This window comes from Aquarana catesbeiana, linkage group LG04, assembly GCF_042186555.1.
Source record: "Aquarana catesbeiana isolate 2022-GZ linkage group LG04, ASM4218655v1, whole genome shotgun sequence".
NCBI lineage: Eukaryota > Metazoa > Chordata > Amphibia > Anura > Ranidae > Aquarana > Aquarana catesbeiana.
Genome location: NC_133327.1, coordinates 161397795 through 161541973, shown reverse-complemented (window position 1 = coordinate 161541973; position 144179 = coordinate 161397795). Strand labels below are relative to the sequence as shown.

The window sequence follows — 144179 nt, the reverse complement described above, 5'->3', positions numbered from 1 at the left end:
GCGAATGGTTGTCGATATTTCAGGGGTGGTGATAGGTGCGTTTAAGGTTTCTAATTGTGTTGGGGATAGTTTGGGTAAGGTTATTTTATCTAGAAAAGCGTGCGCAGTAGGTTTGTCTATGGGGTCTGGGGCATAAAGAGTGGAGTAGAATTTTTGCATGACTTTGTTAATCGAAAGTGGAGTGGCGTGTAGGGCGCCTGATTTGTCACGTAGGGACGTGATGTGAGTGGGGCGATATGGACCTTTGCATAATCTAGATAGGAGTTTTCCTGCTTTGTTTCCAAATTTATGGAATGTGGCATCTAAATGGGCCTTCTTGGTGTTTTCTAAGGTGTTTACCCAAGTGTCAAATTCCCTCTTCGCTGTCTGCCATTCAGAGCGTGTTGTTGGGGAGTCATTAATGTACATTTCTCGTTGTGCTTGGTGTAAGCGTGAGCTGGCCTCTTTGTATTTAGTTAGGGTGTTACGTTTAAAAGAGGTTGCATACGATATGATACGGCCCCTTAAGAAAGCTTTACCAGCGTCCCAGAATAGGTTGGGGTTGTGTATGTGTGGGGCGTTATTGGAGGAATATTCAGCCCATGCGTCAGAGATGTAGTTTTGGAAGTCAGTGTTGTTGTGTAGATAAGATGGGAACCGCCATAAATTTGGGTGTGGGGGTAGGTCTAGATTGTCCAGTGTCACCTCAATAGGGGCATGGTCTGAGATAGTTATGTCGTGGATGGTGGAGTTCTGGAGGTAGGGGAGAATGTTGTCAGAGCCAAAGAGGTAGTCTATCCTGGTGAATGTTTTGTGAGGGTTGGAGTAGAAAGTGAACTCCCTGTCTGTTGGGTGGGAAAGGCGCCAGAGATCTTGGAAATGTGTGGATTCCATGGTGCTGGCCAGGAGGGAAGGGGGTGGTGGGTTAGTGCCCTGTTTTGGACGTTTTTGTGAAGATCTGTCGTCTATCTGATGGATGATGTCATTGAAGTCTCCTCCGATTAGATGAGGGAGATGTGGGTTATTTAGTATCCAACTGGATAATTCAGTGTAGAATTGTCTGCCTGGGTTATTGGGGGCATATACATTAGTTATGAGTAGTTCTTTGGAGCCTATTTTGATGTGGACCGTGATCAGACGCCCCTGAGCGTCGTTTTTCACAGACAGGACTGTGCACGGGAGGTTCTTGTGTATGAGCAGGAGAACGCCAGCTTTGCGTCCTGCTGCCTCTGAGCCTAGCACAGTGCCTACCCATAGTTTCTGCATGCGATGAAAATCTGAAGCTGGTAGGTGGGATTCTTGTATTAGTGCTATATCAGTTTTAAGACGTTTGAGATGCCTTAGGATTTTCATTCTCTTTTGGGGGGATCTTAGACCCTTTACATTCCATGAAGTTATTTTCATATCAGGGGGGTCGAAAGGGGGTATGTGCTGTTAAGTATGGTTTACTATTGTGAGGTAGGTATGATAGAGTGCCAGTTGTGTCCAGGGGCTTGATGTTGTTGTATGGGAGGGATAGAAAAAAGGAGGTGGATTTGAGTTGGCTAGGGCCGTGTGGGAGAGAGGGGAGATGGGGAGAGGGGTTAATCTGTAGGAGAGTCAACATAGGGGAGAGTATCACCAATAAAACAAATGAACATGGAAACTTCGCTTTTTTCCGCATGGAGTCACTGTGAGGGTCAACTCCCATTTCGGGACGGTAATGATAAAGCCCCAGAGAGCCCTTGGCCGTGAGACAGCTGTTTATGTGGACACCAAGGGGTCGCATACATGGGGGAGGGGGAGAGGGGAGTGGTTGTCCGCACACAGTGAAGCCAGGAGGATGTAGAGAAAAACACTTAAAAATTGTAACTTGCTAGGATGAATCCTAAAAGGAGAAAAACATTTAAAATGGAAGAACAAACATATGTATAAGAGACATTATACATTACGTGTTGGCGAGGAACAGAGGATATGTGGAACCTGAGGGGGGACAGAAAATTTACTGTCCAAAAAAAGAAGATGGTGGAAAACCAGGTGAAGGTAGGTTTCTGGTTTCTGTTCAGCGGTGGGTGTAGCGATGCTGGTCCGGAACCGAGGGTCTGAATCGCTTGGGGGAGTCTTTGCGCGGGCTGCGTTGATCCAGGGAGCGGTTAATTGAAGTGCCTTTCGACGGGGTGTGTTGTTGGGCGTTGGGGAGCAAAGACCGCATGTAGGCTTCTGCTTCTGAGGGTTCCTGGAAAGATAGCTGGTCCCCGTTGGGTGTCTTGAGGCGTAGGATAGCCGGGAATGCCAGAGTAAATTTGATCTGTTGTTTAAAGAGTTCAGAGCATATCTGTTGGAAGGCCTTGCGCTTTTTTGAGACTTCGATGGAGTAGTCAGCAAAAATCAGGACCCTCACCCCGTCGATTTGAAGCGAGCGGGATTGTCGGAATTTTTGAAGAATTAGAGCCTTGTCAGAGTAGTTCAGATATTTGGCTATGATGGGCCGGGGGTTCTTGCGTTCTTCACTATATGACCCCATCCTGTGAGCGCGTTCCACCGTGCAAGGGCCTGTTAGGCCTAGCGCCTCAGGTATGCGTTGGGAGCAAAAGTCCATTAGGGCAGATGCTTGGAGAGATTCGGGAATCCCCACGAATCGCAGGTTGCTCCTTCTGGACCTATTCTCCAAATCGTCGAGTTTTTGGATAATGTATTGGTTGGTTTTGTCTTGTGCTTGTTCCGTGGCTTGAGCTTGATACAACTCTTCCTCTATGCTTGATTGGCGATGTTCTAGCTCGTTTAGCCTAGTGTTGTGTTCTCCTAGCTGGGCCTTTATCTGTTTCATCCCCGCATTAACAGCCTTTTCTACCGAGGCAGATATCATGGGGGACAGAAGTGCTGCCACTGCCTGTGCAATGCGTTCAGTTTTGTGATCCCCGGCGAGCTGTGGGGATGTAGCTGGCATGGAGAAGGCTTGTGGAGAGGGTACTTGAGGAGAGGAGGCCTGAGAATGTGGCTGGGCAGGGGATGCCTGTAGGGATGTGTGTGGAGCTGTGCTTCCACTTACTTCCATCTCCGCCGTGTGCTGATGCTGCTGCTGCGTGCCTGTGTAGACTTCCGTGCAGGCCGAAGCCGGGGCCTCGATTTGCGGCAGGGCCGGCGGCGCCGTCAGGGCCGTGTTGGAGCGGGAGCCGCGGACCTCCACGAATCGGTCCATAGAGCGGGTACAGGTGCCCGAGGTGGTTGAGGGGGGTTTCTGGCTTCTGGGCCGGTTTTGTAGGCTGGTTTGGGCGTCCTCAGAGCGGGAGCTGATAAAGGGTGCAGCTACTCCATGCGGCGCCGGAACCGGAAGTAAGTCAGGATTTTGATCGATGGGTGTCAGAGGCCCGGGCGAAGACGCTATGTTATGTTTTTTACATGTCATCTGAAAGTGGAGAAGGGTAGAGTGTATAAATGGGTGGTTAGTGCATTCTTTGGGGTATCATTTTCTGTGAAATCCATGGTAGATGTGAGATCGGGATCCCTGCAAACGTTTCTTCAAGTTTAACCCAAGCCTTAGTGTCCGCGTGGATTTGCCAGTCAACTACTCTGGTCAAGTGGCATGCACAATAATATTTCCTGTCGCATCATGGCAGCATACACCTATGGGTTGTGGCTCCGCCCCCGCAACCTGATAGGACCGCGTAGCTATTAAAGTCTGAGAGAGCCCCTGCCCCAGCATTCTCCTTTTTTTCCTCACCTGTCAAGGACCGAGAACATGCATCCCTTACCTAAAACATTCGCCCCAGCCAGGTTCTAGCCTCTCCTGGGTGGAAGTCCTATCCTGTACAGCCTCTAAATGAGCTCAATGGAAGGAACCCCACTCTGATGGTCTCAGGGGTATGTTACAATACATTACAAACCTTAAACAGGTTTATGGATCGCAGCGGTCTCCAGCTCCTTTCTGTGCACCTGTGGGTAACTTCCCCTCCTGTCTGTCTCCATAGCTCCAGCTTGTCAGGACATCCCACTTTCCAGCTTCCAAAATGGCGTCGGAGGCCTCAGAGCGCATCTGAGCATGCTCGAGCGTGACGTCATCACCCCGGGACGGCGGCAAGTTTAAAAATGCTGTAATGTCAGCATTTTCTTGTCTCTTCTCTCCTGAGCCTGTAAGGGGGAATTTTGACCGGATTTCTTTTGCTAATCTACCCTGTCTCTCTCTTGCTATCTCCACGCCCAGGTAAGATCTATGATGGCTTTTTTCTTTGCTTGTTTACTATCTGCTATCCCATGCATGCTAAGCCACCTATATAATTATAGGTTGATTCATCACCTTTCATGGAGACCGTTGCCCAGGTAGACCATCGCCAGCCTACTAGGTAAGAGGGGATGATGGGTAAGTATGAAGAGAAGGAAAAAGAGAGCCCTCACTAATGCTGTTTAAATTGAACAGCCCCACCAGGTCTTCCAGATCGTCACATTCAAGACGAGGGGAGCCTTCAAGAAGGAGCCGCTCAAGCCACAGGCAGAGTCGCTCAGAGCGCGGCAGAAGTCGCTCAAATCGCAGAAGCCGCTCAAGTCGCAGGAGGAGCAGATCAAGTCGCAGGAGAAGCCGATCAAGATCAAGGCATAGTCGCTCCCACCACAAAAAATCCCCTGCGCGCAGGAAATCTCCTGTCACCCAGCCTTCCCGTCCACCCGGAAACTCCTGCTGGATTTGCGGTGCTACAGCACTTCCAGACAAACTGGCCTGTCGCACATGCTTCATTGAGGCAACTAAAGACAGAGAAACAGAGGCAAGAGAACCAATTGATCCATCACCACAGGTCGCAGAGCCAGAAGCCAGCAGACCTATACAAAGTACCTCATCCACTGCCCCATCATCATCAAAGACGTCAGACCCTCTCTCTGACACTGATGATCTAGAGGCATCCACCGGCTTCGACTTCTCATTGATCGACCCATTCGTGAAGTCAGTAAAAGAGGCGATCGACTGGGTGGAAGGAAAAGAAACTCCTCAAAAAGTGAGGAAATACTTTCCAAATCTTAAAAAAAGACCCAGAGAACTTCCCGTTCATTGAGGAACTTGAGGATCTAATTAAGGATGAGTGGCAAAAGCCAGAGAAAAAAACTGGCCTCAGCAACAGATTATCAAAACTCTATCCACTTAAAGAGCCTAACGTCAACCCACTAATATCTTCTCCAGTGGTCGACTCCTCCCTAATGCGCCTCGCCAGGCACGTAACACTTCCAATAGAGGATGCAGTCACATTCAAAGACGTCCTGGATAGAAAGATCGATCTGGATCTTAAGAGAACCTACCTCTCGGCAGGTGGCGCTTGCAGGCCAGCAATAGCATTGGCTGCCGTCGGTAAGGCTATCTCAAGCTGGTCCACGATGGCCGAGAAGCTGGTATCGGAAGGAATAGAGCAGGAGAAAGTTATCTCAGCACTCCAAGAACTTAGTCTTGCAGGCGACTTTGTCGCAGAAGCCTCTGTGGATATAATTAAAACCACTTCAAGAGCAATTTAAGCTCAGTAATGGCCAGAAGGGCGCTCTGGTTAAAACCCTGGTCGGCAGATCCCTCCTCAAAATCCAATTGGTGCAAAATACCCTTTGATGGCGTAAACCTTTTTGGAGAAAAACTGGACGTGGCTATTTCTAAAGTCACGGGGGGAAAATCGGGACTCATCCCTTCAGATAGGAGGCCCAGGCAGCAGAGACCACCGGTTTCTAGAAGAAATCTGCCAGATAAATACAGAGAGGCAAGTCCCTACAGGCCCGGAAAAGAGTATAGGAGGAACTGGAAGAATCCCCAGTCATCATTCCTCAAGCTTAAAAGTCTAAGACCCCTGCGTCAGGGGAACAAAAGTCTTTTTGAAGGTGCGTCCCCCCAACCAGCTTTAGTGGGGGCCAGACTCATGAGTTTCAAGCAGGTCTGGGCGGATACAATAAAGGACCCATGGACGATAGACACTGTCCAGTTCGGCCACAAATGGAAATTCAAGACACGGGCTCCAAGAGACCAATTCTCTGTAACCAGATTTCCTGCATCTCGGGAAAAAAGGATGCTACTGACAAAGTACGTCCAAGACCTGTTACAAAAGGAAGCCATAGTGGAAGTTCCAATATCCCAAAGGTCAACGGGATTCTACTCCCCGTTGTTTCTGGTGAAGAAGAAATCGGGGGATCTACGCCCTGTCTTAGATCTAAAGAATCTCAATCGCTCAATCTTAGTCGAGACATTCAAAATGGAGAGCCTCCAGTCAATTCTTTGGGCCATGAATATCGGGGATTGGATGCTTTCCGTCGATTTACAAGACGCCTATCTGCACGTCCCCATTCACATCTCATTCCAAAAATTTCTCCGCTTTGCGGTAGGTCTACATCATTTTCAATTCCGAAGCCTCCCGTTCGGGATCTCCACCGCTCCAAGGACATTCACAAAAATCTTACTGCCAGTAATAGCCTTACTAAGAGAACAAGGATTGAGGGTCCATCATTACCTGGACGACATCCTTTTGCTAGCAGACAATCAGGATTCCCTTCTACTGCATCGATCCATTCTGATTACCACCCTACAAAACTTCGGCTGGATCATAAACTGGGGGAAAAGCAATCTGCAGCCCACTCAGAGAATGATATTCCTGGGGGCGGAACTAGACACCCGTCTCAATACGGTGGAACTTCCGCAGGAAAAAATTCCCAGCCTCATTCAGAAGGCAAGAAAGTTATTAGCCTCTACCACACTACCAGCCCGGGAGTACCTCAGCATACTGGGGTCATTCTCAGCAACCATCCCAATGGTACAATGGGCCCAATGGAACACCAGACCTCTGCAAGCATCATTGTTAAAACAATGGAACGGGGTATCATTGTCTCAGCCGATCGTAGTCCAGAAAGAAATAAAACAATCACTCTGGTGGTGGACCAGATTGAACAATCTGAAGAGATGCAGGCATATAGTCCCTCTTCCTCAGGAAATAATCACTTCAGACGCCAGCCTGAAGGGCTGGGGGGCACACTACCGCCATCACGCAGTCCAGGGCCTTTGGACATTCAGAACACAGAACGTGGTTTCAAATATATTGGAGATGAAAGCAGCTTTCCAAGCTCTGTTAGCCTTCAGCCCCCTCCGCAGGGGGAAAGAGGTCCTGCTAAAATTGGACAACAGAGTGGCAGTTGCCTATATCAACAGGCAGGGGGGCACCAGGAGTCGCTCCATGATGCGGGAAGTCCGTCCAGTCTTCGAGTGGGCACAGCTGAACCTGTCGGGATTAACGGCAGCGTATGTCCCAGGAGTCCAAAATCAACTAGCCGACTCCCTAAGTCGGACCTTTGTATCAAACAACGAGTGGGCCTTAAGTCACCAAGCCTTTACCCTCATAACCCAGACCTGGGGGATACCGGATATAGACCTGGCGGCAACACCGGTCAACACGAAATGCCAGAGATATCTAGCCAGAATTCCTTTCCCATCGGCAGAAGGCACGGATTGCCTACAACACGACTGGAACTTCCGTTTGGGGTACATATTTCCGCCAACACCACTCATTCCGAGATTCTTACTCAGACTCAAGAGGTCGAAAGCCACAGTGCTAGCAGTCCTCCCATTTTGGCCGAGACGACCATTGTTTACGACGCTCCTCCAATTGAGCACAGCAGAACCACTGACACTCCCAATGACAGCGGATATACTGTCGCAGGGGCAACTCCTTCACCCATTTCTGGAGAGGCTGCATCTAACAGCATGGAGATTGAAAGGACTAGGTTCTTAGTCCAAGGTTGCTCCCAGAAAGTGATAGACACTCTCCTCCAGGCCAGAAAATCCACGACCAATAAAACCTATAAAAGGGTCTGGGAGAGTTTTCTCTTAGTTGCACAACAGCAATCCTGGAACCCGGCATCTCCATCAGTTCCTCAGATCCTCAAGTTTCTCCAGTTAGGTCTAGATAAAGGTCTTAGGTCTAGTACCCTGAAGGTACATGTATCAGCCCTATCCGCTATGACAGGAGTGAAATGGGCTCAAGAACCTCTCATCATCCAATTTCAGAAGGCTTGCCTAAAGCTGAGACCACCTAGGAAACCTTCCTTCCCGACATGGGATCTTTCAGTAGTGTTGGAAGCCTTATCCCATGAGCCATTTTTTCCGTTAGAGAATGTTTCCCTGTGGGACCTAACTCTCAAAGTCACTTTCCTAATAGCAATTACATCAGCTAAAAGGGTATCGGAAATTCAGGCCTTACAGGCTAAGGAACCATACTTGATGTTCTATCCAGACAAAGTAGTCTTAAAACCATCGGATCGCTTCATCCCGAAAGTGTCATCATCTTTCCACTTTAACCAAGAACTATGTCTCCCCACCCTATCCACAGAACAGGGTGATCCACATCCGCTTGACATAAAGTCGAATATCCAGGCCTACCTCCTGGCAACCAGCAATTTAAGGAAGACAGAGGACCTACTGGTCATTCCTCATGGGTTTAGAAGAGGACAAGCAGCAACCTCTCGCACCATCGCAGCATGGTTGGTGAAGATCATTAAGAGAGCTTACGCATCTAACAATGCACGAGTACCTGAGGGCTTAAGGGCACACTCCACAAGGGCAATGGCGACCTCCTGGGCGGCCTACTGCAGGGTATCAGCCGAAACCATCTGCAAAGCAGCCACTTGGTCTTCGAAAACCACTTTTATCTCTCATTATAAAGTGGACTCCGCTAGATTGTCCACGGTAGAATTTGGGAGAGCAATTATTCAGGCTAACTCCTCAATACCTTCTAAATAAAAAAACTTATCTTTTGCTCATACCCACCCAGTTTGCGAGTTATTCCCCATAGGTGTATGCTGCCATGATGCGACAGGAAAACGGAAAATTGTATACTCACCTTTCCGTAATTTTCCTTTCCTGTCGCATCTCATGGCAGCATACAAATGCCCACCCATCTGAGGTGAGGTATATATACACGGAGAATGCTGGGGCAGGGGCTCTCTCAGACTTTAATAGCTACGCGGTCCTATCAGGTTGCGGGGGCGGAGCCACAACCCATAGGTGTATGCTGCCATGAGATGCGACAGGAAAGGAAAATTACGGAAAGGTGAGTATACAATTTTCCGTTTTGTAGATGTCCGGGAGTCCAATACCCCCTTTTGATTTAGGAATGGTTAATCTACCCCAGCTCAATCTGGGTGTTTTTGTTGACCAAATGAAGTTTCTGCAGAGTCGTTTGCAGGTTGCAAAGAATGTTAAGGGAAGACGGCTAGGCAGGGTTTGAAAGAGGTATAGGAGTCTGGGTAGGATATTCATTTTTATGATGGATGCTCTTCCGAACCATGAAAATATGCCCACATGCCATTTCTTGAGATCTTGTTGAATAGATTGGAGAATAGGCAAGAAGCTTCTGGAGTATAAATTGGATAGGTTTATGGGGATCTGAATACCTAGATAAGTGATAGCGTGAGGCTCCCACTCGAAGGGAAAGTTTGCTTGGCACTGAGATACCGTGCTGGTAGGTAGGGAAATGTTTAAGGCCTTAGATTTCGAGAAATTCATTTGGAGGTTGGAGAGTGATTTAAACATAGTGAGATCTTTTAGTAAATTGGGTATAGAGGTGATTGGGTCTGTAAGGAAAAGCAAGACATCGTCGGCGTAGGCTGCTATTTTATAATGTTTGTGGTTGATGTTGACACCCTTGATATCAGGGTTGGCTTGTAGTTTGTGAAGAAGTGGCTCCATAGTAAGAATAAAGATGAGGGGTGATAAAGGGCATCCCTGGCGTGTGCCATTCGAAACGGAGAAGGCGTCCGACAGGCGGCCATTGACTCGAATGCTAGCTGATGGCTGGGAGTATAGTGCGAAAATTAGTTGAAGCAGGTGTTCTGGGAAACCCATAGCCTTAAGTGTCGCCATCATGTAGTCCCATGCCACTCTGTCAAACTCCTTCTCCGCATCGAGGGACAACAGAAATCCCGGCTTCGAAGAATGCGTTAACCAGTGATGTATGTTGAGGGCCTTTAAGGTGTTGTCCCTGGCTTCTCGTCCAGGGACAAAACCTACCTGATCCAGTGATACCAGTCTAGGGATTAGCGGAAGAATACGATTTGCAAGAACGTTCGCATAAAGTTTTACGTCCACGTTCAGGAGAGATATGGGTCTACAATTTGATACTAAGGTGGAGTCTTTGCCGGGTTTCGGTATAAGCGTTATATGAGCAGTTAAAATATCTTTGCTGGATTCAGGCGAAGAGGGTAGAGAGTTGAACGCTTTTAGGAATCTAGGGACTAAAATTTCAGTAAATGATTTATAGTAGCTTACGGAGAGGCCATCAGGGCCTGGGCTCTTGCCAGTTTTCAATTGTTTCAATGCTAGCATAGTTTCTTCAGCAGTAATCAGGTGATTTATCTTAGCCGTATCATCTGGTGTAATAGGTGTGGGGCCATATTGAGTTAGAAAACTTTCAATAGCCTGTGTTCTGTCAGGGTTCTGTCCAATCATGTTTATAGAAGGTAAGTTGTAAAGTTTGGTGAAGTAGCTGACGAATTGATCTGCTATGCCGTCAGATGTGACAATTGAGTTCCCAGAGGGGTCCTTGATGGTGTGAATGGTGTATGCCGCTTTTTTAAGTTGAAGGGCTCTGGCTAACATTTTACCGGATTTATTCCCGAATTCGTAGAATAGGCGTTTTGTTAGAGTAAATTTGCGTTTCAGCGTTTTTTCTAGTTCTTCTAATATTTCTTTTCTGGCCTTTTGTAACTCTTCAAGGGCTTTTGTAGCTAGGGTTTACTTGTGGACTTTTTCAAGAGAATGAATGCGCTTAGACAGCTCCTCAATATGCGCTATTCTGGTTCTTCTTCTGTTCGTGGCTAGAGAGATGAGTGCACCTCGGATGACCCATTTATGCACCGCCCAAAGAGTGGTAGGAGAGATGTCTGCAGATTCATTCTCCCTAAAATAATGTGTAAGGTGAGTATTGATCTTCTGTGTAATTGCAGGATCTGTCAGCAGTGAGTTATCAAGGCGCCAGATGGGAGAGTTTGTCTGTGAAGTCGGGAAAGACAAGGTCATGGAAATGGGATTGTGGTCGGAGAGGAGCATGGGGTCAATGTTAGCTGTCTTAAGGAGTGTCAGGTCATTCTGTGAAATGAAGAAGTAGTCCAGTCTGGAGTACTTATTGTGTGGTGAGGAAAAGAAAGTATAGTCCTTTTCCTTGGGATGAAGAGTAGGCCATGTGTCGTGTAGAGTTAATTCGCTTAGTTGAGTCTTGATTGCTCGGAGGGCGCTGTATGTCAGGGAAGAGGAACCTGCTGATGTGTCTTGGGATTATGATAGTGCTACATTAAAGTCACCCCCTACTATCAGGATGCCATTCTGGAAGGAGGTGAGCTGGTGTAGAGTTTTGCGGAAGAAGGTAACTTGATGTATATTGGGTGCGTATAAGTTGGCTAGTGTAATAGGTCTGTTGTGTAATGAACCCTTGAGGAATAAGAATCTGCCCTTTTCATCTCGATCAACATCTTGTATTTGGATGGGACAGTGTTTAGATACTAAAATTGATATGCCTTTGGTTTTCGAATCTTTATTGGAGGCATGGTATACAGTCGGATAGAAGTTGCTATGTAATTTCGGAATATTATCAGATCTAAAATGGGTCTCTTGTAAAAAAATTATGTGGGCTTTAGTTCTTTGAAGGTGGTGCATTAGTTGGGATCTTTTTTCCGGGGTGTTAAGTCCACGGGCGTTCAGTGAATAACATTTAACACTGAGTGTGGGTTGTACTGCCTTGTGCATTGCCATGATAGGGTTAATGATCTATAATTGTGAAGTGGGGAGTAAGGATAAGAGCTTCAAGGAATGGAGAGGATGTTAAAGAATGCAATCGTCAAATAAGGGGGTATGGGGTACTCTTAGTTAAGTCACCAAAGAGAGGGGGTACCAGCCCACCCGTCTCACAATTGGGGAGTATCGGTGAGTTACGGTGCCCAGTCAGTGTGTATTTGCCTAGAGGCTTTCTACACTATATTCTGGGGCCGTGTGGGGGTTGGCGAAGATCTGACGAGGGAGAGATATACGAAGTGAGTGTCTGCCCACTGTTATAGGGTAGTGAAATGTACAAGAGGAGGTAAACATTTGTGAGTTACGTGTATGGAGCAACCGGGTAAAAACCATACAGGTGTGTAACGAAACATGCAAACAAAGAGTATTTAATGGTAACAAGGTGAGACAATACATTATCTGAAGGTCGGTCAGCTGGGGACGTAGCCATTCATATGGGCAATAAACATGTAAAATTTGAGCTAGTTGTCACCCTGCCACCCCGGGTGATGAAGCACTGCATGTTATGTATAAACCTTAGCAGTGTGTAGAGCATATATAGGGTTAAACCTCAGTAGCATGAAAGGGTGTAGTCACTGAGATAAAGGGGTGGAAGGTACGGTCTGATGTGATAGGAAATTTTTAGTTTACAGGCCCCGACGCTATTGATTGGGATGACCCGTAACCTGCAGGTAATGTTAATATGGAATATGGTCAGGATCATGTCAGGTTTACAAATATGCCCGTTGAAGGGCAGATCATAGCAGGGGACGATTCCAATCATATATGTCAATTCTGGCTGGCTATTTGGGTTGTAAAATGTGGCTTAAACCATGCCTTTATGGGCCTGGTGCCAAAATGTATTGTCGGTTACTGTGCCATTAGAGTGCATTAATTGGACCCACAGCGTCGAACAGCGAGTTATTGTGGGTGCAGTTTATAAACTTGGAGCGTGGTCGAGATCTATGTCAGCGTAAGCACTGATAGATCATGTTAGAGCCCCGTTAATAAGAACCTATAGGGCAGATTTTTATCTAGCTCCATTGCGTGTCTAGTATTTAGTAAGAAACTCCCTGGATCCCTTGCCTTTAGTAATTACACACATGGGGTCGATTGATATTATGTCCTACCCTGTTCTGCAGTATTGTAAGTGTCATTAGCATGAAGATTACAATAGGGCTGCAGTAATTCCGAATAGGTCATTCTTGGTAGGGTCTATTTACGTAAGCTTATGCTTAAAAAGGAGGGTATAATAAAGTAATAAACGTATGTACCCTGTGGCTCAACATTTGGTTCTGTATCCCGGGGTTCCTTCCTTCCGTATAACATAGTCACATGTCAACTTAGGTAGATATAGTATTATGAAAATTTAAAAAAAAAAAAGATATGACTCCAAGTATGGCATGGAGGCTGTCATTACGCCTCAAATGGGTAAACAGCACCGCAGGTCAGTGAAGGTTTTGTATTAGAATGAGTGAGTCCAATTATCCCAAACCAGAGGGGTGACATGTCCCCCTGATAGCCTAAGTACAGTAGGCGAATCAGATAGAAAAAAGCTCCATATGTCTCAAAGATTTGTTAACAGAGTAAAACATGTAAACTAAAGTCAGCAACTTAACTTATAAAAGAGAAAAGTTTGGTGTTCCAGCGGAGGATCGATCGATTCAGCGGTCTCTTCTGGCTCTGCGCGTGTGTGGAGGTTAAGTCGGCCTGTGAAGCGAGGCTGGATGCGGTCCCAATTGGTGTAGTCTATCCTCTGATGGGGATCGGCGTCTGCGGTACCTGACCTCCTGTGTCCCCATGGGTTCGGATCTAGGCGCGGGGGAGCGGAATTCCGCATACAACTCTGGGACTTCGGTGAGAGGAATCTCCAGCATTGTACAGAAATGATGAAGGTCCTCCGGGACCCTAAGGAGAGCGCAGCGACCATGTGAAGAAGCCGTGAGACCAAAGGGGAACTTCCAGCGATATGTGATCCCCTTCATGCGAAGAACATCCAGCAGAGGGCGCAATTCCCTTCTATGCTGCAGTGTTATGGATGATAGATCCTGGAATATACGAATCTCTGTTCCATTGTGCTGTAATGGCGCCAAAACACGGGCTCTCCTAAGCAGCTCCTCTTTGAGGTGATAGTCAACAATACAGCATATCACATCCTGCGGCGGATCATCCTCCCTTCCTTTCGGTCGGAAAGCATGGTGTATCCGTTCCATATTGATTGTAGTGTCTCTCGGTCTTTCTAGCATGTTATTAAATATGCTGCTGATTTCTTCCTGCAGATGATCTGTATCGACGGTCTCTGATAAGCCTTTCACACGGAGATTATGGCGTCTGCCACGATTGTCCAAATCCTCCAAGTGGCGGTTCATATCCCTTAGTTGCCTGGTGTGGGTGTCTAAAATTAGGTGATTTCTCCTGATCGCTGTGGTGTGTAGGGCTGTTGATTTCTCCACAGCCTGTACTATATATTTATAGGTTGGACTTGATGGACGTGTGTCTTTTTTCAACCTAACCTACTATGTAACTATGTACTCTGCCAGTGATTGCCTGGATGTCAATCCTCAGTTCTGTGATGGCTGCTGTCAAGGTGTCCTTTATGTAGGTTGCCACAGAATGGAGATCATTTAAACTGGGTTGTTGATGAAGGGAGAGGGTAATTCCCCCGTTAGTGTCCGCATTCTGTGAGGCGACTGTGGTCCCCGTAGTGCCCGTCTCTGTGTTCCTTGTGGAGAATGAGACGGCGCCATGTTGCTCGCCTGGGCTCTAAACATCTCAGGTATATTTTGAGTCGGTCTGCCAGGTAATTCACGAGGTGAGCGAGACCGAGAGGCAGAGGAGTTTCTAGAAGCCATACCCATGTTTTCCGGTAGGTAAGTATTTAGAAATCCTCCGTTGCGAGAAGAAATCAATCCCTGTCAGTGGGAGCTCTGAAGTTAAGCAGCCATCTCCTCAGAGGTCAAGCCACGCGCCCAATGATGATGTCCTTTTATTTATCTCTGACCCCCTAATCTCCCTCCCTAACCTTATGACCTCCCTAGATTCCTTCTATCATCTTACAGGCCTAAGAGTGAATCCTTCCAAATGTACAGCATTACCTATCCACCTCCCCCAACCTTTAATGACTACTCTTAAAGACAAATATAAATTCTCCTGGAACCACAGCTCACTGCAATATTTAGGAATAAAACTAGCCCCCTCACTTAAACAGATGTACTCATTAAACTACCCACAAGCCTTTTCCAATGTTAAACGCCTTCTCAACCAATGGTCCTCATACTATATATCATTTTTAGGGCTCATTCAAGCAGTCAAAATGTCTATCCTCCCAAAACTCTTGCTCCTCTTTAGATCCCTGCCTTTGTATGTCTCTCGCTCCACATTACTAACAATTCAATCAGATCTGCTCAAATTCATATGGCAAAATAAGAAGCCCCTCCCATTGATGTATAGGGCCCGTGTAAGGGGCAACTTGGGATGCCCGGATCTTTGGAAATACTTCCTGGCATCCCGCCATTTCCAACTGGTGCAATGGCATGTCTCCCCTACTTCCATTCCATGGCTGCAATTTGAGCGGATCTCAGTGGCTCCATACTACCTCCCAGGTCTTCTCTGGTGGTGCTCAATATCCCTAAAAGACATCACTCCACTTAATAATATTGTGGGTCAGTCTCTCTACCTCTGGTCTCTCTGCTGGAAGAAATTTAAATTAAAATCCGACACACCACTCCTGTCTTCCTTTATAGGAGAACCCTCATTCCCTCCAGACTTTAACGTAGGTACATCATTGCATAACTGGACTGAACACGGATTATTAAACTTAGAATCTCTGTTACAGGGCACTTCCTTTTGCTCGGTCACACAACAGCAAACTGTCACTCTTGTTAGATTGGATTTTTACCAATACTTACAGATAAGACACTTTTACTCCACTGCCCTGGTTGGTGGAGTGGAATTGACAAAATACCATTTAAATACCTATGTGGAGGGGCCTCCAGAGATAGGGGGACTATCTCAAAGTGGAGGGGCCTCCAGAGATAGGGGGACTATCTCAACTCTGTACCGATACCTCAATGACTACAATACCACTTCAAAATCTGTAGCAATGGTGGGATGGGAGGCGGAGACGGCCCAGGAATTCCCAGAGGATGACTGGCAAGACATGATTAACAACATGCACAAATGCACATGCCCTATATCCATTACAGAAACGGTCCTCAAACTACATACCCGCTGGTACTATACCCAAGATCGCCTACACAGGATATACCCACTGGTTCCTGACACATCCTTTAGAGGATGTCAGGACAGGGGTACGCTCCTACACACATTCTGGAGTTACAAAGCAATAGGTCCCATTTGGCATAAAACTGCCTCACTGATAGTCCAGCTAACTGGAGTGTCTGTTACCCTGACTCATCAAATGTGTTTATTGTTTGCAGAACTCCCAGGAGTCCCCTCCACAACAAAAATTAGCCAGCACTCTCTTTAGTGCCATTCAATGGGCAGTCACACTGAATTGGAAAGGCCCCTCTGTGTCATGGTCGCAAGTGCTTCTACGCATGGAGTCCATTAGATTGATGGAAATGATACACCATACTCTCCTGGACTCCATGCACATCTTTGATCGCAAATTGGGCATATGGACAACCCACCTGTTTAGCACAGGACTTGAGGATCCCTCGGTCTCTGCCTGATGCCCAGATGGACTAAAAGTCGTTGGATATAACTTGCACAGTAGATATTTGTGAGACTTTATGGACACATTACGCTGCTGTAACTTGTATTCTGGTCAAATGGTATTCCAGCCCCTACATTTGTGTTGTTTGAATATCACAGTTTCTAGTTTTCTCTGTTATTTTTTCATTTTTTCTTTTCCTCCCCAATTAATGGGTTTACTGCTTATTTCATTATTACATTCAAAGGCAACACAAGAGATGTATTTGTAAGCTGTCTCATTGTATCTCATGAATGTACTTATCGTCCTCTCAGTGCCTGTACACTCTGTTTTTATGTTATACCTTAATAAAAACGTTTGTAAACAAAAAACTGACAGGAGTTCTAATCCCTCTCCACTCTATCCAAAACGAAAAAAAAAGTTTTATCTTTAGTAATACTTTAACCACTTACAGATCTGAAGATTTGGCTGCTTAATGACCAGGCCCTTTCTTGCAATACGGCGCTGCGTCGCTTTAACTGACAACTGCGCGGTCATGCAACGCTGTACCCAAACAAAATTTACATCCTTTTTTCCACAAATAAAGCTTTCATTTGGTGGTATTTAACCACTTCAGCCCCGGAAGATTTGGCTGCTGAATGACCAGGCCATTTTTTGCTATCCAGCACTGCTTCGCTTTAACTGACAATTGCGCGGTTGGTTGTACGACACTATACCCAAACAAAATTGACATCCTTTTTCTCCCACAAATAAAGCTTTCTTTTGGTGGCATTTGATCACCTCTGCATTTTTTATTCTTTATGCTATAAACAAAAGAAGAGCGACAATTTTGAAAAACAACACAATATCTTTTAATTTTTAAATATCCCAAATTAAAAAAAAAATAAAAAAGTTTTCCTCAGTTTAGGCTGATATGTATTCTTCTACATATGTTTGGTAAAAAAAATCACAATAAGCATATATTTATTGGTTTGGGCAAAAGTTATAGAGTCTACAAAATAGGGAATAGATTTATGGCATTTTTATTATTATTTTTTTTTTTTTTACTAATAATGGCAATGATCTGCAATTTTGGGACTGCGATATTGTGGTGGACAAATCGGACACTTTTGACATATTTTTGGGACCAATGACATTTATAGAGCGATCAGTGATATAAAAATGCACTGATTACTGTATAAATGACACTGGCAGGGAAAGGGTCAACACTAGGGGGCGATTGAGGGGTTAACTGTCTTCCCAAGGTGTGTTCTAACTGTAGGAGGATAGGTCTGACTAGGGGAAGCGAGAGATCAGTGTTTATACTTAGTATGAACACACGATCTGTCTCATCTCCCCTGAGAGAACCGGATTTGTGTGTTTACACAAACACATCCCCGTTCTCGTTCTATAATGAGCAATCGTGGGTGCCCAGCAGTCATCGCGCCCGCCGGGCACTCATTTTGGCTCCAGGGTCACACTTTGGGAGTGCGCGTGGGTGACTTAAAGAGCCAACATACAGCTACTACAGCTCGCGAAGGGGAGCCAACCTGACGCAGTATATCTCTCTGTGGTTTTTATTTTTTGCGCTATAAACAAAAAAAGTGACAATTTTGAAAAAAAAATCATTTTTTTACTTTTTCCCATAATAAATATCCCCAAAATTTTTTTTAAAGAAAATAATGTCTTCCTCAGTTTAAGCTAATATATATTCCTTTACATATTTTTGGTAAAAAAATCACAATAAACGTATATTGATTAGTTTGCACAAAAGTTATAGCGTCTTCTATGGGAAAGATTTATGGCATTTTTATTTATTTATTTATTTTTTCCATAAAGATTTTATTGAGTATAATAACAAAAAAAAGGTACAGACATTTGTACACAGTTGTCACATGGCATCATCAGCTCATAACAAGATATCCATATCACTTAAAACAACATTGCAACTTCCGGTTCCGGCGCCACATGAGGAGGAGGTGAGCAGCTTCAGCTCCCGCACAGCTCCTCACTAAACCGGCATTTAATTCGGCCACAGCTCCGGGGATGGAACCCCTACTGCCTCTGCTCTATCCCAGGCAGACATGGATCGCTTAGCGGAGCGGTCATATGCTCGGGCGCTGTCCTCGTCCCCCTCCACAGCTCCTCCGGCGGGAGACATAGCGGCCGACACAGCCAAGATGGTGGCCGCTCCGGACACAGTGGAGAGGCCTCAGCTGCAGCCACAACCTCCCCCTGCCCCCTGCTATGGCAGAGGGACCCAACATCCCCTGCCAACATTGCCCAGGCTGTAGTGCAACTTCTGGGACCATCCCTAACAGCCACTGTGGACGCAGCGGTGCACAGAGGGCTGGAGCAGCTGCACATAGAGCTCCAGGCTCAGGCACAACGCATCACTCAGGTGGAGGAGAGAATATCCATACTTGAAGATGACTGCACAGCCTCATCTGCAGCACTTGCACGCATCAATGCCTCGCACAGAGACATATGGGACAAGCTGAACGATTTAGAAAATCACTCAAGAAGGAACAACTTGCGCATAATTGGCTTGCCAGAATCGATCCCGGCCTCCCACCTTACAAATATATGTGCAAAAACCATCCCAGAGCAACTTGGCCTCCGCATACCCTGCACTGTTGAACGGGCGCATCGTATGGGTCAACACTCTGACACACGCGCTAAACCTCGGCATGTGATAGTGAAATATTTGAACTATGCTGACAAAAACGCCATAATGCAAAAATTTCGTCGCACGCGCTCACTGGTGGTGGATGGCGCGAGACTGCTGCTTTTTGCAGACTATTCCATAGAGGTAATGAAACAGCGCAGGGCATTCTCCTCGGTGTGCTCCACTCTGCACCGCAGTCGGGTCCAATTCTCCCTAGCTTATCCAGCTGTCCTCCGCGTCCAAACGCCTGAAGGGGAGCAACTCACCTTTAGGAGCAACTCACCTTTAATACACCTGAAGAGGCGGAAACCTACCTAGCCAATAGAAGCTCCGAAATGGAACACAGCGCCGATGCAGAGGGCTCACCATCGCCATCTTCACAGCATGCGTATGCACCCCCTAAACACCCCCGAAGCCCGACCAAACCTCCATACAAACGCAGTCGTTTCACCAACCAGGAAGATCGCTCTGGGAATCGTTGAAGGACTCCACATCACCACCCTTCTCACCTCGCCATCTACTAACGGGTAGTATCAACCCATCTTATATGTTTCTCTTTTCTTAATTTTTAACCTTAAGACAAAGGTACTTTTGATGCCTCTAGAAACTGCCGTACATGCTCTCTACGGAGCACTACCCTTACCAGCCTGTTGCTAAAAGTTATGCATTTACAGTTATATGGTCATGCAATTCAATAACTGAGTTGGCCTCCCACTACCTGGGGGACCTTCCCTTTCTTTTCAGGGACACCTGCAATGTTTTTGTTTTTTTTGTATTTTTTATCTTGTGGTTTGTTTAGCTTAATTTATAGAGAGGGGCCTTCCCCTATGTTTAGCCTACCTCGCCATTTGTTAGTTTAAACCTGCACTGCTTCCTCAGGGGATCCCCCCCAGACTACCCTCCCTGCCTATCCTGTACCCACTCCCCCCCCTTATCCCCCTTTCCTTTCCCCCACCTTCTCTATCCTCACCCCCCGTTGCTAACACCCTGCCCCTAAGTGAGGAGCTGGCAGTTAATGGGAGTTATGCTAGATAGGTGAGACCTCATGTGGAAAAAAGAGAAGTCCACATGGCACGTTCTGTATTTCCTTACCCGATACTCTGCCTTATTAATGTTTATAATTTACTGCTGCTTAGATAAGTTTAAGTTCATGTTTGCCAACCTAGTTCATATGTCTTCAGGGGTTCTACGGCGCTTTGGTGGCTCCCAAAAGGTAGATAGCACATCTACAAAGGGGTTCTTATACAAACCCCTAAACCAAACCACTTTTAATTACCAATCATGTCACAGTCTGCAGATGGGAGTCACCTAAAGTTTGTCTCGTGGAATGTTAAGGGGCTGCGTTCCCCAAACAAACGCATGTCCATCCTCAGACACCTGCGGCGTCTCCGGACTGATGTGGCTCTACTCCAGGAGACACATCTGGCTGCAGACAACCTGCAACGTCTTCGTAGAATGTGGATGGGCTCTGTTTATGGTTCACCGGCAGTAGGCCGTAAAGCGGGTGTCGCTATCCTTCTGCACAAGAATTTACAACACACTGTTAGGGACGTCAAGGTTGACTCGGAAGGAAGGAAAATGACTCTACATCTGACTATAAACGATAAACCTGTAGCACTTACTAACATCTATGCTCTTAACTCTCCTGACACCTCCTTCTTTCAAGATTTAGTGAAATGGGTGCTAACTACCCCAGAGACGTTACACCTAATGGGTGGGGATTTTAATTCAGTCATGTCCTCCCTAGCTGATCGCACAGGCCCTCCTGCACATAGAACACATACTCGTACCCCCCCATCATCTGCATCTACCCTTCTGTCACAATCCGTCGCCTCCATGCAATTTGTGGATGTTTGACGCTTGATGCACCCGACGGATCGGGAATACACTTTTTTTTTCGCCCCCCGCACAATACGTTCTTACGAATAGACTATTTTTTTGCCTCCCCAGCTCTAAGCTCAGTAATAAATGCACGAGACATACAAGACGCAGTGATTTCAGACCACAGCCCAATTGTGGTACACCTAACCCAAATGGCTCGTTCATCTCCCTCCCCTACTTGGCACTTCCCCTCCTATCTAGTTGACAATGAGGACTTCCAACATACACTATACTGCGCCTGGGAGGAATACATCTCCACTAATGGAGCTCACATTACAGACCCTAACCTCTTCTGGGAAGCAGGCAAGGCCTTTCTACGGGGTAAGATAATTTCATACACAGCTCAGTTCAAAAAAAGAGCCAAGCAACAATATAGTCAGTCAAGCGAAGCCTTACGCTTGGCACATGAACAGCTTACATTAAACCGCACCATAGAGAACATACAAAACTGGAGACAGGCTAAAAATACCTTTGACCTCTGGGCAGAACAACATGAAGCGGCCAAGACGTCATACTCTCAGCTACATTTCCTTAGATTTGGCAACAAGGCTGGCAGGCTACTGGCCAAGATGTGCTCAGGACCTAGATGTCCTACCCGTATCTCTGCCCTCAGAGCTACGACAGGCTCTCTGGTCACCTCCCCAGCTGAGATTAGCAACCTACTTGTGGAATACTACACTAATCTATACAAAGCTGACCCGACTGACTTACCTACTACTGACTCTCTGCTTGACAAAATACGTCTGCCCAAACTCCACCACACACAATTGGAGACAATTAATGCCCCCATTACTGTTGATGATATTCGATATACGATCAAAGGCATGGCCTCGGCCAAAGCCCCGGGACCCGACGTATACACCGCCAAATTTTATAAAATGACCGGGGAATTTATTCCAGATACCTTAAAACATGTATACGCAGCCATGTGGGACGGAGGGCCCTATCTTCCTACGGGAACACAGGCCCACATCAAACTAATCTCTAAGAAAGGGAAAGATCCCCTATTACCGGGATCATACCGGCCGAACAAGTGTACTTATTAAGGATACGGTCATTGCCTGGAGAGAAGTAAGAAAGCTGCTTAAACTGCCATCCAGTATCTCCAAGTACCTCAAAATACAAGGAAACCCTATGTTTCTTCCATCTACCATCCATAAAGCTTTTGGTCAATGGAAACTTAAAGGCCTCACTGGTGTCTCGTCTTTCTATCTCAACAAGCCTGGCAAATTCAAACCCTTTCAAACCCTGATGCGGGAGTACTCTCTACCACCAACTCATGTTTTTTTCCATCACCAACTCATCAACTATCTCAAATCATGTTCTGGTCCCAATACCAATCCACTCGAAACATCCTGCATTGATACTCTCCTCAAAAGCAATAATTACTCCATCTCCAATATTTACTCCTGTCTCATACAACATCAAACACGGAAATATGCTGTCAAACCCTTTCAAAAGTGGTCATACTTATTAGAAGACGAGTCTCTGCCAGAAAAAATCCTTGAGGGATACAAAACTGTCCGCAATCTTACCGCTTCCGAAACTTGGAGGGAAACGCAATTCAAGATCATTCACAGGGCTTATTTTCCATTTCGCTTCAACAAGGCGGACCCCACCCAAGCGCAATGTTTCTGGTGTAACCTACCTCGCCCCACCTTGCTACATAGGCTCTGGGACTGTGCCAAGATTGATGCTTATTGGGCTAAGGTGATCACTTACATCAACAAGGTCCACAAAATTCAGTGTACTAAGGACCGCCTATTATGCCTGTTTAGCATACCCCCTTCACCCTCATCGCCAACGAGGGTCTCACAAAATATTCCACATTGGGCTCACCTGTGTCTTCTAGTGGCTCGCAGGACTATTATGTCTCACTGGATATCAGCGACTCCACCTACCCTAACAGTGTTTAAAAAGGCCTTGGCCTCACTTTTCCATCTAGAGAGATTGGACACCATCACCCTTAATTTTCGATCGACTTCCCGTTTTTTTAAAAGATGGAGGAAATACATCGAAGCTACATTCGCTCCACAGGCACTAATGGATATAATGCACCCATTCCGCTACACGAAATGGTACTTGACAAAAGATCTCACCAACTCTCTTGGCCGCCTTAAAATACCCCCCACCCCAGATTCCTTTACTTTTAACCCACCGTAGGATATCCACAAATCCATTTTGCTCCTTAACATCCACCCCTCCACATTTATTACTCTATATTTCTAAGTATAGTGAGATCACTCAGGTTATTTACCATACCCTGACCAATATATACCATGCTCAGCCAGGTATGTACAGACGCTGCCTCCACTCCTGAAGATATCTAGATGTTAAGATTTCATATGTCGAGCAAAGTTATGCTCAATAGTGTTGATAAGATGGCAAACGTGAATTCCCCCGACCTCCCCTCCCCCTACCCTCCCCCCTTTTTTCCTGTTTTCTTTTTCTTTTTTGTTCTAACTGATATGAGAAGTCTTTATTTTAACTACTATGAGAAGTCATTGTTCTTTACAGATTGTAATAATTAATGCTCTGTAACCTTTGATACACTCAGTTTTATACAATTGTATGCTATAAAACCCAATAAATATATTTAAAAAAAAAAAAAAACAACATTGCGAAAGTAAGTCATCAAGGGAGGTATTCTGAGATATGTCAAAGTATGTGGAAACAGCATCTTAGAGCGGGAGATTCTATTGCAGTGTAAACTTCCCCCTCGGATCCTCCTCTGGTAAAGCCAGAGGAGGGGATGGGTTACTAAGCCAATCCTGGCAAAAATACGGTGTGTACTGATTCCCCACAGAGCATAAATGATGAGCATCATGAGACGTAGCAATCATCGAGTATTATCATTCATGTTTGACTGTAATATATGGGACTATAAGGAGACTGATAGTAGAAGAGACAGGATGGGGAGAGCCGGAAGAGAAAAGATCCTAGGAGAGAGGGAGAAGGAGAGAAAGACAAGAAGGATGAGAGTAGAGAAAAGCAAGGAGAGAGAGAAAGGAACGGAAAAGGAAAAAGCCAAGCACAATAGAATAAAATAAAATACAAAAAAAAGAGGGAAAAAGAGAAAAAAAAAGGGGGGAAAAGAAGGGGGGGGTAGAGAGGATAATGAATATACACCAGGAAGGATAGAGGCCAGGGTTAAGTGAGCCCAGGAGTGAGTGAGCCCACTCCCCCCTCTTGATTAAAAATATCCATAAATGCAGCTACGAGGTCTGCAGGGGGACCTAGGAGGAATACTGACGGTATCTGTCAGTGGTTGTAAAGTGGGTCCAAAATGCCCATATAGCAGAAAATTTATGCACTCTGTCCTGAGAGATATGGATAAGTTCTTCCATTTCTTTTGTTTTGGAAACTCTTGCAAACCATTCCCTGCTTGTTGGAACGCAGGTAGAACGCCAATGTTTGGGAATGCATAGCCTGGCTGCATTAACCAAATGCATAGCTAAGGACTTTAAATATTTCTGTTTAGATAGGGATGTGTGGTGTAAAAGGAATTGGGCGGGGTGTAGTCAAGAGTGAATGTAGTAATATGTGCGATTAAATCGTGGACCTCCTTCCAAAAGGGTTGGAGGATCGAGCAATCCCATCACACATGAAGCATTGAACCCACCTCCAATCCACACCTCCAGCAAGTGTTAGGGATAGCAGATGAAAATTTGTGAAGCCGTGAAGGGGTCTTATACCACCTGGTAGCTATCTTGTACCCATTTTCTTGAGTGGCTACATTTAATGAGCCCTTATGTGCATATTCGTATACCATGGTCCACTCATCGTGTGTTAAAGGGGTTAGTAGGTCCCTGTTCCATGAAATTTGTGAGGGTGAAAAGACGGGTTCGGGTGATCAGTGAGAAAGGTATACAAGAGAGAGATAAAGTGTCTTTGTGGGGTTTTACAGTGACACAAAGTTTCAAAGGGCTGAAGCTGTTTTGTCCAGTGTGCTTGACCGGTGTGGGTTTTAAGAAAGTGCCTAATTTGTCTATAAGTCCAGAAAGAGAATGAAGATATTTTGGACATTTCTCTAAGTTTATCTAAGGAAATGATTTTCCCATCAAGATAGAAATGTAGGACTAAGACATCCTCATGTGGCCATTCCTTCTGTAGAAAATTTGTGGAATTACCCGGGGAGAATGCAGGATTCCCTCTTAGTGTGGTTAGGGGACCTGGAACTGAGGCGAGGGCTCCATTGATTAATGCTTTCCTAAAAGCTAAGAGGGATGGGTATATTAGCGTGTGTGGCTAGTCTTTGTGGCCAGTGTTTAGGGGTAGCCATGGAAGGAGGTGTAAGGAAACAGACAAAAAGGCGTCTTCAAGGAATGTCCAAGACTTCTTATGGGCATGGATGTTCCAGTCTGCGATCCTTGTGAGGTGACAGGCAGTGTAACATTTACACAAATCAGGAAGCCGCCTCTGGATTTAGGTAGCACGAGTCTAGAGTATTTAATGCGTGGGGGGGAATCTCTTCATAGAAAGACCGAACAGGCTTTTTGGTAAGCTGAAAAAAAAACTGGATGGTAGGGCTATTGGGATTGCTTGCATTAGGTATAATAGAGGTGGTAAAATAAGCATTTTGATCAGAGCAGCCCGCCCAAACCATGAGGCATTTAATGTTTTCCACTCTTTAAGAAAATTTTGAGCCTTGAGTAGAGCTACATGGAAATTCAATACATACAAGTTTGACAGATGGGTTGGAATCTGAACCCCTAGGTAGGTAATGGTGCTTTTATGCCAAAGAAAAGGGAAGGATTCTTGGCAGTTAGTCATTTCCTGAGGAGGGAGAGAGATATTCAGGGCCTGCGACTTTGCGTGATTAATTTTTAAATTGGATATTTTACCAAAAAGGTCAATCTCTTGAAGAAGGTTTGGGAGAGAGACACGGGGTGCCTGCAAAGAAAGCAAAATGTCGTCTGCAAAAGCCGCGACCTTGAACTCTCTCCCCTTTACAGTAATTCCTTGAATTTGTTTCGTAGCTTGTTAAGGAAGGGTTCTAGAGTAAGGATATAAATCAGTGGTGACAGTGGGCATCCCTGACGTGTGCCGTTACTAATAGGGAAGGCGTTTGACAGGTGGCTATTGACCCTAACCGCAGCTGAAGGCCCGGAGTATAGAGCCATTATAGAGGCTAGCATACGATTTCCTATTCCGATAGCCAAGAGTGCTTCACGCATATAGTCCCATGCCACCCTGTCAAACGCCTTCTCGGCGTCAAGTGAGAGGAAGAATCCTTGGGTTTTGGTGGAGGATAGCCATTGGTGTATGTTTAATGTGCAAATTATGTTATCTCTGGCTTCCCTACCAGGGACAAACCCCACTTAGTCAAGCGAAATAAGGTCTGGCAGCAAGAGGAGTAATCTGTTAGCAAGGATTTTTGCGTATAATTTAATGTCCACATTCAATAGGGATATTGGTCTGTAATTTGCAACTGACAAGGGATCCTTGCCCTCTTTGGGTATAACAGAGATGTGGGCGGCTAACATTCTAGATGGGTTGGTCTGGGCCTCAGATAAGGCATTGAAGGTGGTCAAAAGGTTGGGGGAGAGAATGTCCGCAAACGTTTTATAGTATTGGAGAGAAAAACCGTCGGGTCCTGGGCTTTTGCCTAGTTTCATTTGTTTGATGGCTACCTCTAATTCAGCTGCAGATAAGGGATTTTCAAGGTCAAGTTTAAGTTGGGGGGATATTGGTTTAGGGCTGTGTCTAGAGAGGAAATCTTTAATAAGTTCAGTGCGGGTTTCTGGGTCATTCTGGGAAACTTGTTAAGGTTATACAGCTTTGAGTAAAAAAACTTCAAATTCTTTAGCGATATCCTCATTCCTGGCCAGAAGATCTCCCTTAGGATTGCGTATATGATGAATTCTGGTGGATGTTTTAGAGGACTGAACTGAGCGTGCCAGAAGGCGGCTGCATTTGTTACCATGCTCGTAAAAAATCCTCTGGCCAAGAATGTACCGCCTGCTAGAACGTTTATCTAGTTCTGCCCTAAGGAGAGAGCGAGTGTGGACTAGGTCCTGTAAAGTCGAGAGTGCCTGTGTACGTTTGTAAACCTTTTCCAGAGACTTAATCGATTCAAGAAGGGAGTTAATGGTTTCTTGATTTAATCTCTTGGCTTTTGTTGCTAAAGATATCAGCTCTCTCCGGATCACACACTTGTGGGCTTCCCAGAGGGAGATTGGAGAAATTCCCGGAGTAGAATTTTCGGTAAAGTAATTTTGGATGCGAGTGCGTATGCGATTAAGAGAGAGTGGGTCTTTGAGCAGCGAGGCATTAAAGCACCAGATTTTTGTTCTTGGATGAGTTTCAGGAAAGGATAGTGTAACCGTTATAGGGTGGTGGTCTGGTAAAAACATCGGTTCTGTGGTGGACTGTTGTAGAAATGGGAGATCAGATTGGGAGAGAAAAAAATAGTCAATTCTGGAATACTTTTGGTGTGGGGCCGAGGAGAATGTGTAGTCTTTAACTGCAGGGGACAAAGTGTGCCACGTATCGTGGAGGGTCAAGTTTTGCTGTTGAGTTTTAATCTGGCGTAAAGCTCTATATGGTAAGGCGGATTCAGGGGAACATTAAAGTCCCCCCCAGGAGAACCAGGCCTTCCTGGAAGGAAGCCAAAAGGTCGCAGATACTCCTAAAGAAAATGACCTGGTGCTCATTGGGGCAGTAAATATTCGCCAGCGTTATTGGTTAAGCTGCATATGAGCCTTTGAGGAAAATAAACCTGCCTGCTGGGTCGATCAATGAGTCCGATAGGTGGAAGTTTGCATGTTTGGAGATTAATATAGAGACGCCTTTCGTCTTAGCATCTGGATTGGTGGCATTGAAAGCTGATCGATATATGTGGTTGGAAAGTTTAGGTATGGCGTCAGAGCGGAAGTGGGTCTCTTGTAAAAAGATGAAGTGATCTTTGTGTTTGGAGAGTGATGATAGGACTTGGGATCGTTTTTCAGGTAGGTTAAGACCTTTTACGTTTAGAGATATGCATTTCAACATCAGGGATAAATTGGTTGGTGGATTTGTTCATATGATAGAGCCTGGGTACTGATTAGTAGCTAATGTTCTCGAGAGTGGACTTTGCTAAGGAGGATTTAATAGTACAAAAGAGCAGCTAAGAGGGGTGGGTGTGGGCCCAGTCAGACCTAGAGCACACAGGGAGGGGGTAAGGAGAGGGGAAGATTAGTGGGTCAAGAGGAGGAAAAAGAAATGGAGAAGAAGAGAGGATTTACAGAAGAAGAAAAGGGGAAAGAGAAATGAGAAGGAGGAGGAAGTAAGAAGAGAAAAGGGATAGGCAGTAAAACGAGAAAGAAAAGGAGGAGAAGGCCAAGAGAGGGAACAAACCAGAGGTGAAGCCAGAAATTCTGTTCCACCTAAAGGAGGGGAAACCTGGAGTGTCAGCTAGTAAACTGTAGTTATGTGAGGAGCCTACTAACACATTAACCATGTTACCACCTTAACTGGAACAATAAGCAACATGATATTAATGTTTACAGTTCTAAGAGGTACAAAGAACATAAAACATGACAGGCCAGCCATACATTATTTACGCTTAGATTCATCATTAAAGCAGAATGTGAGCAAGAAAAAGAGGTTAAGCCCTCCGTTCCTTCTCGGCAGGCTAACACCCTCTGCCAATGAGGGACAGGAAGGGTACATCTCAGGAAGGGGGATGAAGGGGGGGCAAAAGGAGGACGGGGAAGGGAGGGAGGAGGGTGGGGGGGGAAGAGGAGGTAGGATGACCCTGAACAATGAGTTTTGTAAATAACAATATATAGCAACGTGGTTTCTACTATATTAGCTGCAAGCTTAATACATCAGTGATGTAGCCCTAGCAGGTTAAATTCACTGCATATGCCCAAATTCCTAGGAAGATTGCTGAAGTACCAGGGATGTCCAATTAAATCAGATCGCACAAATTTCATCTTGCAAATGAGTTGGGTGATTGGTTTTCACTTTCAATATGTCAGGTCAATAACCATTGACAGGAGTTTATAGATCTAGTAAAAGTGTTTGAATGGGACATCCCCGATGATCAAGATAAGAAATATCATACATCATATAAGTGTTTGTATATGAGACCAAGACATCAGTTAGTCATATTACATTATAACTTACGAATACTCCCATACAGACACTGCCTGTAGAGAGTAAGGAGGGAAAGACATATGTAACAGTCTACGGTAATGTTATGCTAATGAAGAGAGGTGCGTATTCCTTAATTAATTTATAGAGTACTGGTAGACGGGAGGTCGCTAGAGTTTAGCCCGATCAGAAGTATATAGGCAAGGTCTTCAATTTTGGAGATCTAGAAGAGGGTGCTTAGTGTCATTTAAGGTAGAGGCAGCCTTAACAAGGCAGATCGTGGACAGAAAACACAAAGTGGTTAAACTCAGCATTGTCCGGGGTGCTGCTATTCAGCTGTAAACGAGCAAGGCTTGAGGGGCAGAAAAGAATCACTGCAATTTGCATAGATATGCTTCTGGAAGCGGGGGATGAAGGGAAGTGTGAGCGAGGGTAAGGGCAGGCAGGTTGTCTGTCCAGGTAGAGATACGTGTAGAAGGGTATGCATCCTATATCAGGGCGATGAGGAAGGAGTCAAAAGCTAAGGCATTTACTCACGGATGATACAGTATAGCTGGAACAAAGCAAATTATGCCTCCATGCGATCGAGTCTCGTAAGTGGCGAAGGTGAGCGATCCGGACTTCGTTGGTAGAGATCGCAGCGTGATGAATGAGCTTTTGGAGATACTGGGCCCACTTTGTGTCTGCGCGATCTCTGGCATGGGGCCTTTGGCGACGGGTGGAAAGAAACCGGGAGCCATGGTTCTGATGGGAAATAGAGCTCATACCACTCTGGAAGTTCAATCCGAGGGAGATCGAGCTGGTCGCAAAAGTTCTTTAAGTCATCCGGTGTGCGAAGTATAGCGGAGCGTCTCCTAGCGGACGCAGAGAGTGCAAAAGGGAATTTCCATCAGTATTGTATGTTTCTGGCACGAAGAGTAGCCAATAAAGGTCGCAGAGCTCTTCTATAGCGTTATCTGTGACAAATCCTGGAACAACTTTATGTCAGCACCATTATATACAATTTGTCCCCTTTCCCTTGCTTTTCGAAGGATTTCCTCCTTGAGGGGAAAGTTAACCAAGCAGCACACAATATCTCTGGGTGGCTCATTCTCCCTGGGTTGGGGGCGTAAAGCACGATGGGCCCTTTCCATACCTATAGGAGAGTCCACCAGGTGATCGATTAGATCCTTAAATATTGTGCACAGGGTTTGCTATAATGAGCTGGGATCAGCACTTTCAGGGACTCCCCGCACTTTAATGTTGTGCCGATGACCACGGTTATCAAGGTCCTCCACATGCCTGTGGAGGTCGAATAGTTGGGAGAGTTGTGAATCGTATGTGGATTGAACCTGACGAATGGCGGCCGCGTGCGTCAGGGAGGTTTATTCCACTGTTTCAATGCGGTGGGCCACCGCCTGAATGTCTGACTTTAGGTCGGTGATCGCTGCTGTCACTGTGCTTTTAATGTCTGAAGCAACTTTCTCAAGGTCAAACAGACTAGGTGGATGAGCTTGTCCGATACTGGGAGTGGAACTTCCCGGGGTCTGCATTTCGGGCAGCGCGGAAGGCGAGACCGGTGTCTGGGCCTGTGCAGCCACATGTGCGGATAGCTTCTGGGTGTGGAAGATGTCCGGGATGTTTCTGCTCAGTTGTGTACCTGAGTCCATGGCAGCGCGAGATGCAGAGGAGCTCAGGGTGGTTCTGCTCATAATAGTAGCGAGGTGTAGGCTCCCCTTTAGGCAGGATTTGGTCCCCGGGTCGCAGGAGCTATCAGCTTATGCTGCCATCTCGGTCTCCATCCAGGCCACGCCCCCTCTTATTATTTTTTTTACTAGTAATGGCGGTGATCTGCAATTTTTAGTGGTACTGCAACATTGCGGCAGACAGATGGGACACTTTTGACACATTTTTGGGACCATTGACACTTATACAGTGATCACTGTTATAAAAATGCACTGATTACTGTGTAAATGTCACTGACAGGGAAGGGGTTAACACTAGGGGGCGATCAAGGGGTTAAATGTGTGTTCCCTAGGTGTGTTCTAACTGTGAGGGGATAGGACACATGGAGGAGAAGACATATCGTTGTTCCTACTTAGTAGGGACAAACAATATGTCTCTTCTCTCCTGACAGAACAGGGATTTGTGTGTTTACACACACAAATCCCTGTTCCTGCTCTCGTGCATGCGATTAGGATCCCCGCCGCATTCGCCTGCTATCGCCCTTAAAGGTACAGACATACCCATACGGCGATTCACGTGGACAAACCACTTGGCCGCTGTATATCGGCATGAGCCGGTTGACAAGTGGTTAATGCACAGTATAATGGAAAAAACGAACGGTTAACGCTGCGCTCGAAAACAATATGTGAATAAAAAATTGAAGTAAATCAATTAAATAAATCTCGTGACCACGTCTACTAGTGACGAAACGACGTAGGGAGGAGGAGCTACGCCCTGACGTCACCGCTAAGTCCCGGAAGCATACGGGTTTTCTGTTTACACTATGTGGAGTTTTCTTGTCTTTTTGGTATAATACCGATACCTGTGGATCCTGTCTGCTGACCATCTTTGCTGACAGTTTGGAGATCAGGGCTTGCCAGTGGGATCCCGGGCTGGGGTTGCAGCCATCCGCCTTGTGTGGTCCCCTGTAACAAGGGACCAACACTTTCTGGTAAGCGGCAGTATTTCTCAGTGGTGGAGGAGATTCTCATATTCCACTAGTCACTTCGGTGTGAACTTTAACCATTCATCACTGTGGACTCACCTTCACTATTGGAATTTCTGATGTTCACCCATACAGACTGTGTTTATCTATGGACTGATTCTTATGGATTTTGTACCATTTTAATTAACAATCATCATTTTCAATTTTCATTTACTTTTTTCACTTGCACATTTGGTGTATAATCACGATATGGGTTGCTAAATACACTCATCGTAATTTGTGGATATCAATATGCATTATTATATATTTATGATATGGGTTGTTTGATTTTCATGTAATATTTGTTTGCTTTTCATTTTTGCAAATCTCATTATCTAGCGCGACTTTTCACTCTATCTTCAAATAAATAAAGCTGCCAGCACCAAAGAGTTAATACAGATTCAGATCAGTGGAAAATATGGGGTGGGTGCAGCGCTAGTATCAGTGTGAGTAAAAAGAAAAAGAAAAATTGAAATTCATATCAGATATTAAGAAGTGGTGATAAACCTGAGATAGTGAAATTGGAAAACTAAAGCAGAGTCTCAATATCTGAAATATAAGAGACTAAGAATCAATATTACATTTATAATAAAGTGAACCTATTTAGGTATTCTGAAACTCTATAAATGACAAATGACATATACAATTGTAAAAAATATTATATTCCAAAAGAATAATAAATTGAGTGAAATCCACAATATTGTTCAGTGAAAAAACACAATAAAAAAAACATGAAAAAGAAAAATAAATGTTTGAACTAGAGCAAAGTCCCAAATAAAATAGACAATGATCAGAAGATATCCATGCAGGTATGAAGACACAATATAGGTCCAAAGCTGTGAAGAAAAAGACCCTTCTTCCAAACAGCCTTTACACCCAGAGTGAGTATGTAGTCTCCTTACCCGCAGAAATGACCACAACAGCAGTCTCACCAAGCACAGGAAATTCGGTCTCCCAAAAACCTATTTGCATACCCCAAACTGCTGGATCCTTGTCACTCAAAGACATAAACAAAAAATGCGCCCATAGTGCAGTACTTAAAAAAATAATTTATTGTATTCAAATAGAGTGCACTTACGACATAGAGCTGATATACACGCGGTGTGTCAATAATTGGATTAGCGCCGTCTCCTCGGGCTTCCTCTGCCTGCTACTCATTTTACCATCAATCTCCGAAGAGACAAAACGTGATGACGTCAGTAACATAGGCCCACCCTAATTCACAGTATAACAAGCACCTATAGCACAATGTAAAAGGGAGAGATTAGAAAGGCTTTATAAAGAAATAAAAATCATAATGCATTACATTTTACATAGTTACAGGTTGAATAAAGACACTGGTTCATTCAGTTCAACGTGTGTGTGTCTGTGTGTTTATGTCACTATCATAGATCATAGATCATAGAACACTATACTAGATAGCTTGGTGGGGTCCCATGGATGTGGGTACTCCTACCATATCTATCTTTAAGGGGTGGTTGCAATACTTTTGTACCTTGCTTTCTATAGCCAATAAATCTTTGTATTGTTTACGCTTCAGGGTGTGTTTTTGGTTATTTAGTTTATTATTTTTCTCCTTTTTCCCATACAGTACTTTAATTACACCCCCGACATACTTGCGGTGAGTGCTACCTATTGTATACTCAGACGGGAATCCCATTCTCCACTCTTTTTGATCGGTGGTGTCATTATCACACATAATCTTGCTTGGCACAAGCTGAAATAGGGTCAGCCACCTCTCAGCCTGCTCCTGAAGAGCTACCATATTCTCTGTGTGTTCGGTCTCACTGGCAAAATAGCTCCTATACCACGACAGTATTTTGCCTGGCCTGTTGCATAGGCTCTGGGTTTCTTGAGGAGAGACTGGGGGTTCTGAAGAGTCACCAAGAGGTGACTATTCAGTCATGACCACCAAGGTGCAGGACATGGGACAACATCACCAGCTTCAGTGCTGTGCCCTATCCCACATTCATCCCAATAACCCAATTTACTCAGTGGGCCTTAAAAGTAATGTAACATCCTACCCTACTTGATAAGCCTCTAAAACTCCTTGTCAGATTTCCCTCCCTCTCATTGTGGCTAGGGATGAGCTTCGTGTTCGAGTTGAACCCGTGTTCGAGTCAAACCCATGTTCGACTCAAACATCGGCTGTTCGATCGTTCGTCAAATTTCGAATGATACGGACCGTTTGCGCCAAATTCGTGTGGCGCGTCACAGCCCATAATTCACTGCGGCATAGCAGTGCATTGCTGGCTGATGATTGGCCAAGCATGCACTATGACCTGCATGCTTGGCCAATCACAGCGCCATCGGGAGAGAGAGCTGTAATTGGCCAAAGCCAGAGTGGATTTGGCCAATTATGGCTCAGGGGGTTTAGAACACGCCCCACACTATATAAGGCCGCCTGCACGGCGGCCCTGTGTAGTGTGTTCCGGAGTGCTTAGAGAGAGAGAGAGACAGTGTCATTTCATTTGAGTTAGCTAGATTAGGCAGGACAGTCAGTGAGTTAGCTGCACTTACAGTGTATTGTGTATATATATGCATCCCAGGTGTTGCATATATATATATACACTGTATTCAGTTTAGCTAGATCTGTTCCTGTTATCTTCCTACTGACAGGCAGGCTTGTCTTGTTACAGTATTTACAGCTACCTGAAGAAAATTGCTGGTGTTCTTTTGATCCTATTAGTACCACAGTCAGGCAGCTAGACTATTTACAGTTAGTGTAGTGCGTCCTCCTCACAGTGTTCAGTTAAAGCTACAAGTTAGTTTAGTGTGACCTCTGCACAGTGTTCAGCTAAAACTACAAGTTAGTGTAGTGCACAGTGTTCAGCTAAAGCTACAAGTTAGGGTAGTGCATCCTCCTCACAGTGTTCAGCTAAAACTACAAGTTAGTTTAGTGTGACCTCTGCACAGTGTTCAACTAAAGCTACAAGTTAGGGTAGTGCGTCCTCCTCACAGTGTTCAGCTAAAACTACAAGTTAGTGTAGTATGACCTCTGCACAGTGTTCAGCTAAAGCTACAAGTTAATGTAGTGCGTCCTCCTCACAGTGTTCAGCTAAAACTACAAGTTAGTGTAGTGCAACCTCTGCACAGTGTTCAGCTAAAGCTACAAGTTAGTGTAGTGCGTCCTCCTCACAGTGTTCAGCTAAACCTACAGGTTATTTTTTTGCAAGCTCTGCAAAGTGTTCAGCTAAAGCTACCTGTAGAAGGTTGGTGGTGTTTTCCTGATCCTATCACTACTGCAGGCAGCTAAATAAGCTACAAGTTAGTGTAGTGCGAGCTCTGCACAGTGTTCACCTAAAGCTACCTGTAGAAGGTTGGTGGTGTTTTCCTGATCCTATCACTACCGCAGGCAGCTAAATAAGCTACAAGTTAGTGTAGTGTGAGCTCTGCACAGTGTTCACCTAAAGCTACCTGTAGAAGGTTGGTGGTGTTTTCCTGATCCTATCACTACCGCAGGCAGCTAAATAAGCTACAAGTTATTTTTTGGCGAGCTCTGCACAGTGTTCACCTAAAGCTACCTGTAGAAGGTTGGTGGTGTTTTCCTGATCCTATCACTACCGCAGGCAGCTAAATAAGCTACAAGTTAGTTTTTTGCGAGCTCTGCACAGTGTTCAGCTAAACCTACCTGTAGAAGGTTGGTGGTGTTCTCATACTACAGGCAGGCAGTTGATTTTGCTAGCTGCAGTATCAGTACATATATATATATATATATATATATATATATATATATATATATATATATATATATATCCCAACTTAGTGCAGCTACAGGCCATTAGTATGTCTGGAAGGCCAACAAGGAGAGGCAGACAGTCACAAGCCAATAAAAGAGGGCAAGCAGGATCTGTGTCTAGAGGCAACAGTGCTGGTCGTGGAGACGGTGCATCCTCATCAGCACGTGGTCGTGGGACACGATTGGCCTTTTTTTCGGCAGCTGGCCATGTTGAGCCACAACATGCAGAAGACTTGGTCGAGTGGATGACCAAGCCATCCTCATCCTCATCCTCTCTCACCCATGCTCAGGGTACTTTGTCTGGCAAAGCAGCAGCCTCTTCCCTCGGCTCAATGTCATCAGTGACTCCTTCCCTAGCCCCACCATGTCCTCCTGAGGAGTCCCTCTAACTGTTTGACCACAGTGTTGGGTACATGCTCCAGGAGGATGCCCAGCATTTGGAAGGCTCTGATGATGATACTGAGCTAGATGAAGGCAGTAACGTGAGCACGGACAGAGGGGGTGCCCAAGAGGGACAGCAATCTGGCAGTCATGCTCCCCCTGCTGCAGCATACTGCCAGGTTTGCTCCAGTGATGAGGAGGGAGGGGATGATGAGGTCACTGACTCAACGTGGGTGCCTGATAGGAGAGAGGAGGAGGAGGCACATCACCAATGAGGCAGGATGCCCTCCAGGGGCCAGCCTAAGGGCAGTGCACTGACTGCATCACACCCCAAAGCTCCGCATATGCAGGGCACTGCAGTCTCTGCGCGTTATTCAAAAAGTTCTTTGGTGTGGGCCTTTTTTGAGATGAGTGCATCAGATCGCACCGCTGCTATTTGCAACATATGTCTCAAGCGTATCTCGCGTGGCCAAAACATCTCCGGCTTGGGCACCACATGCTTGACCAGACATATGTTGATCTGACATGCAGTTCGTTGGCTAGCCTATCTAAAAGACCCACACCAAAGAACAAAGAGGACCTCTCTTGCTCCTCATCAGCTGAGATCTCCAACCCCACTATACCTTCAGTCCTCTCTGAGACCTGCACTGAGAGGAATGAAGGTGTAGAATTAGGTGTGTCACAGCCAAGTACTTGTGGGCAATCTGCTTTCGGTACACCGATGTCAGATTGTACCAGGCAAATTTCCCTGCCTCAGCTGCTGCACCACCGAAAGAAGTTCGCTCCCAGCCATCCACATGCCCAGCGGTTGAATGCTAGCTTGGCAAAATTGCTAGCACTTCAACTGCTGCCTTTTCAGTTGGTAGACTCTGCCCCCTTCCGTGAGTTTGTGGAATGTGCGGTTCCTCAGTGGCAGGTACCCAAACGCCACTTTTTCTCACGGAAGGCGATTCCAGCTCTCTACCGGCATGTGGAAGGCAATGTCCATGCCTCGCTGGACAGGGCGGTCAGCGGTAAGGTGCATATTACTGCTGACTCATGGTCCAGCAGGCAGGGACAGGGACGTTACCTAAGTTTCACCACGCATTGGGTGACTCTGCTGGCAGCTGGGAAGGATGCAGGACAAGGTGCAGTAGTGTTGGAGGTTGTTCCACCACCATGCCTCCAAAATGCCACTACTAATGATTCTGACACACCTCTCTCCTCCACCCCCTCCTGTTCTTCTTCCTCCATGGCCTCTTGCTGTGCTTTGTCCTCGGAACCAGTGGTGCTCCCTAGGCGTTCAAGGGGCTACGCAAGTACGCAGGCCAAAAGATGCCATGCGGCATGAGCTGGTGTGCTTGGGGGACAGGAGCCACACTGGGGCAGAGGTTCTGTCAGCTCTGCAGGGGCAGGTTCAGAGGTGGTTGACGCCACACCAACTTAAGGCAGGAATGGTGGTTTGCGACAATGGCACTAACCTCCTCTCTGCCCTCCGACAGGGACAAATGACCCATGTGCCCTGTTTGGCTCACGTCCTTAACTTGGTGGTGCAGTGGTTCTTGGGCAGGTACCCGGGCTTACAGGATGTCCTGAGGCAGGCCAGGAAAGTCTGTGTGCAATTCCGCTGGTCATATAATGCCAGTGCTCGGCTGGTGGACCTCCAAAAGAAGTTTAACCTGCCCAAGAACTGCCTAACCTTTGACATGCCCACCAGGTGGAACTCAACGTTGGCCATGCTGCAGCGGCTGCACACGCAGCAGAGGGCCATCAATGAGTACCTGTGCGACTATGGCACCAGGACAGGGTCAGGGGAGCTTGTTTTTTTTCCCCACACCAGTGGGCCATGATCAGGGATGCATGCACTCTCCTGTCACCATTTGAGGAGGCCATGAGGATAGTGAGCAGTGACAGTGCATGCATCAGTGACACTGTCCCCCTTGTCCACCTGTTGGAGCACACGCTGCATGGAATAATGGACAGGGCACTTGAGGCAGAACAGAGGCAGGAAGAGGAGGACTTCCTTACCTCTCAAGGCCCCCTTTATCCAGACAGTGTTCCTGTGTGCCCGCCGATCACACAGGAAGAGGACGAGGAGGAGGAGGAGGATTGTGTCAGTATGGAGGTGGAGCCTGGCACTCAGCATCAGCAGCAGTCTTTAAGGGATCAGTCCCAAGAAACACATTGACTTGTACGTGGCTGGGAGGAGGTGGCTGCGGACCATGTCGTCCTTAGTGACCCAGAGGACTGCGGACCAAATGCCTCAGCAAACCTATGCTGCATGACCTCCCTGATCCTGCAAAGCCTGTGTAAGGATCCTCGTATTCGTGGTATCAAGGAGAAGGACCAATACTGGCTGGCAACCCTCCTTGATCCACGTTACAAGGGTAGAGTTGCGGACCTTAGCCGTCGCAGAGGGAGCAGAGGATGAAACATCTTCAGGAGGCCTTGCAGAAAGGTCTGTGCAACGCGTTCCCAGAGACTGGGAGGTCACAAACTCCTGTTTCTAGACAACGTGTTGCTGAGGCTTCGGTCAGTCAAAGAAGGAGCGGTGGAGAAGGTGGCCATCTGACTGATGCGTTCAGACAATTTTTCAGTCCGCAGCCCCAAGGTATGATCGGTTCCAGCAACCATCGCCAGCGTCTGCTTTACATGGTGCAGGAATACCTAGGGGCAAGATCTGACTTGGACACCTTTCCCACCGAAAATCCTCTGGGTTACTGGGTCTTGAGGATGGATCACTGGCCAGAGCTTGCACAGTATGCAATTGAGCTACTGGTCTGTCCTGCATCCAGCGTTCTTTCGGAACACACATTCAGTGCTGCTGGAGGCTTTGTAACCGATCACGGGGTGCGTCTGTCCACCGACTCGGTCGATCGACTGACCTTCATAAAAATGAATCAGTCTTGGATCACCACCAGCTACCAAGCACCTGATGCTGATGTAACCAAATAATTTTTTTTTAAATCTCAGATCCCTTCAAAGACTGCCTATGCTGATGCTGAGTGACTATCCTGAGTAATTATCCTCTTCCTCCTCAATGATCACGCTGATAGTGTAACAAGCCCCTTGCTCACTTGGTTCCACTCTCCCGACACTCCTCTGCAGCTATAGAATCAGATTGCAACGTCTGATGGTTCGGTCATCCAATGCTCTGAGACTAGAACTACAGCTCTGTGCCATTCTAGTTCAGTTGTGATAGCTCAGAACAAACACCAGGCAGGCTGTATGTAAGTTCAACCAGGAATACATCTTAATTGACAAAATACAGGCTTTTATACACTCAAAGTGTAGGTGCAGACCTCCTGCTCATATTACTCTAACAATACAGCTGTAACCTAATTAACATGAGCTAATTAACTAATCCCTTTAGACAGACTAGATGACTCAGACATGACCGTTAGGCCAGACTGGCCGTCTTGTAGTTCAGAAAATCCAATCAACATTATCACAATCAACATAGACTCTTCTTCACACAATAGCAGAGTTAATTAACACAAATAACAATGGGGATCTAATGACTCTTAGATCCCATAGTAGACTTATTTACAATACACCTTTTAGCAGACAATAGACAGACAGGTGTTGGAATTTACATCAGCATCTCCTAACAGTATCTGTTTCAGCATTATGAATCAGCCACTATTCCAATATGGCAAATCTAGGGTCCCCAGAGTCTGTGTGTCCTGGGGGACCAGGACCCGAATCCACAGTAATACCACCTCAAGAGTCTCCAGGCATACAGCTCACAAAGAGCACCATTCCCCCAAATGCAAGGGCCCCCGATCGATCGGCAAGAGGCTAGCATACAGTCCCCTCCAAAAGTCTCTCTCCCGGCTAGGTCTGTCACATTTCTCACCTTTTGGCAGGAGACTAACACAGGAGGAGACCCCAGATGGGTTGACTCCGAAGTTAGTCAGTAGTTCCAGTCCTCTAATGCCTGTACCCACACAGTACCCCAAACAAATTGTTCCAAACAAAGCATTACTCACCCAGCCAACCTCTGCCTCTCTCAGAGAACATATCTGCCGCTGGGGAGAGGCCTGGACTGGCCCTTCTCCCTGGAGCCCTTTCTGCCGCTGGAGAGAAGACAGGGTGTCTGGGCTCACTCCGTCATGCTGTTGGGGATCTGGGCCGACTGCCCAGCATCCCTGGGGTATACAGGTGGACACTGAAGTCCCATCCACCTTCACAGGACATCCATCCTCTGTTAGTTGAGGGCAGAGTCCAGCAGTACTCGGCCCTGTTGCCAGCCCTTCTGCTGGAAACCCCACACCATCTGCTCCGGCTAACTGTTGGGGAGGAATGACGAACACCTCCTCTCCCTTCTCCCCCTGTATCCTGACCTGCTGCTGGGACGTGACCACCTCCTTCTCACCCTGAGCCTCCGTAAACCGCCGCAGGTGTAGGGCAGAGATCTTGGACCCTCTGTCCAGTTTCCAGCGCTTCAGCTGGGGAAGTTTCTTGTGACTTCACAGATACTTCTGTTGGTGCTGGGCAGAGCATAGTGAAGTTTGGCCCTAGTAACAGCTCTTCTGCTAGAGGCTCACCAGGTTGTTCTTCCTCAGCAGAAAAGTCTATCAAATCCCCTGTCTCTGCAACTGGTGTCTGGGTATAAAGGTTCACCATCTCCTCTCCGTGGAACCCAGAAGATGCTATCAGTGCTGGGCAGAGGTTAGCAGAGCTCTGCCCTGTTGTCAGCACTTCAGGTTTGGGAACGGCAATCTTCAGATTTTCCACTGCCGATTCTCTGGCATTCTGCTGGACAGGCACATTCCTCCATCCAAGATCATCCAATGCAGAAACAGGTTCATCAAGGTCAGTCAGCACTTGCTGCATCCGCCATAAGACCTCCGCCTCCATAGCTGCGGGTGCAGGTTGGCAAAGCACACCGTTACTCTGCCACATTGTCAACTCTTCAGCCAGGATTTCAGAGTTGTCAACTGGTATTTCCTGATAGTCCCAGGCAAAGGGAGCACCACCCTGCTGCTGAGCAGAGTCTAACAGCTGTTTGTAGGTGATCTCCAACTCCCATTCCTGAACAGCCAGAAACTCCAAATCTTCCAGTGTCCAGTGCACTTCTGAGACATTCAGTCTCCGCTCTCTGTGCTCCATTATTTCCTTCAAACGCCACTCCCGATCACTTCCAAAGTCAGGGTCCATGGACAGCCTCCAGTATAACAATCCCAGGCCATTGTAGTCAAAGCCTTCCGTGGGGCTGTCATCCGCTGTCCATGGGCACACTTGGGCTACATACCACTGGAGGGCTCTGTAGCTCTCGTCCAACCGCATTTCTGCCCGGATCAGCCTGCTTAACTCGACTGTCCACTCCTGGTTCGGCTGTTCCCCCAAAAACAGCATTCGCACTTCATACTGCGACCAGTACCTCACATGGATGGAGGGGAGAACTTTTCCCTGGTGTCGCTGCTCGCGGGCTAGCGCTTCCTTCCAGAGCTCACAGCGGACAGAATCAAACCATCCTAGCAGGACCTGCTCTGATACTGGTCCTCTGTGCTGTATCTCCTCTCACAACCTCCTTCTGAATTCCTCATCCATGGTGGCTGGTATTTCTCCTCTCCTGCTATCCTGCCACCTTGGATCCAGGTGATGGTTTGGATGTGTTCACGGCAAGGAAGCACGATCCCACCATTCCCTCCACGGCTCTCAAGTAAGTCTTTCAGCGTGGCTCTCCTGCAGGCTGGTTTGGAGTGTCCCAGTAACTGGAGAGCAAATCCCACTGCTGCCACCAATGTAACGAGCCCCTCGCTCGCTTGGTTCCACTCTCCCAACACTCCTCTGCAGCTATAGAATCAGATTGCAACGTCTGATGGTTCGGTCATCCAATGCTCCGAGACTAGAACTACAGCTCTGTGCCATTCTAGTCCAGTTGTGATAGCTCAGAACAAACACCAGGCAGGCTGTATGTAAGTTCAACCAGGAATACATCTTTATTGACAAAATACAGGCTTTTATACACTCAAAGTGTAGGTGCAGACCTCCTGCTCATATTACTCTAACAATACAGCTGTAACCTAATTAACCTAATTAACATGAGCTAATTAACCAATCCCTTTAGACAGACTAGATGACTCAGACATGACCGTTAGGCCAGACTGGCCGTCTTGTAGTTCAGAAAATCCAATCAACATTATTACAATCAACATAGACTCTTCTTCACACAATAGCAGAGTTAATTAACACAAATAACAATGGGGATCTAATGACTCTTAGATCCCATAGTAGACTTATTTACAATACACCTTTTAGCAGACAATAGACAGACAGGTGTTGGAATTTACATCAGCATCTCCTAATAGTATCTGTCCCAGCATTATGAATCAGCCACTATTCCAATATGGCAAATCCAGGGTCCCCAGAGCCTGTGTGTCCTGGGGGACCAGGACCCGAATCCACAGTAATACCACCTCAAGAGTCCCCAGGCATACAGCTCACAAAGAGCACTGTTCCCCCAAATGCAAGGGCCCCCGATCGATCGGCAAGAGGCTAGCATACAGTCCCTTCCAAAAGTCTCTCTCCCGGCTAGGTCTGTCACAGATAGCTTGTAAGAACATTTTTGGGTCTGGGCGCCGCCACCAGTGCCTAAGGCCCAATTTTTCAGCCCCTGTTTAACAGGGGCGTGTAATTACAATTTTTGATGCAATACTTTGCAACAGGGCTTGTTCCTGCGTTCCAACTAGAGTATCTGTGAGGGGTTGCAGTGTTGTGGCCCCAGCACCAGTGCCTAAGGCCTAATTTTTCAGCCCCTGTTTAACAGGGACGTGTAATTACAATTTTTGATGCAATACTTTGCAGCAGGGCTCATTCCTGCGTTCCAACTAGAGTATCTGTGAGGGGTTGCAGTGTTGTGGCCCCAGCACTAGTGCCTAAGGCCTAATTTTTCAGCCCCTGTTTAACAGGGGCGTGTAATTACAATTTTTGATGCAATACTTTGCAGCAGGGCTCGTTTCTGCATTCCAACTAGAGTATCTGTGAGGGGTTGCAGTGTTGTGGCACCAGCACCAGTGCCTAAGGCCCAATTTTTCAGCCCCTGTTCAACAGGGGCATGTAATTACAATTCTTGATCTAATATTTCACAGCAGGTCCCGTTTTTGTGCCCACCAAGAGCGAGTGAGGACTTACATTGTTGTGGCACCAGCACCACCACCACCACCAAAGGCCCAATTTTTCTGCCCCTGTTCAACAGGGGCATGTAATTACAATTCTTGATCTAATATTTCACAGCAGGGCCCATTTCTGCACCCACCAAGAGCGAGTGAGGACTTACAGTGTTGTGGCACCAGCACCACCACCACAACCACCACCAAAGGCCCAATTTTTCTGCCCTTGTTCAACAGGGGCATGTAATTACAATTCTTGATCTAATATTTCACAGCAGGGCCCTGTGAGAGCTTGCAGTGTTGTGGCCACAACAACACCTAAGGCCCAAATTTCTGCTGAGTATATAGGGCAGGCCCCTACTTTCAAACATCCAACTTACAAACAACTCCTACTTGCAAACGGAAGGAGACAACAGGAAGTGAGATGAAATCTACCCCTAGGAAGGGAAATTCTCTCCTGTAAGAGTTAATATGGGAAAAACATTCCTCCTTTCCACTGATGCTTTATCACCAATCCTTGTTTCACAAAAAACCCCAAATTTTCAAAAAACATTTGTCATTGGGACAAAAAGTGAGGTGAAATCTTCTGAAGAGGAGCACAGACAGCAAAACAAATGTCACAGGGGTGATAACCCTTCCCTATGTTTTCCAAAAAGCTTAAAATAGATTTTTTTGCTGGAGCTAAACACGTTAAAAATGTACCCGTTCAAAATTACAAAGAGATTCTACTTAACAACAAACCCACAGTCCCTGACTTGTTTTCACCGCCTGTATACTGCTGTTCAGAGTACAGAGCCTGTATACTGCTGTTTCCTTTTTTAATTTGGGTGCGGGGTTCCCCTTAATATCCATACAAGACCCAAAGGGCATGGTAATGGACTGGGGGGTACCCATGCTGTTTGTCTCACTGATTTTCATCCATATTGCCAGGACCCGACATTACATTAAAGCCGCAAGCAGTTTTAAATGACTTTTTTTCCTTTAAAAAATTACATTTTGTGCAGGGACTGTTCTAAGCATGGGAAACACGCGCCACTTTACAGGCATACTATAGACACCTCCCAGGTACGATAATTAAAGGAATATTTCACTTTTTTTTTTTACTTTAAGCATCATTAAAATCACTGCTCCCGAAAAAACGGCCGTTTTTAAAAGTTTTTTTTTGCATTGATACATGTCCCCTGGGGCAGGACCCGGGTCCCCAAACCCTTTTTAGGACAATACCATGCAAATTAGCCTTTAAAATGAGCACTTTTGATTTCAAACGTTCGAGTCCCATAGATGTCAATGGGGTTCTAACATTCGTGCACATTTTCGGTCCGTTCGCAGGTTCTGGTGCGAACCGAACCGGGGGGTGTTCGGCTCATCCCTACTTGTGGCCACATATGTTGCAGTGGATGCAGATGGAGAATGTTGTAGAGTGGGAGGAGAGGTGGAAAGTGAGAAACAGGGAGGAGTGAGGGATTTTATCTGATGACCAGTATTTTTGAAGTGCTGCAACTACTGAGTGTTTTGGTGCAGATTCATGCCCCTCCTTATGCCTGTGGTATCCAAATAAATGGTACTGCCATGCTGCAGGCAGAGGCTACAGACTACAATGCAGCTGTCAGCAGCAGATATGTGAAAAATGAGCCTAGATTTCTGAGCTATGTGGTGTTGCCCTGGGAACAGCAGTGGCCTGCATTGGGTGGAATAGGATGGCAGCTTGTTTCAGTACTATGCAAGCCACCCCTACTTCTGGATGAAAGTCTGCTTTGCTGCTTTTCTGCCTTTTTCTCACTTTCATTCTATTCAGTATCTTGCACACAGGTACAGTCTGTCACCTCATCATCCCCATCCTTCCTAACACTCAAGTCCAACTCCAGCTGCAGGAACATTACTGGCAAAAATACAATAAAAAAAATGTCTCTGTCCCAAAAATTATACCTCAATATTATGCCCACAATATTATGATAATATAGCACAATACAACACAGTGAACATGAAGGAGGTAACCACTAATATATCACATCAAACTGCATCACACTACAATTTACTGTAATGTAGCCCAATAAAGCACTGTGTATTATACTGTAGAGCACTGTATAGCACTATATAGCAGCAACTCTCTGTCTGTGCATACACACTGCCAGCACACTGTACACACAGACACATACAAGGCAAAAAGGCTCATGGGAACCCATGCAAGAACACCCTGCAAGAGTGTTAGTTGAACAGGATCATTGTATCATTGTGTTCACGGGTCATTGGGGCATAATTTATTATGGTTGGCTATGGTTCTATATGGCTGAACAATGTAATTGATGTGCTGAAATATTTAAAGGAAAGCCCCTTAGGCATTCTAATCCATCTACACTCTATCCAAAACTAAAAAAAAAAAGTTTTGCCTTTAGTTATACTTTAATTGTACATATTGACTATATGGTATTCTCTTAGCCAAAGGAAATGGATGAATACTAGTGGTATGCAAAACAGTATTACCCAAAGTAGGTTGCCTATATAAAGTAATGGTCAGTGTGTGGTCATCTTGTAGCTCAGTTTCTGTACCCAAAAATGGAACTCATCATACATTTGAGATTAAAATCATCTACTTCCAACAGATACTTGAATTCATTAAACCCACATCATCTTCATGCTATTGGTAAATATGGCACGGGTACATAGGGAGCAAGTCAACTGAGAAAATGTTCACTTCTAATCCCAGGTACAGGTTAGCATATGACATGACAAAAGATATTCCTATTGCAACTTCCTGCATCTGAAGGTAGTGGGAACCCTGGAACATATATACTTTGCATGTGAATATGTTCTGCAATAATTCCACACAAAATCATTCTATGGCCAGCTTGATATTCCTCTCTCTTTCAAAAAGCCTTCATCCACTTTAATGTCCCCAACACGAGCAACATTACTGTATAGAGCTTCAATATCTATAGCTTCAGATAGGGCCCCTGTAGAGATCATTATGTTCTCAAGGATCATGATTAGTTCAATAAGGTCTTTTTTACATATGGTGGCAAACTTGTAATGTGTGGCCTTAAATACTTCTCAAAGTGACCACCACTGGCATGTTCTGTTTGGGATCCTACCCCCCTTAATAATCTACCTTTCTAGAGGGTTGTGAGGTGATTATAAGAGGATAATATGCATATACTGTGTCATGGATCTAATATACTCAAGTTTTGTCAACTGTCTATGGAAGATGACTTTGCATGGAAGAATGAATAATGCTTACAATAAATAGCCTGCTGAGAGTCTCAATTATAGTTAGTTAAGTGTATAAATATCAAAGATAAAGGCTGCTTGTGCAGCATTTAGCAGCCTTTATTTATAAAGAGAAATCTAGAAAAGACAATATGTTTATTAATTTGAAGCTCTGTAGTAAAACTTTTTTTCTCTATGTCACTTGCCTCAGTGTAGTAGTTTTGAAAATCACAGTATAAATTAATTGGAAACAAGTGTTCTCTGGCGTCTAGTTATTAAGACATTTTCTAACTTATCCATGCAGTGCATATTCAACCTGACAAGTCATGTAGTGATTAAAAATTGGTATGCCCCAACAACAGTGTCAGAATTAGGATCAGTGACTGGTTTAACTCTCACTGACAAGGCAAGCTTAGTGAGCAACTTGTTTCCCGTCAGTGGGGAATCTTCAGCCTGACTGCTTACTTCCAATAAACACTGACAACTCACATTATGGCAGCAGCTGAAAGTTTCCCAAATGTGTGTGGAAGCACCTTCACATCTTCTAAATACTGTATTTTAAATAGATGCATTAGTTCAAGCAAAAGAAAATGGTACATTTAGATTTTGCCACAGAAAAAAAACTGTTTTACAGATTTCAGTTGCAATATTTTGGGTATAGTGATGAAAGAAGATTTTTAATGTGTTTCTATGAATTGTTACACACTGATTATAGATATTTATTGTTAATTGTTTATTTACAATTGAGTGTTAGTATCTGAGCTACAGAAAGTGAATTGACCTGTCCAGAGTTATGAAGCATGACAACATAATTAGAATTAGGATCTTTAACAAGTATCAGTAGCATAGATTAGTTACATATATAGGATGTGTAAACATGAAAAACAAAACCCTCATCTCTTTAAAGCTGAACTTCAGGCATAGCTCCTCCCTTCCTCAAATGACCAGTGAGTGAGTTAAAAAAGATAATCTAAGGCTGGCCTTAGTTGATACATTTTTCTTTTCTTCCGCCACAGGTGGAAGGAAAGAAAATCACTCTGTTTCCCCATCAACACAGTCAGTGTTGATGGAGGAATGTCTCTTACTGCACTATTGTATTCTGCCAGTGGGGAGCACGGTGAAAATTCCTGGCTGGCAGAATACAGTTAGCTAACCATATGTAGAAAAATCCAACATGCTGGTTTTACTCAGGTTGATTGATCAATCACCTTGGGTACAATCAGCCTGGCCATACATAGTTCAAATCTCGACTGGTCTCTGCTGAACCGGCTGAGATTCAAATGGTCTGTGGCTGGCTTCAATTCCCAAAAGATCAATGACTTTTCTGCCACATAGATCCAGAGAAATTGGAGCTTTCAGTCCTTGCCCAGTCCTTATATGTACATCAAAACTCCAATGTAGGGAAACTGTTTCTTTCTCTTGCTCAACCATAGTTTTTTTGTAGTAAATGTATGCACAGGTAAACAGTTATCAACAAGGGATGTTCATAATACTCACCTACATCCGTGGTTATATGACATTTCGGTTCCAAAGCCTTTACTCTGCTCTACTTTAAAGACGTAGGGTCCTTTTTCAGTTGTCCATATTGGTGCCTGAGTAATGTAGACTTGAATGTCCCTATTAGCTATTCAGTGGCAAAGTCTTCTCAGGATCCAGAAGACTGCAGTGGGGTGATGACATCACAAAAAGGCCACCAGTCACTGCAGATACTAAAGTGGTTCTAAAGGCTCAAGGTTTTTTACCTTCATGTATTCTATGCATGAAGGTAAAAAACCTCCTCTGTGTTGAATTGGCTCCCACTACTGTCAATAGCAGCCAGTGAGCCAATGAGAATAGAGAGGGGGCAGGGCCGAACCGAAGCTTTGTGTGTGAATGGAAATGCAGAACCGCGGCTTTGGAACTAGCCTGCTTGAGTGCCCCATTGCAAGCTACTTGCTCTTCGGGCACTTGGCAAGAGGGAGGGGCAAGGAGCACCGGCGGGGGACCCAGGAAGAGCATTGGGGCTGCTCTATGCAAAACCACTGCACAGAGCAGGTGAGTATGACAGGAACTTTTAAATGTTTTTAATGCATTCATAAAACATTAACTGGTATATCTTTCTGGGATTCAGCTTTTGAATAAAGAGTTTTATGGCTTTCTTCCAGCATTTCCCTTTGTTATAAATAATATGAAGTATTGCTTTTTTTTGGTGAATTTGTATAACAAATACTTAAACAACACTTCATAATTTCCTAACTCCTGATTTGCAGTTTTCTTCCAGCAACACATTGGTGGCAAAGGGAGATCTTTGCTTATTCATAAGCATTTCTAAGCGTTTTTATACACATGATGAGGTATACCATACAACCATGTAATATTTCTCATATCACAATTGCTAAACATAATCCTGAAAGTTTCTCATATAAAACAGACAATCAGTAGTGCACAGTAACATATTTAACTTGCAGTTTAGTAATCAGACAGCAGTACCTCTTGACTTATTATAGAACTATTCAAGCTCATTTTTTGATGTGAGAGCCAGAAGGAAATTTCTTGACTGCTATTCCTTTTTTAATGTAGCCTTTTTGTGTGTCCTTTTACTTCTTTAAAAGAAGATCCATTCCTCATTCTGTGAAGTCCATAGTTAAAGACAGTACAACAGCATCAGGAATACTAAAAATGATAATAATGACAACAATGAAACAAAGACACAGGGGGTATTGGAGTTTTCACTTAACCTGAATAGACACACACTGCACCATCGGTCTACTACTGTTGTAACTTACAAACAATGTCTCACAATTATTGACCTGACCAATAATTCTGTTACATTCATTCATGCTGTGCAAGCTCTGTCGGTTTAGGTATTGTTAAAACGAAACTCCATGGAACTGAAAAACTGCCCTAGCACTGGAGCTACCGCACACTGCAAAGGTTAAATGCTAGTTTTTGCCTAGGGTACCAGTAAAAAGCATTTTTACATACCTTTTCCCTCACTCCAGTAGGCTCCTGGGCAGTAAAGGATAAGATAAGTAAAAGTCATTTTCCTGATACCCTAGGCAAAAACAGAATTAAATCTATGATAGGGGGAGCCCACTGCAAGGGTAGTTTTTCAGTTCCCCATGGTTCAGCTTTATATTCAGGCAAAATCTCAAGCAGCTGAGGTGGTTTATGGGATACTCTGCTTATAATAATAACAAAGTTCAGCAAATTTTGCCTACATTAGTATGTACTTCCTAGTAGGGATGAGCCGAACACCCCCCTGTTCGGTTCGCACCAGAACATGCGAACAGGAAAAAAGTTCGTTCGAACATGCGAACACCGTTAAAGTCTATGGGACACGAACATGAATAATCAAAAGTGCTAATTTTAAAGGCTTATATGAAAGTTATTGTCATAAAAAGTGTTTGGGGACCTGGGTCCTGCCCCAGGGGACATGGATCAATGCAAAAAAAAGTTTTAAAAACGGCCGTTTTTTCAGGAGCAGTGATTTTAATAATGCTTAAAGTCAAACAATAAAAGTGTAATATCCCTTTAAATTTCGTACCTGGGGGGTGTCTATAGTATGCCTGTAAAGGGGCGCATGTTTCCTGTGTTTAGAACAGTCTGACAGCAAAATGACATTTTGAAGGAAAAAACTCATTTAAAACTACTCACGGCTATTGCATTGCCGACAATACACATAGAAGTTCATTGATAAAAACGGCATGGGAATTCCCCAAAGGGGAACCCCGAACCAAAATTAAAAAAAAAAATGACGTGGGAGTCCTCCCAAATTCCATACCAGGCCCTTCAGGTCTGGTATGGATATTAAGGGGAACCCCGGCCAAAATTTAAAAAAAAAAATGACGTGGGGTTCCCCCTAAATTCCATACCAGACCCTTCAGGTCTGGTATGGATTTTAAGGGGAACCCCGCGCCAAAAAAAAAAAAAAAAACGGCGTGGGGTCCCCCCAAAAATCCATACCAGACCCTTATCCGAGCACGCAACCTGGCAGGCCGCAGGAAAAGAGGGGGGGACGAGAGTGCGGCCCCCCCTCCCTCCTGAACCGTACCAGGCCACATGCCCTCAACATTGGGAGGGTGCTTTGGGGTAGCCCCCCAAAACACCTTGTCCCCATGTTGATGAGGACAAGGGCCTCATCCCCACAACCCTGGCCGGTGGTTGTGGGGGTCTGCGGGCGGGGGGTTTATCGGAATCTGGAAGCCCCCTTTAACAAGGTGACCCCCAGATCCCGGCCCCCCCCTGTGTGAAATGGTAAGGGGGTACATAAGTACCCCTACCATTTCACGAAGAAAGTGTCAAAAATGTTAAAAATGACAAGAGACAGTTTTTGACAATTCCTTTATTTAAATGCTTCTTCTTTCTTCTATCTTCCTTCATCTTCTGGTTCTTCTGGTTCTTCTGGCTCTTCTGGTTCTTCCTCCGGCGTTCTCGTCCAGCATCTCCTCCGCGGCGTCTTCTGTCTTCTTCTCCTCGGGCCGCTCCGCACCCATGGCATGGGGGGGAGGCTCCCGCTCTTCTCTTCTTCTTTTCTTCTCTTCTTCTCTTCTTCATTTTCTTCTCCGGGCCGCTCCGCAATCCATGCTGGCATGGAGGGAGGCTCCCGCTGTGTGACGGCGCTCCTCGTCTGACAGTTCTTAAATAATGGGGGGGCGGGGCCACCCGGTGACCCCGCCCCCCTCTGACGCACGGTGACTTGACAGGACTTCCCTGTGGCATTCCCCGTGACGTCACAGGGAAGTCCCGTCAAGTCACCGTGCGTCAGAGGGGGGCAGAGTCACCGGGTGGCCCCGCCCCCCCCGTTATTTAAGAACTGTCAGACGAGGAGCGCCGTCACACAGCGGGAGCCTCCCTCCATGCCAGCATGGATTGCGGAGCGGCCCGGAGAAGAAAAGAAGAAAAGAAGAAGAGAAGAAGAGAAGAAAAGAAGAAGAGAAGAGCGGGAGCCTCCCCCCCATGCCATGGGTGCGGAGCGGCCCGAGGAGAAGAAGATAGAAGACGCCGCGGAGGAGATGCTGGACGAGAACGCCGGAGGAAGAACCAGAAGAGCCAGAAGAACCAGAAGAACCAGAAGATGAAGGAAGATAGAAGAAAGAAGAAGCATTTAAATAAAGGAATTGTCAAAAACTGTCTCTTGTCATTTTTAACATTTTTGACACTTTCTTCGTGAAATGGTAGGGGTACTTATGTACCCCCTTACCATTTCACACAGGGGGGGGCGGGATCTGGGGGTCACCTTGTTAAAGGGGGCTTCCAGATTCCGATAAGCCCTCCGCCCGCAGACCCCCACAACCACCGGCCAGGGTTGTGGGGATGAGGCCCTTGTCCTCATCAACATGGGGACAAGGTGTTTTGGGGGGCTACCCCAAAGCACCCTCCCAATGTTGAGGGCATGTGGCCTGGTACGGTTCAGGAGGGAGGGGGGGCCGCACTCTCGTCCCCCCCTCTTTTCCTGCGGCCTGCCAGGTTGCGTGCTCGGATAAGGGTCTGGTATGGATTTTTGGGGGGACCCCACGCCGTTTTTTTTTTTTTTTTTGGCGCGGGGTTCCCCTTAAAATCAGGTCTGGTATGGAATTTAGGGGGAACCCCACGTCATTTTTTTTTTTTTTAATTTTGGCCGGGGTTCCCCTTAATATCCATACCAGACCTGAAGGGCCTGGTATGGAATTTAGGGGGACTCCCACGTCATTTTTTTTTTTTAATTTTGGTTCGGGGTTCCCCTTTGGGGAATTCCCATGCCGTTTTTATCAATGAACTTCTATGTGTATTGTCGGCAATGCAATAGCCGCGAGTAGTTTTAAATGAGTTTTTTCCTTCAAAATGTCATTTTGCTGTCAGACTGTTCTAAACACAGGAAACATGCACCCCTTTACAGGCACACTATAGACACCCCCCAGGTACGAAATATAAAGGGATATTACACTTTTATTGATTGACTTTAAGCATTATTAAAATCACTGCTCCTGAAAAAACGGCCGTTTTTAAAACTTTTTTTTGCATTGATCCATGTCCCCTGGGGCAGGACCCAGGTCCCCAAACACTTTTTATGACAATAACTTGCATATTAGCCTTTAAAATTTGCACTTTTGATTTCTCCCATAGACTTTTAAAGGGTGTTCCGCGGCATTCGAATTTGCCGCGAACACCCCAAATTGTTCGCTGTTCGGTGAACTTGCGAACAGCCAATGTTCGAGTCGAACATGAGTTCGACTCGAACTCGAAGCTCATCCCTACTTCCTAGCAAAGACATGAGTGTTTTTATTTCATGCCATTGAGGCGTGATTAGCATTTGTTCTGACCAACCCCCCACCCCTGAAAACTCCTATTGAAGCAGTGTTTTTTAAGCCAAGTGTGCATGGACCCTTAAAGTGTATAAATAAACATGTTTTTCAGTTGTGGATAGAGTACAAAAAGGTTAAAACCCTGTCAGCGTATTTTTTGCTATTTGTGTACATTGAGGAGATTTTCTTTACATCTTGTCTTAGCGACAAGACAAGAAGTAAGAGGATATCAGTACAAAGTAATTTCCCTCTTTTACAGTTGTCACTAAAACAGCTGTCCTTATATGGAACAATACATCCCACCAGATTGCGGGATCTGTAGTTCAGGCTTTGCGAACCAGAAGGGTTCTAGGGGCCCAAGATTTATTAAAGTATTACTACGCTACACATCTATGGGCAGTTATTTCTTGAACATCTAGGTATGTTCTGAATAGGTGGTCTGAAATTTAAATGGGGATCACATCCCCTGTGCATCCATGTTCTATGTTATGGCCATCTTCTGATAAATACATGCCTCAATTGAGAAGCCTATATTTAGCCCTGATGTTATTTACTTTGTTGATTTGGAAGCGCTGCTCTGGAAAGTACTCTTTCTCATCTCCTTGCCCTCCACTTTTGAATGTGTTTTTTAATCCGGATATCCATGACAGCCTATCATATAACCGTAAATCTCCCTGGACCCAGGCAGCGGTTTTCCAACTCCGCCATTTGGTCCACCCACTGTCCCGTACATTTTTTTCCTTTGCAGATTTGCAGTCTTAACACAAAATTCAGAAATTGCTCTTTTATTCATATCTACAGATTAAACATTTTTTTCTCCTCCAAGTCACCTACCTTATCTTTGGACATATCAACTGGTTTTGAACTACTGTATGCCAGGGGTCCATTTGAGCCTCACTTAATCTCTTCCATTTACAAAGATCTTCATGAGGCTACCCCTTTAACTGAATGTACTCATTTCTATATGAGCAAGTGGTCCCGTATTCTTCAACAGTCTCCCAAGCAGATTTGGGAAAGAATTGGGAATCCTCTTCGAAGGTATCATACTGTGTGACGCAGAGAGAGAATATTTTCAAAATTCTCCTATTTTGGTATAGGACCCCAGATATTTTACATGCTCGTAACCCAGAAGCCGCTGGAAGTGCAGTAGATGTGATACCAATATTGGCACTCACTATCATATCTTCTGGGACTGTCCCTGCATCAAACCTTTTTGGGTCTATGTCCAAACCCTTTTACAGAACCTCTTACATGTTACTATTCCCCTAAATCCTATACATTATCTTTTAAGCCTCCCCTTCCCAGGCATCTCCAAATCTTCTAGAAGGCTGATGGCTTTTATTTTATCAGTGGCAAAAGGTGTTATACCATGCTGCTGGTTGTCTACTTCTGCCACTACATGCTCCTAATTCCTGTCTACGGAGAATGGAACATTTGACTGCACTAATTGTTGGCTCAGTATCCAGGTTTAATAAAATTTGGGAGGCTATCTTCTGCCCAGAAGCAGTTCTCTCTGAACCTTATTCAATCAATATTGAGCATGAAAAAAAAACAATTTGAAAAATTGCATTGTTTTATTACATCTGTGAATCGCACACCTGTGAACTTGGATGCCATTATTATTATTTTCTAGTATTTGGTTGTTTTTCATGCTCAATATTGATTGGATAATTTTGGAGACACTATTTATGATTTATTTAGTACACTTTGCCACGTGAGGTTGGATTCCCCATCTTATCGGGTGTGAGATTGAATTACTGCTTTGTGCTTCACTTTGCACTTTACATGTACACACTGTTGTACGGAGCCTTAACCATTTTTGCTTTGGACGTATTAATTAATATTGTTTCATGTTGGGACCGAGGTAGCGCTACATATTTTCTATTATATACAAAGCTTGGGGTATATTTTTATAACCTAACCCTGCTTTGAACTTCTCCACAACTTTATCCCTGACCTGTCTGGTGTGTTCCTTGGCTTTCATGATGCTGTTTGTTCACTAAGGTTCTCCAACAAACCTTTGAGGGCTTCACAGAACAGTTGTATTTATATGAAGATTCAGTTACAAAAAGGTGGACTCTATTTACTAATTAGGTGACTTCTGAAGGCAATTGGTTCCACAGGATTTTAGTTAGGAGTATCATAGTAAAGGAGGCTAAATACAAATGCAAGCCACACTTTTCACGTATTTATTTGTAAACAATTTTGAAAACCATTTATCTTTTTCCTTTCACTTCACAATTATGTGCCACTTTGTGTTGGTTTATCACATAAAATCCTAATAAAATACATTTAAGTTTTTGGTTGTAACATGACAAAATGTGGAAAATTTCAAGGGGTGTGAATACTTTTTCAAGGCACTGTATGTTGTACTTCTGGCAGTTGTCATTCCTTTTTTGATTCTTTCATTTGATTAATGCTTGTCTCATACTTTCTACTTTTTGTATGATTAATAAATATAAAAAAAATACAATTTCCCCTTACCTCTTGGTGACAACTGTAACATTTTGGATCTCCTTTCATGTTCTGTCTTGGTGACAGTGGTCACCAAGGCAAATAGAGAGGGTGAATCTACTTAGTGGGGACACAGATACATACTTAAAGTGGGAGTTCCCACTGATATATATATTTTTTTTTTTTAGTAACCATATCTTTTGTTAACCGCTTAAGGACTAGCCTTGTTTTGGATTTTAGGTGTTTACATGTTTAAAACTGTTTTTTTTGCTAGAAAATTACTTAGAACCCCCAAACATTATATATTGTTTTTTTTTCTAACAACCTAGAGAATAAAATGGTGGTCATTGAAATACTTTTTTTTGCACCGTATTTGTGCAGCAGTCTTATAAGCGCACTTTTTTTGGAGAAAATTCACTTTTTTGAATAAAAAAATAAGACAACAGTAAAGTTAGCCCAATTTTTTTTATATTGTGAAATATAATGTTACGCCAAGTAAATTCATACCAAACATGTCACCCTTCAAAATTGCGCCTGCTCGTGGAATGGCATCAAACTTTTACCCTTAAAAATCTCCATAGGCGATGTTTAAAAATTTCTTCAGGTTGCATGTTTTGTGCTACAGAGGAGGTCTAGGGCTAGAAGTATTGCTCTTGCTCTACTGGTCATGGTGATACCTCACAAGTGTGGTTTGACCACCGTTTTCATATGCGGGCGCTACTCGCGTATGCGTTCGCTTCTGCACGCGAGATCGTCGGGACGGGGGGTTTAAAATTGTTTTTTTATTTTTATTATTTACTTTACAATATTTTATTTATTTTTACACTGTTTTAAAATAAAAAAAATGGTGTCACTTTTATTCCTATTACAAGGAATGTAAACATCCCTCGTAATAGAAAAAAGCATGACAGGTCCTCTTAAATATGAGATCTGGGGTCAAAAAGTCCTCAGATCTCATATTTGGACTAAAATGCAAAAAAAAAAAAAAAAAAGTCGTTTGAAAAAAATGACATAAAAAAATATGCCTTTAAGAAAAGTGGGCGGAGCTGACGTAATGGCAATGACGTAATCCAATGGTATGGAGACAAGTGGCAGCCATCTTAGCCTCACTCATCTCCATACCCAGGCACAGAAAGGTCCCGATTGCCTCCACCAATGGCTTCGGTAAGCGGTGGAGGGTGCGGGAGAGCAGCGGGGGGGGGTGGAACCCGCCACAGAGACCACCATTATCATACACAGAACCAGCTCCTGTAAAGATGGATAGCTCGGTTGTGGCAGCAGCTGCTGCCATTACCGAGATATCCATCTTCAAAGTGCCGACGTATATGTACAGGAGTCGGTCGGTAAGTGGTTAAGAAGGCTAATTTAAAGAACGCACGTTTTTGTACAGAATAAGCCCTGGATTGAGAATTTTGTAGAGAAATATATTTTATATTCTTCTTTCAGGGCAGTTTCCATAGGGCTTGTAGGCTCTGGTGCAGCTGAGCGACCAGCATGCACCGCCCGTTCTCACGCATGCACCGTATATACGTTGCAGTGCCGTACACTTCAGACGTTGCGATCACAATGGGCGGCATCGTCAGAAGTGCCCACCCCCGTTCTGGTGGCAACGAAGCCCTCGGTGCTGCCCAGTGACTCCTGGGAAATGATGACAGACATCTCCCAGGAGCACTAGTGAGCACGGGTGCCGAGGGAAGTGACATCAGGCGCCTTGGAGAGGCAGATTACAAGGGACCCCCTAGCAACAGACCTGAAAAGGTGAGTAAAAAAAAATTTGTTTCCACAGGTTGTTCCTTGTATTTAATGCTGTTGAATACTTAAAAAAAAAATATGACTGGAACTCCACTTTAATAGGGACTCTAATTATTCCCCACTCTATCCAAACATAAAAAAATAGTTATGGATATGCATAAACTTTTTAATACATCTCCATATGTAAATTTGACTAAAAGTATTTATTATATTAAAACAAAAGTTGAAACAACCAAAACGAGTTTAATTGTGTTTTAATTTCATCAAAAACAGTTAATGCATTAGTAATAATATTGTGACGATGAATAATGGAAAGCCATGCATCATTTTAATTCCTTAAATAATCATTGCAAGTTCAAGGAGCACACAAGACAGATTAATCACAGCCAAGGCTCCTTAATATATCAACAGGTCAATAGTTCCATAACAGAAGCAACTGTAAGTTGATTGGACAGTAATTAAAAGAATCAATTCTTATCCTACCAGATACGTCCAGTCATATTAACACATTTCTAAATTTCTTACTTAGTGGACTAGTCAAGATTAAAGGATTTGCTGATATGGTTGAATTGAGTATACTTCGAAACTGACTAAGCAGATCTGAGAACAAATGAGTTCATTTAACATTGACAGTGAAAGATTGATTTTGCACGGAATGAGTTACCTAAGGTATTCATCATTTTGCTTTGCTTCTATGCACAAGATGGAGATCTACTTCTCTGCTTTTCTGATTGTAATAGGACTTCTTACTGAGCACCTTTATTTTACAGCCATGATTGCAGAGTAGTGTTCTTTTAATTTAGACATTTTACCCTAATAGTTAGACCTTCTAGAACAACCTCTTTAAAATCACTTTGGCTATCTTAAAAGCCTCTGTATGGTATAATGATTCATTACATGACTTGCTCAAATCAACCACATTGCTTTAAATTATAATGCTGAAAAATTGCTAATTACTGAAATGAAAGTTCAGCTACACAGAACTTGCTTTAATTTACTGGAGAAATTGACCAGAATGGACGGAAGAAAATATTAGACTTGAATATGAACTATAATAATTATTGACATATTTTTGGTTTATGACGTTACAGTAAAAATGTATCATTTAGTAGATCATGGAATCATTCACATTTTATTGTACGTTCTTACCAAGGTTCAGTTCAGGTCTTACCTTATGTTTTTTTTTCTTTTTTTATGGAGGCATTTTGCTGACATACAGGCAATGAAACAAATGTTCTTATTTTTCTAACATTGGAGGACATTGAGATGTTTTTTGTTTGCTTCACATGGATGTCATGAGGAATAAAGCACTGGAAAGGCAATAAAAATACAACACCCATGTTTTAATCATTACCACTGAGCAATATCTTCATACAAATACATCAAGATTTAATAATCTTACCTTGTTACTGAACAAGTAGTATATAGTAGCAGGATTATTGAATGCAATTTTGATTATTTATCAGAAAGTGTTGATCCACATTATGTTTTAGTCTGCACTCTGCAGTAAGAGTGCCTACTAGGCTGTTGATTTAGGATCCTGCTTACAGGAATCAGTGGGGACAGAGCTGAAAAATTCCATCCTGCTATGTTCACATTTTTTAGGCTGTTGGTCTAGGATCCCAAACAAATAAAGAAAAATACCTGCACTATGTGGATACAAAAAATCCTTATAAGGTGAATATTCAAAGTGTGATAGCAAATCACATAAAAACTTATAAACACAGCGCTATCTCCTTCATATATTTCATAAATGCAATTATGATACATAAATATATACTGTATATATTATACAAGCATATTTTACGTGTATCACATATTGCATTAATGGAGCATATAAAGGAGATAGTGATGTGTATATAAATTATTTTGTGGTCTAGGATCCCGCTTACAGCAATGAATGGGGACAAATATGAAAATTTCCATCCTAGTATGTTCACATTTCCTTTTATGCTTTTGCCCCATGGTAGTCTGATATAATGCTGATTTCACAACATCACAATCATATGTAGCACTGTAGGAACAGGGGTGCTCCTATTCCAATGCCAAATTCCATATCACAGCTTATCGCCATTGCTCCACCCTGCATGCTTGATAGACCCACTCATGGTCCAAGCAGTTTTTGAATAATATCAGCCAATAAAGAAATAAAAAGGATAAGCAGCAAAAGTAAAAGTATGAAGAGGTTAAAAAATAGGTGGTAGATATAAAATGGGGTGGTTCTAGTGCAACAAAGACATGCTCTGAGTGGGATCCCACTGTGTTCGGAGGCTGAAACAAGTCTCAAAATGTTTTTTTTTATTATATGCCTAATACCTGTATGAGTTCAAATACATTTTAATAGGTTTTGAGGTTGCAAGGTATTTCCTCAATGCGATCAATAGCAAGACAAATATATGTGATTACCTGTATGACTGTGATATAAAGTATATTTATAGCCAAAACCCTCGTTTTAGTTTTTGATAGAGTGGGGACAAGTTCTGTCAAGTTTTTCTAACTGACTCCATCTTCACACAAATTTACATTTTCCAGTGGTCACCAGAACAGGGGGTAAAGATAATTCTTCCAAGTTTGACAGTTGTTTTAATCTCAAAATGTTTAAAAAGTGAGTTCTGACTTTAGAGAGGTTTTCTACCACTTTATTTTGTGTATATAGGCCAGTAGGTGTTTTTCTGTGTATATAAGATACATAAAGGTATGTTGGTTAAAATTATTGTTAACTGGTTTTGTTCTTGAGGCTTAATGAAAACAGAAAAACATTACTGTCAGAGTTTTGGAAATAGTTGAAGTAAAAATAGTTAATACAAAGTTCTCTAGTTACAGTGTTCTGACACAATATGCTATATTACAATTTTTGTAGCACTTCCACTTTGAGGCTAGCGGGTTTGTAATTTTTGAAGATGTAAATTCAGGTTAACCATTACAAGAAGCCCTGGAACTATGGTTTGATGCTGACAGTCCTTACCACTTCCACCTAGCAGCACTAGGCTCCTCAGATCAAAAAACGAACCATGACACTAATTGCCTGAAGTTTGGATTTTCTTCCTGTGTCTGTGTGGGTTTCCGACCCACACTATAAAGACATGCTGGAAGTTAATTGGCTCCTGTCTAAACTGGTCGTAGTATGTATTAAATTCAGTTGGGGATCTTAGATTGTAAGTTCCTTGAGGGCAGGGACTGATGTGAATGTACAAACTATGTATGTAAAGGAATGTGTAAATTAACAGCGTTATATAAGTACCTGTAATAAATATCTGTTTTATGAAATAGTTTAAAGCAATGTAGCTTGATGCACAGTAAGGCTAAAACATGCAACACACTTGTAGTGACATTATTTCTTAAAGGGTTACTAAAGGCTATTTTTTAAATTAAAATAACAAACATGTTATATTTACCTGCTTTGTGCAATGGTCTTACACAAAGCAGCCCTGAACCCCTTCTTCTCGGATCCCTCCCTCCTCCTCTTCAGTGTCTTCCCCCATAGAAAACACCTGCTACGGAAGCAGACAAGTGGGTTCACTCCAAAACCAGGCTTTGTGTGTCTATAGAGACACGCATAGCGTGGCTCGGACCCACCCCCCCACCCCCTACTTACTGGATTTTATTGAGCAGCAGGAGCCAATGACTTTCACTGCTGCCTCCATGTCCAGTGAAGGAGAGCATTTCTCTTATAGATTTTGCTCAATTTTATAATTTCAATCCAGAATTCAATTTTAAGACATGGGAAGTTTTACAACTGAAGTTTAACCAAAATTGTTATCAGTGAATACCTGTTGAAACAAATTGCATAGATTGGACCAGGCTGATCTGCTGTATATATTCCACATTTGTTCTCTGTCTTCTTTTGCAAATTTTATTTGTATTTACAGTATCTCATAAAAGTGAGTACACTCCTCTCATTTTTGTAAATATTTTATTATATCTTTTCATGTGACAACCCTGAAGGAATTACACTTTGCTACAATGTAAAGTAGTGAGTGTACAGCTTGTATAACAGTGTAAATTTGCTGTCCCCTCAAAATAACTCAACACACAGTAATTAATGTCTAAACTGCTGGCAACAAAATTGAGTACACCCCTAAGTGAAAATGTCCAAATTGGGCCCAAAGTGTCAATATTTTATGTGGCCACCATCATGTTCCAGCACTGCCTTAACCCTCTTGGGCATGGAGTTCACCAGAGCTTTATAGGTTACCACTGGAGTCTTCTTGCACTCCTTCATGACAACATCACAGAGCTGGTGGATGTTAGAGACCTTGCTCTCCTCCACCTTCCATTTGAGGATGCCCCACAGATGCTCAATATGGTTTAGGTCTGGAGACATGCTTGACCAGTCAATCACCTTTACCCTCAGCTTCTTTAGCAAGGCAGTGGTCGTCTTGGAGGTGTGTTTGGGGTCGTTATCATTTTGGAATACTGCCCTGTGGCCCAGGCTCCGAAGGGAGGGGATCATACTCAGTCAGTAAGTCACAGTACATGTTGACATTCATGGTTCCCTCAATGAACTGTAGCTCCCAAGTGCTGGCAGCACTCATGCAGCCCCAGACCATGCCACTCCCACCACTATGCTTGACTGTAGGCAAGACACACTTGTACTCTTCACCTGGTTGCCCACACATGCTTGACACCATCTGAACCAAATAAGTTTATCTTGGTCTCATCAGACTACAGGACATGGTTCCAGTAATCCATGTCCTTAGTCTGCTTGTCTTCAGCAAACTGTTTGCGGGCTTTCTTGTGCATCGTCTTTAAAAGAGGCTTCCTTCTGGGACAACAGCCATGCAGACCAATTTGATGTAGTGTGCGGCGTATGGTCTGAGCACTGACAGGCTGGCCCCCCACCCCTTCAACCTCTGCAGCAATGCTGGCAGCACTCATACGTCTATTTCCCAAAGACAACCTCTGGATATGATGCTGAGCACATGCAACTTCTTTGGTCGACCATGGTCTTGACCACCGTGCTGCAGCTTTCTGGGTCTTGGCAATCTTCTTAAAGCCTAGGCCATCTTTATGTAGAGCAACAATTCTTTTTTTTAGATTCTCAGAGAGTTCTTTGCCATGAGGTGCCATGTTGAACTTCCAGTGACCAGTATGAGAGAGTGAGAGCAATAACACCAAATTTAACACACTTTCTCCCCATTCACACCTGAGACCTTGTAACACTAACGAGTCTCATGACACCATGGAGGGAGAATGGCTAATTGGGCCCAATTTGGACATTTTCACGTAGGGGTGTACTTACTTTTGTTGCCAGTGGTTTATACATTAATAGCTGTGTGTTGAGTTATTTTAAGGGGACAGCAAATTGACACTGTTATACAAGCTGTACACTCACTACTTTATATTGTAGCAAAGTGTCATTTCTTCAGTGTTGTCACATGAAAATATATAATTTCACTTTTGTGAAATATTTTCAATCCCTGATTTTTTCCCATCCCATCCAATCCCAAAATATTGAAGGTCAACACAGCAAATGATAACAGCACCTATAGCAAGGCGCCAACTCTTCTGCATTGATTGAATATTTCAAGAAAAGGATCAAAAACATTGTTCTCCCTCTCAAAATACCACAATCAACTGATGATCACTGGGTCCCGAGTAGGTGGGTGGATTTTTGTGGTGGGGGGTGAGGTATGCATAACAGCACTGCCCTTGACTGGCAAGGTTTTTCATTGAAATTTGAAATCTACTATTAAAAACTAACATCCTAAATGTATTGTATTGTAAACAGTAGGGATCAAGTAGCCTAAAAAAATTAAAGCTCTGTATACCTCTCTAAATTTGTTCAGAGGTTCGGTAACAACGTGTAATTTTTTCTATATAACATATGCATTTTCACTCTGAACAGGTTAACTTTTTTTTACGTCATATGGCAAGAAAGAAAAGACAGAATGCATCTTTCCAGATACAGATGGAATACTGTTCACTCTACTAGTATCAATGTGGGTTTTTTTTTTAGTAAAAGCAAAATAACAACAGCTATCTACGTAGTTTCTAATAAAACAAATTCACACTAAGAATTAATGTGTAAACAATATACAAAAGGCACAATCTCACACAATTATTGCCATTATTCTTCAATTCTAAACAATTCATAAATTATTTTATACCTTGAATTCTCCAGAAAGAGCAAAAATCACCTGATATTTTTTAATCACTGCTATTATCATAAAACATGCATGATTTTAGCTGATTTATTAAACTAATGAAATCATTTTTATTATAAGTGATTAAGTGTATTTTACTTTCCAATGCATAAGACCTGGAAAGGAAAATCATTGTTATAATCTGTATATAGCTAGAAACATACAGTAAGTTCATTAACTTGCCTACACTTGTGCATCATAAAAATCTTATTAAAAATGACTCCCTAGCCTGCTGTATTAGCTTCTTTATGAGGCAATTTCTCCATACAATAATAAGATTTCTCTTTTGCTCTCCCATGCATATTAAGCCCACTAATCTTCTTTTATAAACTATTGTTTCAGCCACTTTCACAATTTACTCACTTTACAGATACACTCCTATTAATATTAAAGCTTACAAATGCAAATACAAATTTTTGCAAGCCGTCTGTGCAGATTTATGATGGACACACATAGTAGTCTGGCAAAGAAGAGCCCAGAAGCGTAGGTTGCCTAATCGCATGCAAAACAGTTGCAGTTGCCTTCAATTAGAAGCAAATATTCCATTTATGAGTAAAATGAGGACATAGTCGCTCCTTTTAATGGCAGAAAATAATGATATATTGGCTTAATTTGCCGAGAGGAAGTAATTAGAATTTCCTTGCGCTTTATTCAACAATGCAGTCATTTGTGGGTTCGAAACAATAATCGTGCTCTTAATTCAATATTCATCAGGCTCCTACTCATGAAATAGGCTCACAAAAACTGACGCATGCTCCAATGTTGTTGTAAACACTATGAATGAATCCTGTATTTAATAATGCATGATATACCAGTAAACCATACATAATACTACAATTAATCTTTTTACAGCTCTGTCTCTCTGCATTATGCCTTTTTATATGGAAAACAAATAAAAAAGGGTTCAGGTAGGAGAATAAACAACACATTGACAGTTACATGCAGATCATTGTCTAATAAAGTTTACTGAAAAATATACCTTATAGAAGACCACAAAACCTCAACCCCAAACCAGTATTTTCAGTCAGTCAATCAGTCTATCTATCTATCTATCTATCTATCTATCTATCTATCTATCTATCTATCTATCTATCTATCTATCTATCTATCTATCTATCTATCTATCTATCTATCTATCTATCTATCTATCTATCTATCTATCTATCTATCTATCCACCTATTCATCTATTTCTGTTTCCAAATAACAGTGACAATATTTTACTCAGATTTAATTTATGTTCTTGTAAAAGTCCTCCTCACTGAATGTAAGCTAGTATTGCCTATAGCATAAACCATCAGCCTGGCTGGATGACCCAGGGAGCACTACTCACACACTCAATACTCAAACTCTGCTCTTAGTTGTCCTAGCCAGAGAAGAAGGCATTGACTAAGCCAGTTTAGATTACATGATTTTTTGGAAATAAGAGAGGAAAATTATTATTGCTTGACAGATTGGAGAGCATTCCTAAACTTCTGTTGAGTCCAAGACTGAAGGCATTGTAAAGTAGTGAGTGGCTGTGATATCAAGTCAAGTCATAGAAAAAAGACATAGATAATGTTTTAAAAGTCAAAGAAGATGTAAACTTCCAAAATATATGTGTGGATGTGTGTAATTGTGTGCAAGGGTATTACAGGATTTAAGCACAAGAGGATAATAAAGATTATGATTATAGAGAACATCTGATACCAGTTAGAACATTATATAATGTTTATTAAAAGGAAAGACAAAAAGGAAAAAAAGGAAAAAATATATAATTATTTGATATGTTAGACAAGTACCCTATAAGTTAAAAATCTGTTAAAAATGATGGGATTGACCCGAATGTATAATATAAAATATATATTATATATAATATACTAATAATGCATATATATATCTTCACTATGTTTGTACCACTATATGCACCACTTTTTTTTTTTTTTTTATTCTGATATACACTAATATACACATAATTGCACTCTGTGATCTTAAATTGTCTCTAAAAAAAGTAGTCCATTGGAATGAATGCCTATAAGCATTTTGTTTGCAGCTTTGCCATCATTCATGTTGGCTTGACCAGGTCAGGGATGGCCTTACAAGGAAAATAAATAAATGTAAAAAGTCTAAATGTAAATCTGTAAATAATGTTTAACAAAAAAACATAAAAAAGCAATGGTGGTTGGGTAAATGTTGATGTGGGACTGCCCATGGTATGAACTAGAGAAAGGGGACTGTTTTCACAAGCTAGTATGGAAGCATATAGAAGCATTTGTAGGATTGTATGATTCAGTTTTGCTGCTGCCTGCCCTTCTCCTCTTGCTCCAGAAAAAAGAATCAATGGAATCAAAAATGGGGCACAAAGGAGGATTGAAATCACCAAATGTGGTAACCTCAGATACACCCCCCTCCCCAAGTGGCAGCGCTACTACCTCACAATTTAGGCTTGCTTTACATTTTATTTTTTTTTGTGTGGTCCTTATTTGGGGAAGAGTGGGCAGCCTAATGGCTGCAGCATTATATTTTAACTTTTTGCTGCTGTCTGCCATCCCATTTCTCCCCTCCATTTTCTGCTGCCTGCCTTTTCCCTTGCATTGTGAAAGAGCAGGCAGCCTATGGATGTGGTTTGTCCTTGCAGCTATGCCCCAAATTCCCTGAGTACAATATAAAAAAATAAATAAATAAAAACTGGCTGCTGTGTGCCTGGAAGAAAGAAGATCATGCTGAAAAAGCAGAGGAATTGCAGATGGGCCTGGCCTCTGCTGTGTTCAGTCCAACCACTGCATCAATACCAACAATTCAAAAATATAACATAAGTAAATACAAAAACAAAAAACATTTAGTTGGTAATCTGCTGCTCTAAAGCAACCCAGGCCAGGAAGTGTCTACTAGATTATATGGGAGGGGTTGCTATGCAAAGAGTTTGGACAAAGTGGGACTGAGACAACCGGACACTATATTATAGTGTAGCTTTTTTTGGATCTTCAGATGGCAGCTGATTTGGAGCTGCATGGTCCAGCCACAGTACAGTATTTGTGGCTTTTGTCTCTCAAATAATACAATCTCTATTCCAGAGAAAACACGTGATATCTTTCACTCATACTGTGGCTTAACCAATATTTGCAATAATAGTGAATTAAAAAAACTTAATTATCATTTGCTAGTTTTTTTTTTATATAAAACAAGCATCACTGTACTAATAAAAAAGTTATATATACGCCCTTATTCGAATACCAACTAATAAATGAGTATACAACTTGCTTTTTGTTAACAAAGGCATTTACATTGGGCTGACAGTTTAAACAGCACTTTACATAATGTAATGTACATTAGTATAAGCATTTGCCCTTACAATTGATGGTCCATATCTCACATGCATACACATACTAAGGCCAGTTAAGAAAAGAGCCATTTAACCTACCAACATGTATTTGGATTGTGGGAGGAAACCTACGCAAGAACCTTGATAACATGCAAGTTCCATGCAAATAGTATCCTGACCAGTATTCAAATCAGGGCCCTCAGTGCTGCAAGCCACTGTGCTGCTTATTAGGTCACTTATGCCGCCATGGGTGATACACTTGAGTGAAATCAGCCTGCTGGAGAAATAAATCGCTGTTTTCAAGTAAACCCTGGTTCAATGCAAATTGACTGGAAAAAACACAAGATCTGAGTTACATCAATCAATTCACTCATGCAAATAATGTCAATTACTCAGTCAGGTTCAACTAAATTTCCTTTATTTTTAATTACTCCGACTTTGATGGGTATATGAGGTGAGAAGCAATTACTTCCATTGTAAATATTTTTTTGCTGGGCCTAGATCTTGATCAGTTTGGGAAAATGCACTGGTAGAACCAAAAAAGATTTTCATTTTCTTTGGGGAAAATGTTATGGATACACTAACATACCAAAGAATACTTGCTTTCAAATACCAAACACATACATAATACTAATACCAAAAATATACCCCTCAAAAAGTCTAGACTTGCAGTCTGATATTAATTTCAGAAAGGAAATCCATCAACTTTTCATCTTCAAATTTGTATTTGTCTGTACTTCTTAAAGTAAATAACAAATTGCCCATTCCTGGTTGGCTAGGTTCAGTTTATAGGAAGTGACAACAAAACTGTATTTCTGGCAAGATCGACAGGTACTTTCTGAAAATTTTCTTAGCCTCAAATATGAAAACTAATGCAACTACCATAACTAAGCACTGGTAAGGACTACAATATATAACATTTTAGTTTTTCTGTTTAAATATTCTTTATTTCATAAGGTAGGGTGGTGTGAAGATAACTCTTCTTTCCCTGTGATAAACTGGATGAGTTATAAAAAAAATATGTGATTGTGATTCCTTGATCCAAATGTTAGATATGCATACTTTTTTTTCACGGGGAGTAGTGAAATCATTTGCCAGATTCTAGTTTTGTCTATTCTGTGTCAGGGCAGGTTTATTCAGTCTATTTTGCTGAATAAAAACATTACTAGGAAGGTTTCATTCATCTTGATAGGTTCCTAACCTATTTCTCACCTAATAGAAAAATCTCTATGTATCAGGATAAGTGTGCCATTAATGATAATATGACAAAATGAATGTCAGTTGACCTAAAGAAAAAGATCATGGGCTTGGAACTCACTGTAGTATTTGATGTAATGGGAGTTAACAAAATTATATACATTTCCCTTTAAAGTTTTTTTTTTTTTTTTACTTTTTTATGTATTCCTTTCTCTGTTAAATATGTACATAATTTAACATATGAATTCAGTAATAATACAGTTGGAGGCCAGGTCATCCTGGTTAAAATTATTTAGCTTCCTCAACTACTCTATTTTTTGCAAAACGCACCTTGATGTTTTCTGTCCTTAATATCCTGATTTGTGAGCTTGTGTGGAAACAGGGCCCTTTTAGAATAAAACTCAAAATATTGCAGAGGCCTCTTGATGAGTGAGACCTAGTGTTCCTAATATGCATTTATACTATACAGCAGTCCAGACTTAACTACTCACGGCCTTCTTAACAGCTCATTTGTGGACCCTATCCACACACTTATGAAACAGATTTTAAGCCCAAAGTAATTGGTATCACTATTGAAATCGAATTCGCTGCTTAATCTCAAATCCCTGCCAACATGATTAAGAAGGTCTGGGATATGGGTAAACCCACACTGAAATACGAAGGGTACTCTATGTACACTCCTTTGTGAGACAATAACAGTCTCTATGAAGTCTCCAAATTGGGGGTCTTTGACCAGTGGCAGTCCAGGGACATTATGTTTATCCATCAAGTGCATAAATATGTCTACCTAAGTTTACTTAAATGGAAGGTGCAGTTAGCTCCCCCGGTATGTAAATCTAAGTGGGAAAAAGATGTGACAGTGATCTCAGGGGAACAATGGGACTCTATCCTACAATCAGTTTCTATACTCTCATTGTCTAAAGCTAGATAATTTTTACAATTATATGACATACATAGGTCAGGTCATAATGCACACCTGTGTATTTGCATAAGTATGGACCTACAGATTCTCCACTTTGTCCCTGATGTCTCAGAGATGCTGGGGATGTGATACACTTGTTCTGGCACTGTTCCAAATTATTTAGCTATTGGCAGGATATTGCTGACATAGTTAATCTGGTGTTTGACTCCCAAATTCCTTTAACTCCTCTGACCTGCGTTCTAGACTGATTTGATGAGAATGCCTTATTGACTGCAGCAATAAGCCGCTTGTTAGAAAACAGATAGCTATGAAATGGTTGTCACCCCTATCTCCATCTGTGAGACAGTGGATTAACTCTCTCTTGGTTTAAAAAAAAAAAAGAACTATCAGCAATGGGGCTGCCCAAATAAATAAGACCTGCTGAGGAGTCCTAACATGACTCAATCTTACCTAAACTACTCTGGTGCATTGGGTAACTTCTGGGTAACACATGATGGTCAACTCTCACAGGGTGCATCTGCCCACACACCAGGTAACCTAGGGACAATGCCTAAAAATGTTTAGGACTTTATTAAAGTAGATTTGCTTGATGTGTGTTTTACTGATAGGAAGGGGTAACTGAGAGATACCTCTCTACCTCAATTTATTATTGAACTCTATCTCCTCTTAGTGGCTCTGTCTATATTGCAGTAAATAACTAAAGGAAGTGCAAAATGAAGCATAAGGGTTCTAATCAACTGATTTAAATCACCCTACTCTATGCTCCTAAATTCAATCAATTACTTCCATTCTTCCTGGACTAAAAAGTGTCCTGACTGCAATAGAATACTGACTCCTGGCCACTAATAAATAAGAGACAACCAAAATACCATATCTAAATGTGATCGTGCACCCAAACTCTCTTTAAAAAAAACCCTACATGTTTCATTCTAAAAAAGAGCTTTGTCTGGGGTGTATAAAATAAAATAAGTGCTCAAAATGAAGAGTGCTGTAACCAGCCATTTGCCACGTGGTGGTTACAGCACTTTTAATTTTGAGCACTTATTTTATTTTATACACCCCAGATGAAGCTCTTTTTTAGAGTGAATCCATGTAGGGTTTTTTTCAAAGCAAGTTTGGGTGCACTATCATGTTTATGGTATTTTCGCTGGTGGAGAGGGATTCATTTTTAAGTTGCTCTCATGTCTTTTAGTTATCAGTGGCCAGGAAGAGGATGTCATTCTATTGACCGCCTTCGCAATACCTAAGTTGTCAACATGAAAAAGCACTGACCTACCTCTAAGCCTGTCTACCCAAATTTGAATAGCTACCACCACTAGAAATGCCTCTTATACCACTTAAGCGGCCATGTGCCAACACATCAGCACCCTTGAAAATAGGCCCAAAAGTCTAAGGATCTGGATGTGTCCACGGTCAGCTTCAAGTGGTTGCAAACCCTCTCATATACCCAGTGAAATGAATAGCCTCAGATGATGCATAGAAATGAAACAAACCGGATCTCCCGTTTACGTCACCAGGTGGCCCCGCCCTCAGCTATATCACAGCTGTCATCGCGAAGAGGTTTCAGTCAGCAGGAGCTGATGGAGGCAGAGTTTTTTCCGTTTTTTTTATCGGGTCGTCGGATGCTGTGATTGAAGATGAATGGACAGCACGGGAAAAATTGTCTACTGTCATTTTTAACATTTTGACGCTTTTTTGGTGACTGGGTAGGGGTACAATGTATCTGAATGGGATCTGGGGGATCTTCCAGATCTTCCAGATTCTGATAAGCCCCCCGCTCACAGACTCTGAAGGGCCTGGTATGGATTTTGGGGGAACCCCACACTATTTTTTTTTTAATTTGGGTGTGGGGTTCCTCTTATTATTCATACCAGACCCAAAGGGCCTGGTAATGGACTGGGGTGGGGGAACCCATGCCGATTTTTATCTTTATTGCCAGGACCCGACAATACATTACAGCCGCAAGTAGTTTTAAATGACATTTTTCCTTTAGAAATGTAATTTTGCTGTGGTACTGTTATAAACATGGGAAAGACGCACTACTTTACAGGCATATTAAGGACACCCCCAGGCATATTTAAAGGAATATTTCATTTTTATTGTTTCACTTTAAGCATTATTAAAATCACTGCTCCTGAAAAAACAGCCGATTTTAAAACTTTTTTTGCATTGATACATGTCCCCTGGGGCAGGACCCGTGTCCCCAAACACTTTTTATGGCAATGACTTGTATATAAGCCTTTAAAATGAGCACTTTTGATTTTTCATGTTCGTGTCCAATAGACTTTTATGATGTTCGCATGTTCGTACAAATTTTTTACTGGTTCGCTTGTTTGCTTGTGAACCGAACCGGGGGGGTGTTCGGCTCATCCCTACTAACAATGTGAGGGTGTTGTTTAGCTAAGTCACAGGGACCTACCCCCTACTCTGCAACAGGCATTGAATCTTAAACTCATAAGAAAATCCTTGCTCCAATAGGAGTGCAGATTCTTTATCAGGATACTCACTTAGGCAAGAGAGCATCTCATCAAGAATCACCAGTGTCATACACTTTTACCAATGGGTTGATTACCCCCATCCTTTCCTGGAGAGCTGCCCAGTTTCCTAAAACATCATGAAAAGATATGATGGACATCCCCACAACTTAACTATTCATGCCTAAGTTTGCACCAGACAGGTAATTCAGAAACTGCCCGGCCAGCCACTTTTGACACAGTCACACCCCCTCCAACTGGATCCCTGAAGAAAAAGCAGGGTACCTCATCGGGCCTCCCTTGTCCATAATGTCCCTAGGCACTTTCAGTGGAGGCCTCTCAGTTAAGACCCAGCTGCAAGCGTTGTGCTCCATAGCTCTGCACCTGGTCCACATGGCCTGCCTATCAGAAATAGCCTTAAGAGCTGCCCTGTGTGATACCAGCTACCATCTTCTAGCAAGTTGGACCCTACTCACGTGTCTCCAGAGCTACACTCAGGACCTCCTGAAAGAAGAAGCTAGTCCCTCTGAGGGGCTAAGACACCCATCTGTTGCAACTCCTAGTCAAACACTTGTACCTGATTCTGCTCCCTGATTCTCTCTGTTCTGTGTTAGTACAGCAACAGAAAGCAGTGTTCCACATTCAAAGCTATGGTTGGGCCATGGATTTCACATGCAGAAACTTTTTCTCTGGGCTTTGCTGTATGGATTTAAATGAGAAACAATGCTGGGAGTGAGTCTCTGACAGCTGCATTGTTCTGAAACTTTGGCAGGACATATCAACACTAACTGGGAGTTTTGGCCAGGGTTCTGGTGGGAAGCAGAAATGGCCTACAGGCATGTGTTTACATTAAGCAGAATTTTAGAAAAATGAACAAAATATTTTAACCTACTGGGGCTACTTGTGTGCATAGGCTGTTGTCTTCAAAAGATTAACTTAGCCTTTAGCACAATGTGTGTTATGAATGAATATCATGAATTCTGAGTATGTTGAAAAAGCAAAAAAAGTCACAGATGTAAACATCCAATTTAACATAGCAGTCACTTCCTGGTCGACCAGAAGTCATAAACGTCTCTGTGAACCACTATATGATGGATTGGCACTTTTTGCATGTGTAAAGCAGATTTGCTAATTCCTAATAGTAATCTTTAACCAACAAGAATTCATCATGTATTCATCAACTTAATTGGAGTAAAATATGTTTATCTTGAAAACTATACCTTGAACATCTCTGAAACAGCCAGTTAATAATCCTCTTCTTTTCACTTTACATTTCTAAAGCATAATTACATAGTTGAATTTTCAATTCAAAACTCCTAGGTATCTTTAGTTACATCATAACATTGCAGGCAAAAGGGCCTAAACCAAAAATGAACTACATCTCAGATGACATACTACTCTGTGCTAGTTTTTATCAATTATTCTTTAGTCCCATTAGATGTATGAATAAAATGTGAAAATAGTCTTTCTTAACCATATAAAAAATGATGCATAGGCTTAATATAGCACGAGCCAGTAATTAGAGTTTCTTTCCAGTCTGCCAAGAGGCCAAATTAATTTTCATCGCAAATAGTTGGGAGATTAGCGGATGACTAAATATGCAATCTAGTTTCATCCCCTATGCTTTATTTGTTAATTCAGCAAAACGATAAACTATGGCGTGAATAAGGACAAAGAAAGATATTGCTTTATTAAATCACATTTTATTTGACTAAATTTAGACTGTCTTGTTTTCTATTAATGTGTCCTATGCTTTTTATAATATGTATGTACAGTGCCTTGAAAAAGTATTCATACCTCTTGTAATGTTCCACATTTTGTCATGTTACAACCAAAAACGTAAATATATTTTATTGGGATTTTATGTCATAGAACAACACAAAGTGGCACATAATTGGGAAGTGGAAGGAAAATTATAAATGATTTTCAATATTTTTTACAAATAAATATGTGAAAAGTGTGGCGTGCATTTTGTATTCAGCCCCCCTGTCAATACTTTGTAGAATTACTTTCCATTGCAATTGCAGCTGTAAGTCTTTTTGGGGATGTCTCTACCAGCTTTGCACATCTAGAGAGTGAAATTTTTGTCCATTCTTCTTTGCAACATAGCTCCAGTTCTGTCAGATTGGATGAAGAACGTCTGTGAACAGCAACTTTCAAGCCTTACCACAGATTCTCAATTGGATTTAGGTATGGACTTTGACTGGGCCATTCTAACACATGAATATGCTTTGAACTAAACCATTCAATTGTAGCTATGGCTGAATGTTTAGGGCCGTTGTCCTGTTGGAAGGTGAACCCCCTCCCCAGTCTCAAGTCTTTTGTAGACTCTAACAGGTTTTCTTCTAAGATTGCCCTGCATTTGGCTCCATCCATCTTCCTATCAACTCTGACCAGCTTCCCTGTCCCTGCTGAAGAAAAGCATCCCCACAACATGATGCTGCCACCACCATGTTTCATGGGGGGTGGTGTGCAGTGTTAGTTTTCCGCTACACATAGCGTTTTGCTTTTAGGCCAAAAAGTTCAATGTTGGTCTCATCTGTACAGAACACCTTATTCCACATGTTTGCTGTGTCCCCCACATGGCTTCTTGCAAACAGCAAACAGGATTTCCTATGGCTTTCTTTCAACAAATGGCTTTCTTCTTGCCACTCTTCCATAAAGGCCAGATTTGTGGAGTGCATGACTAATGCCCCGTACACACGGTCGGATTTTCCGATGGAAAATGTCCGATCGGAGCGTGTTGTCGGAAATTCCGACCGTGTGTGGGCTCCATCGGACATTTTCCATCGGATTTTCCGACACACAAAGTTGGAGAGCAGGAGATAAAATTTTCCGACAACAAAATCCGTTGTCGGAAATTCCGATCGTGTGTACACAAATCCGACGGACAAAGTGCCACGCATGCTCAGAATAAATAAAGAGATGAAAGCTATTGGCCACTGCCCCGTTTATAGTCCCGACGTACGTCTTTTACGTCACCGCATTTAGAACGATCAGATTTTCCGACAACTTTGTGTGACCGTGTGTATGCAAGACAAGTTTGAGCCAACATCCGTCGGAAAAAATCCTAGGATTTTGTTGTCGGAATGTCCGAACAAAGTCCGACCGTGTGTACGGGGCATAATAGTTGTGGACAGATTCTCCCACCTAAACTGTTGATCTCTACAGCTACTCCAGAGTTACCATAGGCCGCTTGACTGCTTCTCTGATTAATGCTCTCCTTGCCCAGCCTGTCAGTTTAGGTGAACAGCCTTGTCTTGGTAGGTTTGCAGTTGTGCCATACTCTTTCCATTTTCCAAAACGTTTATCCCTGACCTGTCTGGTGTGTTCCTTGGCCTTCATGATGCTGTTTGTTCACTAAGGTTCTCTAAAAAACCTCTAAGGGCTTTGCAGAACAAATGTATTTCTACTAATATTAAATTATGCACAGGTGGACTCTACAGTGGGGAAGGAAAGTATTCAGACCCCCCTAAATATTTCACTCTTTATTATATTGCAGCCATTTGCTAAAATCATTTAAGTTTTTTTTTTTCCTCATTAATATACACACAGCACCCCATATTGACAGAAAAAACACAGAATTGTTGACATTTTTGCAGATTTATTAAAAAAGAAAAACTGAAATATCACACGGTCCTAAGTATTCAGACCCTTTGCTCAGTATTCAGTAGAAGCACCCTTTTGATCTAATACAGCCATGAGTTTTCTTTTTGGGAAAGATGCAACAAGTTTTTCACATCTGGATTTGGGGATCCTCTGCCATTCCTCCTTGTAGATCCTCTCCAGTTCTGTCAGCTTGGATGGTAAACGTTGGTGGACAGCCATTTTTAGGTCTCTCCAGAGATGCTCAATTGGGTTTAAGTCAGGGCTCTGGCTGGACCATTCAAGAACAGTCACGGAGTTGTTGTGAAGCCACTCCTTTGTTATTTTAGCTGTGTGCTTAGGGTCATTGTCTTGTTGGAAGGTAAACCTTCGACCCAGTCTGAGGTCCTGAGCACTCTGGAGAAGGTTTTCAACCAGGATATCCCTGTACTTGGCCGCATTCATCTTTCCTTGATTGCAACCAGTCGTCCTGTCCCTTCAGCTGAAAAACACCCCCACAGCATGATGCTGCCACCACCATGCTTCACTGTCGGGACTGTATTGGACAGGCGATGAGCAGTGCCTGGTTTTCTCCACACATACCGCTTAGAATTAGGACCAAAAAGTTCTATCTTGGTCTCATCAGACCAAAGAATCTTATTTCTCACCATTTTGGAGTCCTTCAGGTGGTTTTTTAGCAAACTTCATGCAGGCTTTCATGTGTCTTGCACTGAGCAGAGGCTTCCATTCAGGCCACTCTGCAATAAAGCCCCGACTGGTGGACGGCTGCAGTGATGGTTGACTTTCTACAACTTTCTCCCATCTCCCGACTGCATCTCTGGAGCTCAGCCACAGTGATCTTTGAGTTCTTCTTTAGCTGTCTCACCAAGGCTCTTCTCCCCCGATAGCTCAGTTTGGCCAGACGGCCAGCTCCAGGAAGGGTTCTGGTCATCCCAAACATCTTCCATTTAAGGATTATGGAGGCCACTGTGCTCTTAGGAACCTTAAGTGCAGCAGAATTTTTTTTTGTAATCTTGGCCAGATCTGTGCCTTGCCACAATTCTGTCTCTGAGCTCTTCAGGCAGTTCCTTTGACCTCATGATTCTCATTTGCTCTGACATGCACTGTGAGCTGTAAGGTCTTATATAGACAGGTGTGTGGCTTTCCTAATCAAGTTCAATCAGTATAATCAAATACAGCTGGACTCAAATGAAGGTGTAGAACCATCTCAAGGATGATCAGATGAAAAGGACAGCACCTTAGTTAAATATATGAGTGTCACAGCAAAGGGTCTGAATACTTAGGACCATGTGATATTTCAGTTTTTCTTTTTTAATAAATCTGCAAAAATGTCAACAATTCTGTGTTTTTCTGTCAATATGGGGTGCTGTGTGTACATTAATGAGGAAAAAAATGAACTTAAATGATTTTAGCAAATGGCTGCAATGTAACAAAGAGTGAAAAATTTAAGGGGGTCTGAATACTTTCCGTCCCCACTGTATATACTAATTAGGTGACTTCTGAAGGCAATTGGTTCTACCAGACATTAGTTAGGGGTATCAGAGTAAAGGGGGGTGAAGACTAATGCATGCCCCACTTTTCACATATTTTTTTTTTAAATGTTAAAAACAATCTATCATTTTCCTTCCACTTCACAATTATGCGCCACCTTGTGTTGGTCTATCACATAAAATCCCAATAAAATACATTTACGTTTTTGATTGTAACATGACAAAATGTGCAAAATTTCAAGAGGTATGAAAACTTTTTCAAGGCACTGTATCATTTGTGTAAAGAATAATTTCTTTCTTTTTTCTTTTTTATCATATTCACATCAGATAATATACAGTACCCCAGAATTCAAGTAGCCTATTATATTCAAAAGATAACAGTTCACATTCTTTAATTTAGGAAGACCTATTGGAAAAACACTAGATGTTTGTAGCTTGGTAATTAATTTAGAACTTAACCATTTGCCACCCGCCATATAGCAGAATGACGGCGGCAAAGTGGTTTCAATATCCTGACTGGGCATCATATGACGTCCTCAGTATATTGAGCTGCTGATGGATCTCTGATGAAGACTCTTTACCATGTGATCAGCCGTGTCCAATCACGGCTGATCATGATGTAAATAGGAAGAGCCGGTGATCGGCTTTTCCTCACTCGAGTCTGACAGACGCGGGTATAGAGGAGAGCCGATCGGCTGCTCTCCTGACAGGGGGGTCTGTGCTGATTGTTTATCAGCACAGCCCCCCCTTGGATCCCACCCAGGACCACCAGGGAAGTCGCCCAGGACCACCAGGGAAGCCATCCACACTGGACCACCAGGTATGCCCCCTAGACCCCCAGGGAAATACTAAACTGTGCCCAGGCAGCTGCCAATCAATGCCCAGGCAGCTGCCAATCAGTGCCCACTAACAATTCCTACCACTGCCAGTGCCACCAGGGATGCCTATCAGTGCCTCATATCAGTGCCGTGTATCAGTGCCCATCAGTGCCATGTATCAGTGCCCATCAGTGCCCAGCAGTGCCGTCTATCAGTGCCGATCAGTGCCACCCATAAGAACCCATCTTTGCAACCTTTCAGTGCCCATCAGTGTCGCCTATCAGTGCCCACCAGTGCCACCCAGTGCCACCCATGAGTGCCCATCAGTGCCACTTATCAATGCCCATCAGTGCTGCATATCAGTGCCACCCATCAGTGCCACATATCAGTGCCCATCATCAGTGCCCGTCAGTGCCCGCTCATTGGTGCCACCTCATCGGTGCCACCTTATCAGTGGCTGTCAGTGCCATCTTATCAGTGCCCATCAGTGAAAAACTGATTACCCCCAGATCCTGGCCTTCCCTCATGTGAATTGTTAACGGGCACATTGTAGGGGTACAATGTACCGTTACCAATTCACATGGGGGGGAGGCCGGGATCTGGGGGTCCCCTTGTTAAAGGGGGCTTCCAGATTTCGATAAGCCCCCTGCCCACATATCCCCACAACCACCGGGCAAGGGTTGTGGGGATGAGGCCCTTGTCTCCATCAACATGGGGACAAGGTGCTTTGGGGGGCTACTCCAAAGCATGTGGCCTGGTACGGTTCAGGAGGGGGCACTCTCTCATCCCCCCTCTTCTACTGCAGCCTGCCAGGTTGCGGGCTCAGATAAGGGTCTGGTATGGATTTTGGGGGGGACCCCTATGCCATTTTTTTTTTAATTTTGGCACAGGGCTCCCCTTAAAATCCATACCAGACCTGAAGGGTCTGGTATGGATTTTGGGGGGGAACCCTACTTTTTTTTTTAATTTGGTACAGGGTTCCCCTTAATTTCCATATCAGACCTGAAGGGCCTGGTATGAATGCTGGGGGGACCCCCACGCAATTTTTTTTTTTTTTTTTTGATTCGGGGTTCCCCTTAATATTCATACCAGACCCAAAGGGTCTGGTAACTGGTGACAGAGGGGGGAGCCCATGCCGTTTTTTAAAATGAGTTTATCTATGTTGCTGAGACCTGACAATTTATTACAGCTGCCATCAGTTTTAAATGACTTTTTTCCTTTAGAAATGTCATTTTACTGTGGTACTGTTCTAAACACAGGAAAATTTGCCACTTTACAGACATACTATAGAGACCCCCAAGACACAATATTTAAAGGAATATTTCATTTTTATTGTTTCACTTTGAGCATTATTAAAATCACTTTCCCCCCGAAAAAACATCCATTTTTAAAACTTTTTTTTGCATTGATACATGTCCCCTGGAGCAGGACCCAGGTCCCCAAACACTTTTAATGACAATAACTTGCATATAAGCCTTTAAAATTAGCACTTTTGATTTTTCATGTTCATGTCCCATAGACTTTAAAGGTGTTAGTTTGTCCATCCGAATTTTGTGCCTGTTCGGACGTTCATGTGCGAACTGAACCGGGGGGGTGTTCGGCTCATCCTTAGTAGGAGATATATGTTCTTCCATATGTTATTGCAGTAAGGAATTTTACAGGCCTCTTAACAGTACATTAGGAGGGGAGATGCATCACCCATGGCCGTCTTTACCGCAGGGCAAATGGGACAACTGCCCAAGGCCCTGTCACTGTTTGGGGCCCAAAGCAGAGCTACCCCTTAAGCCCACGCGCTGCCCACAAATCGGCACATAATTGGCACTGAAAATCCCCACACAGTCTGTCACAAGCAGCCACAGCATCAGCCAACATCAGGGCGCACAGTGCAGCAATGCCAGTGCTGCATTTCCTTGCTCAAGGACCGGGCCGTGGGTGGGCAGTGCCTTGAGCTCCACTTATGCTCTGGCATCGCCCCTTCCTATGCATGCACGGTCACTGCTGCCTGTACAAGTGTACATGATTGGAGGAGCAGAGGCCTCGGTAGGAGGAGTCAGACCACGGAGTGGAGTCCAATCAGAGTGCTGGATTGTCAAGGCAAACTACTGTGGAGAATTGATCGGAGCTGAGCTGGCCAGGAGGACAAGGTAGGTCTTCTTCCTCCTCCCCTGGCTCCCCATGTGTAGAAAGTTTAAAAACGCTGACCTGCTGTCCAGGCTGAGTGAGGCTGTGGCTGTATTTTTTGTTACAGAGCACACAGCATTACAGCACATAGCATTTCTCTATTTAACTGATTGATGGGCTTATTTTGGGCCTGGCTGGTTCACATGTATGTGTTTTGGCAGCCCACAATTGCACATGCACAGCAGCCTATTCATTTGAATGGGTTGCCATGCCTGCGTTTCCTGCAGAAAAAAAATGTGCATGCATCATGTAATAGGCAGTGCACACCTTTGCCCATCAAGCAGTGAAATACAGCACTCCCATCCATTCTGCTTTTGCACCATGTGACTTACTTGCAGTTCCTGCTCTGGCAAACTTGATGTGTTTTTAGATGTTTAGGCCATGCTTTTAAAAACACAGTGCATTTGTGTGTGCAGGAACTGCAGGTAAGTTGCATGGTGCAAAAGCAGAATGGATTTCAAGGCCACTGCATTTTTAAAATGCTGCATGCACCTTTTTTCTGCAGGAAACGCAGGCAAGGCAGCCCATTCATTTGAATGCATCTGCGCAAATGTGGTCCACCAAAACACATACATGTGAACCAGCCAGGCTCAAAATAAACCCATCAATATAGGTGTGTGCACAAGTTGTGCCAGGTGTGCCTGGGCACACCCTAATCCTCCCCCATGTGCATCACTCTGCCTGGCCCTGCCATTTCCATATGTGTTCCCGGCAGCAGAGAGGAGGCCAACTCACAAACCCTGGGCACCTCTGCTCTGCAGCTATTTAAAAAGCAAAAACATTCCCAGGTCCCATTTTTTATCTGCCTGGCAAGGCCGAAAGGGAACTATTTAATCACTTTCGGATGCAGGCAAAGTGATCTACTGCACTGCGGTTCCCGACAATTAAATTAAAGTCCCGGCTTCTAATATAACAATCTGCCAGGGCTTTAATCTAATTAAAAGGAAAGGCTGTAACGGATTACTCCACCTGCTCCCTAACATGGATAAATAGTCCCTTTCAGCCCCAGACTCCATTGCCCAGCTCAGTTCAGTGTGGGTCAGGGAGGCTGGATCCCAGTGAGCAGTGCTGTGCCTGGCTCTCGGTGACTGACAGGCAAGTGCAGAGCATGGCTGGCTGTGTCGATCCCTCCCATGTGTCCCTCCCTCACGGTGCCGACTTCCAAGCTGATGGGCTGCAGGAAGAGGCTGGGCTCCGCTGCTGGCTGCCCAAATCATGAGTACCAGATGCCCCCTCCATGCTGATTAGTACAGAGGGCTGGGTCCCTCTGACTCTGCCAGGCTATCTGAGGTCCCCTCTGACACTGTCCTCTGCTCTCTACTCCTCTCCTAAACCTGTGTGGAAGCCCTCACCTCTTCCTGCATCTCCCATCTACCCTGCACTCCTCACCCTATACTGATCTAATCTATAGAACCCCCCCACCCATATTGATCACCCTGTACAACACTATAACCCTCACTATACACCCCCATCCCACAAAACCCTGCACTCCTCACCCTATACTGATCTAAACTATAGAACCCCCCACCAATACTGATCACATAGTACAACACTGTACCCCTCACTATACACCCCCCCCCACCCCACAGAACCCTGCACCCCTCACCCCATACTGATCTACTCTACAGAACACTGCACCCCTCACTATACACCCTTCCCCCCACCTAATAGAACACTGTACCCCTCACTGTTCACCCTACCCCCACCCCATAGAACACTGTACCCCTCACTGCTTACCCTGCCCCCACCTTATAGGACACTGTACCCCTCACTGTTCACCCTGCCTGCCCCACCCCATAGAACACTGTATCCCCCACTGCTCACCCTGTCCCCACCTTATAGACCACTGTACCCCTCACTGTTCACCCTGCCTGCCCCCACCCCATAGAACACTGTACCCCTCACTATTCACCCTGCCCTCACCTTATAGAACACTATACCCCTCACTGTTCACCCTGCCCCCATCTTATAGAACACTGTACCCCTCCCTGTTCACCCTGTTCCCACCCCATAGAACACTGCACTCCTCACTATACACCCTGCCCTACCTCAAAGAACACTGTACCCCTGTCAGGTGGAGGGAGCTTTGTCAGGTAGACTGCATAGGGCTCTCCCTCTCTTCTCTTTCACTATCCGGGTGGGGAGCTGAGATAGTTAGAATATATAGAATTGCCACTGCAATTTTAAAATGCTGCATGCACCTTTTTTCTGCAGGAAACACTGGCATGGGAGCCCATTCAAATGAATGGGCTGCTGTGCCTGCGCAAATGTGGGCTGCTAAAACGCAAACATGTGAATGTGTGATGTGACGATGGCTGCAAATAAGTGGGGTGCTGTGATGTGTAAAGGGGCACTATGACATGAAGGGGACTCTAATGTAATGGGGGCACTGTGATGTGATAAGGAGCACTGTGATGTGTAAAGGGGCACTATAATGTGGAAATGTCTACAATGTAATGGGGTGTTGTGATGTGAAGAGGCTGCAATGTAATGGAGTGCTGCGACATGAAAGGGAACTGAGGACATCGTGGGACTGCTGTGAAGGGGGTCTGTGAAGTTTTTTTTTTAGATAATTCTATGTGTATGTCTGTTTTTTGAGATGTTGGGGTGAAGAGCAAAATTGCATTGGGGGGCCCAAAAAAAATGTTTGCCCAGGGCCCAAACCATATTAACCACTTTCCGCCCGCCATATAGCAAAATGATGGCGGCAAAGGGGATTTCAATATCCTGACCAGACGTCATATAACGTCAGGCAGGATATCAAGCCGCTGAGTGCACCCGGGGGCATGCATAGTGGCGCTCATTGTTGTGGGATGTCAGTCTGACATCCTGCAACACTGATCTAGGTAAAGAGTCTCCTCCAGAGACTCTTTACCACATGATAAGCCAATCATGGCTGATCACAGTGTAAACTGGAAGAGTCGGTCTGTCAGACGCGAGTAAAGGAGAGCCGATCGGCTGCTCCTCTGACAGGGGGGGTCTGTGCTGATCAATTATCAGTGCAGCCCCCCCAAGGATGGCCACACTGGACCACCAGGGACACCACTAGGACCACCAGGGATGCCACCACTAGTCACCACCAGGTATGCCACCCTAGACTACCAGGGATGCCAATCAGTGCCCACAATGGATGCCAATCAGTGCCCACAATGGGTACCACTGATTGGCAGGCATTAATGTTTGGCACTGATTGGCATCCATCAGTAACATTTATTAGTGTACAGTGACACCTATCAGTGCCCATCCATGCCCATCTGTGCCACCTATCAGTGTCCATCTGTACCGCCTATCAGTGCCCATCCACGCCGCCTATCAGTGTCAATCCATGCTGCCAATCAGTGCCCATCTGCGCTGTCTATCACTGCCCATCCGTGCCCCCTTTCAGTGCTGCATATCAGTGCAAACCTATCAATGTTCATCAGTGCCGCCTATCAGTGCCGCATGTTAGCGCCCATCATCAGTGCCCATCAGTGCCACTTCATCAGTGCCACCTCATCTGTGCCCATCAGTGCAGCCCCATCAGTGTCCATTAATGAAGGAGAAAAATTACTTATTTACAAAGTTTTGTAACAGAGACAAAAAAAAAAACATTTTTTTTTCAAAATTTTCGGTCTCTTTTAAATTTGTTTAGCAGAAAAAAATACCACCAAAAGAAAGCTCTATTTGTGGGAACAAAATTATAAAAATTTTGTTTGGGTACAATGTAGCATGTCCGCGCAATTCTCATTCAAAGTGTGACAGCGCTGAAAGCTGAAAATTGGTCTGGGCAGGAAGGTGTGTAAGTGCCCAGTATTGAAGTGGTTAAAGATGCCCCTTGGGCAGCACCCATGGTTACTTGCAGAACTTGTCTATATGTTGATAGAAATAGCATGGCTTTCCCTATTCTCCTTTCTACTTTAGGGGTAGTCCCCAAAATTTTCACAATGGAAACTGTTACATCATGTCACTACATTGTGGTAGATGAACATCATTGCAGCACTCGGATCTGCATTTCCAGTTGCTCTATTCACTAACCCTTGACACTCACTGCTTGGATACATATAAAAGCAAGCATATATATATATATAAGCAAGTTTTGGATAGGACTACAATAAGAGGGACGTATACCCCATTACAGGTTCCTTTTTGAGAGTGAATCCTAATGCTTTTAGATATATATATATATTTTTAACACTGACTGGATTACAAGCAAGATTGAATAAATTCAAAGTAAAAAATAAATGGTAAAGAAAGCAATGTTTTTTTTTGATACACTCATTCACATATTGTGCTGTTGTTTAAGTTTGTGAGTGTATGTGTACATGTATATGAACCAAGGATATGCATTTGAGCTGCACAGGCTATGCAAGAATGTAATCCTGTGCCCACCTCTGTGAGTGTACAAATTAACCAGGTGTCCCAGGAGCCACACATCAAAACAAGACCTGCTGTGTGGTGGTGAATGGCAGTCTCAGCCTGGACCCCCACAAGACCACGCCCCCAATGCATTTTCCTCCGCCCCTGGAGCTTACTCATGGGGACGAGTATGAGCCCATGAGTAAGCTCTGGGAGCAGAGCAAAACATGTTGGGGGCATGGCCAGGCAGGGTGCAAAAGAAGACTGCCATAAACCACCACACCACACAATGGGTCTTGTTTTTATGTGCAGCTCCTGATATACCCAGTTACTTTCTACTAGTGTACCTGTATCTGTATCTGTGTGTGCGCACACATAGATGGTAATCTATATGAAATGTACTGTACACTATGATCTATTTTAACTTATTAGGTCTTGTTCACAGCTCTGCAGTGTGGTATAGGTGTGTCATGTTACATGCATTTTACATGCATTACTGCTGAACACTTATAATATGTGTTTTATGAAAGAGCATCAAAGGTGCAGTAAGCAGGATTTTTTTTAACACACAACATCTAAAACACTCCTACTTCACACAGGTGTGAGTAGGGCCTTAAAACATAAACCAAAGACAAATAACAAAAAAATAGTGTAGAGTAGTGGGAGGGAAGTGTTTAAACAGCTGGCATACACACCAGGAGTGTGTTAAAGCAGAGCTTCACCCAAAAGGTACTTCCAGCTTAGATCTCTGTTTATTTGAGGGGTGTATACCATAGTGTTTCATTAGTGCTACATTGTATCCCTGCTATATTGCTATATTTATTTCCTCTCCCTTTAGAACCAGTTGGATACACTTGCTCCTTGGGAATGTTTATGACATTATAATCAAAATCCTTGGGCACTTTACTTTTTCAGGTATTGACATTTGTATATGGATTCAGTAGATATGTGGGCATGTTTAACAGCAGACAAGAATATGAACTTCATATAGATTGAATGTTATTGATAATCTCCCCTACTTGCAGTCCTTTCCCGATGTGTGTGTGTGTGTGTGTGTGGGGGGGATTTAATACTGTGGATAATATACTCGTTAGGCCATCATATGTTAAACAGAACTTTAATTATTAGAACATGTGCATAGTGGCATTACTATCACTGGCCAGGAATGGAATTCTGCCACTTCCAGGACTGCAATACTGGATAGAGCTCACACTACCAACAACATAATGGATACTACCAACCACAGAATGGTATAATAAAGATTCTTGACTGCATTATTTTGATATAGGTATCTGAGTGATAATCCCTGCTCTGCACATGGAATATCCAATATTTCTCCACGCAGTAGAATACTGTATGTGGAGGCTTCCAGCATATATAAGAGACAATAAAAATTACATTGGCAGTATGATGGCATAATCATTACACATTTTTTGCTACATCTTACATGTGTTTATGGAAAATAAAGAGTTTAATAACATATATCAAAGCATACCCTTTTTTTCAAAAAAAGGGCATAATTCAATTTTAAATCATTCTGACAATAATTATGAGCTTGAATTGATACACTGAGCTAGACATCTAAATTGTAAGATGGCATAATGTAAGTTCATATCTCTGTCTATCTTAAGTAGTGTGTAATGTGACTAATGTTTCCTTGAAAAACCTTGTCAACCCAACAAATTCAAAATGCCACAAGCCTCAAATAAAAAAGAGCACGCAAGAGTGAAAAGTATTTTGGACATGCCAATAATTTAATGATACATTATTAAAGCGTGATTGGAAATATTGCAATTTTTCACAGCTGTCAGTTTAAATATAAAGCATCAGCACATTAAACTAGTTACTGCTTTTTTATAATTGAGACTTTAGCTTCTAGCTGTGCCCTGCAGCTTTTCATTAATCACCAGGACTGAAGTTCAAGCACAATGACAGCTTAGACGGCATTAAATGGGCAAAGTATTTTTTTTACAGGTACAGCTAGGAAAGGTCCTTTAGTCCTATAATCCTCAGCTAATTGTTTTCCAGTTCCTAAACAAAATCTGCTCATGGCGTCTCCTAGTGACAGAATTAGCAGAAGACTGATTATCTTTTATCTTCAAAGATTTTACCTTTCAATCATGGACTAGAACAGGTTTATGGTGACTATACATGTGTTTATATATAGACTGGTCAAACCATAAATGAATACCAGTATTGTAACAAGACTAGATGCTCTTCATTACACACATTTCAACACAATTGAATAAAACAAAAATAATGTGGTACAATACATTGGTAATGTCTGTAGGAGTGTGTGCTGTCCTGTCTTTTGGAGCCTGTGATCAGTTCTGCAGACCCTCTGTGAGCACTAGGGATGAGCCCAACATGCCTCCGGTTCGGTTCGCACCAGAACCTGCGAACGGACCGAAAATTCGCACGAACGTTAGAACCCCATTGATGTCTATGGGACTCGAACGTTCGAAATCAAAAGTGCTAATTTTAAAGGCTAATTTGCATAGTATTGTCCTAAAAAGGGTTTGGGGACCCGGGTCCTGCCCCAGGGAACATGTATCAATGCAAAAAAAACTTTCAGCCTGGGTTCACACCTATGCGAATTAGATGTGCGTTTCCCCGCATCTAATTCGCATAGCAGGAGAATGTGACTGGCTCCCTATGGAGCCGGTTCACATATCTCCGGGGCGGCTGTGGAGCGCACTGGCTCCATTTCAGGGCTGAATTGAGGCATAGAATCGGCCCTGATTCATCCCTGAAATGGGGAACAGGGATGCACAGCACTCCAGTGCGATCCGCAGCCCCTTATAGTGTGAACCCAGGCTTAAAAACGGACGTTTTTTGGGAGCAATGATTTTAATGATGCTTAAAGTAAAAATAAAAAGTGAAATATTCCTTTAAATATCGTACCTGGGGGGTGTCTATAGTATGCCTGTAAAGTGGCGCGTGTTTCCCGTGCTTAGAACAGTCCCTGCACAAAATGACATTTTTAAAGGAATAAAAGTAATTTAAAACTGCTTGTGGCTTTAATGTAATATTGGGTCCCGGCAATATGGATGAAAATCAGTGAGACAAAAAGTAGCAGTTGAAGTGCTAGCAATTTTGCCAAGCTAGCATTCAACCGCTGGGCATGTGGATAACTGGGAGCAAACTTCTTTCGGCGGTGCAGCAGCTGAGGCAGGGACATTTGCCTGGTACAATCTGACGTCGGTGTACCGAAAGCAGATTGCCCACAAGTACTTGGCTGTGACACACCTAATTCTACACTTTCATTCCTCTCAGTGCAGGTCTCAGAGAGGACTGAATTTATAGTGGGGATGGAGATCTCAGCTGATGAGGAGCAAGGAGAGGTCCTCTTTGTGCAGAGGACACACTACAGTAACGTGAAAATAATGTAGCTGCCTGCGGTAATGATAGGATCAAGAAAACACCACCAACCTTCTACAGGTAGCTTTAGCTGAACACTGTGCAGAGGTCGCACTACACTAATTTGTAGCTTTAGTTGAACACTGTTCAGAGGACGCACTAAACTAACTTGTAGCTTTAGCTGAACACTGTGCAGAGGTCGCACTACACTAACTTGTAGCTTTAGCTGAACACTGTTCAGAGGACGCACTACACTAACTTGTAGCTTTAGCTGAACACTGTGCACTACACTAACTTGTAGCTTTAGCTGAACACTGTTCAGGGGATGCACTATACTAAATTGTAGCTTTAGCTGAACACTGTTCAGAGGACGCACTACACTAACTTGTAGTTTTAGCCGAACACTGTGAGGAGGACGCACTACACTAACATGTAGCTTTAGCTGAACACTGTGCACTACACTAACTTGTAGCTTTAACTGAACACTGTTCAGAGGACGCACTACACTAACTTGTAGCTTTAACTGAACACTGTGCAGAGGTCGCACTACACTAACTTGTAGCTTTAGCTGAACACTGTGAGGAGGACGCACTACACTAACTTGTAGCTTTAGCTGAACACTGTGAGGAGGATGCACTACACTAACTTGTAGCTTTAGCTGAACACGGTGCAGAGGTCGCACTATACTAACTTGTAGCTTTAGCTGAACACTGTGAGGAAGCGTGTAAATAATGTAGCTGCCTGCGGTAGTGATAGGATCAGGAAAACACCACAAACCTTCTACAGGTAGCTTTATCTGAACACTGTGCAGAGGTCGCACTACACTAACGTGTAAATAATGTAGCTGCCTGTGGAAGTGATAGGACCAGGAAAACACCAAAAACATTCTACAGGTAGCTTTAGCTGAACACTATGAAGAGGATGCACTACACTAACTTTAAAATAATGTAGCTGCCTGCGGTAGTGATATGATCAGAAAAACACTACCAACCTTCTACAGGTAGCTTTAGCTGAACACTGTGCAGAGGTCACACTACACTAACTTGTAGCTTTAGCTGAACACTGTGAGGAGGACGCACTACACTAATTTATAGCTTTAGCTGAACACTGTGCACTACACTAACTTGTAGCTTTAGCTGAACACTGTTCAGAGGACAAACTACACTAACTTGTAGCTTTAGCTGAACACTGTGCACTACAATAACTTGTAGCTTTACCTGAACACTGTTCAGAGGACGCACTAAACTAACTTGTAGCTTTAGCTGAACAATGTGCAGAGGTTGCACTACACTAACTTGTAGCTTTAGCTGAACACTGTGAGGAGGACGCACTACACTAACTTGTAGCTTTAGCTGAACACTGTGAGGAGGACACACTACACTAACTTGTAGCTTTAGCTGAACATTGTGCACTACACTAACTTGTAGCTTTAGCTGAACACTGTGAGGAGGACGCACTACACTAACTTGTAGCTTTAGCTGAACACTGTGCAGAGGTCACACTACACTAACTTGTAGCTTTAGCTGAACACTGTGCAGAGGACACACTACACTAACTTGTAGCTTTAGCTGAACACTGTGAGGACGCACTACACTAACTTGTAGCTTTAGCTGAACACTGTGCAGAGGTCGCACTACACTAACTTGTAACTTTAGCTGAACACTGTGAGGAGGACGCACTACACTAACTTGTAACTCTAGCTGAACACTGTGGGGAGGACGCACTACACTAACTTGTAGCTTTAGCTGAACACTGTGCACTACAATAACTTGTAGCTTTAGCTGAACACTGTGCAGAGGTTGCACTACACTAACTTGTAGCTTTAGCTGAACACTGTTAGGAGGACGCACTACACTAACTTGTAGCTTTAGCTGAACACTGTGAGCAGGACCCACTACACTAATTGTAGCTATAGCTGAACACTGTGCACTACACTAACTTGTAGCTTTAGCTGAACACTGTTCAGAGGATGCACTACACTAACTTGTAGCTTTAGCTGAACACTGTGCAGAGGTCGCACTACACTAACTTGTAGCTTTAGCTGAACACTGTGAGGAGGACGCACTACACTAACTTGTAGCTTTAGCTGAACACTGTGAGGATGCAATACACTAACTTGTAGCTTTAGCTGAACACTGTGCAGAGGTCGAACTACACTAACTTGTAGCTTTAGCTGAACACTGTGAGGAGGACGCACTACACTAACTTGCAGCTTTAGTGGAACACTGTGCAGAGGTCGCACTACACTAACTTGTAGCTTTAGCTGAACACTGTGAGGATGATGCACTAAACTAACTTGTAGCTTTAGCTGAACACTGTGAGGAGGACGCACTACACTAACTTGTAGCTTTAGCTGAACACTGTGCAGAGGTCGCACTACACTAACTTGTAGCTTTAGCTGAACACTGTGCAGAGATCACACTAAACTAACTTTTAGCTTTAGCTGAACACTGTGCACTACAATAACTTGTTGCTTTAGCTGAACACTGTTCAGAGGATGCACTAAACTAACTTGTAGCTTTAGCTGAACACTGTGAGGAGGACGCACTACACTAACTTGAGACTTTAGCTGAACACTGTTCAGAGGACGCACTACACTAACTTGTAGTTTTAGCTGAACACTGTGCAGAGGTCGCACTACACTAACTTGTAGCTTTAGCTGAACACTGTAAAGAGAATGCACTACACTAACTTGTAGCTTTCGCTGAACACTGTGGGGAGGACGCACTACACTAACTTGTAGCTTTAGCTGAACACTGTTCAGAGGACGCACTACACTGACTTGTAGCTTTAGCTAAACACTGTGCAGAGGTTGCACTACACTAACTTGTAGCTTTAGCTGAACACTGTTCAGAGGACACACTACACTAACTTGTAGCTTTAGCTGAACAGTGTGCAGAGGTCGCACTACACCAACTTGTAGCTTTAGCTGAACACTGTGAGGAGGACACACTAAACTAAGTTGTAGCTTTAGCTGAACACTGTGCAGAGATTGCACTACACTAACTTGTAGCTTTAGCTGAACACTGTGCACTACACTAACATGTAGCTTTAGCTGAACACTGTGCACTACACTAACTTGTAGCTTTAGCTGAACACTGTTCAGAGGATGCACTACACTAACTTGTAGCTTTAGCTGAACACTGTGCAGAGGTCGCACTACACTAACTTGTAGCTTTAGCTGAACACTGTGAGGAGGACGCACTACACTAACTTGTAGCTTTAGCTTAACACTGTGAGGACGCACTACACTAACTTGTAGCTTTAGCTGAACACTGTGCAGAGGTCGCACTACACTAACTTGTAGCTTTAGCTGAACACTGTGAGGAGAATGCACTACACTAACTTGTAGCTTTAGCTGAACACTGTGGGGAGGACGCACTATACTAACTTGTAGCTTTAGCTGAACACTGTGCACTAAAATAACTTGTAGCTTTAGCTGAACAATGTTCAGAGGACGCACTAAACTAAGTTGTAGCTTTAGCTGAACACTGTGCAGAGATTGAACTATACTAACTTGTAGCTTTAGCTGAACACTGTGAGGAGAACGCACTACACTAACTTGTAGCTTTAGCGGAACACTGTGCAGAGGTCGCACAACACTAACTTGTAGCTTTAGCTGAACACTGTGAGGAGGACGCACTACACTAACTTGTAGCTTTAGCTGAACACTGTGCAGAGGTCGCACTACACTAACTTGTAGCTTTAGCTGAACACTGTGCAGAGATCACATTAAACTAACTTGCAGCTTTAGCTGAACACTGTGCACCACACTAACTTGTAGCTTTAGCTGAACACTGTTCAGAGGACGAACTAAACTAACTTGTAGCTTTAGCTGAACACTGTGCAGAGGTCGCACTACGCTAACTTGTAGCTTTATCTGAACACTGTGAGGAGGACACACTAAACTAAGTTGTAGCTTTAGCTGAACACTGTGCACAGATTGCACTACACTAACTTGAAGCTTTAGCTGAACACTTTGAGGAGGACGCACTACACTAACTTGAGGTTTTAGCTGAACACTGTTCAGAGGATGCACTACACTAACTTGTAGCTTTAGCTGAACACTGTGAGGACGCACTACACTAACTTGTAGCTTTAGCTGAACACTGTGCAGAGGTCGCACTACACTAACTTGTAGCTTTAGCTGAACACTGTGAGGAGAACGCACTACACTAACTTGTAGCTTTAGCTGAACACTGTGGGGAGGATGCACTACACTAACTTGTAGCTTTAGCTGAACACTGTGCACTACAATAACTTGTAGCTTTAGCTGAACACTGTTCAGAGGACGCACTAAACTAAGTTGTAGCTTTAGCTGAACACTGTGCAGAGATTGCACTACACTATCTTGTAGCTTTAGCCGAACACTGTGAGGAGAACGCACTACACTAACTTGTAGCTTTATCTGAACACCGTGAGGACGCACTACACTAACTTGTAGCTTTAGCTGAACACTGTGCAGAGGTCGCACTACACTAACTTGTAGCTTTAGCTGAACACTGTGAGGAGGACGCACTACACTAACTTGTAACTTTAGCTGTACACTGTGGGGAGGAGGCACTACACTAACTTGTAGCTTTAGCTTAACACTGTGCACTACAATAATTTGTAGCTTTAGCTGAACACTGTTCAGAGGACACACTAAACTAACCTGTAGCTTTAGCTGAACACTGTGCAGAGGTTGCACTACACTAACTTGTAGCTTTAGCTGAACACTGTGAGGAGGACGCACTACACTAACTTGTAGCTTTAGCTGAACATTGTGCACTACACTAACTTGTAGCTTTAGCTGAACACTGTTCAGAGGATGCACTACACTAACTTGTAGCTTTAGCTGAACACTGTGCAGAGGTCGCACTACACTAACTTGTAGCTTTAGCTGAACACTGTGAGGAGGACGCACTACACTAACTTGTAGCTTTAGCTGAACACTGTGAGGACGCACTACACTAACTTGTAGCTTTAGCTGAACACTGTGCAGAGGTCGCACTGCACTAACTTGCAGCTTTAGCTGAACACTGTGAGGAGAATGCACTACACTAACTTGTAGCTTTAGCTGAACACTGTGGGGAGGACACACTACACTAACTTGTAGCTTTAGCTGAACACTGTGAGGAGGACACATTACACTAACTTGTAGCTTTAGCGGAACACTGTGCAGAGGTCGCACTACACTAACTTGTAGCTTTAGCTGAACACTGTGGGGAGGATGCACTACACTAACTTGTAGCTTTAGCTGAACACTGTGAGGAGGACCCACTACACTAATTGTAGCTATAGCTGAACACTGTGCACTACACTAACTTGTAGCTTTAGCTGAACACTGTTCAGAGGATGCACTACACTAACTTGTAGCTTTAGCTGAACACTGTGCAGAGGTCGCACTACACTAACTTGTAGCTTTAGCGGAACACTGTGCAGAGGTCGCACTACACTAACTTGTAGCTTTAGCTGAACACTGTGAGGAGGACGCACTACACTAACTTGTAGCTTTAGCTGAACACTGTGCAGAGGTCGCACTACACTAACTTGTAGCTTTAGCTGAACACTGTGCAGAGATCACACTAAACTAACTTGTAGCTTTAGCTGAACACTGTGCACCACACTAACTTGTAGCTTTAGCTGAACACTGTGCAGAGGTCGCACTACACTAACTTGTAGCTTTAGCTGAACACTGTGAGGAGGACACACTAAACTAAGTTGTAGCTTTAGCTGAACACTGTGCAGAGATTGCACTACACTAACTTGAACCTTTAGCTGAACACTGTGAGGAGGACGCACTACACTAACTTGTAGCTTTAGCTGAACACTGTGCAGAGGTCGCACTACACTAACTTGTAGCTTTAGCTGAACACTGTGAGGAGGATGCACTACACTAACTTGTAGCTTTAGCGGAACACTGTGCAGAGGTCGCACTACACTAACTTGTAGCTTTAGCTGAACACTGTGAGGAGGACGCACTACACTAACTTTTAGCTTTAGCTGAACACTGTGCAGAGGTTGCACTACACTAACTTGTAGCTTTAGCTGAACACTGTGCAGAGATCACACTAAACTAACTTGTAGCTTTAGCTGAACACTGTGCACCACACTAACTTGTAGCTTTAGCTGAACACTGTGCAGAGTTCGCACTACACTAACTTGTAACTTTAGCTGAACACTGTTCAGAGGACGTAGTAAACTAACTTGTGGCTTTAGCTTAACACTGTGCAGAGGTCGCACCACACTAACTTGTAGCTTTAGCTGAACACTATGAGGAGGACACACTAAACTAAGTTGTAGCTTTAGCTGAACACTGTGCAGAGATTGCACTACACTAACTTGAACCTTTAGCTGAACACTGTGAGGAGGACGCACTACACTAACTTGTAGCTTTAGCTGAACACTGTGAGGACGCACTACACTAACTTGTAGCTTTAGCTGAACACTGTGCAGAGGTCGCACTACACTAACTTGTAGCTTTAGCTCAACACTGTGAGGAGAACGCACTACACTAACTTGTAGCTTTAGCTGAACACTGTGGGGAGGACGCACTACACTAACTTGTAGCTTTAGCTCAACACTGTGCACTACAATAACTTGTAGCTTTAGCTGAACACTGTTCAGAGGACGCACTAAACTAAGTTGTAGCTTTAGCTGAACACTGTGCAGAGATTGCACTACACTAACTTGTACCTTTAGCCGAACACTGTGAGGAGAACGCACTACACTAACTTGTAGCTTTAGCTGAACACCGTGAGGACGCACTACACTAACTTGTAGCTTTAGCTGAACACTGTGCAGAGGTCGCACTACGCTAACTTGTAACTTTAGCTGAACACTGTTAGGAGGACGCACTACACTAACTTGTACCTTTAGCTGTACACTGTGTGAAGGAGCCACCACACTAACTTGTAGCTTTAGCTGAACACTGTTCAGAGGACACACTAAACTAACTTATAGCTTTAGCTGAACACTGTGCAGAGGTTGCACTACACTAACTTGTAGCTTTAGCTGAACACTGTGAGGAGGACGCACTATACTAACTTGTAGCTTTAGCTGAACACTGTGAGGAGGACGCACTACACTAACTTGTAGCTTTAGCTGAACACTGTGCACTACACTAACTTGTAGCTTTAGCTGAACACTGTGCAGAGGTCGCACTACACTAACTTGTAGCTTTAGCTGAACACTGTGAGGAGGACGCACTACACTAACTTGTAGCTTTAGCTGAACACTGTGAGGAGAACGCACTGCACTAACTTGTAGCTTTAGCTGACCACTGTGCAGAGGTTGCACTACACTAAATTGTAGCTTTAGCTGAACACTGTGAGGAGAACGCACTACACTAACTTGTAGCTTAAGCTGAACACTGGGAGGAGGACGCACTACACTAACTTGTAGCTCTAGCGGAACACTGTACAGAGGTCGCACTACACTAACTTGTAGCTTTAGCTGAAAACAGTGAGGAGGACGCACTACACTAACATGTAGTTTTAGCTGAACACTGTGCAGAGGTCGCACTACACTAACTTGTAGCTTTAGCTGAACACTGTGCAGAGATCACACTAAACTAACTTGTAGCTTTAGCTGAACACTGTGCACTACAATAACTTGTTGCTTTAGCTGAACACTGTTCAGAGGTAGGAATGAGCTTCGTGTTCGAGTCGAACCCATGTTCGACTCGAACATCGGCTGTTCGATCGTTCGTCAAATTGCGAACGATATGGGCCGTTTGGGCAAAATTCGTGTGGCGCGTCACGGCCCATAATTCACTGCGGCATTGCAGTGCATTGCTTGCTGATGATTGGCCAAGCATGCACTATGACCCGCATGCTTGGCCAATCACAGCGCCGCCTTAACAGAGAGCCGTAATTGGCCAAAGCCAAGGAGGCTTTGGCCAATTATGGCTCAGGGGATTTAGTACACGCCCCACACTATATAAGGCCGCCTGCACAGCGGCCCTGTGCAGTGTGTTCCGGTGTGCTGAGAAATAGAGAGAGAGAGAGACAGTGTCATTTCATTTGAGTTAGCTAGATTAGGCAGGACAGTCAGTCAGTTAGCTGCACTTAAAGTGTATTGTCTATATATATGCATCCCAGGTGTTGCATATATATATATATATATATATATATATACACTGTATTCAGTTTAGCTAGATCCGTTCCTGTTATCTTCTAGACTATTTACATTTAGTGCAGTGCGTCCTGCTCACAGTGTTCAGCTAGATCCGTTCCTGTTATCTTCTTACTGACAGGCAGGCTTGTCTTGTTACAGTATTTTGAAGAAAATTACTGGTGTTCTTTTGATCCTATTAGTACCACAGTCAGGCAGCTAGACTATTTACATTTAGTGCAGTGTGTCCTGCTCACAGTGTTCAGCTAGATCCGTTCCTGTTATCTTCTTACTGACAGGCAGGCTTGTCTTGTTACAGTATTTTGAAGAAAATTACTGGTGTTCTTTTGATCCTATTAGTACCACAGTCAGGCAGCTAGACTATTTACATTTAGTGCAGTGCTTCCTGCTCACAGTGTTCAGCTAGATCCGTTCCTGTTCTCTTCTTACTGACAGGCAGGCTTGTCTTGTTACAGTATATAAAGCTACCTGAAGAAAATTACTGGTGTTCTTTTGATCCTATTAGTACCACAGTCAGGCAGCTAGACTATTTACATTTAGTGCAGAGCATCCTTCTCACAGTGTTCTGCTAAACCTACAAGTTAGTGGGGTGCGTCCTGCTCACAGTGTTCAGCTAGATCCGTTTCTGTTATCTTCTTACTGACAGGCAGGCTTGTCTTGTTACAGTAAATACAGCTAACTGAAGAAAATTGCTTGTGTTCTTTTGATCCTATTAGTACCACAGTCAGGCAGCTAGACTATTTACAGTTAGTGCAGTGTGTCCTGCTCACAGTGTTCTGCTAAACCTACAAGTTAGTGGGGTGCGTCCTGCTCACAGTGTTCAGCTAAACCTACAAGTTAGTGGGGTGCGTCCACCTCACAGTGTTCAGCTAAACCTACAAGCTAGTGGGGTGCGTCCTGCTCACAGTGTTCAGCTAGATCCGTTTCTGTTATCTTCTTACTGACAGGCAGGCTTGTCTTGTTACAGTAAATACAGCTACCTGAAGAAAATTGCTGGTGTTCTTTTGATCCTATTAGTACCACAGTCAGGCAGCTAGACTATTTACAGTTAGTGCAGTGCGTCCTGCTCACAGTGTTCTGCTAAACCTACAAGTTAGTGGGGTGCGTCCTGCTCACAGTGTTCAGCTAAACCTACAAGTTAGTGGGGTGCGTCCACCTCACAGTGTTCAGCTAAACCTACAAGTTAGTGGGGTGCGTCCACCTCACAGTGTTCAGCTAAAGCTACCTGTACAAGGTTGGTGGTGTTCTCATACTACAGGCAGGCAGTTGATTTTGCTAGCTGCAGTATCAGTACATATATATATATATATATATATATATATATATATATCCCAGCTTAGTGCAGCTACAGGCCATTAGTATGTCTGGAAGGCCAAGAAGGAGAGGCAGACAGTCACAAGCCAATAAGAGAGGGCAAGCAGGCTCTGTGTCTAGTGCTGGTCGTGGAGACGGTGCATCCTCATCAGCACGTGGCCATGGGACACGCTTGGCATTTTTTTCGGCAGCTGGCCGTGTTGAGCCGCAACATGCGGAAGACTTGGTCGAGTGGATGACCAAGCCGTCCTCATCCTCTCTCACCCATGCCCAGGGTACTTTGTCTGGCAAAGCAGCGGCCTCTTCCCTCGGCTCAATGTCATCAGTGACTCCTTCCCTAGCCCCACCATGTCCTCCTGAGGAGTCCCTCGAACTGTTTGACCACAGTGTTGGGTACATGCTCCAGGAGGATGCCCAGCGTTTGGAAGGCTCTGATGATGATACTGAGCTCGATGAAGGCAGTAACATGAGCACGGACAGAGGGGGTGCCCAAGAAGGACAGCAATCTGGCAGTCATGCTCCCCTGCTGCAGCATACTGCCAGGTTTGCTCCAGTGATGAGGAGGGAGGGGATGATGAGGTCACTGACTCAACGTGGGTGCCTGATAGGAGAGAGGAGGAGGAGGAGGAGGAGGAGGCGGCACATCACCAACGAGGCAGGATGCCCTCCAGGGGCCAGCCTAAGGGCAGCACATTGACTGCATCACACCCCAAAGCTCCACATGTGCAGGGCGCTGCAGTCTCTGCCCGTTATTCAAAAAGTTCTTTGGTGTGGGCCTTTTTTGAGACGAGTGCATCAGATCGCACCGCTGCTATTTGCAACATATGTCTCAAGCGTATCTCGCGTGGCCAAAACATCTGCCGCTTGGGTACCACATGCTTGAGCAGACATATGTTGACCTGCCATGCAGTTCGTTGGCAAGCGTATCTAAAAGACCCACACCAAAGAACAAAGAGGACCTCTCCTTGCTCATCATCAGCTGAGATTTCCAACCCCACTAGACCTTCAGTCCTCTCTGAGACCTGCACTGAGAGGAATGAAGGTGTAGAATTAGGTGTGTCACAGCCAAGTACTTGTGGGCAATCTGATTTTGGTACACCGACGTCAGATTGTACCAGGCAAATTTCCCTGCCCCAGCTGCTGCACCGCCGAAAGAAGTTTGCTCCCAGCCATCCACATGCCCAGCGGTTGAATGCTAGCTTGGCAAAATTGCTAGCACTTCAACTGCTGCCTTTTCAGTTGGTAGACTCTGCCCCCTTCCGTGAGTTTGTGGAATGTGCGGTTCCTCAGTGGCAGGTACCCAAACGCCACTTTTTCTCACGGAAGGCGATTCTGGCTCTCTACCAGCATGTGGAAGGCAATGTCCATGCCTCGCTGGACAGGGCGGTCAGCGGTACGGTGCATATTACCGCTGACTCATGGTCCAGCAGGCATGGACAGGGACGTTACCTAAGTTTCACGGCGCATTGGGTGACTCTGCTGGCAGCTGGGAAGGATGCAGGACAAGGTGCAGTAGTGTTCCGCCACCACACCTCCAAAATGCTAATGATTGTGACACACCTCTTTCCTCCACCCCCTCCTCTTCTTCTTCCTCCATGGCCTCTTCCTCGGAACCAGCGGTGCTCCGTAGTCGTTCAAGGGGCTACGCAAGTACGCAGGCCAAAAGATGCCATGCGGTGCTTGAGCTGGTGTGCTTGGGGGACAGGAGCCACACTGGGGCAGAGGTTCTGTCAGCTCTGCAGGGGCAGGTTCAGAGGTGGTTGACGCCATGCCAACTTAAGGCAGGAATGGTGGTTTGCGACAATGGCACCAACCTCCTCTCTGCCCTCCGACAGGGACAAATGACCCATGTGCCCTGTTTGGCTCACGTCCTTAACTTGGTGGTGCAGTGGTTTTTGGGCAGGTACCCGGGCTTACAGGATGTCCTGAGGCAGGCCAGGAAAGTCTGTGTGCATTTCCGCCGGTCATATAATGCCAGTGCTCGGCTAACGGACCTCCAAAAGGAGTTTAACCTGCCCAAGAACCGCCTAATCTGTGACATGCCCACCAGGTGGAACTCAACGTTGGCCATGCTGCAGTGGCTGCACACGCAGCAGAGGGCCATCAATGAGTACCTGTGCGACTATGGCACCAGGACAGGGTCAGGGGAGCTTGTTTTTTTTTCCCCACGCCAGTGGGCCATGATCAGGGATGCATGCACTGTCCTGTCACCATTTTAGGAGGCCACGAGGATGGTGAGCAGTGACAGTGCATGCATCAGTGACACTGTCCCCCTTGTCCACCTGTTGGAGCACACGCTGCGTGGAATAATGGACAGGGCACTTGAGGCAGAACAGAGGCAGGAAGAGGAGGACTTCCTTAGCTCTCAAGGCCCCCTTTATCCAGACAGTGTTCCTGCGTGCCCGCCGATCACACAGGAAGAGGACGAGGAGGAGGAGGAGGAGGAGGAAGATTGTGTCAGTATGGAGGTGGAGCCTGGCACTCAGCATCAGCAGCAGTCTTTAAGGGATCAGTCCCAAGAAACACATGGACTTATACGTGGCTGGGAGGAGGTGGCTGCGGACCATGTCGTCCTTAGTGACCCAGAGGACTCCGGACCGAATGCCTCAGCAAACCTACGCTGCATGGCCTCCCTGATCCTGCAAAGCCTGCGTAAGGATCCTCGTATTCGTGGTATCAAGGAGAAGGACCAATACTGGCTGGCAACCCTCCTTGATCCACGTTACAAGGGTAAGGTTGCGGACCTTATCTTGCCATCGCAGAGGGAGCAGAGGATGAAACATCTTCGGAAGGCCTTGCAGAAAGGTCTGTGAAACGCGTTCCCAGAGACTGGGAGGTTACAAACTCCTGTTTCTGGACAACGTGTTGCTGAGGCTTCGGTCAGTCAAAGAAGGAGCGGTGGAGAAGGTGGCCGTCTGACCGATGCGTTCAGACAATTTTTTGGTCCGCAGCCCCAAGGTATGATCGGTTCCAGCAACCATCGCCAGCGTCTGTTTTACATGGTGCAGGAATACCTAGGGGCAAGATCAGACTTGGACACCTTTCCCACCGAAAATCCTCTGGGTTACTGGGTCTTGAGGATGGATCACTGGCCAGAGCTTGCACAGTATGCAATTGAGCTACTGGCCTGTCCTGCATCCAGCGTTCTTTCGGAACGCACATTCAGTGCTGCTGGAGGCTTTGTAACCAATCACAGGGTGCGTCTGTCCACCGACTCAGTCGATCGACTGACATTCATAAAAATGAATCAGTCTTGGATCACCACCAGCTACCAAGCACCTGATGCTGATGTAACCGAATAATTTTTTTTGAAATCTCAGATCCCTTCAAAGACTGCCTATGCTGATGCTGAGTGACTATCCCTGAGTAATTATCCTCTTCCTCCTCAATCATCACGCTGATAGCTTGTAAGAACATTTTTGGTTCTGGGCGCCACCACCAGTGCCTAAAGCACAATTTTTCAGCCCCTGTTTAACAGGGGCGTGTAATTACAATTTTTGATGTAATACTTTGCAGCAGGGCTCGTTCCTGCATTCCAACTAGAGTGTCTGTGAGGGGTTGCAGTGTTGTGGCACCAGCACCAGTGCCTAAGGCCCATTTTTTCTGCCCCTGTTTAACAGGGGCGTGTAATTACAATTTTTGATGCAATACTTTGCATCAGGGCTCGTTCCTGCGTTCCAACTAGAGTATCTGTGAGGGGTTGCAGTGTTGTGGCACCAGTGCCTAAGGCCCATTTTTTCTGCCCCTGTTCAACAGGGGCGTGTAATTACAATTTTTGATGCAATACTTTGCAGCAGGGCTCGTTCCTGCGTTCCAACTAGAGTGTCTGTGAGGGGTTGCAGTGTTGTGTCACCAGCACCAGTGCCTAAGGCCCATTTTTTCTGCCCCTGTTTAACAGGGGCGTGTAATTACAATTTTTGATGAAATACTTTGCAGCAGGGCTCATTCCTGCGTACCAACTAGAGTGTCTGTGAGGGGTTGCAGTGTTGTGGCACCAGCACCAGTGCCTAAGGCCCATTTTTTCTGACCCTGTTTAACAGGGGCGTGTAATTACAATTTTTGATGCAATACTTTGCAGCAGGGCTCGTTCCTGCGTTCCAACTAGAGTGTCTGTGAGGGGTTGCAGTGTTGTGGCACCAGCACCAGTGCCTAAGGCCCATTTTTTCTGCCCCTGTTTAACAGGGGCGTGTAATTACAATTTTTGATGCAATACTTTGCAGCAGGGCTCGTTCCTGCATTCCAACTAGAGTGTCTGTGAGGGGTTGCAGTGTTGTGGCACCAGCACCAGTGCCTAAGGCCCAATTTTTAAGCCCTTGTTTAACAGGGGCGTGTAATTACAATTTTTGATGCAATACTTTGCAGCAGGGCTCGTTCCTGCGTTCCAACTAGAGTGTCTGTGAGGGGTTGCAGTGTTGTGGCACCAGCACCAGTGCCTAAGGCCTAATTTTTCAGCTCCTGTTCAACAGGGGCATGTAATTACAATTCTTGATCTAATATTTCACAGCAGGGCCCTGTGAGGGCTTACAGTGTTGTGGCCACAGCAACACCTAAGGCCCAAATTTCTGCTGAGTATAGAGGGCAGGACCCTACTTTCAAACAACTAACTTACAAACGACTCCTACTTGCAAACGGAAGGAGACAACAGGAAGTGAGATGAAATCTACCCCTAGGAAGGGAAATTCTCTCCTGTAAGAGTTAATATGGGAAAAACATTTCTCCTTTCCACTGATGCTTTCCAATCCATTGGGACAAAAAGTGAGGTGAAATCTTCTGAAGAGGAGGAAAGACAGCAAAACAAATGTCACAGGGGTGATAACCCTTCCCTATGTTTTCCAAAAAGCTTAAAAAAGATTTTTTGGCTGGAGCTAAACACGTTAAAAATGTACCCATTCAAAATTACAAAGAGATTCTACTTAACAACAAACCTACAGTCCCTGTCTTGTTTGCACCGCCTGTATACTGCTGTTCAGAGTATATAGGGCCTGGTGGCCCCACACCTTTCCTTATTTTAATTTGGGTGTGGGGTTCCCCTTAATATCCATACAAGACCCAAAGGGCCTGGTAATGGACTGGGGGGTACCCATGCCATTTGTCTCACTGATTTTCATCCATATTGCCAGGACCGGACATTACATTAAACCCGCAAGCAGTTTTAAATTAGATTTTTTCCTTTAAAAATGACATTTGGTGCAGGGACTGTTCTAAACACGGGAAACACGCGTCACTTTACAGGCATACTATAGAAACCCCTCAGGTACGATATTTAAAGGAATATTTCACTTTTTTTTTTTTTACTTTAAGCATCATTAAAATCACTGCTCCCGAGAAAACGGCCGTTTTTAAAAGTTTTTTTTGCATTGATACATGTCCCCTGGGGTAGGACCCGGGTCCCCAAACCCTTTTTAGGACAATACCATGCAAATTAGTTTTTAAAATGAGCACTTTTGATTTCGAACGTTCGAGTCCCATAGACGTCAATGGGGTTCTAACGTTCGTGCGAACTTTTGGTCCGTTCGCAGGTTCTGGTGCGAACCGAACCGGGGGGGGTGTTCGGCTCATCCCTATTCAGAGGATGCACTAAATTAACTTGTAGCTTTATCTGAACACTGTGCAGAGGTTGCACTACACTAACTTGTAGCTTTAGCTGAACACTGTTCAGAGGATGCACTACACTAACTTGTAGCTTTAGCTGAACACTGTGCAGAGGTCGCATTACACTAACTTGTAGCTTTAGCTGAACACTGTTCAGAGGACTCACTACACTAACTTGTAGCTTTAGCTGAACACTTTGAGGAGGACACACTACACTAACTTGTAGCTTTAGCTGAACACTATGAGGACGCACTACACTAACTTGTAGCTTTAGCTGAACACTGAGCACTACAATAACTTGTAGCTTTAGCTTAACACTGTTCAGAGAACGCACTAAACTAAGTTGTAGCTTTAGCTGAACACTGTGCAGAGATTGCACTACACTAACTTCTAGCTTTAGCCGAACACTGTGAGGAGAACGCACAACACTAATTTGTAGCTTTAGCTGAACACTGTGAGGAGGACGCACTACACTAACTTGTAGCTTTAGCTGAACACTGTGCAGAGATCACACTAAACTAACTTGTAGCTTTAGCTGAACACTGTGCACTACAATAACTTGTTGCTTTAGCTGAACACTGTTAAGAGGATGCACTAAATTAACTTGTAGCTTTAGCTGAACACTGTTCAGAGGACGCACTACACTAACTTGAGACTTTAGCTGAACACTGTTCAGAGGACGCACTACACTAACTTGTAGCTTTAGCTGAACACTGTGCAGAGGTTGCACTACACTAACTTGTAGCTTTAGCTGAACACTGTGAGGAGAATGCACTACACTAACTTGTAGCTTTCGCTGAACACTGTGGGGAGGATGCACTACACTAACTTGTAGCTTTAGCTGAACACTGTTCAGAGGACGCACTACACTAACTTGTAGCTTTAGCTGAACACTGTGCAGAGGTCGCATTACACTAACTTGTAGCTTTAGCTGAACACTGTTCAGAGGACGCACTACACTAACTTGTAGCTTTAGCTGAACACTGTGCAGAGGTCGCACTACACTAACTTGTAGCTATAGCTGAACACTGTGAGGAGGACACACTACACTAACTTGTAGCTTTAGCTGAGCACTGTGAGGACGCACTACACTAACTTGTAGCTTTAGCTGAACACTGTGCAGAGGTCGCACTACACTAACTTATAACTTTAGCTGAACACTGTGAGGAGGACGCACTACACTAACTTGTAACTTTAGCTGAACACTGTGGGGAGGACGCACTACACTAACTTGTAGCTTTAACTGAACACTGTGCACTACAATAATTTATAGCTTTAGCTGAACACTGTTCAGAGGACGCACTAAACTAACTTGTAGCTTTAGCTGAACACTGTGCAGAGGTTGCACTACACTAACTTGTAGCTTTAGCTGAACACTGTGAGGAGGACGCACTACACTAACTTGTAGCTTTAGCTGAACACTGTGAGGAGGACGCACTACACTAACTTGTAGCTTTAGCTGAACACTGTGCACTACACTAACTTGTAGCTTTAGCTGAACACTGTTCAGAGGATGCACTACACTAACTTGTAGCTTTAGCTGAACACTGTACAGAGGTCGCATTACACCAACTTGTAGCTTTAGCTGAACACTGTGAAGACATACTACACTAACTTGTAGCTTTAGCTGAACACTGTGCAGAGGTCGCACTACACTAAATTGTAGCTTTAGCTGAACACTGTGAGGAGAACGCAGTACACTAACTTGTAGCTTTAGCTGAACACTGTGCACTACAATAACTTGTAGCTTTAGCTGAACACTGTTCAGAGGACGCACTAAACTAAGTTGTAGCTTTAGCTGACCACTGTGCATAGATTGCACTACACTAACTTGTAGCTTTAGCCGAACACTGTGAGGAGAATGCACTACACTAACTTGTAGCTTTAGCGGAACACTGTGCACTACAATAACTTGTAGCTTTAGCTGAACACTGTTCAGAGGACGCACTAAACTAAGTTGTAGCTTTAGCTGAACACTGTGCAGAGATTGCACTACACTAACTTGTAGCTTTAGCCGAACACTGTGAGGAGAACGCACTACAATAACTTGTAGCTTTAGCTGAACACTGTGCAGAGGTCGCACTACACTAACTTGTAGCTTTAGCTGAACACTGTGAGGAGGACGCACTACACTAACTTGTAGATTTAGCTGAACACTGTGCAGAGGTCACACTACACTAACTTGTAGATTTAGCTGAACACTGTGCAGAGGTCGCACTACACTAACTTGTAGCTTTAGCTGAACACTGTGCAGAGATCACACTCAACTAACTTGTAGCTTTAGCTGAACACTGTGCACTACAATAACTTGTTGCTTTAGCTGAACACTGTTCAGAGGATGCACTAAACTAACTTGTAGCTTTAGCTGAACACTGTTCAGAGGACACAGTAAACTAACTTGAGGCTTTAGCTGAACACTGTTCAGAGGACGCACTACACTAACTTGTAGCTTTAGCTGAACACTGTGAGGACGCACTACACTAACTTGTAGCTTTAGCTGAACACTGTGCAGAGATCACACTAAACTAACTTATAGCTTTAGCTGAACACTGTGCACTACAATAACTTGTTGCTTTAGCTGAACACTGTTCAGAGGATGCACTAAACTAACTTGTAGCTTTAGCTGAACACTGTGAGGAGGACGCACTACACGAACTTGAGGCTTTAGCTGAACACTGTTCAGAGGACACACATACTAACTTGTAGCTTTAGCTGAACACTGTGAGGACGCACTACACTAACTTGTAGCTTTAGCTGAACACTGTGCAGAGGTCGCACTACACTAACTTGTAGCTTTAGCTGAACACTGTGAGGAGAACGCACTACACTAACTTGTAGCTTTAGCTGAACATTGTGGGGAGGACGCACTACACTAACTTGTAGCCTGAGCTGAACACTGTGCACTACAATAACTTGTAGCTTTAGCTTAACACTGTTCAGAGGACGCACTAAACTAAGTTGTAGCTTTAGCTGAACACTGTGCAGAGATTGCACTACACTAACTTGTAGCTTTAGCCGAACACTGTGAGGAGAACGCACTACACTAACTTGTAGCTTTAGCTGAACACTGTGAGGACGCACTACACTAACTTGTAGCTTTAGCTGAACACTGTGCAGAGGTCGCACTACACTAACTTGTAGCTTTAGCTGAACACTGTGAGGAGAACGCACTACACTAACTTGTAGCTTTAGCTGAACACTGTGGGGAGGACGCACTACACTAACTTGTAGCCTTAGCTGAACACTGTGCACTACAATAACTTGTAGCTTTAGCTGAACACTGGGCAGAGATTGCACTACACTAACTTGTAGCTTTAGCCGAACACTGTGAGGAGAACGCACTACACTAACTTGTAGCTTTAGCTGAACACTGTGAGGAGGATGCACTACACTAACTTGTAGCTTCAGCTAAACACTGTGAGGAGGACGCACTACACTAACTTGTAGCTTTAGCTGAACACTGTTCAGAGGACGCACTACACTAACTTGTAGCTTTAGCTGAACACTGTGCAGAGATCACACTAAACTAACTTGTAGCTTTAGCTGAACACTGTGCACTACAATAACTTGTTGCTTTAGCTGAACACTGTTCAGAGGATTCACTAAACTAACTTGTAGCTTTAGCTGAACACTGTTCAGAGGACGCACTACACTAACTTGAGGCTTTAGATGAACACTGTTCAGAGGACGCACTACACTAACTTGTAGCTTTAGCTGAACACTGTGCAGAGGTCGCACTACACTAACTTGTAGCTTTAGCTGAACACTGTGAGGAGAATGCACTACACTAACTTGTAGCTTTCGCTGAACACTGTGGGGGGGACGCACTACACTAACTTGTAGCTTTAGCTGAACACTGTTCAGAGGACGCACTACACTAACTTGTAGCTTTAGCTGAACACTGTGCAGAGGTCGCACCACACTAACTTGTAGCTTTAGCTGAACACTGTTCAGAGGACGCACTACACTAACTTGTAGCTTTAGCTGAACACTGTGCAGAGGTCGCACTACACTAACTTGTAGCTTTAGCTGAACACTGTGAGGAGGACACACTACACTAACTTGTAGCTTTAGCTGAACACTGTGAGGACGCACTACACTAACTTTTAGCTTTAGCTGAACACTGTGCAGAGGTTGCACTACACTAATTTTTAACTTTAGCTGAACACTGTGAGGAGGACGCACTACACTAACTTATAGCTTTAGCTGAACACTCTGCACTACAATAACTTGTAGCTTTAGCTGAACACTGTTCAGAGGACGCACTAAACTAACTTGTAGCTTTAGCTGAACACTGCGCAGAGGTTGCAGTACACTAACTTGTATCTTTAGCTGAACACTGTGAGGAGGACGCACTACACTAACTTGTAGCTTTAGCTGAACACTGAGAGGAGGACGCACTACACTAACTTGTAGCTTTAGCTGAACACTGTGCGCTACACTAACTTGTAGCTTTAGCTGAACACTGTTCAGAGAATGCACTACACTAACTTGTAGCTTTAGCTGAACACTGTGCAGAGGTCGCACTACACTAACTTGTAGCTTTAGCTGAACACTGTGAGGAGGACGCACTACACTAACTTGTAGCTTTAGCTGAACACTGTGAGGATGCACTACATTAACTTGTAGCTTTAGCTGAACACTGTGCAGAGGTCGCACTACACTAACTTGTAGCTTTAGCTGAACACTGTGAGGAGAACGCACTACACTAACTTGTAGCTTTAGCTGAACACTGTTGGGAGTACGCACTACACTAACTTGTAGCTATAGCTGAACACTGTGCACTACAATAACTTGTAGCTTTAGCTGAACAGTGTTTAGAGGACGCACTAAACTAAGTTGTAGCTTTAGCTGAACACTGTGCAGAGATTGCACTACACTAACTTGTAGCTTTAGCCGAACACTGTGAGGAGAACCTACTACACTAACTTGTAGCTTTAGCTGAACACTGTGAGGAGGACGCACTACACTAACTTGTAGCTTTAGCAGAACACTGTGCAGAGGTCGCACTACCCTAACTTGTAGCTTTAGCTTAACACTTTGAGCAGGATGCACTACTCTAACTTGTAGCTTTAGCTGAACACTGTGAGGAGGACACACTACACTAACTTGTAGCTTTAGCTGAACACTGTGCAGAGGTCGCACTACACTAACTTGTAGCTTTAGCTGAACACTGTGCAGAGATCACACTAAACTAACTTGTAGCTTTAGCTGAACACTATGCACTACAATAACTTGTTGCTTTAGCTGAACACTGTTCAGAGGATGCACTAAACTAACTTGTAGCTTTAGCTGAACACTGTGAGGATGATGCACTACACTAACTTGAGGCTTTAGCTGAACACTGTTCAGAGGACGCACTACACTAACTTGTAGCTTTAGCTGAACACTGTGCAGAGGTCGCACTACACTAACTTGTAGCTTTAGCTGAACACTGTGCATAGATCACACTAAACTAACTTGTAGCTTTAGCTGAACATTGTGAGGAGGACGCACTCCACTAACTGTAAATAGTCTAGCTTTCTGACTGTGGTACCAATAGGATCAGAAGAACACCAGCAATTTTCTTCAGGTAGCTGTAAATACTGTAACAACACAAGCCTGCCTGTCAGTAGGAAGATAATAACAGGAATGGATCTAGATAAACTGAATACAGTGTATATATATATATATGTATATATATATATATATATATATATATATATATACAATACACTGTAAGTGCAGCTAACTGACTGACTGTCCTGCCTAATCTATCTAACTTAAATCAAATGACACTGTCTCTCTGTCTCTCAACGCCGGAACACACACTACACAGGGCCGCCGTGCAGGCGGCCTTATATAGTGCGAGGTGTGTACTAAACCCCCTGAGCCATAATTGGCCAAAGCCACCCTGGCTTTGGCCAAATACAGCTCTCACTACAGACGGCGCTGTGATTGGCCAAGCATGCGGGTCATAGTGCATGCTTGGCCAATCATCAGCCAGCAATGCTCTGCTTTGCCGCAGTGAATTATGGGCCGTAACGTGCCATACGAATTTGGTGCGAACGGTCCATATCGTTCGGAATTCGGCGCACGATCGAACAGACGATGTTCTAGTCAAACATGGCTTCAACTCGAACATGAAGCTCATCCATAGTGAGCACTATACCATATGCAGTATTTAGCCTTACCTTATGGATGTAGCTGGCAGTAAGATGGCATAGGTGGCTAGGGTTGCAGGTTGGCTTTATTGCTGAATCAAGGGTATACACCAAGAAATTAAGAGGAATATGCTGCTAGATCAAAGAGGCACTGGAGGTTCAGCACAGGAGATTTAAGTAAATAGTTTGCTCACTGGGTGTGCGGATATCCAACCAGTTTATAAATAATTAAAGACAATCTTAGAACTTTCTGAATTTAATTATTTTTACATTTTATATATATATATATATATATATATATATATATATATATATATATATATACGATCAAGGTTTATAAGAATAAATATGCCTTCACTCTGTGTGCGGAGATTCATTTAGATAGTAAAGATACCACTAGAACCACTGAAATTTTACCAGCTATAGATATGGGTTTCACTGCAGTGTGTTCATTAAACACAGGCTCCCAAAAAATAACTCTGGTTGCCTCAGTTTAGGCCACAGGACTGTTTTCAGCCTTGGGTACTAGAGTTGAATACTTTCCATGCCACTGAATAGGAACTAACACACAGTACAGGAAAGTGTAAATAAAAGTCAGAATAAACCTTAGTTCAGTTCCACCACACTGTATAAACTAACAGTTATTATTATTATTATACAGGATTAATATAGCACCAACAGTTTACGCAGCGCTTAAAATTCTTGTAAGATGCACAGACTTTGGGATGTGTTTTTCCTCACATCAGTTTATGCTTGAAGAGTATCGTTGATTCTAATCTAGGCATATATAGTACTCAAGATTAAAGCTCAAACAAAGTCTCAAACTTTTTTTTTTCTTTAAAGTCTTATACCATCTCATGTTATGATCTTTGAAGTCCACCTTTATCCCACTGAGTGACTTGAGGTCCCTGCACTAGACACCCCTCCTCCAGTAGTATAAAACTGCAATATTTTTTTTTTGTATGGCCCATCCCCATTCTCATCTGACAGTGTGGGATCCAGGCTGTGACACTAGAGCAGTGAATCACTACAGGACTATTGTGAATCCACTGGCAAGTAAGTATGTAAAGTGCGTAAAGTGAGGATAATGCTGTTTAACAGGTAAGAGGAAGGTAAAAATAAAAAAAATTCAGTGGGGGAGTGAAGTTCTACACTGGCATTGATAAGTAACGTCCATTCCCCTTATTACAGTCATACACATCTGCATTGCTAAGGAAGAAAGAGGTGTGTCTGACCAGATCTGTTACAGATTACAGAGGGGGTTATTTACTAAAGGCAAATTCACTGTGCACTACAAGTGCACTGCAACTGCACATGGAGGTGCAGTTGCTGTAGATCTGAGGGGGACATGCAAGGACAATAAAAAAATAGAATTTTTGCTTGCACATGATTGAATGATAGAAATCGGCAGAGCTTCCGCTCAGATTTACAGCGACTGTACTTCCGAGTGCATTTGGAAGTGCACTTGTAGTGCACAGAGGATTTGCCTTTTGTAAATAAACCCCAGAGTGTCCTTGACAATAATGACACCTCTTTGGTACCTATTGGATTGAACAGTTATATTTAGACACATTCCTATAACAAGAAAAACTTTGAACATAAAGATTGTTAGTATGATACCTGAGTAAAAATGTGTAACTTCGCTTAGGTTTTAAGTTATGTATCTCAATCTGTGAAGCCTCACCAGCTGCTATTCTTCCGGTTAACTGAAACCAGGATCAGGTACATAACCACAGTCTAGGATCCAGGATATTCCATAAACATAAAGGAGCTGATCTGGAGAGAGTTTGCAGACACCTTAAAGCAAGCCTTAATCTAAAAGGCAGGGTTCTGCTATATACTGTGTCCCCTCCCCAATTTTAACTAGTTGCAATATAGGTGTAAAAAGGTTGTAGTGAAACATCCTTGAATAATCCTTCCTGCAAGCTCCCAAGTCCTAGGAACACTAAGTTCTCCGAACGAGCAGGAGTATCTTTTTATGAGGTTTGGGATCCTCAGCATTCCCAGGATCTCTCTGAAAGGATCATGATAGCACCCTCACCTTGGCAACATGGGTGAAGCTGGGGATAAAATAGTATAGTAAGTGGATTTTATACTTTTTTTTGTTTTTACTGCATCAATGCATCTATTTGAGATGGGTGGCGGGTGCATTTAGTGCCTTTAAGTGCAAGACCTGCTTTATGGTGTTTGCACTTTACCTATAATGTTATATGCCAAGTGAAGTGAACAGCTTCAGATGATACACAGAGCTGAAACAAATCTCCCTACATACATTTTACATGTACAATGCTGTGAAAAAGTATTTTCCCCCTTTCTGATTTTTTTTTTTTGCATATTTGTCACACTTAAATGACTCAGATCAGCAAACAAAATGTATTATTACACAAAGATAACCTGAGTAAATACAAAATGCAGTTTTTAAATGATGATTTCATTTATTAAGGCAAAAAAGCTGTCCAAACCTGTCTGGCTTTATGTGAAAAAGTAATTGCCCCCTAAACCTAATAACTGGTTGTACCACCCTTGGCAGCAACAACTACAATCAAGCATTTGCGATAACTGGCAATGAGTCTTTCACAATGCGGAGCAATTTTGACCCACTCTTCTTTGCAGAATTGTTTTAAATCAGCCACATTGGAGGGTTTTCCAGGATCAACGGCCTGTGTAAGGTCATGATACAGCATCTTAATTGGATTTAAGTCCAGGCTTTGACTAGGCCACTCCTAAACCTAAATTTTACTTTGTTTGAACCATTTGGAGGTGGACTTGCTGTTGGGTTTTGGATCGTTGTCCTGCTGCATAACCCAAGTGCACTTGAGCTTGAGGTTACAAACTGATGGCTGGACATTCTTCTTTAGGATTTTCTGATAGAGCTCAGAATTCATGGTTCCATCAATTATGGTAAGTCGTCCAGGTCCTGAAGCTGCAAAGCAGCCCCAGACCATCACGCTACCACCACCATGTCTGACTGTTGGTATGATGTTCTTGTTATGAAATGCTGTGTTAGTTTTATGCTAGATGTAACGGGACGCACACGCTACAAAAAGTAAAATTTTTATCTCATCAGTCCACAAAATATTTGCCTAAAAGTCTTGGGTATAATCAAGATGTTTTTTGGTAAATGTGAGATGACCCTTTGTGTTCTTTTTGGTCAGCAGTGGCTTTGGCTTTGGAGCTTTCCCATGGATGCCATTTTTGCCCAGTCTCTTTCTTATTGTTGAATCATGAACACTGATCTTACCCGAGGCAAGTGAGACCTGCAGTTCTTTAGATGTTGTTCTGGGTTCTTTTTTGACCTTCTGGATGAGTCATCGTCATGCTCTTGCAGTAATTTTTGTAGGCTGGCCACTTCTGGGAAGGTTCACCACTGGTCCAAGTTATCTCCATTTGTGGACAATGGCTCTCCCCGTGGTTCACTTGAGTTCTAAAGCCTTAGAAATGGCTTTGAAACCCTTCCTAGACCTATACATGGGTGTGGCAAGTGAAATTTAACTCAGCTTTCCAAAAAATTTTGGTTAATCACAGTTCATTCATGATTCAGCATGGGAGGGGGCAATTCGTTTTTCACATAGGGCCAGGCATGTTTCAACAGCTTTTTTCCCTTAATAAATGAAATAATAATTTAAAAGCTACATCTTGGATTTACTCTGGTTATCTTTGTGTAATATTGAAATTTGTTTGATGATCTGAATCATTTAAGTGTGAGAAATATGCAAAAAAAAAAAAAATCAGGAAGGGGTAAATACTTTTTCACAGCACTGTATATCAGCTGTCTTAAGCTTTATATACTGTTTAGAAAGTGCACATCATGTTAGACTTTTCACTTCTTTATTCTGCACTGTGAGAGAATTACAGTGGGAGACAGCTGATTGGAGGAAAGGCACACCGACCCCCTCCAGATAGGCAGAGGCTTTCAGAGTTGTCCTGTGAGTAAAGTAGCTCTCTGATAATCTATTTATAGCCTCCACCCTGACACAGAATTCATCCTGGTTTTATCACATGTTTAGGAGAACTTGTCAGAAGTTATCAGGCTGATAACAGAAGAATGGTGCAGGAGAAAGACACAGGACTTAGTGCTTTGAAGAGAGATAAGAAAACACTGCAGATATATTATATGCCCAGTTCAAATTTCATGAATCTGGCTTACATCCACTTTAAGTTGGCCCTGATTGTTTACTTTAAAGGATAACTGAAGCTGAGCCCTAATTTCCCAATTTGCCCCAATTGCCCCCAATTTCCCTCCTCCCAATTCAATAGATACCCCTTTTTGGAATCCTAGATCAGACATCAGCCTCCTTCACCAGCTGTGGCCTATGTCCATTCAAGCACCTTTAGTCCTTTTTCACTTCATTGATTTGCAGATTGATGGCTTCTTTAGGACCTATACAGAAAAGGTCTGAAGCTGCTTGAGCAGCATACGGTCAGGGCAGGGCTCAAAATTTCAAGTCCTGAGCTACTAGCCAGGCCTCAAGGGTTACTTGCCACCAGTTGCCCCACCCAACCCCTACCCTGGCCCACCCCTTATCCCGCCCCTAAACCCGCCCTCATAAATTATCTCATGAAATGACATTTAAATGTTTTATGCAGAATTAAGTTATAAAAATATTACCAACTTTATCTGTGCCCACCAATGCAATCTGTGTCCACCAATGCCTGTGTCCACCAATGCAGCCTGTGTCCACCAATGCAGCCTGTGCTGCCGATGCAGCCTGTGTCCGCCAATGCAGCCTGTACCCATCAATGCAACCTGTGTCCAATAACGCAGCCTGTGCCCACCAATGCAACCTGTGCCCAGCATGCAGCCTGTGCCCACCATGCGGCCTGTGTCCAATGCCGCCTGTGCCCACAATATAGCCTGTGATCACTATGCAGCCTGTGTCCCACGCAGCCTGTGCCCACCATGAAGCATGTGTCCAATGCAGTCTGTGCCCACCATGCAGCCTGTGTCCACCATGCAGCTTGTGTCCCATGCAGCCTGTACCCACCATGCAGCCTGTGCACACCTTGCAGCCTGTGTCCAATGCAGCCTGTGCCCACCATGCCACATGTGTCCAATGCAGCCTGTGCCCACCATGCAGCCTGTGTCCAATGCAGCATGTGCCCACCATGCAGCCTGTGTCCAGTGCAGCCTGTGCCCACCATGCAGCCTGTGTCCCATGCAGCCTGTGCCCACCATGTAGCCTGTGTGCAATGCAGCCTGTGCCCACCATGCAGCCTGTGTGCAATGCAGCCTGTGTCCACCATGCAGCCTGTGTCCCATGCAGCCTGTGTCCCATGTAGCCTGTACTCACCATGCAGCCAGTACCCACCATGCAGCCTGTGCCCACCATGCAGCCTGTGTCCAATGTAGCCTGTGCCCTCCATGCAGCATGTGTCCAATGCAGCCTGTGCCCACCATGCCGCATGTGTCTAATGCAGCCTGTGCCCACCATGCAGCCTGTGTCCCATGCAGCCTGTGTCCCATGCAGCCTGTACTCACCATGCAGCCAGTACCCACCATGCAGCCTGTGCCCACCATGCAGCCTGTGTCCAATGTAGCCTGTGCCCTCCATGCAGCATGTGTCCAATTCAGCCTGTGCCCACCATGCCGCATGTGTCCAATGCAGCCTGTGCCCACCATGCAGCCTGTGCCCACCATGCAGCCTGTGTCCACTGCAGCCTGTGCCCACTATTCAGCCTGTGTCCCATGCAGCCTGTGTCCCATGCAGCCTGTGTCCCATGCAGCCTGTGCCCACCATGTAGCCTGTGTGCAATGCAGCCTGTGCCCACCATGCAGCCTGTGTGCAATGCAGCCTGTGCCCACCATGCAGCCTGTCACAGACCTAGCCAGAACAGAGGCTGTTGGAGAGGACTGTATGCAAGCCTGTTGCCTTTTGATTATGGGCCCTGGATTTTCAATGGATTCATTCTGTTGGGACACATCCTGTGAGGAGATACTGGTGTCATCAACCTGTGTTTATGTTAATTGAATGAGCTGATGACATTGTCCTCTATACAATGTAGGAGACGGGATGACTGCTATTGTGTTGATATAACTATGTGAAACTCGGTGCCCACAAGTCTGGGCGAAAGGTCATGTCTCAGTCACCTAGGCTGTATAAAGGATTAGATAATTAGCTCATGTTAATTAGGTTACATTTGTATTGTTAGAGTAATCTTCTCCTGTGTATATAAGACTGTATTCTGGTTCTGAATAAAGTCAGTTCTTGGTAGCAACAAGCAAGTGTCGCCTTGTGTTGTACTCAGAGAGGTTGGGATATCTGTATACAGACTGGGAGGAAGTGGTATATGACGGAAGCACTCAAGCGGAGTGTGGGACGTTCCGTGACATTGGTGGCAAGCAGCGGGAAAGCTTCCTGCAGTCTGGGACATCCAAACTTCCATCTGGATCCAAGGTCCAGATAGCAGGAGAGGAGAGGTACAGATACCAGCCGCCATGGATGAGGAATTCAGAAGGAGGTTGTGAGAGATGCAGATACAGCACAGAGGACCAGTATCGGAGCAGGTCCTGCTGGGATGGTGTGATTCTATTCGCTGCAAACTCTGGAAGGAAGCGCTAGCCCGTGAGCAGCGACACCAGGGAAAAGTTCTCCCCTCCATCGAGGAAAGGTACTGGTCGCAGTACGGACTGCGGGTGCGGTTTTTGGGAGAAAAACCACACAAGAAGCAGACAGCTGAATTAAGCAGGCTGGTCTGGGCAGAGATAAAGCTGGATGAGAGCTACAGAGCCCTCCGGTGGCATGTATCCCAAGCATGTCCCTGGATAGCGGATGACAGCCCAACTGAAGGCTTAAGCTACAGCGGCTTGGGACTGTTGTTTGTGAAGCTCACAGGGGACCCTAACTTTGGGAGTGATTTGGAGCGGCGGGTGGACGAAATCATGGATTTCAGAGAAGGGCTACTGAACATTTCGGAAGTGCACTGGGCACAGGAAGATTTGGAGTTTCTGGCCGTTCCGGAATGGGAGCTAGAGATCGCCTACAGACGGCTGCTAGACATTGCTCAGTGCCAGGGCTGGGCTCCCTTTGCCTGGGACTATCAGGAAATACCAGCTGACATCTCTGAAATCCTGGCTGAAGAGTCGGCAATGTGGCAGAGCAATAGTGTGCTTTGCCAACCTGCCCCCACAGCTATGGAGGTGGAGGTCTTATGGCGGATGCAGCAAGTGCTGACTGACCTTGATGATCCTGTTTCTGCATGGAATGATCTTGGATGGAGGAATGTGCCTGTCCAGCAGCATGCCAGAGAATCTGCAGTGGAAAATCTGGAGATTGCCATCCCCAAAGCTGAAGTGCTGACAACAGGGCAGAGCTCTGCTAACCTCTGCCCAGCACTGAAAACATCTTCTGGGTTCCATGGACAGGAGATGGTGAACCTCCATCCCCAGACATCAGTTGCAGAGACATGGGATTTGATAGACTTTTCTGCTGAGGAAGAACAACCTGATGAGCCTCCAGCAGAAGAGCTGCTATCAGGGCCAAAGTTCACTGTGTTCTGCCCAGCACCAACAGTGGCTTCAGCCTTCCTGAGAGAAGAGGTAGTCGGCCTTTCTCCCACAACATTGACAGGGACATGTGATTTTCTGCCAGCAGCATCTATGGAGTTAAAACAAACTTCTCCAGCTGAAGATCTGGTAACTGAACAGAGGGTCCAAGACCTCTGTCCCACACTTTTACCAATTCCAGAGACTGGGGATTTAATAGACGTTTCTGTAGAGGAGGAACCACCTGGCAAACCCCCAGCAGAAGTGCTGGCAACCGGACAGAGGGTCCAAGACCTCTGCCCCACACCTGCAGCAATTGTGGAGGCTCAGGCTGAGAAGATGGCAATCACTTCCCAGCAGCAGATACAGGGGGAGAAGGGAGAGGAGGTGTGTGTTGTCCCTCCCCAACAGTTGGCCAGGGTGGAGGAAGTGGGCTTTCCTCCCCAGCAAAGATCCGTGTACCTGGGAGACAGTACCATCGACATGTCGTCCCAGCAGCCAGATGAGGGAATGGAAAAGGAAGCAGCCGGCTCACCTCCCCAATGGCAGCTATACAGTTTGGGAGTGGAGGAAGCCAGCCTCCTGCCCCAACAGTTAGCCGGAGCAGAGGATGCGGAGTCCCCAGCAGAAGTGCTGGCAACAGGGCAGAGTGCTACCAACCTCTGCCCAGCACCGGCAACAACTACAGAGTTCCAGGGAGGCGGGGCAGTCGGCCTCCCTCTCCAACAGTTAGCCGGAACAGATGGTGTGGGGTTTCCAGCAGAAGGGCTGGCAACAGGGCCGAGGACTGCTGGACTCTGCCCTCAACTAACAGAGGATGGATTTCCTGTGAAGGTGGATGGGACTTCAGTCTCCACCTCTATACCCCAGGGATGCTGGGCAGTGGGCCCCGATCCCCAACAGCATGACAGAGTGAGCCCAGACACCCTGTCTTCTCTCCAGCAGCAGAAAGGATTCCAGGGAGAAGAGCCAGTCCAGGCCTCTCCCCAGCGGCAGATATGTTCTCTGAGAGAGGCAGAGGTTGGCTGGGTGAGTAATACTCTGTTTGGAACAATTTGTTTGGGGTACTGTGTGGGTACAGGCAGTAGAGGACTGGAACTATGGACTAACTTCGGAGTCAACCCGTCTGGGGTCTCCTCCTGTGTTAGTCTCCTGCCGAAAGGGGAGAAATGTCACAGACCTAGCCAGAACAGAGGCTGTTGGAGAGGACTGTATGCAAGCCTGTTGCCTTTTGATTATGGGCCCTGGATTTTCAATGGATTCATTCTGTTGGGACACATCCTGTGAGGAGATACTGGTGTCATCAACCTGTGTTTATGTTAATTGAATGAGCTGATGACATTGTCCTCTATACAATGTAGGAGACGGGACGACTGCTATTGTGTTGATATAACTATGTGAAACTCAGTGCCCACAAGTCTGGGCGAAAGGTCATGTCTCAGTCACCTAGGCTGTATAAAGGATTAGATAATTAGCTCATGTTAATTAGGTTACATTTGTATTGTTAGAGTAATCTTCTCCTGTGTATATAAGACTGTATTCTGGTTCTGAATAAAGTCAGTTCTTGGTAGCAACAAGCAAGTGTCGCCTTGTGTTGTGCTCAGAGAGGTTGGGATATCTGTATACAGACTGGGAGGAAGTGGTATATGACGGAAGCACTCAAGCGGAGTGTGGGACGTTCTGTGACACAGCCTGTGTGCAATGCAGCTTGTGCCCACCATGCAGCCTGTGTGCAATGCAGCTTGTGCCCACCATGCAGCCTGTGTGCAATGCAGCCTGTGTTCCATGCAGCCGGTGTCCAATGCAGCTGGTGTCCAATGCAGCCTGTGTCCAATGCAGCCTGTGTCCAATGAAACCTGTGTCCAATGCAGCCTGTGCCCACCATGCAGCCTACCTGTGTAGGGAAGTGAGGGGAGCAGCTGGCCAGATGATCAAAGCAGGGAACATCACAGCTTTCATCTCAATAGCTGTGTGCTCCCCCATCATGTGGCATCACATAAACCCTCCCCTTGTCCAGGGAACTTTGATACACGTCACCCATCCTAGGATTGGACAGGTGATCTGTCTATCAAAGTCTCGGAAAAAGAGGAGGGGCTGTATGTGACGGCGCACGGCGGGGGAACACACAGCTATTTAGATGAAAGCTGTGATGTTCCCTGCTCTGATCATCCAGCCAGCGGCTATCCTCTCTTCCCCTCTGTGATCAGCGGTGTTGCGCCCTCCCCCCCACTCCCAGGCAGCCCTTCTTGCCAGCCCTGAAAATCCATTTGCAAAATACAAGCGGACAAGTGGAATTTTTGAGGGCTGGGTAAGGAGATGAGATCTTAGCTAAGTAGAGGGTTTATCTATGAGATAGGGAGGGCAGTTAAAAAAATGTATGTAAAGGTAAAGTTGTCATGTAAAGCAGAACTATAATCACCTCTGCTCCAGCGATGTGAAGTCCATCAGCTCCCTAACTAGTTTCTTCCAGGTTTGGCTATTTCACCCATCTTTATTGGCCATCCAGAGATTTTATACCTTCCATGCCTGCAAACAGGAGTTGATTCATACAGGCACCCAGCAAATAACGGGATTGTACATATAAAATAAGAATACAAACTGGAGGTAAGAAAATTTTATTGCAGAAAATAAGTAGTATATCTATTCTGCAATAGCAAGCAACCTTCCTGTTCACACATTTTTCAAAAACAGCTATAGTATTGGTGTATTTTTCCTCAATGGTCACCAAAACTGCATTTACAAATGCATCACAATTCTGTTTTTAGAGCTTCATGATGTATAGATGTTAATGCATGTACTGTAAGTGTCAGGATCACTTAGTGCTCCTGCTCCTCATTCCAGCATCCGGGTGTTGGCTGTTCCATTCTCCCTGTCTGTGTTCACCTGCTGTGTTCACCCTGTCTGTGTTCACCTGATTGATCTGGTCAGTCACCTGATATAAGCAGACTGAACACTCTATCCCATGCTTGTGATAGAGACAGAGTTACCTGCATTGTTCCTGATCAAGCCTCCCTTTTGTCTGCCCTGCTTTGCTGTTGGATTTCCCTGTGTATGACCGTGATCGGATATTGGACTATTCCCTGAACTCAGCCTGCCTTTTACCTAGACTGTCATTGAATCGGATATTGGACTATTCCTTGAACTGAGCCTGCCTTTTACCTGGACTGTCATAGAACCACGCTATCTGTCTGCTAAACTGCAAGTAGCCATCCGTATAGATGGCGTTTATGAGAAAGAGAAGTTTGTTTCTTTGCCCCCTAGTACACTGCCCAGCATTTCTTCATTTCCAGAGCCCTCTTAGCCTCCCCAGGAGGATGAGCCCATGGAAATTGGCGCTACCCATTTATCCTCCGGGGGAAAGGCTAGAAAGAGATCTCAGGGTGCTTATATTGTGGCAACCATGGCCACTTTGTCGCTAGCTGTCCTAATAAGCTGAGAAACACCAAGAGTCTAGTGAGGGTGGGGTCTGCTTCTATAGACCATACTGTGTCTGTTTCCCTCAGAGATGGCTTATTTGTGCCTGCACAAATTAGTTCTGTCAAGTTTTCTCACCTTCTCTCTGCTTTCATTGATTCTGGTGCTGCAAGCAATTTCAATGATAGGGACCTAGCACACAGTCTAAAGATTCTGGTGACTAAGTTGCACAGATCCTTCTCAGTCCTAGCTTAGATAATCCTCCCTTGTCCATGGGTCTGGTGACCTTGTGTATGGTACAAATTACCCTGACTATTGGGGAATTTCACAGGGAGACATTCAGCTTCTATCTGATCTCTTCTCCTGCTTATTCTCTTATCTTGAGGTATCCCTGGCTTAAACCTCACAACCCACACATAGACTGCGCTGCAGAGGAGATTGGGTCCTGGTCCCAGACCTGCATCTAGAATTGCATTAAAACTGCTTACCAGTTGCCCATGTATAACTCTTGTGTGGCCAGTACCAGTCACGTGCCTTTATTACAGTCCTAGTCTGATCCTGATCATGACAACGTTTCCAAATGTGGCTACAGTTTACATAACCATGTGCCTTTATATGACTCTGTTATAATAAAAGATGCTGACAAGTCTATTGAATTCTCTACAGATCACTTCTACAGCCAATTGGCACAGCCTGAACCCTCTCCTCCTAGAAACCAAGCTTATCCTTTGTTTTGTAGCCTTGAGCCCTGTTTGGAAACTTACTCTAAGTCCTCAGATGTGATTCAGACAGTTGCTACACCTGGGGATGTGATTCAGACAGTTGCTACACCCGGCAAAGTGATTCAGACAGTTGCTACACCTGGCGATGCGGCCCAGTCAGCCACTGTATCAGCTATGCCAGTCCAGCCCATGCCCATTGAACTTCCTGCTTTTTCCTATTCTGGACTGTCTGGTGATGCGATTTAGACAGTCGCTACACCTGGCGATGTGGCCCAGTCGGCCACTGCATCAGTTATGCCAGTCAAGCCCATGCCCATTGAACTTCCTGTTTTTTCTTATTCAGGACTTTCTGGTGATGCGATTCAGACAGTCACTGCGCTTGGCGATTCAGCTTGGTTGGCCACTGCATAAATTGTGCAGGTCTGGCCCATGCCCATTGAGCCTCCTGCCTTTTTTACTACACCCATTCTGACCGGTCTAAGAGGTTCAATCCACTCTTTGGATAAACTGCCTCATTCGGCAAGGTGGGGCTTGCAACCTTTTTTTCAAAAGGGGCTGTTATAGGTGAAGCACACAGTAGCTAGCTATAGTGTTTGACCACCTGCATTGGGGTAGACGTGACATTCATGACAGTAAGTTTGATAGTTACATAGTTACATAGTAGGTGAGGTCGAGGTTCTCCAGTATATAGATTATTATAGATTATTTTACATTTTTCTACATTGAACCTCATTTGCCATATAGTTGCCCACCCCATTAATTTGTTCAGATCTTTTCCACATCCTGTGGAGAAGTTATTGCCCTGCTTAGCTTAATATTGTCCGCAAATACAGAGATTGAACTGTTTACCCCATCCTCCATGTCGTTTATGAACAAATTAGACAGGATTGGTCCCAGCACAGAACCCTGGGGGACCACACTACCCACCCCTGACCATTCCGAGTACTCCCCAATTATCACCGCCCTCTGAACTCACCCTTGTAGCCAGTTTTCAATCCACGTACTCACCCTATGGTCAATGCCAATGGACCTTTTTTTGTACAGTAAGCATTTATGGGGAACTGTGTCAAATGCTTTTGCAAAATCCAGATACACCATGTCTACGGGCCTTCCTTTATCTAGATGGCAACTCACCTCCTCATAGAAGGTTAATAGATTGGTTTGGCAAGAACGATTCTTCATGAATCCATGCTGATTACTGCTAATGATACTGTTCTCTTTACTAAAATCTTGTATATAGTCCCTTATCATCCCCTCCAAGAGTTTACATACTATTGATGTTAAGCTAACTGGTCTGTAATTGCCAGGGATGAATTTTGGGCCCTTTTTAGTCTGGGTTCACACATGTGCGATGCGAATTGAAGCTTAGGTTTCATTGGGAAGATAAAAATCAGTTGTTCAGAAGTTCCTCTGCATTTCAGCTGTGGATCAGTGAGCAGGGAGAGAGGGGGGGAGAGGGGGAGGTGTAGTAAGGAGAAAATCCATGTTCAGAACGCAATGCATCTGCGAATCAGATGCGTTCCCATAGAAGATAATGGGCTTGTAATTCACACCACAATGCCCAGAAAACGCACACGTTTTTTGTGCAATGCGCAGTGTGAATGCAACGCACATATGTGAACCAGATGCATTCATATGAATGTATTTTAAAATGTCCTGCGAATTGGATGCGGTGTAAGCCGCATCTAATTTGCATAGGTGTGAACGGGGACTTAAATATTGGTGCTACATTGGCTTTTCTCCAATCAGCTGGTACCATTCCAGTCGGTAGACTGTCAGTAAAAATTGATGAAGGCAGCACAAATGCATCTAGACCTATTTAGTGATCTCTGCATTTAGGACTGCTGATATGTACTGTATATACATGATGCAGGCCCAATATAAAGTAATGATGCATGATGAAAATGAGGTAGTGGGGTATTCATTTCCCAAATGTACCACACATAGAGGTGATTTACCGAAGGAGTACATGTTCCTTAGTTAAGTGAACTGTGTTTAGATTGGATACCCAGTCATGTGCAAAGGAATTTTAAAAAGAAATGTAATTTTTACATGAAATTAATCTTAACGTTAGTGCAACTGCACTGAGATAAGTGTTAAAACAAATACAGTAAGTGTTAAAAATGATAAGTGTTAAAATATATATTCCTTTATAAAATCCAAATATATTTCTTTAGTAAATCAACCCACTGTATTATTAGTCAATGCCACATACTGTAAGTGGAAAAATTAGCAAATAAACTTCTGTTGTAGCAAACAATTGTAAAAGATTTGCCTGTGTAGAGTGGAGGTTATTTTAGCTGTTTCCTGCCCTAAAACAAAATCAGTCATATCAATGCATATTAAAACAATTTGATGTACAGCTTAAGTAACTTCTTTTTTTTTTTAATAATTATAAATCATTGATATATTTTCTATAGTGTTGTGGATTGCAATTTAATGGATATGCCAAAACACATTTTACCTTTTGTATAACAAATTATCAAGTGCATTGAGGTTCATTAATTATGTCATCTAATTGGATTGAGGCAGGTGCAAAATACCTCAGATGAAGTGGTCACTGGCAGATAGGCCTGAGCGCAAGTTTTCTATTAGAAACCAGCATGTCTCCTGACTCCTGGAATTACTTTGTACTTATTGATTAATGGCCATAATTTATTACAGTGCAGAGGCTCTTGCATTGAGTTAAATGTGTGATTAATCAATTTTACATCAAATTATGAGCAGTTGTCACAGAAAAATACCAAGTGATTTTTCCCATGGCTTATATATGTAAGGTGCAAGTGTTTCTTTTTTTCTGCAGGTGAACTAATAACTGTCCATCATGTGTTTAATACTCATTTAGACACTGACAAATGTCAGCATTCTTGTTCTTCCACTAGCATTATAATAGATAGGCAAGTGCATTGCTTAGATCAGCCTTGAAAACTACATTGACTGCTAATAAAATTGCTGTCATTTTATGCTATAAATAGCATATATAATTTTCAAATATGAAACACATATTATAGACCCATAAGTGTCTCTATCTATCTGTCTATCTATCTTGTTAATTCCATATAGCTTAATTCCTTATGTTAGAGTAATTTGAGGAAGTCTGATTTGACTGATGCACAGTCAGAATTAGCTCACAGAAATGAGACTACTGTCTGGGTTTCTGCATGCATTGTTGCTAAAACACAGCTGGAACAAAAAGTGTTTCCCATGCTGCATCAGCCATCTGACTAGTAGTCTCAAGACTGCTCTGTTTGGCTTGAATCAAGAGGGTTGCTGTACTACCAGGGCAACTGGACAATGGCTAGTAACTATAGAGAGTGATGGTGAATACTAATTTATAGGGTATCTAAACGCTAAACCCCAATAAAATGTAATATATTGCAATTTACCAGCTCTTAGATGTAGTAGCGGTAACAGTTTATTTTCAAGTTTCTTTCTTCTTTTTTTTTTTCCTGGTGATTTTGCCAGTAGCACACTTCCGGCCCTAGGATAACAAGATAGCTGAGGGCAATCTATGATATAAGACAGCGCAAGCTAAAGTTAGCAGTTCAAAAGATCACTGGCAAGATCAAACAGATATAACAAAACTCTTTAAATGGCTTGTTTAACGGGCTAAATAAGAGACATGTATTGTTAGGGTTTACAACCCCTTCAATTAGTATCTCTGGAAATATGCTAACTTTAGCATGAAGGCCTAACAGGGTACTTAGTGTTTCACTTCCCACTGATTAGGTAGCAGCCGTGGTACATGGATAATTTAGGATTTGGCCAAGAAAAATGCAATACTTACTTATTTAGACAAACATAAGGTTAGATTTCAATGAATCCTTTCAAAGTGGACTGCTAGTGAGGTTAGTGTACAGACTTTAAACTGCAAATTGCCAGATTCTTCTAAACAGTGAATGTTTCTTCATGCAAGCAGATCAGTTTAAGTCATTGAAACAAACCTGTGAAGAAATTATCATGGAGGTTGATCTCCTGCTGAAAAAGCTAGTTACTGGGTTGTTATGCTGACCCACTGGTTTTCATACTTTCTGCACCACTAGCACACAGTTAAACAGGAGTTACGCCCCCCCCCCCCAAGAAAAAATTTAAAGTCAGCAGATATAAATACTGTTGCTGCTGTCTTTTAATATTAGGACACTTACCTGTCCAGGGTTCCCACGATGTCGGCACCCCAGTCAAATTTCATATTGGCTCTCGGGTGCTGCCGCCGCCATTCATGGTAAGGGAAACCATCAGTGAAGCCTTTCGGCTTCACAGCCACTTCCCTACTGTGCATTCGTGAAGCGCACTGAGCTTTCTAACTGGCCCGGCGGCAGAGGAAGGAGGAGGGACAGGGCTGTGGCGCAGTCTCCCGGAAGTGGGGAACATTACCTGTCAAAAACAGGTACCTGTTCCCCCCCAAATGTGGCACCGAAAAGGGGGGGGGGGGGAGTAGATAAGCAGAGGTTCCACTTTTGGGTAGAACTCCACTTTAAGGAAAGTCTAAATAAAAGTCAGAATTAACCGCATACCTAATCAGGACAGCCAAGTAGTTAGCATTGTCAGAAGGAAAAGTCAGCAATGGCAGTGCCTATGTTTCTCTTAAGACCCGCCTGGGTGCCTCCACCCAGATATAGCTTCTTCTACTCTGAAACCAGAAACAAGGTATTATAGATGAGAATAATATACTACACAATCAGAATAATATACTACAGAAAATCAGATAAGAGCTTGATCACATTATCCTGAACAATAAATACTTTAAACAGTAATATCATCAGTACATCTAACAGTACATCTAATAAACAGCTGGCAGCTAACAGTAACCTGTGAATAAATAAGTGCAACGCTAAAAAGCAAATTTGCATGAATAAATTATATAAATGTGACTTAAACATAAATATATCAAATAAACAGAGGTTCATACATGGTGAAATGTGAATCAAACAAGGAAAAAGTGAAACTTCTGAAAAAAATGCAGGTATGGTGAAAAATGTGCTAGTTTGGTAACTATACCATAAATAAGGTGAAAGATAGAAATTAGAGTGTTAATATTGAACAGAAACACATCAAATAAACAAGGATTAACACATAATGAATGCGAGTCCAAACTCAGAAAAAATGAGAATAATTTCTGATGATTAAGTCCCTGTGACAAAACATGTTGGGGCGTGGTATGCTGTGACGGAGAGCGCCACACTAGGAAGTGGGGAAGCGGTTCCAAGGGGCAGGTGAGAATGTCATTAAAGAGTGCACTCCTTGGGTCCGCCGTGACCACCATACGCTGTTTTTTTCGTTTGGAGTTGTTGTTGTGACAATTTGCTGTGCTGTGTTTCTCTGCCTGATGTGATTTTTTTTTAAGATGTGAGTTTAATGGTGGAGGAGAATGTTATTTAAAATAAATTTAATTATGGTATTACACTATTGGATCACTTCTTTTTTACATGTGGAGAGAGCACTTTATTGAAAACTCTGGATGTTTAACGTTGGACCACTGGAGGTCATTATTTTACCCTCTTCTGTGTGGGTTAAAGCCATTTAGCCAAACACGAGAGTGTGAGGCAATAGGAGCTGGTGAGTTGATCCGCCTAAGCGGAGTGGAATCACAGTCACAGAGGTGTGGTGGAAGATTGTTTTATTAAAGATTTTCATTATATCACCTCACGGAGCAACATCAAAAGGAATGTACATATAAACATGTATATCACCATTTGTTTATCACCAACTTTTGGACTTTTCACATTTTTTGGTTGTTTATCTAAAGATTTTTCACATCATTTATTGTTTTTTCAGATCACCTATTCACATAATTGATCTCACATTTTTTTCAGGACACGGTTTATATTATCTGGTGTACTGTATTGTGGATTTTTCATTATTTTAACATTTATAATTTATAGTATCTTTACTGTTCACTATTGGTAGGGGCTAAGTTTATGGTGAATCAAATTTTTGTTCACATAGGCACCCAGACTAGCTTAGATTAGGTAGGGAGCCCACCCCAGACAGTCCGCCACCAGCACCCCAGTATTTAAGAAGACCCAGGGCTGTCCAAATCTCATTAACCAGCTTTGTTTTCACATCCATCTTCTCACCAAGTTTCAACTTGGCAGAGGCCATCATGGCTTCCTTGACTGTTAAATGTGGTAATAACATGCCATACTATATACTATATATATACTATATATATACTATATAACAGGACATCCACCTGAATGCCCATAGGTCCCTCAAATGCAGGGCCCATAGTCAGTAGGCAAGAGGTACCATGCAGTCCCCTTCAAAAGCCCCTTCAAAAGCCCTCACTTGGGTCTGTCACGGACAGGTTTTCTTAAATATCAGTTGTGTTTGCAGAACAATTTAGGGGCTGTTATTCCTTAGCTGACATGCTGAGCCATTTGTAGATTTGTCAAACAAAATAACAGAAAAGTCTATTGCTTTGCAAGTGATTTATGCAACAGGAGAGTTACCTGCACTTTACACAATTCACAAAGTATCCCTCTATGGTTCAAAGGGTATTTCTTCCTTCACAATGTTCAGTTTCTCAAGTTGACTGTACTTGTGCATCCACCAGCTCAGCACACCCAGGGGGACTCTTTCCACACAATAACATCCCCTGGCTGGTCCCAGGTAGCGCCAAGACCCTCACACTGCCATTAGCACTAAAGCTTACTATACATGGTTCACCAAACCCATCCCCCCCATCCACACATTCAATGTGGGGGGGGGGATCCTGCCCTCACCAGTGTCATTGTATTTTGACAAAGCGACTGCTCCACCATCACCTCCACACTGATCAGTGCTGCAAACTCTTTACTGTGCTAATCGAGCGAAAATTTACAAACAAGCAGGTTCATGAGAATTTGAACGATAGATTGACTTTTCATGAGCAGAATTGGCAATACCTGGATCAAAATCCAGCCAGTTCCTGCTGAACCGGTCAAATTTAAAACAATATATGAAATGTATAAATATGACCCTACACTATTCCCTATCAAATACCCATTACCACAGTGCTTCAAAAATCTCAACGTAGAGCAGCTGCCAACTAATACGTATAATCACACCACAAAAAAAAAAAAAATTATATATATATATATATAGATATATATAGTAAAGTGCTCCAATATCTAAATTATACACAAAAACATATAGTGCATATAGCAAAAACTTGTCTTTTTATATATATATATATATATATATATATATATATATATATATATATATAAATTGCTATATAGTGTGTATATATAGCAAAAACATGTGTGTTGACATAATGTATATGCAAATACATGCACATGAATAAAAATAAATCTCACTTGGATGAAAAAAAAAGTATTTCAGATGCATATAAAGTATCCAACTGTTTCCAAAATAATATGTGACAAGTTCACAAAACAAAGCAATACAATGTATAATCACATGCTCAGCAAAAAGAGTCTTCACCTTGCCTGAACACGTGATTATACAGTTTAGTGGATTGTTTTGTGAGCAAGTCACATAATATTTTGGAAACAGACACTCATAATTAATTTTTATATATATATATATATATATATATATATATATATATATATATATATATTATACATACCGTATTTTTTTGGACCATAAGATGCACTTTTTTCCCCCAAAAATATGGCAGAAAATGTCTCTGCATCTTATGGTCCGAATGTACATCAGGCACTGCCCCCCCCCGCCGACGCCGGCACTGCCCCCCGCCGCTGCCGGCAACGCCCCCCACCGCCGATGCCACGTTAGTACTGAAAGAGAGGCAGGAGAGCGGAGGAAAGACATCCCAAGCCCGCGCGAGCACCGGCCGATCTCCCGGCTTGTCGAAATAGAAGACAGAGCAGCCCGAGCGATGGCACAGGTCAGGCTGCAATAATGGCACAGGTCGGGCTGCAATAATGGCACAGGTCGGGCTGCAATAATGGCACAGGTCGGGCTGCAATAATGGCACAGGTCGGGCTGCAATAATGGCACAGGTCGGGCTGCAATAATGGCACAGGTCGGGCTGCAATAATGGCACAGGTCAGGCTGCAGTAATGGCACAGGTCAGGCTGCAGTAATGGCACAGGTCAGGCTGCAGTAATGGCACAGGTCAGGCTGCAGTAATGGCACAGGTCAGGCTGCAGTAATGGCAATGGTCAGGCTGCATTTTATTGGCACTGGTAAGTCTGCATTTTATTGGCACTGGTAAGTCTGCATTTTATTGGCACTGGTAAGTCTGCATTTCTTTGGTACAGGTCAGGCTGCATTTCATGGGCACTGGTAAATATTTTGGTACACCATTTGGTTCAGAATATTTTTTTTGTTTTCCTCCTCTAAAACCTAAGGGTGTCTTATGGTCAGGTGCGTCTTATGGAGCAAAAAATACGATATATACAGTATCAAACCATATTTGGCTAGCTTCAGGGATCTATTTATAAAACGTTCATTGGACATATATCATAAGCATTAATTCCAGTTGTACAAATTTTCCCTGTATTTTCTTTAATACTATGACTTCCTATAATTTTCTGGTCCATGTAATGCCCTAAATGTGCTATATTATCTGATTGAGGTATTCAGACAAATATACAGCATTTTCATTACTAGAAGGAGATGAAAATCATAGGAAATCTTAGTAGTAGAGAAAATAGGGGGAAATTGTGTACAGCCTGGATGAAAGCTTGTAACATTTTTCCAACAAATGTTTTATACATAAACCCCTAGGATGTATATTTGATGAAAAGCAAACATAATTTATCAGTCACAAATACCCAAGCTGGACATCCCAAACTTTGATTTTCATTTCATTGGGGTCTCATTTTAGCATGGTAAAGTTTATTAATTGGAGAGGTCTATGGAAGTTGTTGGACTTTATTACTGGAGATGGGATGGAAATCCAGTGGAAACATTTGGATTAGGGGCTGCTCATATGGAATAAGAGGGACCTTGCAATGCCCTACTGAATAGCTGCTGTGTTGCCACACCTGCCACACTATAGTAGCTTTCAGCTATGCAGTAAAGAGGAGCAGAAAGAAACAAAACCAAAAGGCTAGAGTTTATATATTTCAATATGTGCATACTTACTTGATATTTTCAACATTTCTTTTTGAACAACAGATACATAATCTTCAGGTCTGAAGCTCTGAACAAGTTTCTGTTAGCTTAAATTACATAATTCCTGGAAAATGACATGTAAATTCTCCTCAAGCCAGTTAATCACCATTTTTACCTTCTTCCTTACAGTATAAAAAAAAACATTTTAGGGTTCAGAAAAGCAATGCAACACATTCACTTTTTAAATGGACAGTCACATTATAGCAAAATGTCAAAAGCATATAGAAAAATAATCATTGTTAGTTCAGTCTTGTATTATTTATATAAATATTACTTATTGCTCCAAACTGCATATTCTGTTTGGTCAACGCGATTTCTTGAACTAAAGTTTATACATAAAGTTACAAATAAAAAAACATATTTTCTATAGCTAAAAAATCAGATTTGAATGTTATTCATCTTGGTCAAAAGGGTATTCTTCTATTAAGCAAAAATGGAGAACCATTCAGGCAAGAAAATCCACCTACAATCAGCTTAGAGCAGAGAGTAGTTTTATTCACTTCTGAATTCTAAAACCTATTCAGACTGAAATGCATCCTTGGCACTACACTCACAAGAAATCCCTAGGCTCTAGTTTTAACCTAATTCAATATTCATATGGGGCTTCTTCATTTAATAATGTAAAAAACACAATAACTATCTCTTTTACTTACAACGCTTTACTCAGAAAAGAATGATTTAAATAGGCAGAGTAATTAAGAGTTAACAATAGAGAACAGGGTGCTGGACCACCTCACACAAAAATGACACATGTAAGCTTCCTACTCACATTTCTAAGTGGTTTAAAATCCCATTAGTGACACACTCTAAATCACTAAAGGAAACATCAATACCACCTGAGTAAAAGATTTACTGGTGACTCAATCAAATGAAAAGTGGACTGTACTAATCAAACATAATTTAAAAATAATTATTATTTTTTCTCCTGAAAGTTGCTTTTTCCTTATATTGTATGTAGTAACCAGAGTTTCACATTGCTTGTGCTTTTAAGAAAAAAAAAATGTTTAAAAAGGTGGTAATAATCTAATAATCAGATTTTTAATGCACATTATCAATTTTTGATAAAGTAAAATAATGATGGAATCTGAAGATAGACATACACACAACACTAGTTAGACAGTAATAAAACAGATCACTGAAAAATATTCATAATTTTCACTATAAACACCTAAAGATAAACACCTAAACACCCTCCTGTATTGATTTGTATTGTAAGTGTACTGTCTGCCCTCATGTTGTAAAGTGCAGCACAAACTTTTGGCGCTACATAAATCCTGAAGAATAATAATAATAATAATAATAATAATAATAATAATAATAAAAATGAAGTAATGAAAAAAACACAATATTTGCTAAACAATGAGTCATCGTTTAAGGTAAATAAAGTTTCTTCATATTGACACAACAGTCACAAATGCAAAATGATGGTTAAAGCATATCTAAAGCCAAAACTTTACTTTTTTTTGAGTGGGAGATAGTTAAAACCCATATGATTTTTTTATTTTATTTTGCTGCATTCTTGTGAAGAGATTTTTCTTTGGTTCTTTTCTAAAGAACCAACAAGACGTTCGAGATGATCTCTCCTAGGGATGGGCGAACGGTTCGGCCCGAGCATAAGTTCAGGCCGAACTTTCATTGTCCGAACGTCCAGCAAACAGCCGAACAAATGTGTCGTTCGACCGTTTGTTCGGCCCCCGAACTTACCACAATGCATTGATTCATGATTGGACACTGTCATCATGGCTTTATCCAATCATGGCCAATTCCCACCCCACAGTATAAAAATATTCTTTCTATTCTATTCTTTCAGTTCCCCAGACACTACCACTTTTCACATAAGGCCATTCCATCTCTCTACCATCATGTGAAACAGAATGTTCTAGCATCGTTGGGCAAGGCAGTCAGTCGTAAAATTCACTTTACTGCTGACACGTGGTCCAGCAAGCACGGGCAGGGATGATATATTTAGTTCACAGCACACTGGGTAATGCTGCTTGCAACTCGAAAGGATGCAGGACAGGGCTTGGTGCTGCAGCTTGTTGTGCCCCCACGTCTCCATACAGCTGGTGGTGATGATGCCAGACCTGTGAGCTCTACCTCCTTCTCCTCCGCCTCCGCCACCTCCATGCTCTCCTCTGCAGAATTGTCCTGTGAACATCAGGTACCCCCTAAGCATTCAAAGGGCTATTCCCAGAGTCAGACTAAAAGGTGCCATGCAGTGCTTCAGCTGGTGTGTTTAGGGGACAGGAACCACACCAGAGCAGAGATTCTTGCAGCTCTGCAGGGACAGGCCCAAATGTGGTTCACACCACGCCAGCTGGAGCTTTTATAAAAATGAATCAGTCCTGGATTACCAGCTATGAAGCCCCTGATGCCGATGTCACTAATTAAGTCTTTTTGGGATGTGGAATCCCTGCAGGATTTCGAGGCTGCCTAGCTTTGAGGGTGTTCAATCATTTCATCTGGAAGAATGTTTTTGGTATAGGTTTCATGAGCACAATTAACACCCAAAGACCAATTTTTCAGCACCTGTTTGACAGGTGCATATCATTGCAATTTGCCTTCATCAAGAGCACCTCTATAGGGTTATGGTGGGAAGGCACCCCCGACACCCAAAGAATAATTTTTATGCACCTGTTTGACAGGTGCATATCATTGCAATTTTTTACAGCAAGGCCAATTGTTGCTTTCATCAAGATTACCTCTATAGGGTTAGGGTGGCAAGACACCACAGACACACAAAGAACAATTTTTACGCACCCGTTACTATTATCCAAAGTCAAAGTGACACCAGAATGTATCCAAAAATCTCTAATCTTGTTCCCAGTGCACTACATTGTCACCTCATCATACACACTAGCTCCCCAGCTCTGGCAGCTTGCAGGAAAAATTTCATTTTTTGGGGCTTTATAAATGCAATTATTGCTGCGGCATATTCTAGAAATGGTACAGATCTGCTACTTTACAGGTAGACTAAGGGGACCTCCCAGGCACTATATTGGAAGGAATTTTTCATTTTTTCACTTTAAAAATAAAAAAAAAATCACTGCTCATTTAAAAATGATGTTTTTCACAAACTTTTTTTATTGATACATGTCCCCCAGGGCAGGACCCGGACCCCTATAACCATTGTATGCCCAATTACTTTACAGGTTCCTGTAGTATTTTTTATTTACTGTAAAAGGCCTTTACAGAACTTCAGGCCAAAGTGATTGATACTCAGCAAAAGGTAAAACTTGTAGACCTCCAGATAGAGCTGCTGACAAGAACAAAGAAGCATGCCCAGCTTACCAATATAGAAATCAAGAGCTTTCCAGAGGCAACGCTGATGTATGAAGGTGTGGGAAGGATGTGAAAATACTACCCCATTAGCGATTCTTGTGCTGACCAACCCCGCTGACGTCAAGGAGTCCAGTGCTTGCCAGTGAGATCCGGGGCTGGGGTTACAGCCACTCGCCTAGTGTTGTTCCCTGTAATAAGGGACCACCGATTTCTGGTAAGCGGCAGTATTTTTCTATGGTGGAGGTTATATCTTTTTCACCTATCACTCCAGTGTGGAACCTCACAACATATCACTTTTGAATTTACATCAATTATCAGCTTTTTTAGGATATACTTTTTGCATTATGGATTCAATTTCTACATATTTGGATTGATCTTCGTTTTTTTCACTTACCCAGCATTCGCATCTGCACATTGATGTATTAATTTAGGTATATATGGTTTGATGCACACAATACTCATTTTGGTCATTTGTTTTTGCAATTTATTTTGTGTCACTGGTCATGATTTTGGCAATCATCATTTTTAACCCATGTCAATATTTTTTATCTGATTAGTGCGACTTCTTTGTTGCACACAATTATTTATTTTGGTCATTTGTCTTTGCAATTTATTTTGTGCCACTTGTGATTTTGGCACTTATCATTTCCAGCACATGTCAATATTTTTTATCTGATTAGCACGACTTCTTTGTTTTGTTTAATTGTTTGGTGTCGTATAACACTTTTTAGTCGCATCTCACTCTGTATCCTAATTCATAGCGCAGTATCCTTTTTTTATCCCTTAAAATCATTACTAGATCTAAAGATTCTGGTATTGACTTGGGGGGGTGTCATTTTTTTATTTTTTATTTTGTGTGTGTGGCCCACTAAAACTATTATCAGATCTAAAGGGTCTGGTACTGATTTTGGGAGGAGAAATGTGAATTGTCAGCATTTTGAATGGCTATTTTATTTTGCATTGGTACATGTGCCCAGCTCTCCATACACTTTATTGCCAATACCATGGCTATTAGCCTTAGAAATAGAGAAAACTGATTTCACAGATTAGACTCCCTTGTATTCATTGGAGTTCAGATTTGAACTTTTGATGTCAACTACACCTAGGTGCATTTGGTTCCTTGCTGCTTAATACAGCTAAAGAGTATGGCAAGTGAGAGTTCTTTAAAGTATTCTTTAAAGTAGTTATCAGCTTGCTGGTCATTGTAGGTTGAGCTTTGGTTACCAAAGAGGGTAATACTTGGAAGAAGGGGAGCAGGTGGTTTTGGGGCTTTTGATGGTAAAGATTAGAAACAAGTTTAGGAGCAGTGAATATGGCAGATTGTGGCATTGTGGACTGCGGTTTTCAATATTACTGTCTTAGTTTGAAGTAATGAAAATGTATTGAGATTTTTTTTTTTACAATTTAGAAAAACAAAGAAAGAAAAATACACTACTACACACAATACAGGTCCATTAAACATCTCAATGAAAAAGTATTTGATAAAAAATGGAAGATTTATTGGAAAATTAGCTTAGACATATTTCAGGGCACATAGGGTTATGACATCAAGGTGAAATTTTCTAGGGGCACCTCTTCAAAAAAAAAAATCTAAGGCTTTAAGTGTGTTGAAGCAGTCATGGTACACTAACATGCTTGACCTAGGTCACACAATATTCTAAAGATTTCTTCACTTGTCCCAGAAGAGGTTTTTGTCTTTTTTGTGCATTGCCACTCTTTATGTGGCTCATTGAGATGTGCCAGGTAAATCCTCATGCTAGGATCCCTCGTCCATATATTCTGCTTCAGTATCCACATTCTTTGTGTCATCTTCATTTTTTGACTGCTCTCCCATCTGGATTCAGTTTAGAGACATGTTATTACAGTAGTTTGTGGCCAGTAGTTTGACAATGGTCAACACACCAGATATGGCCATAGTGCATGTTTATCTATACATTTCAAGGGCAGGAAGTAGGAATTCTAGTTATAAGGCATGCATGCACTCCCATTGCAACCCCCTGCAAAGCCATTTTGACTTTCCAGTTTCATTTTGTGATAACAGTTAAAGTTATCTTTTCAGTGGAACGTTGTTTGGGCTTGATATTCACAAAGCATTTGACACTTCATCTTGGGATTATAGACATTATCCCCGGCAAAGGGGATTTCAAAACCACATTATGTCCTGGCTAAGTGCATTATATTTTAAACCTTTAGTTAAAGTGTTCAATCACTTCCCTGAATCTTTTCCCAAAAAATGTGGTACCTACCAGGGGTGTCCTCTTTCTCCCATCTTGTTTTCAAATGCCCTGGAACCCTTGGTACACCATATTAATTTGGTGTACCATTATTCCACTGAACTCAAATTGGATTCATGAACTCAAATTGGATACTAAGTCATACTAAATTAGTTTGTTGGAACATGTCTTGATTCTGAATATCGCACTATGACAACAAATCTCACCAAATAGATAAATACATAAATAAAAGGAAAAACTAACTAATTTGATCAGCAAGTATAAATACATGCTATACTCTTTATGAATAATTTTAACAATGTTCACAGCTCTGAAAAAAAACTTTCTCAAGTGCCAAAGTGTGTGTGTGTGTGTGTGTGTGTGTGTGTATATGTATGTATGTGTGTGTATATATATATATATATATACACATACACACACACACACATACACACACACACACACACACACACACACACACACACACACACACACACACACACACACACGTGCATCTCATAAAATTAGAATATCATCACCAAAAAGTAAATTTATTTCAGTAATTCAATTCAAAAAGTGAAACTCCTATATTATATAGATGCGTTACACACAGAGTGATATATTTCAAGCATTTCTTTATTTTCATTTTGATGAATATGGCTTACAGCTAGTGACAACCCAAAACTCGGTATTTTAGAAAATTAGAATATTACATAAGACCAATTAAAAAAAGGATTTTTAATACAGAAATGTTGGCTTAGTGAGTATGCACTTAATACGAGTTGTTATGGAAGCCCAGGTTACTTTGATAGCGGCCTTCAGCTCATCTGCATTGTTGGGTCTGGTGTCTCATCTTCTACTTGACAATACCCCAAAAATTCTCTATAGGGTTTACGTCAGGCAAGTTTTCTGGCCAATCAAGCACAGTGATACCATGATCATGTGACCAAGTATTGGTACTTTTGGCAGTGTGGGCAGGTGCCAAGTCCTGCTGGAAAATGAAATCAGCGTCTCTATAAAGCTGGTCAGCAGAGGGAAGCATGAAGTGCTCTAGAATTTCCTGTAGAGGGCTGTGGTGACTTTGGACTTGATAAAACACAGTGGACCAACACCAGCAGATGACATAGCTTCCACGTGTCAGCCATAGCATCCAAACTAGGATCACCAGGCAGCCACCTTTTTTACTTCCCTCTGGTTTTCTTATTGGTTGCTTTAGTTAGTTTCTGATTTTTTGACAGGATTGGTCTGTCACCATCTCAGGATGTTTGCACTGCATCGCCCTTTACTTTTCTTGGCTTGAGTTTCTTTGGTGGTTTCTCACACCCTTTTTTCCAACCTTTCTCACACTGAACCCACCAGTATAAAAGCCCAATGCTCCTTGTTAGTCACACCAGTTTTCGATGACTTCTGCATTTGCTTCTGAAGAAGTGGAACTATATCCACGAAACGCGTCAAGCTTTTTAGTTTTTTTAGCTTGCAGTTTAACTATGCATTTATATCATATCTCGAATATGGATTTCATCCACCATGTGCAATAATGAAATTTAGATTTTTTATTGTTGTCAACTATATGCATATCAGCTCGTCATATCTGTAATGTATTATGTTTTATGTGTAATTCATGAATAAACATATGCAAAATTATCTATTCATTTTCATTTCATCTCATTCAAAGTCCCAACCCTCCCCTTTTTTTTATCTATTAACAGGGATGGAGGCGTATGCTCAGTTCGACCATATGCCTCATGCAAAGTCCCAAACCAACCCCTTTCTATAGTGTTTTAGAAGCTGTGTTGCTATTGGAGACATGTTACATACCTGGTATACATGTCCAATGTTGAAAAGATTCTGAACAAAAGTGTTTAAACTTTTTCAAACCTTTTATCATCATTCTTTCCCAAGAGACCCCCAGCTTGCACTTCTTCACTTGAAACCTCCATTCACCATCAAATCTTAATTTAAAATAACCAGTTTCTCTCAGTATGGACACTCATATCCATAGGCATGCGCACGAGGTGTGCTGGGTGTGCCCAGGCACACCCTAATCACCCCACATGCATATGTGTGGTGGCATTTGGCTTTTTTTGCAGCTGGAACTACCTCAGGTACTGCCCTGCACTTGCCACATTCTCCTGTCATCTATAAACACAGAAGTGAGGTTTCTGTATCAACAAGTGACAGCGCTCCTCTCCCACCGGCTGCCAGCACTGGACCCTCGATGTTCCCTGTCCCATGCCAGTGAGAGTAGAGGATTGGGCGGGGGATGTGCATAGCCACGCTAGCCTCGCAGCAGCACCTCATGAAGCCTGTGTCCTCCCTGCAGCCTGAACTCTCCTATGGAACATAGCCGGATCTAGGGGGTGCTGGCATGGGCTAGCCATCCCCAGATTTCAGTTGCGCCACCCAGGAAATTCCCCTCTCTCATGGATGCTGTGCCCAGGCAGGGTTGCACATCATCAAAATTGGCAGAAGCTAGAACTACAGCAGATATCACTCACAATGTCCAGCTTTCGGCCAGCACACTCCCCCTGCGGCCACTCCTCTGCTCTATGAAGAGGAGAGGGGGCTCAGTCTGCTCTGCCTCCTTCTATCTCTTTGTCTGCCCTACCCACATTGCAATCTCTGTGTGGGTGGGAGATTGGAACTACAGCAGCTTCAGCTAAATAGTGGCTGCATGAATGATGCCTGAGCCTGCAGAGAACAGCCAGGGTGAGTATTTCACTGAACTCAACATTTCCCCCTTCTCCTCCATCTGTCCCCCCTTCTCCTCCATCTGTCTCTCCCCCTCCTCCCATATCTGTCCCCTCCTTCTCCCCATCTGTGCCCCCTCCTTTTTTCCCATCTGTCACCCCCCCTCCCCTTCTCCTCCATCTGTTTCCCCCTTTCTCCCCCTCTCCCCTTCCCCTCCCCTCCCCCCTCCCTACTCCCCATCTGTCTCTCCTACTAATCCCCCATCTATCTCCCCCTCCTCCCCTATCTGTCTCACCCTTCTCTGAAACTTTGTCTCCCCCATCTGCCCCCCTGTCTACCCTTTCTCCCCATCTGTCTACCCTTTCTCCACATCTGTCTACCCCTTGTCCCCCATCTGTCTACCCTTTCTCCCCATCTGTCTACCCCTTGTCCCCCATCTGTCTCCTCCATCTTCCCCCTTCTCCCCCACATGCTCCCCTTTCGCCCCCATCCGTTACCTTCTTCTCCTCCTCATCTGTCTCCCCCCCTCACCTGAACTCTGCATTCTATGCACAGTGCACACCTAAACTCTGCTCTCTATAGACAACACACACCTGAACTCTACACTCTGTGTGCAGTGTACACCTGAACTCTGCTCTCTATAGGCAGCACACACCTGGATTCTGCCCTCTATAGGCAGCACACACCTGAACTCTGCACTCTATAGGCAGCACACACCTGAAACTCTATAGGCAGCAGACACCTGAACTCTACACTCTATAGGCAGCACACACATGCACTCTACACTCTATAGGCAGTACACACCTGAACTTTACACCAGGGATCCTCAAACTATGGCCCTCCAGCTGTTGCAGAACTACACTTCCCATGAGGCATTGTAAAACTCTGACATTCACAGACATGACTAGGCATTATGGGAACTGAAGTTCCTGAACAACTGGAGGGCCAAAGTTTGAAGACCCCTGCTCTACACTCTATAGGCAGCACACACCAGAATTCGACACTCTATAGGCAGCACACACCAGAATTCTACACTCTATAGGCAGCACACACCAGAATTCTACACTCTATAGTAGGGATGAGCCGAACACTCCCCTGTTCAGTTCGCACCAGAACATGCGAACAGGAAAAAAGTTCGTTCGAACACGCGAACACCGTTAAAGTCTATGGGACACGAACATGAATAATCAAAAGTGCTAATTTTAAAGGCTAATATGCAAGTTATTGTCATAAAAAGTGTTTGGGGACCCAGGTCCTGCCCCAGGGGACATGGATCAATGCAAAAAAAAAGTTTTAAAAACGGCCGTTTTTTCAGGAGCAGTGATTTTAATAATGCTTAAAGTCAAACAATAAAAGTGTAATATCCCTTTAAATTTCATACCTGGGGGGTGTCTATAGTATGCCTGTAAAGGGGTGCATGTTTCCTGTGTTTAGAACAGTCTGACAGCAAAATGACATTTTGAAGGAAAAAACTCATTTAAAACTACCTGCGGCTATTGCATTGCCGACAATACACATAGAAGTTCATTGATAAAAACGACATGGGAATTCCCCAAAGGGGAACCCCGAACCAAAATAAAAAAAAAAAAAAAATGACGTGGGGTTCCCCCTAAATTCCATACCAGACCCTTCAGGTCTGGTATGGATTTTAAGGGGAACCCCGCGCCAAAAAAAAAACGGCGTGGGGTCCCCCCAAAAATCCATACCAGACCCTTATCCGAGCATGCAACCTGGCAGGCCGCAGGAAAAGAGGGGGGGACGAGAGTGCGGCCCCCCCTCCTGAACCATACCAGGCCACATGTCCTCAACATTGGGAGGGTGCTTTGGGGTAGCCAAGGAGACAAGGGGACCCCCAGATCCTGGCCCTCCCCCCTGTGTGAAATGGTAAGGGGGTACCATTTCACTAAAAAACTGTCAAAAATGTTAAAAATGACAAGAGACAGTTTTTGACAATTCCTTTATTTAAATACTTCTTCTTTCTTCTATCTTCCTTCATCTTCTGGTTCTTCTGGTTCTTCTGGCTCTTCTGGTTCTTCCTCCGGCGTTCTCGTCCAGCATCTCCTCCGCGGCGTCTTCTATCTTCTTCTCCTCGGGCCGCTCCGCACCCATGGCATGGGGGGGAGGCTCCCGCTCTTCTCTTCATCTTCTTCATCTTCTTCTCTTCTTCTTTTCTTCTCTTCTTCATTTTCTTCTCCGGGCCGCTCCGCACCCATGCTGGCATGGAGGGAGGCTCTGACGCACGGTGACTTGACAGGACTTCCCTGTGACGTCACGGGGAATGCCACAGGGAAGTCCCGTCATGTCCCGTGCGTCAGAGGGGGGCGGGGTCACCGGGTGGCCCCGCCCCCCGTTATTTAAGAACTGTCAGACGAGGAGCGCCGTCACACAGCGGGAGCCTCCCTCCATGCCAGCATGGGTGCGGAGCGGCCCGGAGAAGAAAATGAAGAAGAGAAGAAGAGAAGAAGATGAAAAAGAAGAGAAGAGCGGGAGCCTCCCCCCATGCCATGGGTGCGGAGCGGCCCGAGGAGAAGAAGATAGAAGACGCCGCGGAGGAGATGCTGGACGAGAACGCCGGAGGAAGAACCAGAAGAGCCAGAAGAACCAGAAGATGAAGGAAGATGAAGGAAGATAGAAGAAAGAAGAAGTATTTAAATAAAGGAATTGTCAAAAACTGTCTCTTGTCATTTTTAACATTTTTGACAGTTTTTTAGTGAAATGGTAGGGGTACTTTTGTACCCCCTTACCATTTCGCACAGGGGGGGGCTGGGATCTGGGGGTCCCCTTGTTAAAGGGGGCTTCCAGATTCCGATAAGCCCCCCGCCCGCAGACCCCCACAACCGCCGGCCAGGGTTGTGGAGATGAGGCCCTTGTCCTCATCAACATGGGGACAAGGTGTTTTGGGGGGCTACCCCAAAGCACCCTCCCAATGTTGAGGGCATGTGGCCTGGTACGGTTCAGGAGGGGGGGCCGCACTCTCGCCCCCCCCTCTTTTCCTGCGGCCTGCCAGGTTGCGTGCTCGGATAAGGGTCTGGTATGGATTTTTGGGGGGACCCCACGCCGTTTTTTTTTTTTTTTTGGCGCGGGGTTCATCTTAAAACCCATACCAGACCTGAAGGGTCTGGTATGGAATTTAGGGGGACTCCCACGTCATTTTTTTTTTTTTTTTTTTTGGTTCGGGGTTCCCCTTTGGGGAATTCCCATGCCGTTTTTATCAATGAACTTCTATGTGTATTGTCGACAATGCAATAGCCGCGGGTAGTTTTAAATGAGTTTTTTCCTTCAAAAGGTCATTTTGCTGTCAGACTGTTCTAAACACAGGAAACATGCGCCCCTTTACAGGCATACTATAGACACCCCCCAGGTACGAAATTTAAAGGGATATTACACTTTTATTGTTTGACTTTAAGCATTATCAAAATCACTGCTCCTGAAAAAACGGCCGTTTTTAAAACTTTTTTTTGCATTGATCCATGTCCCCTGGGGCAGAACCTGGGTCCCCAAACACTTTTTATGACAATAACTTGCATATTAGCCTTTAAAATTAGCACTTTTGATTTCTCCCATAGACTTTTAAAGGGTGTTCCGCGGCATTCGAATTTGCCGCGAACACCCCAAATTGTTCGCTGTTCGGCGAACTTGCGAACAGCCAATGTTCGAGTCGAACATGAGTTCGACTCGAACTCGAAGCTCATCCCTACTCTATAGGCAGCACACACCAGAACTCTACACTCTATAGGCATCACACACCAGAACTCTACACTCTATAGGCAGCACACACACCTGAACACCGCACTTTATAGGAACTCTGCTCTCTATGCTCAGCACATACCTGAAACTCTGCTCTCTATGCACAGTGCACACCTGCTCTCTGCACTCTATAGGCAGTGCACACCTGCTCTCTGCACTCTCTCAGCTCACATCTGAACTCTGTACATTATACGCAGCATACACCAGAACCCTGCACTCTATATGCAGTGTACACCTGAACTCTGCACTCGCATGTGTGTTTAAGCTTTGGGGTGCACACTCTAATGCAACAGGCTGCGCACACCTATGCTCAGATCCAGTATGTCCACATCCTACTCTTACCAGAAAACCTTACTTCTTTGTATGGCTTTTACTATGAAAAGGTCCCTATGGGAGCACTGATGTCCTTTTTACCCCCTTCCATTCCTTCCCCTCCCTTTGCTCACTTTCCCATTCTATTCTTCTCCCTGTTCTATTCTGAATTTTTCTACACACTCTGTCTTGTATATACTGCTTTTCTAGCATGCTGGCTATTCTCATACCTATGAAAATTTCTTTCAGTTTTTCTTTCAAAAATAATATAAAAATAACAAAAATCTATTGAAAATGAAGTTATCTTTTATGCTTCACAATTGAGTCTTCAGTGCATTCACTATAAAATACAAAATGAGATATTCTGATATTTCTTTGTGTTTATTTTTCACATATAATTTACTATATGCCAATCATTTTTAAGCCTACTTTATAGCTTCCTGACAAGGGAAGTCAACTGCTTGCAACATTGTTACACGTGTGCTGCCATTTAGAATACACTCAGAGTGAGTGATCAAGATGCCTACCATGGAGCAATAGTCCAACATTGCACGTGTCTTCAGAATGATTCCACTTTAACAACTGTATTGGGGCCATTGATGTGCAGCATATTAGAGTAACAATGCCTCCAGACAGTAGCAGTGGATTTCTTACTATGGAAAATTACTGTTTTCATTATAGTAATATGATCCCCTATGGCAGTAGCTCAGATGCTAAATTTTTTTATGAATCTGTTGTTTGGTTGAAAGCTGAAGTATGTGACAATCAGCTGCAGTTGCTTCCTGATCAGCCTCTGCTAGTGTCTCATCACTGCCCATGATAATTGTTGGCAATTGTTGTTGGCATGAGGCATTTCCCCTATCAGAATACATTATGTGACCCTTTTCTAGATGCACCCTGCACACAGAGAGGAGGGTATTTGAAGTGGAGGACCACCCTGAAAAAAAAAAATCACCAAAAATCCTAAAAAAAATTACAAAAAACATTTGAAAAAAAATGTTATACTTACCTAAACCCTTGTTGCTAAACAGTCTCCCTAATCTGCCTCTTCCTTTTCCAGGGCTTGTTCTGCTCCTCAGTGAGCAGCCCCGTTGTCTTCTGGGAACTGTGTGTGTTCCCAGAACACCACGGGGCCATTCACAGAGCACCGCGCCGCTCGTGCGTGTGCAGTAGGAAACTGGCAGTAAAGCCGCAAGGCCCCACTGCCCGTTTCCCTTACCTAGGATGGCGGTGCCAGGACCCGAGAGCCGAGGGACGGGTCGGCCTCGGGCAGTCGACATCGCAGGCACTCAGGACAGGTAAGTACTTATTTAAAGTCAGCAGCTACAGTGTTTGTAGCTGCTGACTTTTAATTTTTTTTTTTACGGCCGGAATCCTGCTTTAATTATTATTATTATTATTATTATTATTATTATTATTATTATACGAGATTTATATAGCTCCAACAGTTTACGCAGTGCTTTACAATGTATAAGGGGGACAACACAATTACAGTACAGTTCAATACAAAAGGTACAGGAGGGCCCTGCTCGTAGAGCTTACATTCTAAAGGGAGAGGGTGGTGGTACAAAAGGTAATAGCTGCAAAGAATGATTTGATGGAGGTGGCTCAGGGACAGTTATGTGGGTGTGGGATAGGCTTCCCTGAATAAAAGAGTATTCAGGGATCTCCTAAAGGTGGACAGGGTAGGGGCTGATCGGACATACTGGGGCAGGGAATTCCAGAGGATGGGAGAGGCTCTGGAGAAGTCCTGAAGGTGAGCATGGGAGGAGGTAACAAGGGAGCTAGAGAGCAGGAGGTCCTGGGAGGAGCGGAGGGGGCGATTTGGGCGATATCTGCAGATGAGGTTGGTGATGTAGATGGGGACAATGTTGTGAATGGCCTTGTATGTTATGGTTAGCATTTTGAATTTTACACGGTGGAGTAGGGGAAGCCAGTGAAGGGATTGGCAGAGAGGAGCAGCAGTCACGGATCGATTAGTGAGATGTATTAGTCTAGCAGCAGCATTCATAATAGACTGAAGGGGGGATAGCCTGCTTAAGGGTAGGCCATTAAGGAGAGAGTTGCAGTAGTCGAGGCGGGAAATAATCAAGGAGTGAATAAGTTGCTTTGTGGTGTCATTAGTCAGGAAGGGTCGAATTCTGGAGATGTTGCAGAGGTTAAGGCGGCAAGATTTAGCCAGTGATTGGATATGGGGGCTGAAGGAGAGGTCAGAGTCAAGGATTACACCCAGGACCCTGGCATGTGTGGAGGGACCAATGGTTGTGTTGTTGATATTAATGGTGAAGTCACAGGAGGGGGACCGTGAAGGAGGAAATATAACAAGCTCAGTTTTAGAAAGATTAAGTTTGAGGAAGTGGTGTGACATCCATACCATTATGTCATTCAGCAAGTTTGAGATCCGTGAGGAGATAGAGGGGGCGAGTTGAGGAGTGGAGAGATAGATCTGTGTGTCATCGGCATAGAGGTGGTATTGGAAGCCATGGGAAGTCATCAACTGGCCCAGGGAAGAGGTATAGAGTGAGAAAAGGAGAGGCCCAAGGACGGAGCCTTGGGGTACCCCAACAGAAAAAGGAAGGGGAGCGGAGGAGATGGAGTTGTAAGTGACACTGAAAGTGCGCTGATATAGGTAGGAGAAGAAACAGGATAATGCGGAATCACGGAGGCCAAGGGAGTGTAATTTGGTGAGGAGCAGCAGGTGGTCAACTGTGTCAAAGGCAGCAGAGAGGTCTAAAAGTATGAGTATGGAGTAGTGGCCATTGGTTTTGGCAGTTATTAGGTCATTGGTGAGTTTTAGTAGGGCAGTTTCAGTAGAATGTTGTGGGCGGAAGCCAGACTGCAGGGGGTCAAGAAGGTTGTTGTCCGTGAGGTAGCGACTCATTTGGTCATGAACAAGGTGTTTGATGAGCTTGGAGGCAAACGGGAGCAGGGAGATAGGTCTTAAGTTATTCAAACAGGTGGGGTCTAGTGAGGGTTGTTTGAGTATGGGGGTAACCAGTGCATGTTTGAGCGGGGAAGGAAAGGTGCCGGAGGAGAGGGAGAGGTTGAAGATGTGGGTTAGGGAGTTGAGGATAGAGTGGGAAGGTGGGCGCAGTAATTGAGAGGGGACAGGGTCCAGGGGACATGTAGTGAGGTGGGCCATGGAGAGGAGTTTATCAACTTCTTCTGTGGTAACTGGGCAAAAGGAGAAGAGTATTGAGTGTGGTGTTGGACCTGATATGTTGGGTAGGGGAGGAATTTGAATGCTGGATATCTCCTTGCAAATTGTGTTGATTTTGCTATTGAAGTGGTTGGCAATATGTTGTAAGCAAGTTGGTGGGTGGGGGCAGTGGGGGGTGAAGTAAGGAATTAAGGGTAGAAAAGAGTTGGCGAGGTTTGGATGAGAGGGTTTTGATGAGAGTGTTGTAATAGGTTTGTTTAGCAGTGTGGAGGCAGGAGCTGTATTTGAGAAGGGCAGATTTGTAGAGGGTAAAATCTTGCAGGGATTTAGATTTATGCCATGCTCGCTCAAGAGCACGGCTGTGTCTCTTGAAACTTCTGGTGTCATCTGTTTGCCAGGGTTGTGGCAGATGGGGCCTGGTTCTGCGTGTAGAAAGAGGAGTAAGTACGTCTAGGGAGGATGACAACGTGGTGTTGTAGAT

General features: G+C 43.8%; 1 long non-coding RNA gene across 2 annotated transcripts; it reads right to left on the bottom strand.

The window, feature by feature from the left end:
- Positions 1 to 32782: 32782 nt before the first annotated feature.
- LOC141141436 (uncharacterized) lies at positions 32783 to 128407 on the bottom strand. Of its 2 annotated transcripts, none has more exons than XR_012244077.1 (6): positions 128264 to 128407; positions 123718 to 123833; positions 122590 to 122712; positions 57761 to 57899; positions 48590 to 48772; positions 32783 to 32937 (listed from the first exon to the last, which is right to left on the bottom strand). It is a non-coding gene; the product is annotated as an uncharacterized lncRNA (long non-coding RNA). The 2 variants fall into 2 exon arrangements; XR_012244078.1 differs by having other exon boundaries at positions 122590 to 122684.
- Positions 128408 to 144179: the final 15772 nt, after the last annotated feature.